The 144,179-nt window shown below is 42.6% G+C and overlaps 1 protein-coding gene across 14 annotated transcripts; it reads left to right on the top strand.

The window, feature by feature from the left end:
* Nucleotides 1-38,918: 38,918 nt before the first annotated feature.
* Nucleotides 38,919-143,788, top strand: col13a1 (collagen, type XIII, alpha 1). Of its 14 annotated transcripts, none has more exons than XM_038960474.1 (39): nt 38,920-39,657; nt 44,104-44,173; nt 87,671-87,715; nt 90,050-90,057; nt 95,476-95,502; nt 99,186-99,221; nt 102,054-102,080; nt 104,728-104,778; nt 109,117-109,152; nt 109,953-109,979; nt 110,262-110,288; nt 112,051-112,077; nt 112,216-112,242; nt 112,406-112,432; nt 113,930-113,971; nt 116,338-116,427; nt 116,581-116,622; nt 116,701-116,718; nt 117,341-117,367; nt 117,862-117,897; nt 119,346-119,372; nt 126,906-126,992; nt 127,096-127,122; nt 127,303-127,338; nt 127,436-127,492; nt 127,591-127,614; nt 127,844-127,942; nt 128,095-128,229; nt 129,378-129,422; nt 129,581-129,631; nt 129,767-129,793; nt 129,952-130,038; nt 130,965-131,000; nt 132,169-132,222; nt 132,354-132,407; nt 132,876-132,911; nt 135,420-135,506; nt 141,970-142,008; nt 142,241-143,788. In XM_038960474.1, the coding sequence occupies exons 1-39, from the start codon at nt 39,361-39,363 to the stop codon at nt 142,241-142,243; spliced, it is 1,998 nt and encodes a 665-aa protein (XP_038816402.1). In that variant the 5' UTR covers nt 38,920-39,360; the 3' UTR covers nt 142,244-143,788. The 14 variants fall into 14 exon arrangements, with proteins under 14 accessions (XP_038816409.1, XP_038816402.1, XP_038816408.1 ...); XM_038960473.1 differs by having other exon boundaries at nt 38,921-39,657; nt 116,335-116,427; XM_038960481.1 differs by lacking the exon at nt 127,436-127,492 and having other exon boundaries at nt 38,919-39,657; nt 116,335-116,427.
* The last annotated feature ends 391 nt before the right edge of the window (nt 143,789-144,179 follow it).

The following is a 144,179-nucleotide window of genomic DNA, read 5'->3' as shown; positions in this document are numbered from 1 at the left end:
CTGATTAAACAGCATGATCATTACACAGGTGCACCTTGTGCTGAGGACAATAAGAGGTGCCGTTTTGTCACACAACACAATGCCACAGATGTCTCACGTTTTGAGGGAGCGTGCAATTGACATGATGACTGCAGGAATGTCCACCAGAGCTGTTGCCAGATAATTGAATGTTAATTTCTCTACCATAAGCCGCCTCCAACCTCATTTTAGAGTATTTAGCAGTGCGTCCAATCACGTGTAACCATGCAGATCACGTGTAACCACGCCAGGCCAGGACCTCCACATCCGGCTTCTTCACCTGTGGGATCGTCTGAGACCACCCACCCGGACAGCTGATGACACTGAGGAGTATTTCTGTCTGTAATAAAGCCCTTTTGTGGGGAAAAACTCATTCTGATTGGCTGAGCCTGGCTCCCCAGTGGTTGGGCCTGGCCCCCCAGTGGTTTGGTCTATGCCCTCCTAGGCCCACCCACCGCTGCGCCCCTGCCCAGTCAAGTGAAATTCATAGATTACGGCCTAATTTACTTATATCTCAATTGACTGATTTCCTGATATGAACTGTAACTCAGTAAAATCGTTGAAATTGTTGCATGTTGCGTTTATATTATTGTTCAATATTTTTAAAGAAGAAACCGACATACAGTATCAAGATTCTGGCCTAACATAGTATTTTAGGCTAGGATAAAGGGTAAAGGTTTTGATAGATATTTCAATGCAGCCAAACTGTAATAGTATATGTTTTATTCAAAGTGGGTCTCCCCAAACAACATACATAACTAATGAACGCATAAGGAAACAAAAGAATCACTGAACGTATGGCAAAAATAACCATGTGTGTTACTCATGCATTAATATTGCTGTTGAGGGCCGAGGGACCATGTCCATTTTAGAATCAGTATTTTAGTCTTGAGCATGATCTGATGAATATCAAAACATGTCCTCAATATTCCTCAGTAATCTGGCACAGCATCATAAGAAAAAGCCCTTTTATAATCACTAGTTGGAGCATGACCTAGGGTCTGTCAAACTCTGTCATAATATTAGTTCCTTTTTGCCATGAAAGATTGGCATATTTAGGAAAACAAAGGAAAGACATGGGACCTCCAATATGGCCCACTCTAACAGTCATTACTGTGCATCCATACTGACTCTGTCATGTGGTCTAATATAGTAAGGCAAGTCACAGAGGGACCAGACTGAAATAGCTTCCAATGCAAGTGGGACAAGGTTCAAAGTGGGATGTACAGTGGCTTGCAAAAGTATTCATCCCCCTTGGCATTTTTCCTATTTTGTTGCCTTACAACCTGGAATTAAAATAGATTTTTGGGGGGTTTGTATCATTTGATTTACACAACATGCCTACCACTTCGAAGATGCAAAATATTTTTTATTGTGAAACAAACAAGAAATAACACAAAAAAACTGAAAAAATCAGCGTGCATAACTATTCACCCCCCCCAAAGTCAATACTTTTTAGAGCCACCTTTTGCAGCAATTACAGCTGCAAGTCTCTTGGGGTATGTCGCTATAAGCTTTTCATATCTAGCCACTGGGATTTTTGTCCATTCTTTAAGGCAAACAGCTCCAGCTCCTTCAAGTCGGATGGGTTCCGCTTTTGTACAGCAATCTTTAATAAGTCATACCACAGATTCTCAATTGGATTGAGGTCTGGGCTTTGACTAGGCCATTCCAAGACATTTAAATGTTTCCCCTTAAACCACTCGAGTGTTGCTTTAGCAGTATGCTTAGGGTCATTGACCTGCTGGAAGGTGAACCTCCGTCCCAGTCTCAAATCTCTGGAAGACTGAAACAGGTTTCCTTCAAGAATTTCTCTGTATTTAGCACCATCATTCCTTCAATTCTGACCAGTTTCCCAGTCCCTGCCGATGAAAAACAGGGATGATGTTCTCGGGGTGATGGGTTTGTGCCAGACATAGCATTTTCCTAGATGGCCAAAAAGCTCAATTTTAGTCTCATCTGACCAGAATACCTTCCTCCATATGTTTGGGGAGTCTCCCCAAACATGCCTTTTGGCGAACACCAAAGGTATTTGCTTATTTTTTTCTTTAAGCAATGGCTTTTTTTCTGACCACTTTTCCGTAAAGCCCTGCTCTGTGGCGTGCACGGCTTAAAGTGGTCCTATGGACAGATAATCCAATCTCCGCTGTGGAGCTTTGCAGCTCCTTCAGGGTTATCTTTGGTCTCTTTGTTGCCTCTCTTATTAATGCCCTCCTTGCCTGGTCCGTGAGTTTTGGTGGGTGGCCCTCTCTTGGCAGGTTTGTTGTGGTGCCATATTCTTTCCATTTTTTTTAAATAATGGATTTAATGGTGCTCAGTGGGATGTTTAAAGTTTTGGATATTTTTTCTAACCCAACCCTGATCTGTACTTCTCCACAACTTTGTCCCTGACCTATTTGGGGACCACCTTGCTCTTCATGGTGCCACTTGCTTGGTGGTGCCCTTTGCTTAGTGGTGTTGCAGACTCTGGGGCCTTTCAGAACAGGTGTATATATACTGAGATCATGTGACATTTAGATTGCACACAGGTGGACTTTATTTAACTAATTATGTGACTTCTGAAGGTAATTGTTTGCACCAGATCTTATTTAGGGGCTTCGTAGCAAAAGGGGTGAATACATATGCACGCATCCCTTTTCCGTTTTTATTTTAAAGAATTTTTTTAAACAAGTTACTTTTTTCATTTCACTTCACCAATTTGGACTATTTTGTGTATGTCCATCACATAAAATCCAAATAAAAATAAATTTAAATTACAGGTTGTAATGCAACAAAGTAGGAAAAAAACACTTATGTAATGTAGAAGTTTGAGACTTAATCGTTTTGTTAATCTGTTACTTTGTTGAATCATCTAGTGCAAAAAATAAGTCTGGTGTTTACCTCAGGATAGGTGATGGGGTGCCTCAGCCCCTTCAAACAGACTGTTCTTCATCAGACACAATGTTCCCCATGAATAAGCGCTCGTGGCAAGACAGATAATTAGGCAGCATGCAGCCAGCGATATTGCACACACAAGGAATATTTTAACTAGGATTGCATTTAGAAAAAGGTGCACGTTTCAAACAGAGGTTAGACTAGCACGACTACTTATGTAAGCATGAAATGCTTGTCCGGAAAAGTGTCTTTTGCAGTTCATGTGGCGAGACATCAGTTTACATTGGTGAAATGTAATGTTAAACAAAGACTCTTGATAAGAGCCAGAGTGTTTACAATGCCTTTCTCAGCTGTTCAGCGCAGGACAGGAAGTACATGAGAATTTGATCATACCTGCATCTGTTCAGACGCCATTAGCTGCACATTAACCATATTGACCATGGCATCCTAAAATGGGAGAGAGAGTGTTGCCTTGGCCTGGGCTTTGTGTAACCCCACTTGTGCACCAGAGGAAATGTCAAGGAGTGGCTAAGACCAGTGACTCTGTAGGGTCAGAGACTGACGCCGGACTCACAGGAACAACTGGCATGATTGATGTTTCTACTTAAATGACATCTGAACAGCAGTTCAAGGAAACACAGTATTCTGGTGCTGAGTAACCACCCCCATAAGCTATTTGAGTATGGTCTGAGGATATTGGAGTTTTGTTTCTAATATTGTGTCTCTATATCTCAACATTATTTCAGTCTCATTCCATCCCTCTCCCTTGCCACCCTTTTCCCAGGTCATTGCTGTGAAAAAGTTCCCAGTGAATTTATCTGGTGAAGTAAGGATTAAATAAATAAATACATTCTGGAGACAGGAACGTATGACTATCTAGCAGATGAAACGGACTGCAGCATCAACAGAGCCGTCTAGCAGCAGACAGCTGTAAAACGCGTCAGTCTCTCTCTCTGTGTGGGTAATTCTTACTGAGGAACCCTTAATCCAATCAGTGTGCAGGGGTCAACTCTATCTTGCAAAATACTGGTTAGGTTTGTGACATGCAAGCTTGGCAATAATGTGAAGAACAGAGCTGTTGGTTGAGGTCAAAGAGGAACTGGGGAGACTATTCCTCATATTAGGGACCACGTTTTAAATACATCACCAAAAGAAGGATAGGGTATTACTTCCTGTTAATTGGCAGGTGGATGAAGAGGGACACTCATTCAACGTTAGCTTGTAATATAGGCAGGAAGTCCTTTCTTATGAAACCACAGCAGAGGGAGACAGTATCCCTCACCAGACCTTTTTAAAGACAACAGCCCAGGTTTAAAGATTAGGTTCTCCCTTTCCTGAGCAGCTCTCTCCTTTGTTAAGGTAGATTATTTTTCAGCAGCAGGAGCTTCAGGCTGAAGAATGCGGGATGTACCCTCCCCTCTGGTCCTGATGGACTTTGCAGGTTTGGGAATCAGGAGAGAAGTTAGTGATTGAAAAAAATGGAGAGAGAGAGAGAGAGGGAGGGGAGACGGGGGCAGGACACTGCGACTGGAAAAGTTATCTGGACACTTGATAGGAGAAGTAAGGGAACTGTCTCTTCCTGTCCATGCAGTGCATCTCTCTCTCTCTCTCTCTCTCTCTCAATACATACAGTATATATATATATATATATATATATATATATATATATATATATATATATATATATATATATATATATATATATCGCTCTCATCCTAATACTTTCCTGCTTGTCCAATTTCTGTCCCTCTGTCGCTGTGTCTCCAAGTCCCAGTACAAAGGACCTGGTATAAGAAGGGATAGGAGATGGGAGATGTGAGGTGAGCAGCCAGTGTGGATTGCCGTATCCGTAAGTGGATCTGCGTGCCCGATCCCAGCGCATAAAGCTGTCAAACACCAATTGGTTATGAATAAACTCTGGTGATCTGGGAGGGTGATGAATAGCAGAGCGGGATTGAGTGGGCAGTCCAGGTGTAATATCCTTCAGTCAAAGACAGTGGTATAGACTCAAGCTGCCATTACGGACAGCTAAATCATCATTCTTTTTATTATGCCATTTGTTATTTGTCTTAGAAATATGTAGGGCACAGTACAGATCCAAGTGCTGGAAAATAGGCACAACACATTTTCATGATTGATTCATTGGATGTTGGATGTTGACATAAGCGGTAGTCACTTTGTACAAGGAGTCTACTGGCGTTTCCTTGCTCTGTTGAGGTAAACATGATAAAAATGTGTCATTGGGGAGTTAAAAGTGTTTACACCCTGCCTAAATGTCAAAGCCCTCCAGCTTCAAATGTAACGTCAATGTTGTAATAATGTTTATCTATGAGGTCCGGCCGTGATCAAGGCTCAGTTCATGTTGTTTGTTTCACTTTCAGTGGAGTCTTTTTCTCTGTGTAATGGCTCATGGCTCATTACGGACATATGTTGTTCCTGAACCTGAAGTTCTAGAGCATTCTTCCTTATTTTGCGTTGCTCACATTGCACCCATTATCTGTTCCACTAATTCTTGTCGATAGCACTGCCTTTCTCATGCTCTCAAACCGGGTCACATAAGACAAAGGTGAGCGAGTGTGGGTGGAGGTGGTTGTTGAATGAAGGCCTTCTCCTTGTCCCTCTCCTCAGGGTAAAGGAGTACCCCTGAGGGCAGGAGTCCCACTGCCCCCTTTAAGTGCTACTCGAGCTTCCTGCTCCGGCCAGCCTTTGTTCTGCTGTTGTGAGAACAGGGGCTGCACAGAGAGCCTGGGAGCTCAGAGCATGTGTTCTTCTAATTTGCCTTGATAACTGCCAGATGATGAGGCCAGGGCCAAGCCTACGGGCTCTTCTAATGCTGCTCTGGTGCTGCTGGTGGTGGAGGGGACAGGAAGGGGTCCGTCTGCTAAAGTGGGAGAGGGGGAAGCCGGGGCTCCTAGAGAGCAGTTCCTGGCAAGACGACTCCACTTCCTGTGTCATGGGAGTTATCTGAGTCACCTGCTCCTCTACATCTCGGGCCTCTACTGTGCCATTCAGAGTCAGAGTCAAAGCAGAGCCATAGAGGGAAGTTGAAAGGTAAACCAACGGTCACAAAATCATCATAATGTCAGTTCATTTGATGACATATACACCACAATCTGTCATCCCTGTATATTACATACCGCACACTCATAGCCTATAGAGGCCTACAGGAAGTAACCTACTGTACAGAATGTGTGCTGCTTAGAAACAGACAAAAACAAATATTTGCTGTTTGTTTACTGCATAATGTTTTCTTGCTAGAAAATACTATTTAGGAATATGATTTCTGTATAGCAGAAACTATTCAACAGGCCAACCACTTGCTTATTTTGCAAAGGATTGGGAGCATACTGTGGTATTTTATTTACATTTTATTTTTATTTCACCTTTATTTAACCAGGTAGGCTAGTTGAGAACAAGTTCTCAATTGCAACTGCGACCTGGTCAAGATAAAGCATAGCAATTGGACACATACAACAACACAGAGTTACACATGGAATAAACAAAACATACAGTCAATAATATAGTAGAAAAAAAGAAAACGGAGATAAGGGAGTTAAGGCAATAAATAGGCCATGGTGGCAAAGTAATTACAATATAGCAATTAAACACTGGAATGGTAGATGTGCAGAAGATGAATGTGCAAGTAGAGATACTGGGGTACAAAGGAGCAAGATAAATAAATAAATACAATATGGGGATGAGGTAGATAGATGGGCTGTTTACAGATGGGCTATGTACAGGTGCAGTGATCTGTGAGCTGGTCTGACAGCTGGTGCTTAAAGCTAGTGAGGGAGATATGAGTGTCCAGCTTCAGTGATTTTTGCAGTTCGTTCCAGTCATTGGCAGCAGAGAACTGGAAGGAAAGGCAACCGAAAGAGGAATTGGCTTTGGGGGTGACCAGTGAGATATACCTGCTGGAGCGCGTGCTACGAGTGGGTGCTGCTATGGTGACCAGTGAGCTGAGATAAGGCGGGGCTTTACCAAGCAGAGACTTGTAGATAACCTGTAGCCAGTGGGTTTGGCGACGAGCATGAAGCGAGAGCCAACCAACGAGAGCGTACAGGTCGCAGTGGTGGGTAGTGTATGGGGCTTTGGCGACAAAACGGATGGCACTGTGATAGACTGCATCCAATTTGTTGAGTAGAGTGTTGGAGGCTATTTTATAGATGACATCGCCGAAGTCAAGGATCGGTAGGATGGTCAGTTTTACGAGGGTATGTTTGGCAGCATGAGTGAATGATGCTTTGTTGCGATATAGGAAGCCGATTCTAGATTTAATTTTGGATTGGTAGCAAAGGTAACACTATTAAATAAAATTTCAGGCAAATTATCTCAGCCGTAGTTAAGCCGCACACTCGCCATTTGGCCCAAAATTTTACCACAGATATGTGAGTATAGTGAAGTAACGGCTTCCTTCAGTTTGGCTACCAATATTTAGTCATTTTGATATAAAGTGAATCCAGGTGAAAGCTATGATCCCTTATTGATGTCACTTGTTAAATCCACTTCAATCAGTGTAGATGAAGAGGAGGAGACAGGTTGAAGAAGGATTTTTAAGCCTTGATGCAATTCCAAATCAAATAAAATCAAATGTTATTTGTCACGTGCTCCGAATACAATAGGTGTAGACCTTACAGTGAAATGATTACTCACAAGCCCTTAACCAACAACGCAGTTTTAAGAAAAATAAGTGCTAAGTAAAAAATAGAAATACAAATAATTAAAGAGCTGCAGTAAAATTGAGAGATGGATTGTGTATATGCGCTATTCAGAGGGTGAATGTGCAAGACTAAAGATTTAATGCCTTTGAACGGGTAATGGTACTGTAGTAGGTGCCAGGCGCACCGGTTTGTGTGAAGAAGGGCAACGCAGCTGGGTTTTTCAACGTGGGCCATCATCCCTGTGGAACGCTTTCGACACCTTGTAGAGTCCATGCCTCGGCGAATTGAGGCTATTCTGTGGGGGGGTTGCAACAATATTAGGAAGGTCTTCCTAATGTTTGGTACAATCAGTGTATGCCTGGAATGTCTAAGCCTATGTCATTTTGATTTCCTGGTTCCTTGGTTAAGTAGATACTTATAATTTGTGTCAGCAAGCATCTTTCTGTGCTTATTGTTCAGTTGATCAAAACACTGCAACCTGGACTCAGAGCACAGACACATTTGAAGATCAACTGGATCATATTATCTTAGGTATAGTATCCAGGGACAGCGTGAATAGAGGAGAACACTTGAGCACTACCTCTTTGATGAGTTACAGTGCTTCCCCTCCTAGATTCAGAGAGGATCACCTTATTGAAATCCAGGATGCTGGCTGTCTGTCAAGGCACAGCTGCTGTCTAAGCTTTCAAGTAGCCTACGCTACCGGTCTTGAGCACGCCATGACCATAATGTCAACATGCACTTAGTAATTTGGCCTATCATTTACGCTCTATGGCTATTAAATCTGTTTATGTTAGATCAGCCTACAGTCTGATGCGATCTTAATTTAAATGATGCTCGTTAGGCATCAGCAGAGCTCTGTGTGTGATGGGGGGGCTGTGAGTTTCCATAAGTCATGAAGATGCTTTGTCTCACCACATATGTCCTCCAGCTGGACAGACAATTAGACTCCGCACCTCTCCTCCCTTCTCTCTCTGAGATGCAAGAACTAGGAGATGCAGTACGTACATTTTGTAATCAGCAATGGGCCTCTTCACTGGTATTTAGTCCAAATGTTAATTTCACGGTTTCGTGAGCAGAAGTGCGCTCACTGAGCATCAAATGACCAGACATGGCCTTAGATTCAGTTAGCAGTCAATATGTGTGAATTGTTGGAATCAAATGTTTTTTGATACAACACCTGAAAAACTGAATGAGAACACATTCTCACATACTGCAATGACCTCTTGTACTTTCCAGTTGAAACACATTCCAGGTACAATCAATGGACCTACTGGTACTTTATGTCCGATAAGCTCTATTTGTAGCCGATACCAGATTTGAGCGTCTGACTCTAAAAACCTTGAACATCATCACCCCAAAGTGACTGTATCTCGGTCAAAGACCATGAAATGATGAACGCATATCTGATTTTCCACATGAATGACCCCCATGCAGCTTCCACCCACTGTCTGTATGAGTATGTGAAACCATGACCAGGAAGCAATTTGTTAGGCAGGCCTGGGAAGTCTGAAGAAGACGAGAGGTCTGCAGGTCAACACAGCAGCTATTTCCACTTACCCCTTTCTCAGGGGTGAAGGTCAGCGTGTTTCGTGCATTGAAGTTTTCCTGTCTTCTTTAAACTGGAGAGATGGAGACACTATATTTAACCGCCCCATTAAACTGCACAGGCTGTATAGACAGGTATGGGGAGTTAAATGTTTCCAAGCCGTGAAAGGCAAAGCCAAGGGCTCTGGTATTTCCCATTGAATATTCACCATCCATGAATTTCATTGTGGCTAAAAGTATCACATATGCACTTATGGATGAAGGTAAAATACACTACATGACTAAAAGTATGTGGACACCTGCTCGTCGACCATATCATTCCAAAATGACGAGCATTAATATGGAGTTGGTCCTCCCTTTGCTGCTATAACGTCCTCCACTCTTCTGGGAAGGCTTTCCACTAGATGTTGGAACATTGCTGTAGGGACTTGCTTCCATTCAGCCACAAGAGCATTAGTGAGGTTGGGCACTGATGTTGGGCAATTAGGCATGGCCTGCATTTGGCGTTCCAATTAATCCCAAAGGTGTTCGATGGGGTTGAGGTCATGGCTCTGTGCAGGCCAGTCAAGGTTGTCCACACTAATCTCGACAAGCCATTTCTGTATGGACGTTACTTTGTGCATTGTCATGCTGAAACAGGAAAGGGCCTTCCCCAAACTGTTGTCACAAAGTTGGAAGCACGTAATCGTCTAGAATGTCATTGTATGCTGTGGCGTTATGATTTCTCTTCACTGGAACTAAGGGCCTAGGCCGAACCATGAAAAACATCCCCAAACCATTATTCCTCCTCCACCAAACTTTACAGTTTGCACTATGCATTCGGGCAGGTGTTCTCCTGGCATCCGCCAAACCCAGATTCATCAGATGGTGCCAGATGGTGAAGCGTGATTCATCACTCCAGAGAACTCGTTTCCACTGCTCCAGAGTCCAATGGCGGCGAGCTTTACACCAGGTGATGCTTGGCATTGCGCATGGTGATCTTAGGCTTGTGTACAGCTGCTTGGCCATGGAAACTCATTTCATGAAGCTCCCAACGAACAGTTATTGTGCTGACATTGCTTCCAGAGGCAGTTTGGAATTCGGTAGTGAGTGTTGCAACTGAGGACAGACGGTTTTTACGCGTTACTCTCGCTTCAGGACTCGGCGGTCCCGTTCTGTGAGCTTGTGTGGCCTACCACTTTGCGGCTGATCCTTTGTTTCTCCTTGACGTTTCCACTTAACAATAACAGCATTTACAGTTGACCGGGTCAGCTCTAGCGGGGAAGAAATTTGATGAACTGACTTGTTGGAAAGGTGGCATCCTATGACGGTGCCCCATTGAAAGGCACTGAGCTCTTTAGTAAGGCCATTCTACTGCCACTGTGTGTCTATGGAGATTGCATGGCTGTGTGCTCGATTTTATACACCTGTCCGCAACGGTGTGGCTGAAATAGCCGAATCCACAAATTTGAAGGGGTATCCACATATTTCTGTACAGTGTATTATCATGTTATTACACATTTATACAATGGTAATAACAGCATGAATTATGTTAATTTGTTAACAAATCCCTAACCCCACCAAACTTTCTCAGTGACACACTTTAAAAGTAAAATGTCTGCAATGCTGTTTCTAGTACTAGGACTATTGAGGAAGACTCTGCTCAGTCTAAAGAGTGAATTTTAGCTGTCAACACGCAGTGATGCAAATGTTTCCGTTCTGCTCACCTCCACAGGGAGACTCCTCCACTGATCCAGTCGTCCGCCGTGAAGATCAGGACACTACATAGGGCAAGGCCACGTTACACTGGTGATGGACACTGACAGCCTAGACCATTAAACGCTTCATCAAGTAAGTTTTACTGCACCTTGTAGGGGAACCACTGCAAGGTTAACAGGCATAATAATTACAAAGCCCTGTATTGCAGAGGATATGGAATAATATTTGAAGAGCCTGTTACAGATGGCTTATTTTGGATCGTCTCCAAAAACGGTATAAGCATACCCTCGATGGTACGACTTTGGGATCTTCAGTCTGGAAATGCTAAAGTTTCCGGGTTTATTTAATCAGAATCGTCATGCTTCAATATTTTTCATTACTGTATTTCGATATTCAAGTCTGAGTTTTAAAATAAACTGAAATGCATTCCCAAGTTGCTGTTTATCAGACAACATAAATTAATAATATGAGTTGCCATTTCTCAATGGCCTCAGGTTGTTTTTCACTGGACTTCGTCCACTTGAAGCCTGGAACGCCGAAGTTCAGAGAAGCCGTCACTCTAGGACATCTGCTTTAAAAATAAAGAAAGCAACACTAGAGAGTATTATTGGAACATCTTATCTGTACCTATCATCTATCTTAGTCCAATCCATTTTGTCTTTCAGACTTTGACTCTCTCTTGGAAACTGCAGGCACATCCCAGTCCTCAGAGCTCTTAAAAATATTGTAGAAACTGGAATGTTTGGCCTTCTTCTTGAAGGCTAGATGTTGTTGAATGATAAGTGACCATTTCATCTCATGATTGTAGTGTTGAATGACATTTCCTTCCATTTTTGGAGAGAAAGTATTGCCTGTCTGTAAAGTATGTGCATACAGTACATTCACAACCAGCAACTCTCCAGAGTTAACCACACACATGGTTAAGGAGACATAAACAAAAGCAAAACAGATTGTATAGACTGCAGCTCTAAACACACAGGTGAATGAGTTAAGGATCCAGATTACCAGTCAAAAGGGTTTTTCTTTATTTTTTTACTATTTTCTACATTGTAGAACAATAGTGAAGACATCAACACACATGAAATAACACATATGGAATCATGTAGTAACCAAAAAAGTGTGAAAGAAATCAAAATGTGTTTTATATTTGAGATTCTTCCAAGTAGCCACCCTTTGCCTTGATGACAGCTTTGCACACTCTCGGCATTCTCTCAAACAGCGTCACCTGGAATGCTTCTCCAACCCTCTTGAAGGAGTTCCCACATATGCTGAGCACTTGTTGGCTGCTTTTCCTTCACTCTGCGGTCCAACTCATTCCAAACCATCTCAATTGGGTTGAGGTTGGGTGAGGCCAAGTCATCTGATGCAGCACTCCATCACTCTCCTTCTTGGTCAAATAGCCCTTACACAGCCTGGAGGTATGTTGGGTCAATGTCCTGTTGAAAAATAAATGATAGTCCCACTAAGCGCAAACCAGATGGGATGGCGTATTGCTGCAGAATGCTGTGGTAGCCATGCCGGTTAAGTGTGCCTTGAATTCTAAATAAATCGCAGACAGTGTCACCAGCAAAGCACCCCCACACCATCACACCTCCTCCTCTATGCTTCATGGTGGGAACAACACATGCGGAGATCATCTGTTCACCTACTCTGCATCTCACAAAGACACGACGGTTGGAACCAAAAATTTGGACTCAACAGACCAAAGGACAGATTTCCACTGGTCTAATGTCCATTGCTCGTGTTTCTTGCCCCACGAAAGTCTCCTCTTCTTATTGATGTCCTTTAGTAGTGGTTTCTTTGCAGCAAATCGACCATGAAGGCCTGATTCACGCAGTCTCCTCTGAACAGTTGATGTTGAGATGTGTCTGTTACTTGAACTCTGTGAAGCATTTATTTGGGCTGCAAACTGAGGTGCAGTTAACTCTGATGAACTTATCCTCTGCAGCAGAGGTAACTCTGGGTCTTTCTTTCCTGTGGCGGTCCTCATGAGAGAAATGTTTCGTCATATCGCTTGATGGTTTTTGCGACTGCACGTGAAGAAATGTTCAAAGTTCTTGATATGTTCCTCATTGGCTGACCTTCATGTCTTAAAGTGATGATGGACTGTAATTTCTCTTTGCTTATTTGAGCTGTTCTTGACATAATATGGATTTGATCTTTTACCAAATATGGCTATCTTCTGTATACCACCCCTACTTTGTCACAGCACAACTAATTGGCTCAAACACATGTAAGAAGGAAAGAAATTCCACAAATTAACTTTTAACCAGGCACACCTGTTAATTGAAATGCATTCCAGGTGACTACCTCATGAAGCTGGTAGAGAGAATACCAATTGTGCAAAGCTCTCATCAAGGCTACTTTGAAGAATCTCAAATATAAAATATATTTTGATTTGTTTAATACTTTTTTGGTTACTACATGTTTCCATATGTGTTATTTCATAGTTTTGATGTCTTCACTGTTATTCTGCAATGTAGAAAATAGTCAAATAAAGAAAACCCCTTGAATGAGTAGGTGTATCCAAACTTTTGACTGGTACTGTATATTTATGACCCCTGGATTATACTGAAGGCCCAAATGCTGAGTAGAGACACCATTACATTCTCCCTGCTTCATCGCCAAAAGTTTATGCTACTGATGTTTCACCATCTATACTCACTTTGTTAAATGATCTAACTATATGAATCCACTATGGCCTTGTAATTCACTCTCTTTGACATTATCATCCAAGTGGAGTCTCCTGATATACACTGAGTGTACAAAACATTAGGAACTGCTCTTTCTATGACATAGACTGACTAGTTGAATCCAGGTGGAAGCTATGATCCTTTATTGATGTCACTTGTTAAATCCACTTCAATCAGTGTAGATGAAGGGGAGGAGACAGGTTAAAGAAGGATGTGTTATTATTATCTTTTAATAAAACATTTCTTTTACTAATACACTTGCTCAGCTAAAGAGATTTTGTTTAACAAGTCATATTTTTGGCGTTCTTATTTTTCATGTCATCTGACCATAGAACTGGTTCCAATCCAAGTCCCTATGCTGTTTAGCACACTCCAGGTGTTTACATTTGTTGGAAGACATGAAAATAGAGCTCTTTGGCCACGCACACCAGTGGTGGGTTTGGCGTCGAAATAAGGATGCATAAGCAGAAAAGAACCCCATACCTACTGTAAAATATGGTGGTGGATCTTTGATGATATGGGACAATTTTGCTTCCACTGGTCCTGGGGCCCTTGTTAAGGTCAATGGCATCATGAACTTTACCCAGTACCACAATATTTTGAAACTTGGCCGCAAGTGGATCTTCTAGCAAGACAATAGAATTTGTTAATTGGCCACAAAATCAACATTTTGCAACGGCCATCTCAGTCTCCAGACTTGAACCTCATTTAAAACCTGTGGTTTGAATTGAAGAGGGCAGTCTATAAACGTAGATCAAGGATATTAAGGATCTGGAAAGATTCTGGAAAGATTCTGTATGGAGGGATGGTGGGAAGAAAGATCCCTCCCAATGTTTTCTCCAATCTCATAAAACATTTTAGAAAAAGTTTCAGTGCCATTATGAAGACTTGGACCTGAAACACAGGAGAATAACAAGAGCAGGAACACAGGCCTATGTCGTCATTAAAGAGTGCATTACAAGTCATGTTTTCCCAATGTGCTTGGGGCTAACTGTAAGATACATTGAATACAATTAAGACTTTCCCTTAAATATGTTATTAATGTCATTGCTTTTAACTATTTATCCCTAAAATATGTATTATCTACTGACCTAGTGCTCTTCAAACCAGTCATACAGGCAGGACAGCAGGTATATAGTTTGCTTTATTAGCAACTTCATATAACAAGCCAGTTCATCCAATCATTAAATTATAAGATTACGAACATATGCATATAGTATGCAAGCTCCTGCTATGATGAAATGGCTGAAAAGGTCATTTTGTCTCCAGAAAATAATATTTCAGAAAAACTAAAGGCCCGGGGAAAAAATCTGTAGATCTGAGAGTGAAACTGAGACAAAGAGTAGGCAGCTTCAATTACACTAACAACTTTCAATTGTTCTGGTAATGGGTCAAAAGTAGTAAAAGGATGGAGTATCCATCTGTTGTACTACAACTGGTCAATCGTCCCTTTAGGAAGACGCCGTGCAACTTTGCCAGAAGTCAAGAGAGCATATTTTGGAAATAAGGCTACAATTTCAAAAGAGACCATTTCCCACCCTACAGCCACCCTACAGCCACCCTCCAGCCACCCTACAGCCACCCTACAGCCACCCTCCAGCCACCCTACAGCCACCCTACAGCCACCCTACAGCCACCCTACAGCCACCCTACAGCCACCCTACAGCCACCCTACAGCCACTCCTTAAGAGGAGACAGTAAATCCTGCTGCTACACATCAGAGAGTGACTGTGCAACGCCCACACCCTTTTAAATCCAGTCAAGATCTTTGTGGCATATCGATGAGAAGTCAAAGTGGTATTTTATGGATATATAATGTGGTTATAAGTGCATAATATCGATGCACCTAAATATATTGCTGCCTTCAAGGGCTGTCGGAAATCTGGAAATACAAGTTTCCTACTCAGAAATAACCACTTCAAAGGTGCTTAAAGTCAGAATTACAAATTGTCAAAGAGGGGCTGTACTGGCTGATTTCAACTTGGTTTTTCTCCTCCTCATTAAAGGCCAATACGGAATTTAAAAAAATAACAGAGCTTCACCCCTGCACTTGTTTTGGTAATCAGCTGAGGGATGAGGCTTGAGAAAAATAACCACTCTCAAAAAGGACTGATAATAATTTAACTTTCCCATTTTAGAAAATACTGTTATTATGCCAAATTATAATTTGTAGACTTTTGGGTCTATAATTGATGTATATGACTACTACCGATGCCAAATAGGCTGTTTTCAAATGGAAAACTTAATTTTGATAATGTGGATAATATTGCTAGTTTGACAACGTTTGCTAGCTAGCTAGCTTACTTTAATATTAGCAACATTAGCTAGCTCACCTGGCTAGCTAAAATCTCAATAGTTTAAGAATTATTATCCGACTTCAAAAGCACTTGAACGTAATAATGTCTTATTTACAACTTCACCAACAGGGAAATACGAGATTCCGAGGACTATTTGAAGGCAGCATTTAACTGTATCATTAGGAAATGGTAAGAGATAGAAAAGGTCAATGGTCAATGTTTTCTGGATGGAAATGACGTAAAGCAGATGAAAATGGTTGGATGTACGGTAGAGATGTTGACTCTTCGGTTTGATCTGGGCAGTTAGATGTGGTTTTACAACCTGGTGCTAGATACAGACCGTGCCTAACAGTGGACTTAAATAGAAGGTGATATGGCCCTTCTTTCAAAGAGTTTGACGCATCTATAGCAGCAGGATATCCCCATTATCAACACAAGTGCTACGGAAACCCGTTGTTTGTACACTGCTTTTGTAATACCGAGAATTATATTGTCTTATTGTGCGTCATGCCCAGTTTTTGCGAGGTCTCCTTGGCCTTTTGTCCTTATGCTCACTCCAAAATGTATATTGTTGCAATGAACCAACGTCAAACACTTCTTTTAAGCACAAAAGGCGGTAAGCACTTTTCTATTTCAGGACAATAACATGATTACTTGCATTTTCATTCCAAGGACGCAATTGGAGGCTACTTCCTAACTGATTTATAAAACACTTATCTCCAATGGTTCAAAGAGTGCCCGGCTCCTCAACCTGTGTGTGTGCGTGTGTGTGCATGTATGTGTGTTGTGTGTGTCTAGATTGTAGGCTATACATTAAACTGAAGGAGAGAAATCACCCTAATTCTCCTTACATTTAGCTACTTTTCTGAGGGTACAACTCTTTGAGGAGAACAAAAACATACTTTGAACTTAACCTGATGAAATTGATAGATGTTCATTTAGGACAACCCTTTCATCTCTTTAATGAAAACATGGTATGAAACTTGTAGCTGTCAGACCTTTAGCAATTATGGACAATGCTGCGACAGCAGAATGTTTACCTGGCCTCAATTCTACACACTTACCCCTCTGATATTAGGAGTGCCTCATCGTTGCTACTTTCTGTGCCTGTGAACTGTTATCTGCTATTAGTCTCCATTGAAAATGGATGAATCACCCTAAATGTTTACAAAAGTCGCTTAGAATCCCTTGAAGTTGTGGTGAATGGGCCTTTGGTTCTTAGTGAAAAGGGAGACTGGAAAGTATTCAATATTTTTTGTTCATAAACTGCGCTGCGTTATCTATAATGTTTCAAGCAATGCATAGTCACTTTATAAAATAGCCCCTTTTACTGTAACGTACCCCAGATCTGTTGGCATGATATTGAGTTTCACATTTTTTCAACCGTCTTGGCTCTTAAGTACAACATTCCCATGGTATTTTCTGGGAGACAGACAGACAGCCGTTGCTGGAAATATCATTTGCTGGGTCATCAACAGGACACACCAAATTGTGTGCCTCTTAAGATTTGCTTGCATTTAAAACAACACAATGGAACTGTTTGCGTTGAACTCATTTGGAAATGACCTGTCGGTGCTTTGCCCTGAGGCGTATGCGTGAAAGGAATGACTCCCCTCCACCAGAAGACATGTCCAATTTCTCAGGGCTTCAGAACATACCCTGGTCGTGAAAAGGGAGGACCAATAATAAGGACATATCCAAACCTATTAAATTAGCATAATGACCATGCAATAAATAGAAGTATTCAAAATCAGTCAACTGCAACTGATGAAACATCCACAATTGATTCATTTATTAACTTGGCTCTTACTTTTGGCTCCAATAACTTGACTTAAAAATGTACTAAATCAGTGTAAGATGCACTTAGGCTGTCATTCAAAAATAGAAAATTAATCAAGTGCTCTGGACAAAGTTACCACCCACTAACTTCTGCAATGGTCATTAATGGGATATCCCACACCTGAGTCAACAGAGCAAGCCACTGGTGTAATGAGAGGGGTTTAGTCCAGTCAGATTCTAGTCAACTGTGACATGGCTGCAATTACTCCTCATTGACATTCATCTAACGGAAAGGAACAGTCCGCTCCCCTCAGAGCAGTTGTGAACGTCTGTAGGAACAGGCTCTCTAGCCATCAGCAATAACTAGAAACTTCAGCCGATGTGATCCATTAGTACAGAAGGATTGTACGGGCCAAGACCAGTGCTAATGTTATTCGGAGCTCCTGTTAGCATGGTCCTGAAGGGCTACTGATGGCCAGTATTTTACAGTTGGCTAATGTCATACTGTACAAGACTTGCATGAAGGTGTCAAGCTAAGGAGGCTCATTAATTGAAGCATGTATTACATGTCGTGTTACATGCCAACCTGCAATCTATATAGATATTTTGGAGACAGGCTATACTGTATTTACATCCGCAGATAAACATATTTCAGTGATGGCTTCATATTACGCTGCAGTATATTATTGGCACTGTAATACAATATCGAGGCCAGGGCTTTACGCTGTAGTTCAGGACATCCTTTTCTACATTCACCTGTATCAATATTCATTTTTATTTAACCTTTATTTAACTAGGCAAGTCAGTTCAAAACAAATTCTTATTTACAATGGCGGCCTAAAAATAATTTACAACTCCACAACCTGTTCATTTCCAACCATACCTGCTTGCAGTTCTCACAACACACAGTTTCACACACATTGTTTTGGAGTAGCCAATAAGCTAGGAAGCGTGGCCATCCAGCAATTCTGGCCAACACTGACTCGTAATCTGCCATTGTTTAGGGGATCACTAGGCAAAAGCTACCATACCCACCCACCCCCTCCACTATCCACTCAGGGGAGTGATGGAAGACCAATAACAACAGAGCCCCATGCTGGATGAAAGTGTACATTCTCGATTTATTGCCTTGAAAACACTTAACCCTCGTGCTGACCCAGGGAGGATGAAACCCCTTCACCCTCCATTCACACAGAGGTGGTCCCCTCCACCCCCTGTCCATACAGAGGAGCTGTGCTGTGGCTCAGTGACACGACGGGTCCTTAAGGAGGGAACACCAGAGCCTCCATCATCCGAGATGTGTCAGTCATCTCTTCCTGAAGCCTCCATATGAAAGCTATGTCAGAAAAAACTTTGTTTACCCTCCGTTTTTTTCTCCATTGTCCTGTTGTTTCTATCTTAATGCTGTTATCTCACTGGAAACATGTCGTTCTCAGAGTCAATACTCTTGGATTCAAAACATGAGATACATGGATAACTCAAAGAATAAGGTTCAAGGAAACCACAGGGTTATCCAATGGGGAACTGAGGAAGGGGATACCGATATTACAGATAGTTGTACAGACCGAGTAATCTGTACTTCCCGGCCCAAATAAAGACCACCACAAAATGTTCTACTGTGTCTGTACCAGCCAGGATGAGAGTTAGAGAGAGAGAGAGAGACAGAGAGACAGAGAGGGAGAACAGTATGTTGATGTCAAGGCTGATGTCTCTTAACTGTAATACTGGTGTTATTAGCTGTTAATTACATGCAATTTTTTATAATGCTTATGATGATACAGTCTTACAACATTAAAAGCATTGTGTGCATTCAGATTTGTAGTGTTGAACTATTAATCCATGGTATTAGAATAGGCATCAAGCAAGCAATAAGAAAAATGTGACATGTATGCCATGTGTCAAAGAGACAGTAATCTCAAAGTATTACTGGTGCATGTCCCCGGGCCCGGAGGAGTAGGGTTTGCTTGCGACCAGTGGTAACCAGTGGTAGGAACCTGGAATTTCTGCAGTCACCATAGCGATGAGATGACAGACAGGGTTTAGGAATTATCATGCAGATTACAGGGGCAGACTTTACTGCAAAGTTAGCCACCCTGTGTTTTATGTCAGACAGAGAGGAACAGAAAGTGCACAGTGTCTCCAAAAGCACTTGTGTGGGGACTGTTGGGCCATAACAACTGCTTGGACCATCAAACACACATGCCGGTTGGGTTTCACTGAAAATGTACAGCACCACTATCTTATTTTTCCCAACACTAAATATAAGGTGGGCAAGATCAAATGCTTCCTGGGGTTAAAGTTCTGATTTACGCAAAATACTGTGACTCTCGGAGCCTGACGATATCCCTGCTGTGCAACATGAAAAAGATCTTTCTGAAACCTGCATCCTTCCTTTACTTAGTTGTTGTGATCTTGTGTAGGAAATACAAAATGACACTTGGAAAACTCCCTGTGGTTAGAAAGAGACCAAACTACCAGGTCTTGGGTTTTTGGAAGGCACATGTACATACAGATCAATATTCCTGCTTTTGGAAGGACAGAGAAGTGATAGAGTTTGGGATGTAACGTGTGCATGAAGTGATGGAGTGGATGCCTCCACTAAGACAGAGGGGAGCTTGGGGCTGGTATTTCAGTGATCCCTGCCAGTTTAATTTGTTTCTCTGGGCGTCTGATTAGCCCTTGAATTGCAGCGATTACCAGAGGTGCTCTCATGTTTTCTCAGCTGACAGCCGAGTCACTCTGCTGCAGGCAAGCAATTAGGTCTGTTTGCTTCTAATAGACAAAGTATGGACTGGCATCTATAGATGTAGTTACAGGCGTTACTGGGTCCAGGAAGGGATATGTTTACCCACTATCCTGAGATGATATCTGGTAATCGAGGTAACGAAGAGAAGAATGTATCTGGGACATTGGTTAAGTATGACTGACTGAAATAGTTGTCGGTTGTCACTGGAACCTTCCTTTTTATGCTCTTATAACGCTGAGCAATTAGTGCTTTTTGAGGTCGGTTCGGTTTTGGTTAGATTATTAAAAAATAATCAAGGATTTCGGGATTAGATTATTTTTGTGTTATGAAATAATGACATTAAAATGATTTTTGAGCTTTTTAATAGAAATTCCAAAGCCATAAATAGTGAACATTAAATTGCCAAAACATTTAAAACATCCCATTGTTTCTGTCAGGTCCACATTGGGCAGACATCAACAGAAAAAGAGGAAATTACTAAGAAAAAATTTAATATTTCAGTTGCGTATATAACTTAGTTTTTATTTGATTAATTTATTATTTTTCCTTCATTAAAGTCATCATCTCATCTCTGGGTCTAGGCCGTAACAGCCAGACAGCTATGTTTGAGTCATCCTATTTAGCTAGGCTAGTAGCTAGCTAGAAGCTGCCTAAGTATGCAGCAGAGCTGTCTGACAAATGTATTTACTAGTTCCTATTTAGCTAGGCTAGTTCAACGTAGATAAGGCATACTTTCAAGACTGCTTAATACCAACTACTGCAACTATTTAAATTTTGTATTTTACCCCTTTTTTCTCCCCAATTTCGTGGTATCCAATTGGTAGTAGTTACAGTCTTGTCTCATCGCTGCAACTCCCGTACAGACTCGGGAGAGGCGAAGGTCGAAGGTCGAGTAAAGTTTGGTGGAGGAGGAATAATGGTCTGGGTCTGTTTTTCATGGTTTGGGCTAGGCCCCTTAGTTCCACTGAAGGGAAATCTTAAAGCTACAGCATACAATGACATTCTAGACAATTCTGTGCCTCCACCTTTGTGGCAACAGTTTGGGGAAGGCCCTTTCCAGTTTCAGCATGACAATCCCCCTGTGCACAAATCGAGGTCCATACAGAAATGGTTTGTCAAAATTGGTGTGGACGACCTTGACTGGCCTGCACAGAGCCCTGACCTTAACCCCATTGAACACCTTTGGGATTAATTGGAATGCCGACTGCGAGCCAGGCCTAATCGGCCAGCATCAATGCCCGACCTCACTAATGCTCTTGTGGCTGAATGGAAATCAAGTCACCGCAGCAATGTTCCAACATCTAGTGGAAAGCCTTCCCAGAAGAGTGGAGGCTGTTATAACAGCAAAGGTGGATCAACTCAATATTAACGCCCATGATTTTGGAATGAGATGTTCGACGAGCAGGTGTCCACATACTTTTGGTCATGTAGTGTAAATCTTGACTTGATTTCTCATGAATGATTTGATTTCTCTAGAGAGACACGTTAAGCTAAAAAAAGAAAAATAACTTAATGGAATTCAAGTAATTGAACCGATGTGATCAATTAGTTGTTTAATAACCTGAAAAAATACGAAATTTAGTCACTAGCTCTTATGTTTATCCCAATTTGCTTCTCCCTATTTCATCACATTGAAGGTATTACTCGACCCCCAACAAGCAGCTGACAGATAGCAGTCATAACAGGCTTTCAACGGACACAAAGGCAGAGAGGGTGCAGGGATTTCAAAGCCGTCAGTACTTTGCGCTGATACAAATGGTGAAGAAAATTGCCATGAAAGTTCTTATTTTAACAGCAGAAGGAAATCTCCTTTCACCTAAGATGTCCCAAAACAGTCATAGACTCTCAGCATTTTTTATATTTTTTATATATTTTTTTATATACATATTTTTTTCTTAGGGGATAGATCAGCTTTAATATTGCAGATATATTGTAGCTTCCATCAATGTAATTGGCTGCATCACTTCCAATCCCCCATATATTTTTTTGCAAATATATACACACTACCATTCAAAAGTTTGTGGTCACTTAGAAATGTCCTTGTTTTTGAAAGAAAAGCTCATTTTTTGTCCATTAAAATAACATCAAATTGATCAGAAATACAGTGTGGACATTGTTAATGTTGTAAATGACTATTGTAGCTGGAAACGGCAGATTTTTTATGGAATATCTACATAGGCGTACAGAGGCCCATTATCAGCAACCATCACTCCTGTGTTCCAATGGCACGTTGTGTTAGCTAATCCAAGTTTATCATTTTAAAAGGCTAATTGATCATTAGAAAACCCTTTTGCAATTATGTTAGCACAGCTGAAAACTGTTGTGCTGATTAAAGAAGCCACTCCTCTTTCTATTCTGCTTAGAGACAGTTTGCGCTGTTCTGTGAAGGGAGTACGACACAGAATTGTACGAGATCTGCAGTTTCTTGGCAATTTCTTGCATGGAGTAGCCTTCATTTCTTAGAACAAGAATAGACTGACAAGTTTCAGAAGAAAGGGCTTTGTTTCTGGCCATTTTGAGCCTTTAATCGAACCCACAAATGCTGATGCGCCAGATACTCAACTAGTATAGAAAAGGCCAGTTTTATTGCTTCTTTATCAGAACAACAGCTTTCAACTGATCAATTCGATGTTATTTTAATGAACAAAAAATTTGCTTTTCTTTCAAAAACAAGGACATTTCTAAGTGACCCCATACTTTTGAACGGTAGTGTATATATACATATACATATATACATACACATATACATCAATACACATACATACATACATACATACATACATACATACATACGTACATATAAATACACATACATACATGTCTTTAAAAATATATATATTTCCTTTATTACCCTCCAACCTACCACCCCTCCCCCAATTGGAGCAAACTAGTGAACAACAACGCTTAAGATCTCAGCATTAGTAAAAACTCAGAGCGGTATGTATGCTCCACTAGTCTTTCAGGAACCTTCTCCTACTCAATTTGTCTAAGCATGCACCAAGGAGAGGACAAAAATCTGATGTTCATAGGAGCCAAAAGGTATATACCACTGTGTTTGTTTTGGAATGTTTTTGAGCTTGCTATAGTTGTATTATCATTATTTGCATGTTAGATCATCAGCACCATCCCAACCATTTCACATAACATAGCGTGGTGCCTTGTATTATCTCGTGTCGACAGAAATAACAATATGCGATGCACAATTCCCATTACTACTGAGCTAATGATCATAGTGCCTTAGTATAGTCTTAAAGCTGCAATATGTCACTTTTTGGGCGACCGACCAAATTCACATAGAAATGTGAGTTATAGATCTATTTCTGCATTGTCCATCTTTAAGGGAGATATTGTCTCAATTGAATCATGCTTTTCAAAAAATCTTGCAGAGGCCTATCAAGTTAGTCACTCTTGAACAATGCCAAGGTCACCTAACTACCACGACCCTGAAATAAATCTGTCTCCTCCTGCTCCATATTGCACCTCTATTGTACCTTCAGCTGCCTTGAGGGTCACTTTAGTGTGGACTGACTGGACAGGCCTTTCATAAGACCCGTGTCAGGAGTTGGATAGAGAGAGAGAGAGAAGTGAGAGAGAGTGATGGGGTGGAAACTGTCCAGAGGGGCATCAAAGCGGTTCCTCATTTTTTCCTTGAGGTCGCTGCACTTGTGGACCCGAGGGAGGTAGCCATCACGCCACGGAGCCCTGACAGGCCCGCTTCCTGCTCAGTCATTCCAGCTCCTGAGTGATGGCTGGGGTGGAACATCGATTTCCATGTTCCACAACTTAGCCCAGATCCTCACGCTAGCAGACGTTGTCTTGGGGTTGCTCTAGGGAAGGATCTTGTAACTTTGTCAGAGACAGTATCTTTTCAGGTTTGAAGTAACAGGGTTACTCTGAATCTTGCAAGTACGCTAATGCATCCAATATTAATGAGACTGTCTTTCTCTCACAGCACACGGAGGATATCTGAAGGCAGACGTCAACAACATGAACAGGGTAATAGCTCGAAGGAAAGTCATGGAAACTTTCAGGAAACCTAGGTTAAGATACCTACCGTATATTTCCAAATAAAATTCTGTCCACAACCTACTGTGTACACGTATCACTTATGTAATCTCATAAACATTGTTTTCCTCTATTCATAAATGTTGGGAAGGCATTTGTTCCACTAAGGTTACTGTCTCATCCTCTCTCAGAGGACCCTAAACTCTACTGGATGTCTGGTCCTAACTCGGATGTATAGGAGCTTTGATGAAAACAAATCCCACCCAAAGGCCTCTTTGTTATTGTCATACTGTCCTGCCAAATAGCTGCTATTACTACGCTGGAAAACGCTCTGGCCAGTACTTTTCCCCCAATGTTGTCTACAGCACATCTAGGAGTGTTCTTTCCAGCCTTAGCAGTTACTTATTGTGTTGTAATGTTTGCTTTAATGGAGCAAAGGCACCTACGTCACACTGACCTGGCAAGAATTAACATACAGTAGTTGCCACTTCATTTCTGCAAATTTTCCAACTTGTAATTGTGAACATGCAATTAGACTCCAATCCCTTTGGCAAGCTGCATCTTCATAGGAACTCAATGACCTGCACTTAAATGATTAGAGATCCATTCAAAATATTCAGTGATAGATCTTCAAGGTGTTTGGAACCAGAAATGAAACAAAAACTTGGAAAAACCTGGAGGAGATGCATTGCATCATACCCAAAAGTACTTTCACAGCTTGCACTAGGGATAAGCCTCCATGCAGACAGTGAGAGAAAAACACACAAAAAAAAGCAGACTGTTCGGGAGTATCCATATTCTTTCTGTGAACTACCGAGCTGCATGCTTGGTGAGACACAGGAGATGAGGAGTTTCAGCCGGCTTGTTTTTTTTTCTTGTGATGAGGCAGTGGCACCTCTAGGAGGTCAATCTGTTAAAGAGCCCACTGGCTGGTTTAGGGGCAGGTGCTACACGACCAATGCCCCGGGGCTCTCTGGTTTATGTCTTTTGGCTGCACCTCAAGGAGGCATAGTGTTCCTCTGCTCTCGTATTCCCAGACTGTCTGAACTGCCTCCAGCTCACTGTTGTGACGTGCCGGCTAACATGCAAGGATTTCTGGCTGGCTGGACCCGAGGCAGGAGACAGTAGACCGGCTTACAGTCAAACCTATTGTAGCAGGTCTGCGTGACCGTGCTAGCCATTTGAGCCGAAGGCCAGGTCAATAAAGAAACTCGGCTCCTACGCTCAGCTTCCTCCTCTGTTTTATTGGCCTCGCCTGGCCAAAGGCACATCGCAGGGGGAGGGGGCAGGGAGGGGAGGTGGGGTGGAAAGAGGGGTGGGGGCAGGGAGGGAGCAGGGAGGTGGAGGGAGGGGAGGGGACAGGGAGGGTAGGTGGCGGGAGGGGAGGGGACAGGAAGGGGAGGGGACAGGGAGGGGGCTGCAGGTGTCATAGATGATAGAGTTTAGTGCCGGAAGTGCCGGGTGCTTCCATTCCTCCCACCTGTTCTGCCTGCTTCGACTGAACCGAGTCAATTAGAGCTGCATCAGACTGATAGAAAACAGAACACACACACACACACACACACACACACACACACACACACACACACACACACACACACACACACACACACACACACACACACACACACACACACACACACACACACAGAAACACAGTGTCTCGTATAACTAACATTGTGGGGACATACAATTCAGTCCCACTCAAAATCCTATTTTCCCTAACCCCTAACCCTAACCCTAATTCTAACCCTAACCCTAATTCTAACCTTAATTCATAAACCCCTAGAAATAGCATTTGACCTTGTGGGGACTAACAAAATGTCCCTAGTTAAACACCCCCCCCCCCCCCCACACACACACACACACACACACACTCTGCTGTGAACAGTGAGAGATAGCAGCCAACAGGCTGATTAACTGGAAGCAGAGATTCTCAGACTGCTCTGTTTATTTTACTCTATAGTTCTTCAGCTCCTTTAGGCTGATATGTTTTTCACCTGGCCATTACCAGGTGTTGACGGAGAGATGACCTGCTCATAGACAAATATTTCATTGTCTTATGAGACTCATTCACAGACTAAATTAAACAATGAAGAACACAGCAGAAGAAAGCACAACAATATCAAACTTTCCATCAATTTGCACACTTGGCATTTAACATATGGTGTAACTACATGTCACTAAAGGGTCAATATATGAGTAAGTAATTTGAACAGAAAATGGAAATGTTCCTTTATTTTCCAGTTACCAACTGTGTAGTTACATTCTGGTTATCAAAGTTTATGGAGTAACTATAAGGCATAAGGGTACAATGTTAATAAGTGCAACCAAAAACTCTTACCAGTAAACATCAACTCTTACAGATGGCTTTCATTTAGCAAGGCACATCTTGACCATCCACAGTGCTATTGGTTACGAATCACAATCCAAGCGGGCCAAACCAAGATCTAAATTAGTCAACTGGGGTCTGGGCACACAGTGCAGTCTGTAGCCAAAGGACATGACCAAACAAAAGTAGGCCCAAACCATGAAACCAGGATCTGGTACTGAAACAGCACTTCTCATCAGACTGCGGTTCTCAAAATAAACCTTGTCCAATGATCTCACTTAGTGTAATTGAATCATTCGGCTCTGTTCTTTAGATATGTCATCTAAGTTCTCATTAATGATGGTAATGATATATGATAAGTGGTAGGGTATGTTTTCATTTAATTTTCCCTCTGGGTTTGTTTCATAAATCTTGATTGGCTGGGTTAGATTAAAGCTTGGTTGGCCACTTTGGGACTGACCGAAAAAACTATCTATAGGCAACTGGTCATACAGATTACAATGTACAATCCTACAGTAATAACACGAGGGAACATATAGACGTCCAACAGGAGATGAGGCTAGATGAAGTCTATACACCTATGTACAGTGCATTCGAAAAGTATTCAGACCCCTTACCCTTTTCCACATTTTGTTACGTTACAGCCTTATTCTAAAATGGACTAAATAAAAATGAATCCTCATAAATCTACACACAATACACCATAACGACAAAGTGAAAACAGAAATACCTTATTTACAAAAGTATTCAGACCCTTTGCTATGAGGCTCGAAATTGAGCTCAGGTGCGTCTTGTTTCCATTGATCATCCTTGAGATTTTCCTACAACTTGACTGGAGTCCACCTCTGGTAAATTAAATTGATTAGAAATTATTTGGAAAGGCACACATCTGTCTATACCAGGTCCCACAGTTGACAGTGCATGTTTGAGCAAAAACCAAGCCAGAAGTAATTGTCCGAAGAGCTCAGAGACAGGATTATGTTGAGGAACAGATCCTGGGGAAGGGTACCAAAACATTTCTGCAGCATTGAAGGTCCCCAACAACACAGTGGCCTCCATAATTCTTAAATTGAAGAAGTTTGGAACCACCAAAGCTGGCCACCTGGCCAAACTGTGCAATCGGGGGAGAAGGGCCTTGGTCAGAGAGGTGACCAAGAACCCAATGGTAACTCTGACAGAGCTCCAGTGGTCCTCTGTGGAGATGGGAGAACCTTCCAGAAGGACAACCATCTCTGCAGCACTCCACCAATCAGGCCTTCATGGTGGCCAGACGGAAGCCATTCCAGTAAAAGGCACATGACAGCCCACTTGGAGTTTGCCAAAACTTGAAGGACTCTTGAAGAAATCTCAGACCATGAGAACCAAGATTCTCTGGTCTGATGAAACCAAGATTGAACTATTTGGCCTGAATGCCAAGCGTCACGTCTGGAAGAAACCTGGCACCATCCCTACGATGAAGCATGGTGATGGCAGCATCATGCTGTAGGGATGTTTTTCAGCGGCAGGGATTGGGATACTAGTCAGGATCGAGGGAAAGATGAACCGAGCAAAGTAAAGAGAGATCCTTTATGAAAACCTGTTCCAGAGCACTCAGGACCTCAAACTGGGGTGAAGGTTCACCTTCCAACAGAACAACGACCCAAAGCACACAGCCAAGACAACGCAGGAGTGGCTTTGGGACAAGTCCCTGAGTGGCCCAGTCAAAGCACGGACTTGAACTCGATTGAATATCTCTGGGGAGACCTGAAAATAACTGTGCACCGACGCTACCCATCCACCCTGACAGAGCTTGAGAGGATCTTCAGAGAAGAATGGGAGAAACTCCCCAAATACAGGTGTGCCAAGCTTGTACAGTAGCATCATACCCAAGAACACTCAAGGCTGTAATCGCTGCCAAAGGTGCTTCAACAAAGTACTGAGTAAAGGGTCAGAACACTTACAATATCAGTCAAAAGTTTGGACACACCTACTCATTCAAGGGTTTTTCTTTATTTTTATAATGAAGACATCAAAACTTATGAAATAACACATATAGAATCATGTAGTAACCAAAAAAGTGTTAAACATATCAAAATATAGTTCAGATTTTAAAATTCTTTAGAAACCCTTTGCCTTGATGACAGCTTTGCACACTCTCAACATTCTCTCAACCAGCTTCCCCTGGAATGCTTTTTCAACAGTGTTGAAGGAGTTCCCACATATTCTGAGCACTTGTTGGCTGCTTTTCCTTCACTCTGCGGTCCGACTCATCCCAAACCATCTCAATTGGTTGAGGTCGGGTGATTGTGGAGGCCAGGTCATCTGATGCAGCACTCCATCACTCTCCTTCTTGGTCAAATAGCCCTTACACAGCCTGGCCAGGTCATCTGATGCAGCACGCCATCACTCTCCTTCTTGGTCAAATAGCCCTTACACAGCCTGGAGGTGTGTTGGGTCATTGTCCTGTTGAAAAAAAAATGATAGTCCCACTAAGCGCAAACCAGATGGTATGGCGTAATGCTGCAGAATGCTTTAGTAGCCATGCTGGTTAAGTGTGCCCTTGAATTCTAAATAAATCATAGCCCTTACACAGCCTGGCCAGGTCATCTGATGCAGCACTCCATCACTCTCGTTCTTGGTCAAATAGCCCTTACACAGCCTGGAGGTGTGTTGGTCATTGTCCTGTTGAAAAAAAAATGATAGTCCCACTAAGCGCAAACCAGATGGTATGGCGTAATGCTGCAGAATGCTTTAGTAGCCATGCTGGTTAAGTGTGCCTTGAATTCTAAATAAATCACAGACAGTGTCACCAGCAAAGCACCTCCACACCATCACACCTCCTCCTCTATGCTTCACGGTGGGAACCACACATGCGGAGATCATCCGTGCACCTACTCTGCGTCTCACAAAGACACCACGGTTGGAACCAACAATTTCCACTCAACAGACCAAAGGACAGATTTCCACCGGTCTAATGTCCATTGCTCGTGTTTCTTGGCCCAAGCAAGTCTCTTCTTATTATTGGTGTCCTTTAGTAGTGGTTTCTTTGCAGCAATTTGACCATGAAGGCTTGATTCACGCAGTCTCCTCTGAACAGTTGATTTTGAGATGTGTCTGTTACTTGAACTCTGTGAACCATTTACTTGGGCTGCAATTTCTGAGGCTGGTAACTCGAATAAACTTATCCTCTGCAGCAGAGGTAACTCTGGGTCTTCCTTTCCTGTGGCGGTCCTCATGAGAACCAGTTTCATCATAGAGCTTGAAAGTGTTTGCGACTGCACTTGAAGAAACTTTCAAGTGTCTTGAAATTTTCCAGATTGACTGACCTTCATGTCTTAAAGTGATGATGGACTGTCATTTCTCTTTTCTTATTTGAACTGTTATTGCTATAATATGGACTTGGTATTTTACTAAATAGGGCTATCTTATTAATAGCACCCCTATCTTGTCACAACACAACTGATTGGCACAAACGCATTAAGAAGGAAAGTTAACTTTTAACAAGGGCACACCTGTTAACTGGAATGCATTCCAGGTGACTACCTCATGAAGGAGGTTGAGAGAATGCCAAGAGTGTGCATAGCTGTCATCAAGACAAAGGGTGGCTACTTTGAAGAATCTCAAATATAAAATATATTTTGATTTGTTTAACACTTTTTTGGTTAATATATGATTCCATATGTGTTATTTCATAGTTGTGATGTCTTCACTATTATTCTACAATGTAGAAAATAGTAAAAATAAAGTAAAAACCTGTAATGAGTAGATGTGTCCAAACTTTTGACTGGTATTGTATGTAAATGTGATATTTCAGTTATTTATTATTAATAAATTAGCAAAAATGTCTAAAAACCTGTTTTTGCTCTGTCATTGTGGTTTATTGGGTGTAGATTGATGAGGGAAAAAACATTTGAATCAATTTTAGAATAAAGCTGTAACGTAACAAGATGTGGAAAGTCAAGGGGTCTGAATACTTTCCAAATATTCTTCAATTGTTTACCCTTAAAGTAACTGTCCAGTGAAAATAACTTTTAGAAGTTCATATTCTGTTAACTCATACCCAAATAATGGTATTGAATCATCCTATACTCGTATTTGTGGCAAAAGCATAAATTGAAGAAAAAACACTTAAAAAAAAAAAAACACCTCAAATTTGTATCTCCATTTAAAAAATGCTAACTATTTCCTCTTAGAGGATGAGCTGGCCAATCAGCAGTCTACTCGCATTAATATTTTTTTATGATCAGTATATGCCCACACCATTCTGTTGTTGGGGTACACTCCAACACTCCAACACTCCAACACAGAAAAGCTGATTTTTAACATACTTAATTAAAAAAGATTAGAAGGAAAACTATGTCACTCATATTGACATAAATTATAGAAGAAGAAACCCTTAAAACCCAAAAAGAGAAACTATACCCTCAATAGAGTGAGAAGATTTCATTTGTAAAATATATGTATTTTTTAAAAACTTGAAATCACAGCATTTAAAAGTGCTTTTGTGGTGAACTAATTGGCAAATTAACTTTTAACGCTCAGCAATGGGACCCAGCTGAAGCTAAGGTGAGAGCCATGGGTCCAATTATGTGGTGGGACACAGAAATGTTTAGACAAGAAAACTAGCTGTGGACATCGGTAATATATCAAATGCAACTAAGCAAATAAGCTGTGCAATTCAATGACACACTTTGACAGAAAATAAATGATACACAGAGAGTTCAATTTCAGCACTCGGCACAAATGAAGCTCATAGATCAAGACCAAATGATTTTCCTCCTGATAGTTTTTCTTTCTTCATTAAAGTGACTGTCGCTCCACATCTGTGCTGAACGACTCCATGCCTTCGAAAACCTCAGCGTAGCTGTTTCTAATTTCTAGTTCCTTACACGTTATTAAACTTCACCAATAGGCTCAAAGTGAATGAGGGACAAGGAGGGTGGATTGGGCGCGGGGTGGAGGATGACCCCAAAGACGGTAATAAGCACCCTGTGCATTTCTTCATGCTTGTGGGACTCTTCAGTGAGAAGGCTGCAGAGAGACATGTCCAGATGTTTATTGACTCATCCCTCTGCTCACTGCAATGCCTTTTCAGACACAAACAAGTGGTCTTATAGGATGTGTTAGAGTTTTAATTCATCAATATCAATCAAACATGTGGCAATTGAATAACATAAGGAATAAATCAGATGTAACATGTTTGTTGAATGTTGCAGTTGATGCTAATCACTTGCTGTTCACTAATATTTCAAGCCCTGAGCTTTAATGTCTTAACACACACGTGGGAAAGCTACAAACGGCTATCTAAAACCCTGCAAGTCCCATTCCATTAGTACTGCAATTCAAGCCCTTGGCCATTGGCAATGTAAATACAGTACATATAGGTGATGAAAATCCATACCAAGTCCTGGGGGTGAGCTGTGTCGATTCAGCGCAGACATGTGCCTGGGTTTCGAGTTTATGGTCTGGCTGAGATGCCCATGGCCTGGCAGGTGCCTTTCCTCATTCTTTTGCGGATGTCGAGCTGAAGGGGCAAGCGCTCACTCTCCCCAAAGCGAAATTACCTGACCATAAGTGCACTGAGGGCCTATAATTTATTTGACATGGATGTCAGCCATACTTTAATATCCAAAAATAAAATAACATTGAGGGTGGAGTGCTTGGCTAATTATAGAAGTGTGAGAAAACCACACACACCGCCAGAAGGCTCGAGGCGTGGGCTACTACCACAAAGGACCAGGCGCAGTAATCTACCTCACGTCGTGTTGTTTAAAATGGAGCAGCTCTGTGTTTTGGCCTCCCTTCACCGTAAAGGACAGAGACGAGAGAAAGAGAGACTGGGACACTGGCATGGGGAGACGGAGGCCAGCTCTAGCTCATTAGAGTCCATGTAAGTTGGAGCAGGTCTTTGAACGAGTGCAGCCCTGTGACTGTACCACCATAAAATAATGCATGGGAGAGCAGAAAGGTTGTAATGTTCATATTAAAAAAGCCACAGATGTTGATAATGTGGTAAACCAGAAAGAAAGAAAATATGAAACTACTTTTAAGGTCTCTGGAAGGTGTGCTGTGTTCAGGCAAGCTTTGATTTGATTAGAAATCATTTTCCTCAGAATCCTTGCATCAAGAGTATGCACACATTTTGTTCTGTTATTTGTATTTGGGCATGCATGGTGGTCCAATCGCAGACATGGGGAAGTGATGTGTTCTCTCTCTGGTTCTTAATGGAGTTGAATGCTGCTATGGACAGGTCCTCACTAGCTAACAGGACAAGGTCCTTCTCCAGACACACCTGCAGGTGATTTGTAATAATTAGCCTTAGGGACTGCGAACATCCTCCTGAACCCAGAGAGTTCACCTCAGCATCACACGAGAGGGTCACAGCGATGGTTCAAGATGGATCACAGCAATTGTCCCCACATCAAAGGAAAGGCCTTGCCCATCCATTTAGGGTGATTGCCTCATTTAAAAAACAAAACAACTCTCAACAGAGTGAGAGTGATGTCCCCTCCTTCATCCTGGCCTGGTTCTATGTTGTTACACAGCCAAACTGTTCCGCTACGAATCTTTAAACGTGCTAGACTGCTATACAGGCCATTAGCTTGTTCAGGTCGTGGATCATGTACAGAGCCACGGTTTCTACTTATAGAGTAATACACACCATGGGACACATTTCATTAACAGTGACTTATAAAGTCCAGAGATTTTCCTCAGTGTACTCACATGCCAAAAAGTGGGCCTGTAGTCAATCCAACCCAATTAGTCTTGTCAAAGGTTATGCAACATACATTTTCAACAACCAAACTAACACAAGCATTATGTAACTACACAATACCCCACTGATGTGGAAGGAGAGGAAGTTGATAACTAAACAAAGCAATGCCTCAGTGCCTCCACAGCAGAGGACCCCATTCACAAAATAGTTTTTTTATTTTTATTTATTTTTATTATTTTTTACTAATGCCTACAGTTCGGCACAATATGACATACTGTAATCAAGGCTCTGATTTCTCTATGATTTAGCAAGGCTTTGATGTTGCCTGTTGCCACACAGGACTTGGATTTGCAGACACATCTATTTAAAGGAGCTTAAATCTCTCTCCCGTTCAAACACTGGCCGTTAACGGAGAATGACCAGTCCGGGGGAGAAAATAACCAGTGAACCAATGAAGACATATTGCCCCATTCTACCCTCTTTGCTCTGGAAATAGAGTAATGGAGGTGTAAACAACTGAGAACAGACAAATGGCGTCTGGAGGACACATGATTCACTTCCACCTTCACTTATGTCAGATCTGCAGAGCCCATGCAGAGTAATTAAGCATGAACTATTGTAAGACCTGTCCGCACCGTATCATGCGACTGGGATGACATATATAACGCTTTATGCAATTTAAAGGAGCTGCATCCTGCTACTGGGGTTAAATGGGTTCCCACGATGTTCCTACGGTGTGTGTGTGTGTGTGTGTGTGTGTGTGTGTGTGTGTGTGTGTGTGTGTGTGTGTGTGTGTGTCTGTGTGTGTGTGTGTGTGTGTGTGTGTGTGTGTGTGTGTGTGTGTGTGTGTGTGTGTGTGTGTGTGTGTGTGTGTGTGTGTGTGTGTGTGAGAGAGAGAGAGAGAGAGAGGAAGAAATCTGATGTAAAAAAAAAAAGTCTAAATTCCTGCTCATAAGTTTATATGTTTTTTTCTGATTTTATGTGGATGCAGCAGCTTTTTAAAATGTTTACCCTACAAGAGAGAGGTCAACCTTACCTCTCTAAATATACATTACTGTCTTTCTGAAGAGGGCTGGTGCCTCCCCATGCCTCTAAGGAATGACAGATAACATCCCTTCAGAAACGTGCTTTTATGGCAAATACAAGCAAGTATTTATCTGATGGTGAACATGGCTAATTGCAGTCCTCAATTGGTTATGAGTGACATGCAGCTTCAGTGGCCTTACGGTAATTTTAGAGAGCATGCGTGAACCCATATAGATTCCTCACTGCACAGGCTTGGGCCTTTTGCCATTTATATAGCTAAGCTATCGTTGCTTATTGTGTATTTATTCCTCCTGTTATTATTTTTCTATATTTTCTTTCTCTGCATTGTTGGGAAGGACCCGTAAGTAAGCATTTCACTGTTAGTCTACACCTTTTGCTTGCGACGCATGTGACAAATAAAATGTGATTGGATTATTATTTATTTTTTTACTAAGCAGTTGACCATAATATTTAAATTTTGCAACTGTGTTCAGAAGACGCACCAGATTAATGATTTTCAGTTTTCCATCAAGGAGATGTCAACACCTGTCAGGCATCCGGACATTCATAACAAAGTGACACAAGTTAAAACTATGAAATTCATATAATAATGCATCGTAATGATGCTTTTGGTATCGACCAGATGTGAAGACATGCTTACTGGCAGTTTACATGGTGCCCACATTGCAGGGTGCTCTCTTGAAGCGGTAACACCGTTCTAATTTTACTGAATGTTTTTTTCTGAACATGAGAGGCAGAGAGAAATTAATATCCAATTCACCGTTTTACTCTAACCCAGGGTTTCCCAGACTCGGTCCTCGGCACCCCAAGGGGTGTACGTTTTGTTTTTTACCCTAGCACTACACAGATGATTCAAAGAGTCAACTAATCATCAAGCTCTGATCATTTGAATCAGCTGTGTTAGGAAGAAAAGAAAAGCCTGCACCCCTTGGGGTCCCGAGGACCAAGTTTAGGAAGCGCTGCTCCAGCCTAATATTTAATACTGTAGGAAGCATACATCACTCACTTTAATTTATTTTACAACCCAGTGTTTACATTCACTTTGTCATCATTCTAAAACACTAATTGATACAATTTGTATCACAGCTGGGATGCTGGTATAGTGTTCTGGTCGCAATTTACTAATTTAATTGGATCTAATCTTACCATTGCAATAAATGTGTATTTTTTACGAGGTTCATTTCTAAGTAGGTTTTTAGCTCCCTGAATCACAAAGCCAGCTGGCAATGTCAATGTTGTAATTACAAGGGTTTATAGCAGTTCATTACATGCTCTGGATGGACCCAAGTCACTATAAGTCATAAACCCTGGTATAGAACTGAAGAACCAGAAGATGTGGTTGACAGAGTGGACATCTCTTGGACTGACTACAAATAAGTTGAAAACGCTTTCTGTGGTGCCGTGGAAATGTGACCATAAGCGAAACCACCCGTGTGGTTTTGCAAACGCAATTAGACAGCCACCGGTTGAGGTCGGACATCTTGATTCTGGTGGCCGATGAGTCATCTGCACTCAAACCCACAGTGGTAGTTGCTACAGACAGGTTCTACAGCTCAACAGCAAACAAATGCTCCCGTTATTAAAACTATCGTGCCCTGCAATTAGAAGGATTAATCAATATCCTGTGAAAAGGATATAATTAGAGACTGCAAAATTTAAGCGGCTATCTTTATAAATGTTTACCTGTCTCACAAAAGAGTGGATACTAATTTATAGATGTACTTCTGAGAGACTGATTACCGACTAAACATTCTGGTTATGCTAATCTGGCAAATATTTTGACAACAAATTACCTTAAACATGTTGCGTTTATTAGAATGCCATAACTTAGTCAAAACACATTTTCAAATATGGAACAAGGATGGGACCAACATTTCTAGAGTAATCCTAAGGACCTCACTAAGGACCTCACCTATCAGCCTATGCATGGTTCGAGTGGCATGGCTATGTACGACTGACTACAATGCCTGGCAGGCATCAGAAAGTGCTAACACACCCCACAAATGCCCTTACCACAGACACGCACATACGCCCACATGCACTTCCATGCTCTCTCTCCCGTTAATTTCTGCTCCTAGGCTGTGCGAAATACTGTCCCCTGTGCCAGCTCTCACATGAACTCTGTGTCCAGGGGACAAGTGTCCTTTTGTCCTTAGGCTAGCAGGGAGCACTGCTACTCTCTGTGTCCTGTTATAGATACTGAAAATATTGAAAATGGGTGCATAGGGTCAGGTCCCCATTTTATTTCCTCTTGTGGCTACAGTAGCTACTGTTGTATCATGTTGTATCAATGCATGTAACCTTAAATGTAGCACCATTGTGATAAACAGTTGTGAGTAAGGACTTCCCCAACACACACACACACACACAACAATAGCACATGCCATACACTACCTGATCAAACAAAGTGGTACAAACAGAACCCAGCTCAGCAGCTTTATTGTGCCTCTGGCTGCATAGTGATTTTAATTGGGTGGGAGTGCTGTACTTCAAAGAGCCCGGAGACTGAACTAAACACTGTTATTTGACTGTGGGTGAAACAATGACTGCAAACTAATCAAAGAGGGAGGGATGTTTGTCTTTCCCTGGCCGGGCTATACCCTCTCCTGACAGGGCAACCAGATACATGAGGTATTCATACCTACTATGTAAGAAAGAATCAACCTAAAAAAAACTAGCGCATGTGAGAAAATGCTCACTCTCGGACAGTGCCCATGATGCCGTTGGAATCAAGTCAATTGCGGTTGATGCTGGCGAAAGACTGGACAACACAACTCAAAGTCCCTTTCCAGTGTGGCTGAGAATAATGCCCTGACCCTTGACACAGAAAGTCCTAAGAGAGCTTGTTCCCTTGTCTCCAATGAAAGGGAAAGGCTGATTAAAGTGGGCTTCAACATTGCGTTACATAATTTGAAGTAATTTGAAGTGGGAGTGCCAACGTTTGATTTCTTTGACCAGAGCAGGCATGAAAGAAAAAGTGAAAGTCCTGGAAAGCAACTAGAATGAACTTGATAACTTAATCAAACGCTATATCAATTACTCTATACACCCAGACTAGTGTAGTAGTGGGGTATTAGGACCCAGCAGCTTCAAGATTAATACCAAAACAGATACACTACGTGACCAAAGGTTTGTGGACACCTGCTATTCGAAGATCTCATTCCAAAATGACGGGCATTAATATGGAGTTGGTCCCCCCTTTGCTGCTATAACATCCTCCACTCTTCTGGGAAGGCTTTTCACTAGATGTTGGAACATTGCTGTAGGGACTTGCTTCCATTCAGCCACAAGCGCATTAGTGAGGTCGGGCACTGATGTTGAACGATTAGGCCTGGCTCGCATTCAGCGTTCCAATTCATTCCCAAAGGTGTTCAATGGGGTTGAGGTCAGGGCTCTGTGCAGGCCAGTCAAGTTCTTCCACACCGATCTTGACAAACCATTTCTGTATGGACCTTGCTTTGTGCATGGGGGCATTGTCATGCTGAAACAGGAAAGGGCCTTCCCCAAACTGTTGCTATAAAGTTGGAAGCACAGAATTGTCTAGAATGTCATTGTATGCTGTAGCGTTAAGATTTCCCTTCACTGGAACCAAGGCTCCTAGCCCAAACCATGAAAAACAGCCCCGGACCATTATTCCTCCTCCACCAAACTACACAGATGGCACTATGCATTCATCACTCCAGAGAATGCGTTTCCACTGCTCCAGAGTTCAATGGCAGCGAGCTTTACACCACTCAAGCCGACACTTGGCATTGCAGTTCGCGGCTCAGCCGTTGTTGCTCCTAGACGTTTCCGCTTCACAATAACAGCACCTACAGTTGACCGGGGCAGCTCTAGCAGGGCAGAAATTTGACAAACTGACTTGTTGGAAAGGTGGCATCCTATGACGGTGCCATGTTGAAAGTCACTGAGCTCTTCAGTAAGGCCAATCTACTGCCAATGTTTGTCTATGGAGATTGCATGGCTGTGTGCTCGATTTTATACACCTGTCAGAAACGTAATTTAAAGGGGTGTCCACATAGTTTTGTATATGTAGTGTATAAGGAAGTGGCTCAGGTAGGCACAGGTAGGGCCTTATTGTTACAATAGTTACTTTAATGTGCGAAGAAACATGACAGTTGGAACACACCTGAGAAGGAGAATACCTTTGAACAGTGAAGGGGTTGCAGGTTGGTGTTGATGGTGTTGGAATTCCTCTTCATTTTAATCAAACATAGGCTCGGCATTGGCCAACAAAATCAGTAGGCAATTCGATTAACCATATAGGCCTATTTAAGTGAACTTGAGTGCTTGATTTCCTACTCTTCGACATTAGACAGAAACGGACTACTCATGAGGAAGAGTCTATAACGTGCACTTCGGTGAGCAAGGGGTTAGCGTGTTCCCTTCGCATCTAGACTGTGCAGACCTAAAAATATCCTCCGCCAGTGCTGGATCAACTGGGGCAGCAACACCGACGTGAATCCCGCCCCGACATTTAGCCTAAATCAACTAATAGGAGGAGCATGTAGGCAACTAACTCTACAGTGGCGCAAAAGGCCCACGATAACTACTTTAGAGCAGAGGCGAGTGAGTGGGTCGGGTTTCAGCTGTGCAGAGAGCGCTCTGGTGATCTTGCAGAGATAGAAGGCTAGATAGACTGTCGTCTGGGACACTGCAGGACCGCTTTGAAGATCTCGTCAAATGGCAACGCTGAACCACAAGGCAAATGAATAAAGCTCTTTTCAAATCGGACATGACTTATTGATTGATCCAAATCTACAGAATGCCTCATAATACTTTGATATAGACACTCATCTGAATATAGTAAGGTGGTTGGAGAAGAGGACAGCTGCAACTTGCCCAAGGCAACTCCCCTGTCAAAAGTTAGGTCGTAAGGATATATATCCCTTACAATTCGCTTTCCACCTTTCTCCCGATGAATGTTGGAATTTCGTTGTGGATAAAAATCTAATAAACACAACAAACATGGAAGAAGATCAAAAGTGGGGAGTTGCTGGTAGAAGTGTAGGCAGGACTTGCAGTGAGCACCCTTGCAAAAAACGCTTTTGGAGGAATTGGAAAGATTTGTCTGGTATAACTGTCGGCATCGTATTCTCTGTATTGTCTCTTGGATTTTGCATTCTCGTTTACCTGAGAACCTCGGAGCTTCAGTCCAGGATCCTAAACTTGGAAAAACAGAGAGATACGCAGCTCTCCGCGTGGATCTCACTCGAGCAGGTGGAACCAGTTATCTTTGGCCGAATAGATCAGATTCTGGAAGAGGTAAGGGTTATGGCCAGATTATTCCACATTAAACATGTATTTATCCACATTTTGTACTTTTGTAGGCTTACTTACTGTAGCATTGTTCAAATTATTAGGCTATAGGTTATGAAAATGTTTTTACACACCTGTGGGGAAACATATTTTAAATGACTATGTATCCATTCCGTTAGTCATGCTACTGAAAATATTGATGAGCCTACTTTCTAAAAATCATATTGTGTATTTTGTTTACATATCTTATTTTAAAGGGCATGGATAGGATGCGTAGCCTACCCCGCATATCGATGTCTCTCACTCATTCCATAAGTGGTTGAAGCAGCGGCAGTTCCGATTGGTATTAGACCAGCTCATGTTAACATGCACGAGAATATAATGTCCAAAGTTCAAATAAGTTTGTTTATAATACTTTTTAGCAAGAAAGATATTCATTTTCGGATACATATATTTAATATTGCATTTAATCACATGCACTCTCATTGGCTACCTCTAGACTCCGATGGAATAACACATGCATGGAACAGCGCGTCACACCCATAGCGCGCTGGCTTTAGTTCAAAGTCTAGTTTATCCCTAAATTGAAACCGAATGGGAGGAGAATTTGCGTACGTCTTTGGGACATCACCATGGTTTAGATAACAGGACTGTGAATGACCCTGGGATCCCGTCTGTTGTTTTACAAGCTGCTTTTCAACGCGCCCTTGCGCTGGCCTTTAATTGACCACTTCCACAGCTATACCAACAACCCCGTATCTTGTGATTGAAGTCCCGCAGTGCCCCTGTTTTCCCTTCCCTTGTTTACTTTAGCCTACCTTTGTTTGTTATGTTCCCCTCCACTTTTACTCGGGACATCATTGTAAAGGCACTTATTGTAGAGACAGCAGTGCACCTCAAAGGGGTGCATAAGAAGACTCTTTTTTTTCCACTGCAATCACGGTCACCACACTATTTTTAGGATACAAATGTATGTGTTCCTATAGAAAATTAACAACACAGATTGTATCCTTGAAATCCAAGATGAATAATAGAGAAACCTCTCACGGTGCATTAGACAAGATAGCCTACAGTGAAAGTGAATATCAGCTTTTGGAATTTGCCGACTTGACATTGTGCATGTCACAAATACCCAATGATCTTGTAGGTTTGATACATTGCTTATCATTATTGTAGTTAGTGAATATCTGCTATGTAGCAATGAGCTGGTGGGGCCCATAGCCATAATCTTCCTCCAGTCTTTCTGTTTAGATCTGTTTATGTAAATTCACATTATTAATGTGACGGAACAGCAGATGTGAACGCTTTTAGCTGACAGCTTTTGCCTGTTTCACACAACACATTCCAGAGCCTCCAACTGTTTTTTATTAATTTAGTACAAGTTGAAATCCTCTCTGGAAAATGTAGCTGCACAGGCCTAAATTATTACTCACTATTCACATTCAGATTTTTGAGGTAATATTGCATACATTATTGGATAATGTATGTGGTTCATGTTTTTGTACTCTAATTTTTGTAGCTCAAATAATATACATATTTCCTGCTCTGTATCTCTGTATTGCTCTGAAAAAGCACAGCTGTATGGTAAAAATGACTTGTGAGCTTCTTTTCTATGCAGTTTAAGCCACTCCTGTAGAAATATAACATTTATTCCACTGATTGAAACACAAATCAAGAGTCTTGAGAGACACTCATTCCAAAAATTCTCTGACACCCCCTGAACACATCATTATGTCACCCTAAAACTGGCCTGTTCAACATTAAAATTGACCACAAAGTGTTCTCCGTAGGCTTGACAGAGGCCTAGCGCACATTTCTCCCTCTTCAAGCTCGTGTGAGTTTCAGTCCAGATTCCGAGGTGTAGAAAAGTGAGAAATACGTCTCCCCTTGCCTGGGTTTCCTCGCTCTGGTCCCTGCTGGTCTGTCACCCCACAGTGTGTAAACTAGATGTGGTGTTGAGGTGCTCTGGGCAGCCCGACCATTGCTGAGCACTGAGCAGACAACCACCTGCCAACTCTCTGCATGCAATCTACTGCTGCAGTTCGATAGAGCAGAATGCGCCAGCAGAGTAGTGGGGATAAATGCTCCATGTACTAATAAGACAAGGTAATAAAAACAACACACTCTAGGGGACGCCTCTGTGCTTTCTCAGAGTAAAGTTGCATGATAGAGTCAAAGCCATATACTGTAGGGCTGAGGCCGAGACCGGAGCTCAACCTCTCACTGTGATTTAGCAGTAAGAGGGTTCGGGTCTAAGTGAAGGATCGGGGCTGAGACTTCTGTAGAAGTGGATAAGAAGGAACTCTCTACCTTTCTGCATTATGGAATCACTTTACAATTCTCTTCTTGTATATCAATATTTTGGATACCAAGCCATTTCCAAACAACCACAGGCTCCAAGGAAAATGTTGTGTATTGTAGATGTGTACTCTTAGGGGGGGAAAAGGTGCTATCTAGAACCAAAAAGGGTTATTCAGCTGTCGCCATAGGAGAACCCTTTCCACAGAGGGTTCGACATGGAACCCTAAAGAGTTCTACCTGGAACCAAAACGGGTTCTCCTATGGGGACAGCTGCATAACCCTTTTGGAACCCTTTTTTCTAAGTGTGTATGGTAGAGTTAGGGTCCTTCAGCAAGCAAAGAAGTTCCTTTACAGCTCATTTAACAATCTACACCTGTGGATCTTTGGCGTGTCCGTTGTGTCCGTAGGGAGCAGAATTTATAGAGGGCAAACGAGTGTGGAGATTAATCTCTTTATGACACATGGAAACAACGCAACGATTGTTGATTAGAACAAAATGATCAATAATGTACTTTATGTCCTGGTGTTAAATGATTTAAGACCATGTGACTGATGATACCAATGTGTTAATGGCACGTCTGTTAGAGAAATCATTGAGAGTCAAGTGGGGTATCGGTTTCACAGCAGAGCTATGGAGAATACGCCCCAAAGTCCCTCAGTCCAGTAACAGAGATGTAGCCACAGGACAGGGGGACAGCGCTCATTATAGTGCCTCCATAGCAGGGCCCCTGGGCAGCAAAGTCAGAGGGTCTTAATATTAATCTGACTTTGGGATTGTAAAATGTTTTGTCATCCTTTTTAAAATAGAATATTAAAACCAGATCAAAAACTCTGGCATCGGGTTACCATTAAAGTGGGGAGGCAGAGAGGCGGAGAATGTACCTTCCTCTTTACCCTCCCTTTCTCTCTCCCCTTAACCCAAAAGGAGCGAGAGCCTCAGCTGCCATGTCTGCACCATAACACCTCACCATCCGTCTATCCACATCATGATGCCTGTTATCACTCTCAAGTCAGTCAGCTAGTAAAGAGACCACCCTATTCATTCTTAATCTAAATAAAGATATGCCTGTAAATTTGGTTAATATTGGTAATTTGAAGCCCTGTAATTACATATTTTTCTTCTCCCAGCAGACTTCTCTATTCATTGAGATTTAAAGTGGCTGTGGTTGTCAACTGTGATCCTTGATGTGGTTTCGGAAGCTTTTAGTGTTACGTGACAGATGAGATTCAGGACCATCAGCACTACGTATTGTCTTTTTTTTCTTTCCATTATCCAGGTGGGAGAATTCTTTAGAAATGTTGGTATTTCGTTTATTTAAAGTTTTACTTGGCATTTCAGAGATCAGTAGAGAAAATGCCTGGAGAACATGTATCTCTCATTATGGCTGGTCTTTTTTTAAAGAGATCACCAGCTGAGTCCGAGAGAAAGGCTTGCCAGTATCAACTAAATACATTCCTGGACCCATTCATGATTAATTTAAAGTCGGTTTGGAGAAATATGTCAAAAGCCAGTTTGAGATTGATTTCGCATGAGAGTTTTGAATGACGGGAGCGCTTTACTTCCAACCCTATGTTATCTGGAGCCAGCCAGCCACATTTTAGGAGCATGTCTGGCTGGCTTGACATGACCGTAACAGCGTATTCCCATGCTGACCTGAGTCAGTGATATGTACGGAAGAGCTATAACACATTCATAAATTTTAAGTTGATACCAAGAATGGATTCCCTTTTCCATGACCAGTTTACTCCACTCCAGAGTCTCTAGTGCAGTATCTTGGTTAGAGGCCAGATAGGAACATTGAGGTAACATACACAGTACGTTTACTGTACCCGATGCTTAGAATGACAGAACAGTCATAACTATAACATGTCAACTCCAGCACCTGTTTGAGGCCTCTAAACAGCACACGTGGCATGCCTCTGATAGTAAGTACTATGAATGGCCCTGACTGCTATGCAGTGGGACAGTACTGGAAGTTCTGTCCCACTGCATTAGTTTATCTAATGAGGTCAATTGTCCAACTTTGATACCTTGATTAAAGATGAGAGGGGTCTTTGTCATTTGATAATTAGGTCGATGTGCTTTTGAACTCTGATTCATCACCATCCACAGGCTAACATTCTCTTCCGTTTTTTTCCCCCCACGTGCAGAAATTGGCGGCTCGACTTCCCAAAACACGAGAGGCCAGAGAAGCACCCCATAGCTGCGTTTGTCCACCAGGTAAGCCTAAGCCTCTGTCCCGCCAACTCTCATCTCTGATCCCTCACACTTGACTGATTCGAGCACACCTCAACAGCTGTGCTCAGGCGTAATCAAGGGTTTTATCCACCGCGACTAATCTGTGCTGATCAAATCCTGCTTAAATGGGTCACTACCCTGAATATGTAAGCGTGGGAGGGGCGTTTACATTTGGCAAACCGCTGCTGTAGGGTGGAGGGTTGAGTAGGGATAGTGAGATCTGTGTGGCCTGGTGCCAGTCTGCTTCTGCTCTCTTGACAACTTCTTATGGAATTGTAGACAATGACAATGGAGTAGGCAAAAGCACAAACAGATCTGGGTTCAGGCTACCATACAAGGATCTTTAAACATCTCTAAAAGCATACATTTTTTGTGTATAATGGTGTTCAATGTTTTCTTTATTAGTGTGATATTGATTGTGGTCATTCACTGCACTTAGGTTGTCAAATGGGAACAGTGTGCAACACTCATGCCATAAGCGAAAGATGAGAGAAGGAGTTTAAATGAGATTATCTCAGTTGCCTAATAGCACTCTGTGCATGTAAGGACACTTTTATGATTCACTGCTGATTGATGTTGGATACTGATACCTTGTGTGCATGTTTGTGCATGCTTCTGTTGTTGAACGTGTGTAACTGACAGCCATTAGAGATACGAAGCAAACCATGCAAACACTAAAAACGTCACAGCAAGGTTGGAGGGTGAAAAGACAAACAAGATCAAAGCAAGTAAGGGAAGATTTTATAGATGCAGCAGCTATGGCACTACCGCACAATGCAGTATTCATTGTCTGAGTTTTAGGAGGGGCAACAGATGCAAGGATTCAACAGGTTTTACTGGTATATACTATGTGTACACTTGATACTGTACATGCCAAATCTTGCCATCCTTTTGCACGTGCCCTCAGGCTAGCTTCATTATGACGACAGGTGTATGTGTATTTTGGGCACAGTTGGCAGTGGTTGGCGGCGTAGGCATTTTGTGTCACATTGGGTCATGATGCAAGCTGGTGTGACGAGGGCATTCCTAGGCCGCACGACAGGGCACGGCAGCCCACTGATAACTAGCCACATCCGCTACACAACTAACCCTGTAGTTATGGTATGGGTGGACTGAACGGAACAGCAATGACTGTCAAGAAAAAGCATTCATATTTCTTCCATTGGAAAACCTATGCTACAGAGAGTTGTGCACCTACAGCATATATTCCATTAGTACCAAACATTCTGGAACATCTTAATTGGGGCTGTTAGCAAACATGAAGCATTGTGACTGACAAGGAAAACTTGTTGTTACGTGGAGTGGAACAGGGGAACCCAAGAGCACACTCAGACGAGGAAAATGGGATGAAGTAACCAAGGTATTTATTGAAACACAGGGGGAAGATGGAGTGCAGGTCAGGGGAAGCTTGGGTGGGTTGCAGGGAACCAGGTGCAGAGGCTGAGGCTGGAACAAGAGGGGTTGGGACAGGGTAAGCAGGTCCGGATGGGAATCCAAGGGAGTAGTAGAGTGGTGAATCCAGGACAGAGTAGCAGGATGACGAGGTGTGGGACTGGAGACAGTGACCAGAGTCAGAGCGGGCGGAACTGTAGCGGAGAGGAAAACAGTGTCAGGCAAGGAAAACAGGCACAACAGGATCTGAATAGTAACAAACGGCTAGAATCGTAGACTGACTGAGCAAAGATCACGATCTGGCAGCGTGGAAGTGGCAGAGCTGAGTATTTGTAGAGGTCTTGATTATGGAACAGGTTGCAGCTGGTGGGGATCTGCTCTGACTCCAGCACACCTCTCGCCGCCCACACACAGAGAGAGGAAGAGAGTACTGGGGGAGTGGCGGCAGGTCAAGGAGACACAGGAGGAGCAGTAGAGGGTGTGGCAGGAGCAGATGTAACACTTGTATTGGTAAAGGTTCTTCTGTCACTAAGCCCACCTGCTGTTTCTCTGCTCAAGCCCCCAGGTGTCAGTCATTAAGTAGTAAAGAGTGTGTGTGTGTATGTGTGTGTTTGTGAATGAGTGGGCCTATGCGGAACAGGCCTGTGAGAACCAGCGGAGGTGAGAGCGTACACACATTAGTGCTAATTGGTCTTGTCAATAGGATGTCAGGGTCTTAACTGACCGGTAAGTGTCTTCGGAGGTTCCGTGAAAACCAGTTAAGGTGGACGTGCTGTCAGAGCTTCTGAGAGCAACCCTTTCTTTTCAGGTGTGAGAGCCTTTTAACTGGAGCCATCCCAGATGGCTTGTGTTTTATGGCCTGGGCAGACTGTTTGGCAGTTTCTGGTCATTCATTTCAAAAACTGCTGTTAAATGTACATCTGAGGCCTTGTTTCCATTTTTATTTTGGAAGTTTTTCAAAATTTTCTCAAAATGTATGTTTTCTAAGTACATTAGGCTAACCATTCCTGAATATACTTAATGTGAAAATGTACTTTTGGTTTGCTGACCTAAGCTGTCAGTGTATGAAGACAACAGTTCCAAACAGTAGCATAGCCAGACATTTGTTGGTGGGTGGGCCTGCAGAGATTTGGCTGCCCCTCCCAAAAATTATAACAAAATAAAGATAATTAAAGCTCAAATATAGGTGTGTTGACTGGGATAAAGGCACTGGATCATGAGCTGTCTTGTTTAATAAATGAACAAATGAAGTAGGCAGTGGCATGTCTAGTGGTTAGGATTCTGCACTCTCATGGCCATGGTCTGGGTTCGATTCCCGGTCAGGGAACTAATCTTTGGGGCGGCAGGTAGCCTAGTGGTAAGAGCGTTGGGCCAGTAACCGAAAGGTTGCTAGATCGAATCTCCGAGCTGACAAGGTAAAAATCTGTCGTTCTGCAGTTAACCCGCTGTTCCTAGGCCGTCATTGTAAATACATTTTTGTTATTAACTGACTTTCCTAGTTAAATAAAGGTTACATTTAAAAAATGTAGCATATAGCCATATAAGCACCATGACATATGCCTCAATACAGTCATATTGGGGGTTTGGCTTTCAGTTAGTTATTTTGGCCACCCATCCCATGAGACTGAATGTCATTGCAGTTCTGCTGGAACCATGAGGCAAATTCTTTCCTATCCAGGATGAATGTGTCAACCGCTCCACCCCTCCTGCCACCTGAGTGCAGATGTCCATAACCTGTAATACATTACGTAGATGGAAGGGACTTCATCACCTACTGGAGAATTGAAGACAGAACCTCACCCAGAGAGCTGTGCGTGTCAGGGTGTTAAACAGACAAATCCTTAGATTTGGGCAAATAGACCATAAAAATGGAAATGCCATTCTAGTTCTGGTTAGACAACTGAAGTTGTAATCTACACACAACATATTTTGATTTGTTAGGTTAAGTGTAGGCAATCAGTGTTTATAAGCACATGAATATGATATTTACATCAGAAGATGTTTTGTCTTTGTAACACGAACACATCCATACATTTTTGTTGTTGATGTATCTACAGTCAAGCTGGACGATGTTTGTGTAATGTCCACATGTAGCCTACACCTATAGGGATATTAGTTATGGGATTTGTCTTCCGGGAAAGATCTAACAGTGGACATAAGGAGAGACGAGACCAGACAAACTAGCCAGCATATTGTGTTGTAGGACAGCTGAGCTGACTGAGGACCGCAGGCATTCAACTCGCTGTAGTTGATATCGTTTCCACACTAACATGTATTTACATGACATGATGAAACGTGGAAACCAAGTTGCTAGCTACTTTAGTAGCAATGCGTTGTAGAACGCGTGTCTTATGAAACATTCCAGACACCGACTCTCGCTATCTTGCCATAACTCAATTGACAGAGAAATATACGCGAGATAGGATAGCCAGCTGCAGCTATCACCAAGCTATGCTAGCTAGCTGCTGTCAGCTTGGCTAAACACAAGGTCAGCGCAGGCTTTAGCCTACACATGGAACTGAATTAGCGGGCTATCTCGAGATGGTGAGTCAGTCAGGAGGGGAGAAGTCCTCAACTTGAATGGCAAAGACACACCCAAGAAACACCCACATCAAACCACACCCCCAAGACCACTCTTGTTTGCCTTCGGGAATGGCTGCTAGCAATTCTTAATGGTCATTGATGAAAAACAAGGCCAAATCAGGAAGTGCAGTCGCCCTTTAACAATAACAGACGCCCAGGTTCGGTTCATCAGGACAGTGTGGCTGTTGTCCCTTTGCAGCCTGCCACCAGGATTCTGAAGCAATGCATTGTGGGATATGTGTATGTACAGTGCCTTCTGAAAGTATTCATACCCCTTGACTTATTCCACATTTTGTTGTGCTACAGCCTGAATTTAAAAAAAAAACATTTATGGAAAATTAAATACAGAAATATCTAATTCACATTAAGCATTCACACCCCTGAGTCAATTGTTTGTAGAATTCCCTTTGGCTGTGATTATAGCTGTGAGTATTTCTGGGTAAGTCTCTAAGAGCTTTCCACACCTGGATTGTGCAACATTTGCCCATTATTCTTTTCAAAGTTCTTCAAGCTCTGTCAACATGAAGCAGCCACCACTGTGCTTGGAAATATAGAGAGTGTCACTCAGTAATGTGTTGTATTGGATTTTCCTCCAAACATAGCACTTTGTATTCAGGACAAAAAAGTTAATTGCTTTGCCACATTTTTTGCAGTATTACTTTTATTCCTTGTTGCAACAGGATGCATGTTTTAGGATATTTTTTATTCTGTACAGGCTTCCTTCTTTTCACTCTGCCAATTAGGTTAGTATTGTAAGTAACTACAATGTTGTTTATCCATCCTCAGTTTTCTCCTATCACGGCCATTAAACTCTGTAACTGTTTTAAAGTCCATTGGCCTTATGGTGAAATCCTTGAGTTGTTTCCTTCCTCTCCGGCAACTGAGTTATGAAGGACGCCTGTATCTTTGTAGTCTGGGTATATTTATACACCATTCATGACTTCACCATGCTCAAAGGGATATTCAATGTCTGCTACCAATAGGTGTCCTTTGCGAGGCACTAGAAAACCTCCCTGGTCTTTGTGGTTGAATCTGTGTTTGTAATTCACTGCTCAACTGAGGGACCTTACAGATAATTGTATGTCTGGGGTACAGAGATGAGGTAGTTGTTCAAAAATCATGTTATACACTTATTGCACACAGAGTGAGTCCATGCAACTTATTATGTGACTTGTTAAGCACATTTTTACTCCTGAACTTATTAAGGCTTACCATAATAAAGGGGTTGAATACAGATATTTCAGCTTTTAATTTTTAAATCAACTTGTAAAAATGTCTGAAAACATGATTCTACTTTGACATTATGGGGTATTGTGTGTAGGTCAGTGACAAAAAAATCTAAATTTAATCAATTTTAAATTCAGGCTCTGGCACAACAAAATGTGGAACAAGTCAAGGGGTGTGAATACTTTCTGAAGACAGTGAAAATATGGCTATACAGTGCTCCCAGTGTCCATCCTGGCCCTGCCAATCAGGGCAGCACACAGTGTCCATCCTGGCCCTGCCAATCAGGGCAGCATACAGTGTCTATCCTGGCCCTGCCAATCAGGGCAGCATACAGTGTCCATCCTGGCCCTGCCAATCAGGGCAGCACACAGTGTCCATCCTGGCCCTGCCAATCAGGGCAGCACACAGTGTCCGCATGGCTCCAATTATTTTGTTTATTTAAGTAGTGGTTGCTGTGTTGACTGAAGAGGAACGCTTTCGTCCTGAAGAGCTCTCCAATTGTCCCTCAAATGTCAACAGATGGAGTATTTGATTGATTGTGACCTTGTTGTCAGCTTCACTTGACTGAAAGGAACTACTGTTGAACTACAGCTTCACTTGACTGAAAGGAACTACTGTTGTACAGCTTCACTTGACTGAAAGGAACTACTGTTGAACTACAGCTTCACTTGACTGAAAGGAACTTATCATTGTAAACTCTGCATAGTTGTCCCTTTGGTGCAAAGGTGGTAAATGCAGTATGTACGGTGTGCTGTTGAGTGGAATCTTTTGAACTGTGGTCAGAGTGAGTACTTCACTCGAAGGACACTAGGCATTAATTACGGCTTGACATGTTTGTGAGAAGTTGTAAAAAAAGATCCTCTCGTGGGACATGCTAAACGGAGCTGGGTAGTTAGCATGCTTTAAACATTTCACTTTTCATTTACGCTAAGTATCATGATTATGATATATTTTTATAACAATTTGTGACTCAACTCCTCATTGCCGTTATAACACTGACGACTCTCTAATGTTGTCTAATACCAAGTTCCTGGATATAAAAAGTCAGACATGGCCGATGGCTGAATTGTGCCCATGAATCGTCTGGGTATGCGGTGATGTGTACTGTACATCCCTGAGTGTCTAATAAGCATCACATGCTGCCATAGCGAAATATGGCGAGGGGGTCAGTAAGACCCTCCATGTGTCACCTTCCCATTACCTCATGTTAATGGTCACATGTTGACCAACGCCAAATAGAGCGATGGTCGTATTCTTAGCAGCATGGATTAACGTATTTCACAAAACCTTCGGCTCTGAGACTGTTGTTTTGGTTGGCTGGACATTCACAAATTGTTATTTTTAATGGCTTGGATGTTTGTGGTGTTTATTCTAGATTTTGGAAATGTGTTAGCTGAACTATTTCACATAACTGTGGTGAATTGATTATCACATTAAAGTCCCCAGTTGCATTAATATGATTTTATGAATATGAAAATAACACATTCGCTAATGTATGTAAATGTCTAGGTAATTCAAGGAGAAATGCTCATAAGCATAATGATAATGTGAGATGATCTTGGTAACAGGGACAGCAGGAAGTTTCATGTCACAGTCAGATAAACAGAGAGACAAAGGGAGTGAAGCATTTGTGTTGTTTCATGCGTGGACGATACAGCGTGTGTATGTTAGCCCTCTGATTTATGGGTGTAAAAATGTGTGTGAGTATTTATCGGCTCTGTCGTCAACGGTGTTTACATTGATGTCTATGCCGTCAGATATGGTGACTTTGTGCACATTTGTAGCAAATTAATAACATTCATGTGTATATATACAGTATACATGTATATCAATATTTCAATAATTATAACTATATTGTGTATATATATATTCATATTTTGTACCGAATGAATACAAGTAACTAATAATCTGTCAAAGTGTAGGAAAATGTCTGTGACAGGGAGATTGATCCAGGCCCTTGTTCCAAGAGTTGACTCCAGAGCTGACTTGAATCAACACATTGTTGGCACTTTCTTGGATCTAACGTCCGCAAAAAGAGAAAAGAGAGAGAGCGAGCCCACCCCTCCCCCTCTTGTCATTTGCATTTCCGCTTCATCAAAGAAGCTAACTCCCTGGATTTAGCTGGTTTGTGGCTTGAAATCACAACAGTGACCAACATTGAGCTAGGAGGGATGGGAGGGTGTATGTACGGGTAAAGGGGGGATTCTATCTTTGGAAGAGCATGTCACTGCCACTGGTTGGACAACATCCTGGGACAGGCAGGCCAGAGCGGATCTATCATCTCCACATTGCTTTGGAAAAGAGCAGGGCGCGAGCTCTTGTCCCATCCATCTGGGAGGATTAATCCGGTGAAAAAGGGGGAATGGGGGATAGCAGGAAGGCGGCAGAGGATAAAGGCCTTTAAAGTCGGCATCCCGAGAGGGAGGAAGCGGGCTTTGACAGTTTACCTGGCCGGGGTCCGAGGGGAATCCATATCCAGAGACAGAAGAGGGTGTAATCAGAACCCCTTGCCACAGGGCGGCAGCCTGGCATGGTTGGCATAGCTGACCCCTGCTCTACCCCCTCACCACCAACGCCACCCACAGAATCCAGGGCAATGAGGGAGCCAGCCAGGCAGGCAGGCGCTGTCACCCACTGTCCCTCACACAGCCACTATCTGGCCTGAGGCTGGGCATGAAGACAAACGCACAGCACTGCACGACACACACAGAACTCTCTCCAACACTACCCCCATATGATACATTAGCATAATGCATATTCTTTATTTCCTTGTATTATTTTGTTTACGATATTAAGAGAGAGTTTATTTGTATTTATATTGTTGTTATTTTAGTCATTCTTTTTCAGATGTTTAAAGTACAGTTTTAAATGCAGATGTTAATCTTGTGTTAATCTTGTGTATCAAAATGAGTCAGCGTTCTGAAAAGACAGTCCATTCCTATTGAGTCTACATTAGCATGCTTGTCCATGAATCTAAATTGGACTTGTTTAGAGGAGGTGAAGGACCACTTGGGGAGATAACGCTATGTACAAACATTGTGACTTTTTTATTGCCCAAGGTACAAACACTTGTCAGTGTTGCTCCAGTGCCAGTTTCTCTGCAGGGTAGTGGCGCTCATTGACTAACTGGCACGCTGGGCACTCAGCGCATGCCTATAGCACGCTTGCTGACAGACCATTGCAGCTCCTGTGTGTGTGTGTGTGTGTGTGTGTGTGTGTGTGTGTGTGTGTGTGTGTGTGTGTGTGTGTGTGTGTGTGTGTGTGTGTGTGTGTGTGTGTGTGTGTGTGTGTGTGTGTGTGTGTGTGTGTGTGTGTGTGTGTGTGTGTGTGTGAGGGAGAGAGAGATCAGCAGAGAGTGTTCAGCAGAACGAGAGAGAGAGCAGCAGAGAGTGTGTTTGTGTGAGAGAGAGATCAGCAGAGAGTGTTCAGCAGAACGAGAGACAGAGCAGCAGAGAGTGTATGTGTGTGAGAGAGAGATCAGCAGAGAGTGTTCAGCAGAACGGGAGAGAGAGAGCAGCAGAGAGAGTGTGTGTGTGTGTGAGAGAGAGAGAAGCAGAGAGATACAATATGTTTTTTATGTTGTTTTTTTAACTTGCTTTTTGCCTGTGTAACCTCTGGTGGCAGTGCATTCCACAATGACATGGCTCTATACATAACTGCGCGACTCATTAAATCTGTTTTTGGTTTTGGTACAGTGAAGAAACCCATAGTGGCGCATCTGGTGGGGTATGTATGTCTGTTTGAAGTGTATGCAAATAGATTATACAAATGGTTAGGCATTTTCAACACAGAAATGTTTCTTAAAAAGACTAGAAGAGAAGTATTACATTTCTTCTCAACCCTCAACCATGAAAGACTATCAAGAGTAGCGGCCCAAGACAACTGCCCTGAGGGATGCTGCACTGTTCCATTTAAGAATACTTTGAGTTCTATTGGATAAGTAACTCTCCAACCATGTGATGGCCATAACAAGTGAGTTTTAGAGCGAGAGTGAGCAAGTGAGAAAGAGAGCAGCAGAAAGAAAGAGAGCGAGGGTGAAAGAGCGAGACGCTGGGAGTGAGCACACACATGGCACCTAAATTAACACGGTGCAGTAAAGCCAATGAATCCAGAGCCTCTTTTTTTTTTTTTTTAATACTCTCCCTGCAGATGATAATGTAGTTCAACAAGACCCCTGTTTGCCCTTATAAACAAGAGGTTTCCTCTAATCTTTGCGCTGGGGTGGGGGTGAAGAGGTCGTGGGGCTGGTTATTTAAGGAGTCCCCAAGTTCACCTTGATATCCCTGCTGACAGGAAGAGGGGTTGGCGGATCCACTTTCTTCGCCTGTGATTAGTTTTCAGCGCAGCTGCCAGTGTGTGGCCAAACTTGGGGAAGGCTGTCGCCTGCTACAGACAGAGACTAGATGAGGGATAAAGGTGGACAGAGAGCAGTCAGAGCACAGTAGAGCTAGCTGACCATCTGGTTTCTACATAAGTCTGGTCCTGACCAAAGAGCTTGCTGCCACTCGATCCCCCTCCCACTACTCCATCTCCAACAGAACACTCACATCCTAAACTTGTTAGCATCTTGTTTGTAGAAACATCACAGCCAACCTAATGCTCCAATCAGGTGGAAACGCCTTTATGGCTATTTGCCTTCCTACCAGTTATTTCCGTATTGAATTTGAGGAACGATTGAGCAAATAGAGTATGCTCTCTGCAATATTTGAAGATTGTTTTGCTGATATAAATACCAGTGAATCAGACTCTGAATTAGGGCTGGTGCTATGTACAGATAGGCCTACACTGTATGTATCCAATTTCACATTGGCTTTTGGTCTGTATGTTGTGTGAATAGGCTTTAAGAAATGCATGGTCATTCAGCTCGAGTTGGCCACCAAGAAGCACCAATTGTGCTGCTACAAATAAAAGCATGACAGGGAATACATAGAGGGGAAATTAGATGTAATACACTGAGCCCCCAGGACAATTGTAGTTGGATAGGAAAACAGAAATGCACCGTCTTAGCATGGAGAAGTTTAATAGTGGGTAGAAAACCCAATACAGTACAATGCCATTCTGCTACGATCTGACCCTAGATGATTAATTAAGGAATTGTTTACATGAATGTATCTCTGTATGTTTTGTTTTGTTGGAACATGTTTGTTGGAACAAGCCAAGGGCTGTAGACTGTAAATGTAACTGAGCTTGATAGCCAACACTGCAGCGTGCATAGTTTGCATTGACTTTGACAAATAAACAAAGAAATGGAGGTGCCATTAGATATGCAAAAGACCCAGCAGTATACCTAAATAAATCGCCCCTCTCACCGTTTCAATTATCCTTGACCATACAACTTTCAAACTCCTGTCCTGCATTCTCAGAGGAATACTGGAATACCAGGGCTATTTTCCGGTGTTCCGGAGAACATTACAGAAGTTTGGCCTGTGAACATTCATGCACTTATGCATGTGAAGATCTAAAAATTTAAAACTGAGCAAGAGCAAAGAATTTGATCATTTTCTTTGGATGGCGACCAACCAACACAAACATCTATGTTTCAATTTCATTTGAAATGTGGAGCGGGTTCAGTAGCTTTCCAGATGGCACAGAAGTTAGGAAGAACTCCCAATACAATACAATGGGACTCCAGTCTGAACAAAGCACAGATATCCGATAGAAACGCTCCAAGATTACTTCCATTGATTTTGAAGCAGACATCTCAGCCATGTTTGAATGCCAATATCGCAAAATAGCTGGCACTGGTCTGAGCTGAACTTATAAGATCTTTTTGGCTCACTGAACGAGTCACTCAAACTACAGTGTGTGTGTGTGTATATATGTGTATCTGAGTTTCTGCTGACACATTGGTCACAACCACAAACCTCAGACATTTGCCACCGATTTTGAGTCCCTGTGTGTCAAACTTGTTTCACTGTAACTATTCTAGCAACAGAAAATCTATAAAATGGAAGCCACATTCGATATGACAATACAGTACTTCTAAAGTCAGGCTCTGCTCGGAAAGGATTTTTATGGGACCATATCTGTTCTATCATCTGTATATGCAGAGAATTTCGTAACTTCATCATTTTGAGTTATGCATGAAATATAATAGCGCCTGAGAACTGCTTAGAACACAGAAAGGCTGCTGTCTTGGAAAGCTAATCATGTCCTAATTGGCGTCACGGCCGGACCCTTTAGGTGTGGTGAGTCTCAATGAAAAGTTATTGGTTGTTTAAACAACCCTGTGTTTTCAGTCATAGTGAGACGTATTTGTCAAGTAATTTTACTCTCCCTGTACGATGGAGATTATCCACATTTATCTAGATTTACAGAGTTCTTGCTGCCTGTTGCATTTGACAGTTTTAATGCTTCTGAGAATTTGCTGTGTCATGAATGGAAAATATCAACTAACCACCTCAACAGTTCGCTACTTAAACGTGACATATATCTTTCAACAATAACAACAAAATATTCCCCTTGTGGCTGTGCAGATAGGTTGATTATACCTACCTCATTTTATGAAGATACTTTATTCAATAATGGGCCAAAACGTGATACCATGTGTAATGTGAGTGTGTGGCCCCAGGCCCTAAGGGGCCCCCCTCTGTATGTTGGCACCGTTCACAGTGGCCCCTTCGCTCGCTCCAGACATCCTGTGGGTATCAGAGCAGACCACAGCCAGAGTACCACAGGGACCACGCTCTTATGTTAACAGAGCTGGGACGCCTGCCAACAGCAACATATTTCATTGAAATTTAGGGAAAACTGTATTTCCCTATTTCTCTCGTCGGCTACGGAGGGCAACGGTAGTTGGAATTGCAGTAGCTCATTTGCTAAAGGTCATGTATTACCTTTAGGAGTTCAGGCATAATTAGGGAGTTGAAAGTTTGGGCAAGAGGGGACACCGTACACTGGCGCCCCTCAGAATGGCTTCCTGCCACCTCCTGCAGATGGATCGCGTGAATTGACGTCTTTAACTGGGACAGCAGATTGGCCAAATGAAAGCGCTTGAGTGTTGATTGTTAATAAGGGCTATTAGGAGCGTGGATGAGTCTTCCTCTTGTCTAATGGGGCTGAAGAAGTGGGACATCTGCTTCCCATCACACTCTGATTGGGCGAGGGACTGGAACCTTGAATAATATTATATTCTGGTGGAAAAAGTCTCTCTAGAACTATCCTCCAATACCTCTGTTTGCCAGTATCCCTTCAGCTGAAACATCAACATCCAATAGGGGGGAGAGGGTGGTTTATTTACCATTTTGACTATGATGGATGTTGCCCTTCTCCTGAGGCCTGGAGAAGTTTCACATACGACTTTCTGTTTTACACTCTCTTGTCTGACACGTCTTGGTAATGATGATAGGATAATATACAGGATGAGAAGGCTGTGTCAGTGAATTTATTTCAGTGGTTGTTACCGTATTAGGTTCTGTTGACATGTGTAAACCTATCGTTCATTACCCATTCACCTCAAACCAAAAGTGCTGTGCTTTGAGTTCTGGAAAACCTGTGGAATGTTGAAACACAACTTCTGGAGTACTGCATATAGTGTACAGGATATGATGCTAGATCTGGGCCAAAAGTACACTGTTGTCTGTAATGCTTTCCCCTCAACAAACAAGAGATTTAATGGTTGCTAAGTTGCACCATGCAGTCAATATGAACAGACTTTGTGTACTCTCTCCACTTTTCAGCCCATGGAACAGGAGGCCCTCAGAAAGCTAGCAGCACTGGGAGTTCTTTATTTTCATATCCCGAAGAATAAGGCTTTTGGGAGGAGCTTGCTCTTATGTTAGAGGTGGAGCTCTGTGGAAATGTAACTCTTCAATGAATGTGACGTGACACCCTGATACCCTGTGTTGAAAATAGGATTTGAATGATCGACTGCATATTAAAGGGATCCGAATCAGCGGGATCCCTCTAATTTTAGGATTATGTTTCTTTTGACTGACTTATTCCAGTGCCTGGTGCTGCATATGCTGCATTTAAGCATACAGGCGAATGGTTTTAGAAATATATAAATGGCTAAAAGTATAGATAATGGTGGTCACATCAGAGAGAGCTATTTACGTTTCTGAAATTTCAGGCGTTTCAAAGTAAGGTCAAATCAATGACAACACAAACATTGGCATAGACGCACACACACACACACACACACACACACACACACACACACACACACACACACACACACACACACACACACACACACACACACACACACACACACACACACACACACACACACTATACATACACATGGATTTAGTACTGTAGATATGTGGTAGTGGTGGAGTAGGGGCCTGCTACAGGGAGGAGTACTCTCTCTCCCTCGAATCATGTCTATCTACGTGTCTACAGTATGCAGAGTATATTACAAAATGTTTGAATCAGACAGATATCAGATAGTGGTTCACTCACTCACTCACTCACTCACTCACTCACTCACTCACTCACTCACTCACTCACTCACTCACTCACTCACTCACTCACTCACTCACTCACTCACTCACTCACTCACTCACTCACTCACTCACTCACTCACTCACTCACTCACTCACTCACTCACTCACTCACTCACTCACTCACACAACTGTCATCATTAATCTAATGTTGGTGTCTCATCCCCCTCATAAGAACATTTGGTCTGAAGAGAATAATATGTCTATAAAATAACTCAAATCTGATCTGGACAACAGTGGATCTGTTGTCTGCAAATCATGATGCTTTTGTACGTGTACCTTATGGATGTTAGTAACTACAAGTACAAAAATATACCTGCAGAATTCAGTCAAGTAGCTTTGTTTTGTTGGTGATCTGAATTGTGTGTGAAGTCGGTACAACTTGTTACTGTGTTCGAGCTGTTTTGTGTAAAATGTTCACATTTATCTAAATTCAGAAAAATGCTTTGGGTGAACGGTAGCTATCAGTTGGCCTATCCATGGACTTCCGAGAGGCACAATGTTAGCGTTTCCTCTTTGGAGTCAAGGAGATTGAAGGAAAAGGTCAGGTCTTCATATTTCTCTCGAATTTAGTTTACTCTGCAGGTCTGTCACCCTTGCTCTTGACATTCTAGCCTTTTCTGGGTTCCTTATCGCTGAATCAGTGGAAGGAATAGAACATGTTTTACATTTCTCCTGCAATCATAATACAAAGATTTTTTGGTTTCATTCTGAGTTACACCTATGAGGTGTCATGCTGGATCCAACTGAAGTGCACTTATTGGAGTACTCTCAGTAGAGAGGTCAAGTTTGTGTGACAACTTCAATTCAAATAAATGATTGTACGTTCATTGGTTTTATTCACAACACTCAATTATCTTCAAAGGTAAATATCGGAAGGTTCGTTTACAAAAAAGGAGTTCATCTCAATCCGTCTTAATCCATCCGTTTCTCATTCAGCTATTATTTTAGTTCCTTAAGGAAACAATCATCTCTCCACCTTCAATGGAAGCTTTGTTGCTGTTTTGACTTGGAAGTAAGTCCAGAGTGCTTTGGATTCCTCTCAGGTCAAAGAATGCTCCTGCTCCCACGTATGAGCTACTTCTCCCCTTTTGTCTTGCAAATACGTTAGAGCCTCAAATCTCTGAGGTGAGGAGAAAAATGTGGAAGAGCTTTATGCGTTTAACAGGGACACTGGATCTCGTCCTGGCTGTTGATCCACCACAAGCACATAGCGGGGACCCTGGTTGACTAATAGGGTTAACTGAGAAACGCTTTTGCATTGCTGGGATTCCATTGTTACATGAGATACCAGTTACCTCAGAATTCTGCTCAGGCACAATTGGAGACAAAAAGTGTATCCAGGCCTCACATTTTGAGTATAGACTATCATTGTGACTGCATTATCAGAGGACCTGTTAAGGCCATCCCTAGCGGGGTCTGGCTATCTGTCCGTCCATCCATCCGTTTGTCTTATAGTGGTGTAGTGCTTTTTTTTTGTTGGTGCGGGAGCGCAAAAAAATATGTCGACGACGTCATCATTTCCTCAATCAAAGTTTGTACCGACAGATGTAGCCCATTGAATAGCCTATCTTTACAGGGCACTCCAACCCTGTTCCTGGAGCGCTACCGTCCTGTAGGGTTTCACTCCAGCTTACAGGCTAGGCTGGTAGCTATCCAGGAACATGGTTGGAGTGCCCTGTTATAGAATATGCATAAAATGCATCCTCCAATTGCAACATCTGCCTATGCCCACACATATTGTCTCAAGAACATGTTCTATTTTTAACACCCTCAAACACCAAGTTAGGTATACCTACTTTTAAAATAGGCCACCATCACTGTCCATCGTGAATGATAATTCTTCACGTTTTACCAGTGAAACTGCATCTGCGTGTCAATCATCTGATTGATCTCCATCAGTTTCATGGGAATAGCCTATTCATTTCCATCTACTTGAATTACTGTTTTGTGAGCAAATTAGAGCATATGGTGTTCACAAACCTATTAGCCTTTCTTTGTTTAAATCATGTTTAGTGGCTCTGTTGAGTTTTAGTGCATGAGAATATTTTGACTATTCAGCTTCAGCTAACCATCCTATAATCTCATTAGAAATGAGGAGGTGTTTTTGGTGTAAAAACTTTATAGGCCTACTATGCTATGCTATTATATCCTGTTCTGTTATGAGAACTAGACGTTTATCCATGTTTCTCAAATGTCAAATGTAGACGTTTTTAAGGTTAAGCTTAAGCATTAACTGCAGAATCTTAAGGTTGGAGAATCTGAATGGTTAAGGTAAGGGGTAAGGTTTGGGATAGGCTTAAAACAATACTCTCAAACAACTTTCTATCGCTGGATTCGAACTTGCAACCTTTGGAATCAGAGGCAGATACCCTAGCAACACAGTAGCATAACCGAAACCTACTTGAAGGTAACAGCGATTACTGTTGCCCCTAGTGGCCAGTTTCCACGTCATCTCCCGACGTCCTCAGGCATTGCTCAGATGTGGATGGATGTCGAATACTGCCTTGTATCACAGGTGACCTGGCTGCTAACTTTACTAAAGGAACCCGATTGTGAGAAATATTCTATTTCTAATAATAATAAGGGATGAGTAGGACTATTAGTCATAGCCAACAGATCTTGATGAGTGTTTATTTATTGGAGCGCTAAATAAACTTTGATTTGATTAGCTTGAACTCATGTTTACAATATACCCTATTACAGAATACAATTAAAAAGATAGGTGAACTATCAATTCATGTAATTTATTTACGTGGATTAAGTGATCAAATCAATTGACAAGTAGAGAACATAAATTATTAATATGTAGAATGGCAGGAAATTTGTTTTAAAACAGCCATAAAATCAAGCTTTTGGTGTGGTGTATTAATGCACTGCAATAAACTATAACCTAAAGGCATTATTACCTCCAACTTGGCCCAATTCACATTTCCAATTTCCCACCCTGACATACCAAGCTAGAAGGGCTCTAACAGGCCTCCGCAGTGCACACACAGCCTACAGTTCTTCATCATTCTCGCCACCGCCAGAGAGAAGACAGGGACGAAACCACAATTGACCTATCTCTAGGCTGCTGTAGCCTATATATTGGATTGGTTTGTCATTCTATCTTTTTTCATGGAATTTTTGTGGTAATTAAATAAAATTAATAAAAAATTGATGAGAATACATTTTCTGTGTTTTTTCAAATTGAAAAAAGAGAGGTAGCGCCGCTCTCTCCCCAGCACTACACACCTGATCTGCTAACAAACTCAAAAGGGAACTATTTGGAAACAGGACAGGACAGGCTATGTGGCGGAGGTCTGGGAAAGCGTAGCGCGGGAGATGAGGGTAGAGGTCAGAAATGTAAAGCGAGGTTAATCATTTCCCCAGTCCCTCTTACACACAGCAGAACATATAATGGGCTCTTATCAATTATAGGGCCTAGAAGCCCTAACCAGGGAAAGAGTTGTTCTGTCAGGGCTGCAGGCCTGTCAACAGAGCTAAGGCTTCCCAGATACCTGCCATCAAACCCACATCAAAAGACGGAGAAAATGCCTGGTTCGACTGTTAAAGGACCCGGTTCGACTGTTAAAGGCTCCATGCTCCTTGTTGGGAAATTACATGAAACAATTTGTGAGATCGGGAGGTCACAATTGACTTGGCGATTCCAGAAAAAGTAACTCAATAGTTATGTTGACTGATCTCATATAATTTGTCAATTTTCCAATTCAAAGTAATTGGATAGACATTGGCCTGCTTTTTAGCATGGCAGTAGTATTTTATAACTGCAATATGTACATTTGGACATCTTGCTACCTATGTTTTTTTATTGTGTTTGAAACCTCCCCTGCTTAGATAAATGGGTATGGGAAGGTGGGACGAGACAACAACGACAAAGACACAAATTGACTTCCTAGAGGGTCTTCACACTTTCTAGACTTTTCTCAATAATACCCTCAGCTACACATCCTGTACCTTTAGTATGTATTCACACCCCTTGAATTTTTCCACATTTTGTTGTGTCACAGCCCGCATTTAAAATTTATTCAATTTAGATTTTTTTGCCACTGGGCTAAACACAATACCCCATAATGTCAAAGTGGAATTATGTTTTTCAAAAAATAAAGAAAATGTATTACAAATTAAAAGCTGTCTTGAGTCAATAAGTATTCAACCTCTTTGTTATGGCAAGTCTACAGTGCATTCGGAAAGTATTCAGACAACTTGACTTATCCACATTTTGTTACGTTACAGCTTTATTCTAAAATTGATTACATACATTTTTTTCCTCATCAATCTACACACAATACAACATAATGACAAAGTGAAAAAAGGTTTTAGATTTTAATGTAAATAAGAAATACCTTATTTACATTACTATTCAGACCATTTGCTATGAGACTCGAAATTGAGCTCAGGTGCGTCTTGTTTCCATTGATCATCCTTGAGATGTTTCTACAACTTGATTGGAGTCCACCTGTGGTACATTTAACTGATTGGACATGATTTGGAAAGGCATACACCTGTCTATATAAGGTCCCACAGTTAACAGTGCATGTCTGAGCAAAAACCAAGCCCTGAGGTCGAAGGAATTGTCCGAAGAGCTTCGAGACAGTATTGTGTCGAGGCACATATCTGGGGAAGGGTTCAACATTTTTTACAGCATTGGAGGTCACCAAGAACACAGAGGCCTCCATCATTCTTAAATGGAAGAAGTTTGGAACCACAAAGACCCTTCCTAGAGCTGGCCGCCCGGTCAAACTGAGCAATCGGGGGAGAAGTGCCTTGGTCAGGGAGGTGACCAAGAACACAATGGTCCATCTGACAGAGGTCCAGAGTTCCTCTGTGAAGATGGGAGAACCTTTCAGAAGGACAACCATCTCTGCAGCACTCCACCAATCAGGCCTTTATGGTAGAGCGGCCAGCCGGAAGCCACTCCTCAGTAAAAAGCACATGACAGCCCGCTTTGAGTTTACCAAAAGGCACCTAAAGACTCTCGGATGATGAGAAACAAGATTCTCTGGTCTGATGAAACCAAGATGGAACTCTTTGGCCTGAATGCCAAGCGTCATATCTGGAGGAAACCTGGCACTACCTCTACGGTGAAGCATGGTGGTGGCAGCATCATGCTGTGGGGATGTTTTTCAGCGGCAGGGAATGGGAGAGTAGTCAGGATTGAGGCAAAGATGAACAGAGCAACGTACAGAGAGATCCTTGATGAAAAGCGTTCAGGACCTCAGACTGGGACGAAGGCTCACCTTCCAACAGGACAACGACCCAAAGCACACAGCCAAGACAACGCAGGAGTGGCTTCCGGGACAAGTCTCTGAATGTCCCTGAGTGGCCCAGCCAGAGCCCAGAATTGAACCAGATCGAACATCTCTGGAGAGGCCTGAAAATAGCTGTGCAGCGATGCTCCCCACCCAACCTGACAAAGCTTGAGAAGATCTGCAGAGAAGAACGAGAGAAACTCCCCAAATACAGATGTGCCAAGCTTGTAGCATCATACCCAAGAAGACTCGAGGCTGTAATCGCTGCCAAAGTTGCTTCAACAAAGTACTGAGTAAAGGGTCTGAATTATTATGTAAATGTAATATTTCCGTTTTTACCTGCTTTGTCATTATGGGATATTGTCTGTAGATTGATGATCATTTTTTAAAGTCCATTTTAGAATAAGGCTGTAATGTGGAAAAAGTCAATGGGTCTGAATACTTTCCGAATACACTGTAAATAAGTTCAGGAGTAGAAATGTGTCAAATAATAAGTTGCATGGATTAACTCTGTGTGCAATAATAGTGTCTACCATGACTACCTCATCTCTGTACCCCACACACACACAATTATCTGTAAGGTCCCTCAGTCGAGCGGTGAATTTCAAACACAGATTCCACCACAGTGCCTCTATTGATAGATGGGTAAAATGTAAAAAGCAGACATTTAATATCCCTTTGAGCATGGTGAAGTTATTACAAACACTTTGGATGTTGTATCAATATACCCAGTCACTACAAAGATACAGCCGTCCTTCCTAAATCAGTTGCCGGAGAAGAAGAATTGGTGACTTTAAGGCCAATGGTGACTTTAAAACAGTTACAGAGTTTAATGGCTGTGATAGGAGAACTGAGAATGGATTAACAACATTGTAGTTGCAATACTAACCTAATTAACAGAGTGAAAAGAAGAAAGCTTGTACAGAATACAAATATTCCAAAACATGCATCCTGTTTGCAATAAGGCACTAAAGTAACACTTTGAAAAATGTGGCAAAGCAATTCACTTTTCATTCTGAATACAAAGTGTTATGTTTGGGGCAAATCCAACACAACACATTACTGAGTACCACTCTCCATATTTTCAAGCATAGTGGGTTTGCTTTTAATAGTTACGGATAAAAAAGAAACGGAATGGAGGTTATACTTTTGAATCATCTGTCCATAGAACATTCTTCCAAGAGTCTTGATGATCATCAAGGTGCTTCCAGGTGCTTTTTGGCAAACTTGAGTGAACTTTTTGGATGAGATGAGTCCCAATATGTCTAAAATAAGGAAAAAATAGGGTGTTTTCTGCATACAGTACATCCACGGATGAGCCAGTCACAATTCATATGCATTGTGGGATGGGATGGTAGCTAGCTAAGTGCACAGACGCTATGCACACAACACTAAATGCTTCCTCCAACTTAGTTAACCACTGTAGCTAGTATTGACATTATGATTAAATCACAATGTATTAGCTCATTTCCATGAAACAGCTACATTGGCAGTATGGGATTATGAAGCATAAATTCAATTGTTTTTTTGTCATCTTCAAAAAAACTGAAATATTTACTACACAACAAACATAAGAGGATAAAAAATGAAAGAATAACAATAAAAATGAAACTACTAAAAAGCATCCTAAGGAAAAGCAAAGCTGAAAAGGTGTGTTTTACGATCTCTTTTAAGTACAGTCAAAAGTTTGGACACACCTACTCATTCAAGGGTTTTTCTTTATTTTTACTATTTTCTACATTGTAGAATAATAGTGAAGACATCAAAACTATGAAATAAAATGTGGAATCATGTAGTAACCAAAAGTGTTAAACAAATCCAAATATGTTTTATATTTGAGATTCTTCAAAGTAGCCACCCTTTGCCTTGATGACAGCTTTGCACACTCTTGGCATTCTCTCAACCCGCTTCATGAAGTAGAAGTAGTTGATTTGTTTTACACTTTTTTGTTTACTTCATGATTCCCTACCAGTTATAGTTTTGATGTCTTCACTATTATTTCACAATGTAGAAAATAGTAAAAATAAAGAAAAACCCTTCAATGTGTAGGTGTGTCAAACTTTTGACTAGTACTGTATGTCCACAGTTTCGGCCCCCCTCAGGTTCTCTGGCAGGCTATTCCAGTGGCTGGGGGCATAATAACTAAAGGCTGCCTCTCCATGCCTCTTGGTCCTAGGCTTTGGGATACAATTGTGGATTGATTTAAAAACCAATAGAATAATCTTAAAATGAATTCTAAATCTCACAGGCAGCCAGTGCAGATACCTTAAAACTGTTGTAATGTGTGCTCTTTGTCTGGTCTTGGTCAGTACCCGTGCTGCAGCATTCTGTATGTTTTGCAGTTGACCAATGGTGTTTTTTCTTGCTAGCTAGTTATCTAGCTGTGGCAATCTGGGTAGTATCAACAACGGCTTTCTACAAATAGCAACTTTAGTGCAGAGAGCTTTGAATCTAGACCATAAGCAATATAAACAGATGTGTTGCCAAACAAAACATTCACTGCCACCTTCTGGTTAGGAGTATTTTAAAGCTGATTGGCTAATGACTTCCAAGGTCTTTGCTGTGTGAACAGAAAAGAGATTCACTGCCGGCATTCTGTTCAGAGGTGATAAGTTCTGTCGGCAGGCAAATGTTTGACAATCCTACTGGTGTGTCTGAGCTTTTAGATCTCTTACTGTATCTAGCTATAGTTCAGCTAAACATCAGCATTCAGCTACAGCCAGTACATTTATATGAGAATTCAGAAATTATTTTGTTTAGCTAGCTAGATAGCTAGCTGTGTAGCCTACATTATAATATGAATGATACTGTATGATAATGTTAATTTGTGGGTAAGCTTACCAGCTTCGTCTACTTCTCTGCTACTCAAATCTGGAGTTTGGACAAATAATTATATTCGCATTAAAAGTTACAGCAGTTTAAGTAACCGCATCAACGTCATTTTCTGTAACATTTTGGCAAACAACTTTCGTTTTGACCAATACCGCAACAAGTTAGACAAAAAGTTAAAGCGTATGGGATATTCGTCTACTTCTCTGCTATTCATAGCTGTTGGCGGGAATCAAAATATTCCATACGGAACTTAGGGTACAGCTGTTTTTGTAACTGCATTGCCACGTGTTTTTCAAACTTTCCCAAACAGCTGCCGTTTTACATACCACAACTTTACAACTTCTGACAGCAATTACACAACTGCTTACCATATCTAGTGACAACAACCACACAATTACATACCACAACTGCACAATTTCTGACAGCAACCACATAACTTCTGACCTCAACCGCACAACTTCTGACCTCAACCACACAATTACATACCCCAACCACATAACTTCTGACCACAAAACTTTTGACCACACATCTAACTGCTTACCATATCCATACAACTTTCTACCACAACCACACAACTACTGAATCACATAACTACTGAACCACATAACTACTGAACACAACTTCTGACCTCATCTAGTGACCACAACCACACAATGACATACCTCGACCACATAACTTCTGACCACAATCAAACAAATTCTGACCACATCTAGTGTCCACAACCACACAACTCCTGACCTCAACCACACAATTACATACCACAACAACACAACTTCTGACCACAGAACTTCTAATCATACATTTAACTACTAACCATATACAAACAACTTTTGACCACAACTACTGACCAGTACTACCACAACTTCTGACAAAAATCCACTGACTTTCGATGAGAATTAAAAATGACATTTTAACACTTCTTTCACTACCACAAACGTTTAAAGAGCTTTAGCTAGCCCCACCAACTTTACTTGTAAACTTACCATCTAGTGTACTTTTATATTCGTATTGGAGGGGTAAAGGTTCATTGTTGATATGCGCACGTTACTTGATCATGAAGCATGTTGTTAATGTTAGTTATCTAGCTAGCTAGCTAGCTGGAGTTAGCTGTGTATTGTGAGCTAATTTAATATGTACAGATGAGAAAATAAACACTTGAATTGTCTGCACATGCTTGTGAATTGTTGCATTATTCAAGAGTGTAATATGGTTTGGTTGCAATATTCAATATTTTTTACATGTTTTAGAAGAAAAGTTGCTCGGATTTTTAAATAGTTTGTGCTTACTGGCTATACTTATGGTCAATTTGACCTGCGGACCAAAAATGTTGCCTTGCCAGCCACAACGAAAGGTAAGGTAAGGATGTCATGTGAATTGAAAGTAGAAATGTCTTTCGCCACTCTGCTCCTATCTTTCATCTCTCATAGTGGAAATAGGGCCCTAGTTCCTAGCAGTTATAATGACATATTCCCTCCGATATCAGAGGGCATTGTCAGTTGTTGTGAATAGAGGTTATCTGGCTCTGTATCTCTGGTACCTGGCGGCCCTTATCAAGGGGTCAGAGGTCATCTCTGCTGCTGTGTCCCCTGGGGCTGTGAGAGAGGGGAGATGATGACACCAATCCGTCACAATGACTTCCCCAGCTGTGAAATGAGAGAGCCTGTGCACCGAAAGCAGGGAGGAGGGGAGGAGGGTGAGAGAGGGGTGAGAAGGGCGACCTAACAGAGGCTTGCCAGTCGTTGGGAGAAAAAGGCCCCCGTCCAGACAGTTGGTTTGCTCATCTATCCATTAAACAGCCATTTGATGTCCCCAAGATAAACAAGGATATTTACAGTGCTGGAGACCTGTGACGAGCCAGCATCGGTGGTCCATCTTTACAGAACAGCTCCCCGGGTTGTTGTCTGGCAGATGTGTGTTTAAAATGTTTGTATTAGCAGTGTGTGTGTGTGTGTGTGTGTGTGTGTGTGCGTGTGTGTGTGTGTGTGTGTGTGTGTGTGTGTGTGTGTGTGTGTGTGTGTGTGTGTGTGTGTGTGTGTGTGTGTGTGTGTGTGCCTGCGAGACAAAAGGAGAGTTGGTGTTCTCGGCCATGGTGTGTCTTCAGATCTGAGGGTTAGTGTACATGTCACATACGCTGTGTACATTAGTGTCCCACAACTGCTGTGACCCGAGTTTGCCCTTTTGACCTCACGAGGCTCTGTTCCACTGTACTTTAAACTGGCCACTCTCCCACACACCACGTTCACAGTAATGAATAAGATGGTAGCTAACTGCTTAATTGTTAGAAGTCCCTTTTAATCAGAGTGATAAAGACGTTTCTGGAGGTTTGAATCTCTTCTCAGATGGAGACCTTCTAATTGCCTAAAAGGAATCTGTGACCAGGGGAATAAAAGCAACAACGTTACTTCAAAGCATACTCAGTCATAGCATTTTAAATGTATTTTTGAGAGCGGAAGTCTGTGTTGCTGTTACATAATGAACCAAGGCAGATATTGTTCTGAATATAAACTATACTAAAATTCTTCAAAGACCTGTTTTGCTTGTTTAAGGTCCACCTTGGGCCTCCTCTCTCTTTGTGGGAATTTTTCTGACACGGAAGTGCAAGCGTGATGGCTAGCTAGTTGATATGGTCGGTGGTTTCCCCCTCCATGTTTTGGTGCCAAGAGCTGGGCCTCACAGTGAAATGTAAAACACCCTCCGGATAAAGCACCCCCTCTGCTCTCCCAGGCACAGACCCACCAAACCTGATATCATAATTTACTGTAGTTCACTACATCCCCCAGCTCAGAGCCAGGCCAGGGGGGCAGACAGGCTTTCACAGCCAGGTCGAGGTGGTGATGGTGGGGACGGGGGTAGGGGGGCAAGTAGTGTTCTCAGCCTGTCAAGGCCCTTCATAGTAATCCAGGATTAGATCCCCCGCTCTGTGTGTGTGTGTGTGTGTGTGTGTGTGTGTGTGTGTGTGTGTGTGTGTGTGTGTGTGTGTGTGTGTGTGTGTGTGTGTGTGTGTGTGTGTGTGTGTGGAGGTTGTTTGTTTGTGTGGGTTGCATCCCCCCCTGTTTACCCGTCATCAATATCAGCTCGACAGGGAACTTATGTTAGAGTCTAATCCACTGGGGGTTGGTCGAAGAGGGGAGATGCGTTTCGCTCCCCCATGGTAACAGTGGCCATCTAGAATACAGCCAACAATGTATGGGTCATTCAATTACCGAAGATGCTTAGATGGTAGAGACATGCCAAAGACAGACATACTGTGTTAAGTTTTGTGTTAGAAATTGTGAACTATCCATAAATTATAGAAAGGAAAGGCTGTGGATCTGACTTTTCTGGACCCCTCTTCCCGACAGCTAAAGGTCCCGAAGCTTCTGTGCATGTGTGGGATTCTCTACTTTACGCACATTCTCTGCTCTACTTGTAGAGAACAGGCTACTCTGGCAAATTATGTTTGTTTAATAAAGTTTGAACAAAGCTGAATCAATGTCTGCAAGGTCACATAATGATAGTATTCTACATAACAGAACCGAATATAATAGCATAGTATAACGTTACTGTAAGACAAAAAATACCACCTATTTTCTTATTCGATTTTAGGGTGATTGTGCAAATGGTCAAATTGTTTAGTCATGTGGCCAAAACTCAACAGTGTGCGCCACTATGCAAAATACAGTTGAAGTCGGAAGTTTACATACACTCAGGTTGGAGTCATTAAAATTAGTTTATCAAGCACTCCACAAATTTCTGGTTAACAAACTATAGTTTTGGCAAGTCGGTTAGGACATCTACTTTGTGCATGACACAAATCAAATCAAATCAAATTTTATTTATATATATCTAAGATTATTTCACTTATAATTCACTGTATCACAATTCCAGTGTGTCAGAAGTTTACATACATTAAGTTGACTGTGCCTTTGAACAGCTTGGAACATTCCAGAAAATTATGTCATGGCTTTAGAAGCTTCTGATAGGCTTTAGGCTTTGACATAATTTGAGTCAATTGGAGGTGTACCTGTGGATGTATTTCAAGGCCTACCTTCAAACTCAGTGTATCTGCTTGACATCATGGGAAAATCAAAAGAAATCAGCCAAGACCTCAGAAAAAAATTGTAGACAAGTCTGGTTCATCCTTAGGAACAATTTCCAAATGCCTGAAGGTACCATGTTCAGCTGTACAAACAATAGTACGCACGTATAAACACCATGGGACCACGCAGCTGTCATACCGCTCAGGAAGGAGACCCGTTCTGTGTCCTAGAGATGAACGTACTTTGGTGTGAAATGTGCAAATCAATCCCAGAACAACAGCAAAGGACCTTGTGACGATGCTGGAGGAAACGGGTACAAAATATCTATATCCACAGTAAAACAAGTCATATATCGACGTAACCTGAAAGGCCGCTCAGCAAGGAAGAAGCCACTGCTCCAAAATCGCCATAAAAAGCCAGACTACAATTTGCAACTGCACATGCGGACAAAGATCGTACTTTTTGGAGAAATGTCCTCTGGTCTGATGAAACAAAAATAGAACTGTTTGGCCATAATGACCATCGTTATGTTTGGAGGAAAAAGGGGGAGGCTTGCAAGCCAAAGAACACCATCCCAACCGTGAAGCACGGGGGTGGCAGCATCATGTTGTGTGGGTGCTTTGCTGCAGGAGGGACTGGTGCACTTCAAAAATAGATGGCATCATGAGGATGGAAAATAATGTGAATAGTTTGAAGCAACATCTCAAGACATCAGACAGGAAGTTAAAGCTTGGTCGCAAATGGGTCTTCCAAATGGACAATGACCCCCAAGCATACTTCCAAAGTTGTGGCAAAATGGCGTAAGGACAACAAAGTCAAGGTATTGGAGTGGCCATCACAAAGCCCTGACCTCAATCCTATAGAAAATTTGTGGACAGAACTGAAAAAGCGTGTGCGAGCAAGGATGCCTACAAACCTGACTCAGTTACACCAGCTCTGTTAGGAGCTGTGGGAAGCTTGTGGAAGGCTACCTGAAACGTTTGACCCAAGTTCAACAATTTAAAGGCAATGCTACCAAATACTAATTGAGTGTATGTAAACTTCTGACCCACTGGGAATGGGATGAAAGAAATAAAAGCTGAAATAAATCATTCTCTACTTTTATTCTGACATTTCACATTCTTAAAATAAAGGTGTGATCCTAACTGACCTAAGACAGAGAATTTTCACTAGGATTAAATGTCAGGAATTGTGAAAAACGGAGTTGAAATGTATTTGGCTAGGGTGTATGTAAACTTCCGACTTCAACTGTATGTGCTTCAATTGAAACTACACACAGGCAGGCTATGCTACAATTTGTTAACACCGTCTACTTTAAAATTTGCTCGCTGTACATATTCAAAACAACACTGTAGGCTACTTCGAAACAACACTGTAGACCACTTCAAAACAACAACATCTCTACGAGTAGAGCAGAGACGTGTGTAAAGTAGAGAATCCCGCACATGCGCAGAAGCTTCGGGACCTTTAGCTGTCGGGATGAGGGGTCCAGAAAAGTGCGATCTGCAGCCTCGGCTAGTCCTGGATAGACTATTTTAGCTCGTTTTGACGGCAAGGAAATATAGCCAATTTTCAGTGTGGCCTTGAAGACCAAATGCGGCCCTCAGGAATGAGCCATGTGGGATATTTCATCAGAGAACACTGGACGCAGCATTTGTCCTAGGAAGCCTGGGTAATATGCAGCCTGTCGGAAATGTTTGGCTGTGGGTCATGGGTGTCCATGCCTCCGATATGGAATGGACTCAGGAGATGCAAACACCTGTGTTCGGCAACAGGTTGAATCTCCCTGGCCCAGCGTGTGATGTGTGTCAGTTCTGACCTAGTTACCAAAGTTTGTTTCCTTTTGTGAAACAGGCCTACACTACCACCATAATATTGACTGTATAAGAGAGAACTTCAAAAGGCTAGTTATTTCAGTAGGCTTGGGTACAACCTCAGTGAATTGGAAGCTTAAAGATAGGCCTCTTTATCAGTATTTGCCGTCACGCTTGAGCCTCCTGTGATTACTGGTGCGTGGTGACATGGATATCCCAGATTATGAGGGCTAACAGAGAGCTGTGTTGGACACCACTGTGTAGCCATGGTGGACTGGTCTCACTCCAGCGAGCCAAAATGGATTCCATGACTCCCTAGCTTGTAGCACCATATCTATGTGGTTGTAGTGGAGGTGGGCACTGCAGTAGTGATGGGGGAGTTTGGTCAGGGGTTCTGCTTGGCTAATCTGAGATGCAGGGCTGAAGAATGGCAGGCGTTGCGCAGGGGAACCCGTTTTGTTCTGGGGATAATAATCAAACAGCAGATGGTTTGGGGGGCCAATGTGGTCACTAGCACCAGCAATATCAGAGAAAGGCCCACTTCTATATCCTGGAGCTTCCTTTGTCCGGAAATGTCCAGATTTGAATTATCACCCTAAGGAATCCGGTGCAATTCGGTATTGTTTTATTAGAGTCCATTTCTGGCCTGGGGTCCATATTTCATGTTTTGAAGTCTATAATTCCTGGTGCATGACCAGAGATCACCCCAATGTCATATACCCCCACTCCTTTCACATTGGGAGGTTTTACATTAAAAGGCCTGACTGTGGCCAGATGAATGGTAGCCATGGATACGCCAGACAATCGTCATAATTGGATCTGGTGAAGTAGGGAGAAGTAGTTGGAGACTGATTGGACAGGCTTGATGCACATGTGAATGATGTAATACTTCTATAACATGTCTCGAACGTGGGAAGGCTGTTCTTGAGCGTAATCAAACACCCATGCATTTTGATGTTAAGCAGAGAATTAAATCATCCTCATTGTCCTCATAATATACAATAGGTAATATTGTAAAAAAAAACTCAACATCTAGCATCTAGATGTTCTCAGCGCAATTCATTTTCTGACTGATCAATTCAGAATTCCCTGAGCTTTTCTTCCTCTTTTCAGAAAGCCTGAGGCTGTACCTACCTGAAGTTTTCTCCTTTGGCCTGTGAGTGGAGCCTGTTGAGCCCCTAGAGTAGAGCGTAAGATGGAGGCTGGACATGTTTTCTCTGAAGAGCTGACTTCCCCGTGTTTTGGAATGCCCTGGAGCAAGTGTTCCTTATGGGAGTTCTCTGAAATGAGACATGCCTAATTTCTGCTGTGGGCTGTGAGAGAGTCCACATGCTCCAGTTAAATGGGATATGGAGACAAACAAGGCCTGTTCCCTGTTTATTGATGTTGTATAATGTTTTTTGAGTGTGCGTGTGTACATGGAGGGGGTCACTACGCCACAGAGGTTTATTATGCTGTGTGTAACGTGACGGGTCTCTTCAGACTGTCGTGTATGTGCTTTACGCAGCTATTCAAACCTATTAGTTAGACAGTGTTTGGACATCCATTTCGTAGATCCACTTTAGAACATCACAACACGCTTTTGATTGAATCAATACACAAATCATTTATGCTTTGTGGAGCCGTGAACTTTGTTGTTTGTGTGTGTGTGTGTGTGTGTGTGTGTGTGTGTGTGTGTGTGTGTGTGTGTGTGTGTGTGTGTGTGTGTGTGTGTGTGTGTGTGTGTGTGTGTGTGTTTAAACAGAGCCATTTCAGTCCCTTTCTCATTCTCTGGCCTTTTTTCCCCACTTTGCATGCATCCTACAATGGAATAGGTTCCCAGGTGGAAACAGATCTCGGTCCTGTCTCCCAAAGGGAGGGTGAGCTGGAATCTATGCACCTTGATTGACTCTCCTGGAATGCAAAATCTGATTCAAACCTATCCACCTCTTTGTCCATGTCACCCGTATCCATGGAGAACAACTGCTGTTGGCAGGGCAGGCCCAAAGGCCCATAGCAGTCCTACCTGCCAGTCTGAGACCAGCGCCAGCAGTGTTTTTGAGAGAGACCAGTAGGCAGGTTTAGGGCTTGTTTGGTCTATGGGAGAGATCCAGTCTCAGGGGGACTCTTGGAATAGACCAAGTTTGGGTTTCAGGGGTTCACAGCTGGGGTGGCATGTGTGGGGTATAGGGGGGAGTTGAGTTTTGCAGAGGTTAATGCCTGAGCATTCAGTGGATATGAGAGGCAGATGAAGATCACAGCAGGTCTGTCTTCTGTGTAGCAGCGGAAGACATCTGGAAAGAGAGAGAGAGAGGTGGATGTTTGTATTGACAGAGCAGGTTCTGGGAACTGACTCTGGTCAGTGTTGTCTGTAGTTACGGCCAGACAGGGACAGATGAGACTGAGACGAGAAATTCAGCTTTTAAAAATCTCTACCGATTTAGAATGAATGGCGCCTCCCCTTTGACATCCCCATGACGATGTGACGCAAATATAGAACAAACCCAGAGATACTCAAAAAGATTCTGCCGTTCTCAGAAATATGAACACGCTACCGTCCCATTTTCATTATGGAGTCCTCAAACTTTTTTTAACCTAAAATATTGAATCCAATAATAACCTGATAATACCCCCCCCCCCCCACCCAAACACACCACCTTCAAGTAGACATGGTCACCAACCATATTACTCACTGAAAAGGTTAAGTTTTATTTGGTGCCACACAGCTTATCTTTATTGTGGTCCTTTACTCCAGTGTGGTTGTACAGGATTTTATTTAGAGATGCAACCCAGAGGGGTGAAGAAAATGTTATCATGTCCCTGGCAACAGTCCTCAACTAAGCAACAGGCATCGGTGCTAATAGCGGTAACACTTTACAAGCAGCATTAGGCATGGTTCATGTTTGATCCTTTTTGTTTTATGAGACAAATCTCAGAACCTTTGTTCCAGCTGAAAGGGGGCGAGGGAGGAGTGAGGAGGGGGGAGATGGGGTTCAGGGGGGTTGTGGTTGAAGGAATGTAAGAATGTCTTGTCAGTCATAACTCCACTCTGCTGGACGTACGCTTGTGTTTGCGGCCAAGTCTGTTTTTCCCATTTAGGCTTCCACCTTCTCGAGGACGAAACCTGATGCTTTCGTGTGATTTGGGTTTTCACTTTGTTTGTCTTTGCAGTTGACATGTCATCCTTCATCAGGCCTGTGTTTATTTTGATATTCTGTTTGGGGGGACAGAAATAGACAATTGATTGGGCACAGTCTTGATATTTCTCAGGGGAAGTGCAGTGATATCCTGTGGTCTGAAGTCCTCCATCTTGGTCTGAATGTGCTTGGTCATAATTCGTGGAAATTATATAGCAGCACCAATAAACATTCTTTATGGGAAAATACAGAGTGACTGACCCGAGCTTCGTAGACAGACAGGACATAATTCTTTATTTCTCAGAAGCCACACTAGACCACTTTTCTTTGCGCAGTTCTTATTTTCATTCCCTCACAGGTATGTCTCAAACTCAGCATCACTTCACAACGAGATTAATGGAAAACTCCACCCAAAAACTATCTTTTGGTATTTGTTTCATTAGTCCATTGTTGACATAGTCCCAAAATGTTTTGCTTGTCAGCAATCAAGTTTTCAAGATACAGTATGTCACTTTCAAAATACAGAAATCATCCCCGTAAGGATGTATTTTGCGTCACATGCTGCTGCGTTTTGCATCATATAATGCAAAATGCATCATATGGGGAGGATTTCTGTATTTGAAAGTTACATGTCTTGAAAACTTGATTGGGAATATGTCAACAATGGACTAATGAAACAAATAGCAAAACATTGTTTTTGGGTGGAAATTTCCTTTAAGCGATGAAGTTAAGTGTTGCTGCATTGTTTTGAAATGTTAGTAGATTGTTTACAGCCATCACAGCTCAGTGTGTTTGATTCATTTGTTTGGCCACAGAATCCACTGCTTTGACTAATGAGCCCGATGACAGTTTCCAACACATTTCCAACACATGAGCCTCAACTTGTGACATTGCGGTGTCCACGCTAATGACAAACAGCAGACTTAGTGCAATGGACCTTTTCTCAGCTCCTGACATTGTAACATACTGTAGATGTGGCTGCATACCTGTGGTTGGAACACTGGATGCTTTCCTAATTCTAGCTCTTTTCTGACTTTCAGGGTCCTCAGATAGTGAGGCAGGGGACACGAGGGACCATTAGGGAGGGAGAGAGACGGGGCAGTTTGTGGACAGGGTATTATTTCAGAGTATCTGAAGGCCAAGTTTTGCAGCCATTTTTCTGTGAGGCAAAATAGGCCCGGCAGGAGCTTAGATAGAATCCCAAGCTCATCTTACTGTTCTCCGAGCTGCAGGAACACTTCAAGGACTCGGTGCACATTGGTGTCCAACTGGTAATAACTCTAGCATCGGGGCTGGATACATTCTGGTGTACATGGAGATTACCCCAGGCACTGGCAGTTAGCTTTATTACCTCTGACAGTCTTTACTGCTCAAATATCAAACACATAGAGATACAAATCTTTTAAGACATGGTCAAATATTTTTGCTCGTACACTGTTTTTCCTTTCTAGATTTGTAGGCCTACAATTCGGGGTTGTTCCTCTTATAATCAAACTCAGGCCGTGTTTTGGTCCCTTTAAGCAGGTAAGATTTGGTTTGTTTATACCACTGCTGGCTCTGTTTTTCTAATTATCCAACAGCCAATACTCATTTAAAGCCCCTTTTAACACTCTGCTCGGTGTGTAGTGTAAAGCTGGCCAAATGCCAACCCTTCGGCACACATGGTAAAGACATTGAGTTCTTCCCCATTTATTTCAGCAATGCAACCAATGTCTGCTCTCGGAGCTTCTGTTTTAATAACTTCAAGCACGGCAACCCCCTCCTTCTTTCTCTTGTAACCCTATAGGAAGAGGCATTGGCTCCTAAAATCCACATTGCACCTCATTTTTGCTCTTGGCAGCAGAGTCATTGGTTATGAATTGAAGTGGGGATTGAGCCTCCAACCCGGTGGTCCTAGGAGAGTTCTGATGTCTGTGCTATGTCACATTACCAGTGTGTCTTAGCTGGGTGAATGCATTTGTCTAACTCAGCACTGAAAGATGAGAGAAGTCGTTATGGAAGTGGAACCTCAGGGAACCTAACAAGCTTGTTTTGGTTGTTTAAGAGCTGGAGAGATTATGAATATGACTAATTGTCATGTAGAAGTCAAGCTGGGATTTGGACCAAATGATGATTTATGTCAGCAGCACACTGAGATATATGGTGCACTGATGTCATATATAATATGCTAACTGCAGCAACCCTTGGTGGTCACAGCCAAGAAAAGGTTCTTAGCAGTAAATCCATAATGTCAGCTTGAAAAAACGAAGGATTATAAGAGTACACATCAACTGCAAGGTCTTACATATTCATAACTCTTGAAACACTCGAATTGTATGCATAACACCCATTTGCAGACATGACAAAATATTCCATAGATATGTCTTGGCGACCTGTTGATATGGTTTATGGACCTTACCTTGTTTGTTTTCGTAGGTCTGTATTTACAGGGGTCAACTGTTGATTCATTCATCAGATCTTGAAAACAATAACACACGCCTAGATCATGTCTCAGATCCATCTCTCAGCAAAGCCGGCAGTGGATATGCATATACATTAGCCCTGAAAGGATGAATGGAGGAATGCTAGCTTGCATAATACATTTACTGTTGGAAGCATAAAACATTTCAAATGTTTTGTCCCCCGTTGTAGAGATGTTGTTTTAACCTGACCCACGTTGCCATTTTTCTTGGGTAAATAATGTGTTCGTGGGTCAAGAAGTGCTGGGGTTTCCTCTCATTGACGCCTCCTGCCTGTGTGGACAAGGGGAAGAGCATGGCGCCTTGTTGCCGCTAGCTACGTACTGTAGCTAACAGTCGTATGCTCTATGGCCCACCATGCACATGTGCCAGGCCTATTATTAAAAGGCTGTAAGAGAGGAAGTACTGTAAATTGATGTTATTGTTCCCAATCCAAATGTAGGTACTGGCATCGAGGTAACCTTTCGGCGGCAAACTATTTGGACAGATTGACGTAAGCTTTCCCGAGGTAATATCAAGACCTAAGCATTTTATTTGGGGAAGTAGTAAATAATCGCAATTGCTCCATCAGACGAGAGGAAATAAAGAGAGCCCTAACACATAGATTCCCTATCATCTATCATAGGCTGTTTGCTCCAGTAATTTTGTATCAAGCATTGTATTTAGCTGTACAGTACCATACCATATCCCTCCCAATAAACCCTAGCAAACTGGGTCTGCCCTTAAACCTCTCCACCTCTGACAAGACTAAACTCACCCACTTTGGGCCCCGGTCCAAAAACCACAGGATAATGTCCAAATAACTCCTGATGTTTTTAAACATAAGCAAATGAAATGTAGCTGCCACGTGCTCTCCCAGCCATGCATTCAAATCACTCCAATGGGTTGTTTCCTTTGGCCGATAACAAACAGCTTAGGAAGTGCGCAGTGCATGACATATTGGTTTTCATGACAGGCCCGTGGACTTGTGAAGGTTATTTAACAGCTACATTAAGGCCTTCTAGGGTTACAGTGGGAGCATCCTTGAGAAGGCGTTGAGGAGTTCGCTGGTAAAACCTCCTGAAACACAGCACGTATTTGCTCGGTGGACTTTCCCTTTTCCCGCGACCCCTCCCTGTTTTAAAGTAAGTAATAGCCTAATTTCTTTAGCATCTGCCAGATTATGCAGGTGTTAGTACAATCCTCTCCCTTTTGATCATAGCTTTATTTGTGTGAGCCTGAACTGCAGACCAGTAGCTGTGGTGTTTTAAGAAGGTGAGGTTGCCCTCCATTTCACATTGCTGTCTTTTCAAAGGCCTCCTCTGGCAATGAAGTCAAATTGTTTTTTTCCCCCCTTAAGGTCCAACAACAGCTCAGTCTGTACAAAAGAAAATCATGTCAGCTTGAATGAAACTTCAGTGCAATTTGAATGCAAACCCGCTATTAAGTCAATTAAAGAGGAGACAGGGTGAACCCTCATTAAAACCAATGCTCAGTTGCAAAAGCCTGATGGTGTATTTCCAATGATTATGTGAATTAGCAAGTCAGGGAATTGTAACCTTGTATCCTGCAGCACTGCTGTTTAATCTAATTGTCTAATGACATAGTTTATGCTTTAAATGTATGTTTCAAATGCTCTGGGTACAGTGTTAGTTACATAGTGTGGCAGCCAGTGGGGAGTTGTACTGCCACTGACTAGAGTGGTATACTACAAAGCAAGCTAGATCTACTCAGGCTTTTATAAAGCTAGCCAGCTTCAGTTAGCTTCACATTCCAGGTCAGGCTTCATCCATACTACGGTGATGGATATTGCTCATCCTCTTGCTGCCAACTCTAGCAGGCTTGCATTGTCGCACATGGCTAATTGAATGGCACCCTCTTAATTGAGACAATGCTGGAACATCAATCCATGGGCGAGTCAGTGCCACGTTTTCGTTTGTGGTGAATGAAAGAAAGATTATCTTGCAAATTCAGAAGGCAATGGTGTGAAATAGGCTTTTAGAAGTGCCATTGTTAATGCCGTCTTTGGTGTGCTTATCACACTCCTATTGCACCTTCTGTGGAACAGCTTGTTGCGTTGTGGCCAGACATACAGTAGAATCAATAAAAGTGTTTGGAACCTCTTATCCTGGCAATTTGACTGTTAAACTCATGTGTATACTAACAATGGCTGCCAGTCTTGACTTGAATGGGAACTGCCATCTATGGATTATGTTTCTACTATGGTTGGTTGCGTGACGCTACAGAAGGTAGTGCGTATGGCCCACTACATCACTGGGGCCGAGCTCCCTGCCATCCAGGACCTCTATACCAGGCGGTGTCAGAGGAAGGTTTTAAAAATGGTCAAAGACTCCAGCCACCCAAGTCATAGACTCTTAATTAAATATTTAATAAATCATATTGCTCAAATTAAGGAGATGTTGACATTCTTTGCATGAGGGAGGGTATCTGATTACTTTGGTCCCCAACTCGTGGTTTAGAAACTTCTTTCAGGATAAATGTATTAGCCTACTCCAGAGCAGGTTAGTTCTGAAGGATTCGTTGCCATATAAATGTGCCTGGCTAAAAAGTGAGCTACTTTCGTGGTACCGTGAACTCAGTTGACCAAAGTTACCTCGCTAACTCCTCAAACCTGATTTGTAGGATTGGACTCAGAACAAGGTTTATAGTACAGAGGCTCATGATAGGCAATAAAAGCTCTGTTTTGAATTTACCCTATAAAAAGGTTACAACCTAAATTAACTTCAAATGTTCAGCAAATAACTTTCAAACAGAGCTACCTGCTCTCTCAGGCCTCACTCTCATGCGAAACCAGCAGCTGATAAGTGTGGTGGCTGATCGAGTAGCAAGCCACACCCTTAATGAGCCTTTTGAAGTTAGCTGTGCCTGTGTTCTCATGCCAGTGGGTGCATACCAGGCTGACTAAATGGCTTGTGGTGCTGGTGCCCCTCACGGCGCCACACTTCCTTCTCATGAGGAAGGCTCGCAGATGACCCATCCCAAGGCTTCAAGCTGATGGGCGCATTCCAGGCTGACCACATGGCTTGTAGTGGCGCCCCAGTAGTAGGGTAGAGGATTTGTTCTGTGGCAGCCCCAGTGGCACAGGACTTCTTTAGGGCATGAGGGCAGTGATTGTGCAGGCGCTTCTGGTTGACACTGAACAGGCCAGCAGTGAGTCAGTTCCAGCAGGCCACCATGGAAGGAAAGTCTTCTTCTGCAGAGTGAGTCTGATAGAACTTCCGCCACGTCCTTAACGATGTTTTGGTGTGGTCACAACTATTGTAGAAGCGTCAATCATCTTCAGTAAGACCGCATGGGCCTCAGGATCCATGGGATGTGGGCATAATTTTCACTGTTGTCAATCCATTTCACAGCTGCCACACCAGTCATCACGACAGCAAGGGCACAGAGTCAAATGGTGTGTGGTTTCTCCACACCATTCCCACCATTCATACAGACCAGGGAGGTCTTCAGGGACACTAGTAGACTTATTGTGAAAAGGGGGAGATCAAAAGTGCTTTGCTGTTCATCTTCAGCCCACCAATTCTTCTCCTAAGGTAGAAGCGCATGACATGAACAGCCTTGAGTGACCTTTTCATCTTACATGAAGTCCAGAAGGTACCTTGCACCATTTTCTTCCAGCCACTCACACACCCCTAGGTACAGGCACCATACTTGCAGTTATCGTGTCTTTGCCATCTAAACCCCAAAACAACTCACCATGCCTCCAAGGAGCGATGTACCAGAAACACAACCTAGCTCAAAGTCATCCAGTAGGCCTCTGCCAGCATTTTCCACCAAATGTGGAAGCCAGTGGGGAGGTGTGGTGCCACTGACCAGAACTAGGCTAGGTTTCAAATAGAGGGTAAATTCAAAACAAAAGCACTTCTATTGCCAAGAATTTTACAACCTAAATGTTCAGCAAACAGAGCTACCCATGCTCTCAGGCCTCTCACTCTCTCTAGTGAGGGAACCAAGCAGCTGATAAGTGTGGTGGCTGATTGAGTAGCCAGCCACACCCTTAATGAGCCTATTGAAGTCAGCTGTGCTTGCATTCGTTTTTCAAGCCAGTGGGTGCGTTCCAGGCTGACTACATGGCTTGTCGTGCTGGTGAGGGCATGGACACTAGTGGCTGCCATTCATAGGAACACCAAAAATAAATACTAATGTACAGCAGCCTACATTTATAGTATCTTTCATCACTAGACATGCAAAACCATTAATATACTGCAAGTACATACAGTACTCACAAGTCAAAAGTGGACGGGAACAGCTATCTGAGGGTGTTCAAATAGATTACATGTGTCAAACTCATTCCACAAAGGGCCGAGTGTCTGCGGGTTTTCGCTCCTCCCTTGTACTTGATTGATGAATTAAGGTCACTAATTAGTAAAGAACTCCCCTCACTTGGTTGTCTAGGTCTTAATTGGAAGGATAAACCAAAAACCCACAAACACTAGGCCCTCCATGGAATGAGTTTGACACCCCTGAAACATATCCTGCTCTTGGAATTTATCCAGAACCTGTAATTGGAACTAGATTCCACTGGAGCCACAATTCATTTGTTGCTGTTTCAAGTCCATGATTTAAATAGAGGAAAATATGGCGGTTGTAGAAACAAAGGGAGATTTATGCACCTCTCCATTAAACCACTCACTTCAATGGAGTGGAGGAAGCCTTTCTGCCCAGTCTGGAGGGCTGTTCAACTTTTAAATGTATTGCTCTCCCTCCCAAGAGCAATTTGGGAGAATAATGGTAAAGTCAGATTAATGGTGGCTTTTCTGGCACAAACACAATGGCGTCTTTGTGGTGATCTGCTTTAAGAGGCACTGTGTAATTATTTAATCTCAGGCTTAGTGACGTTCTCTGGTCCAACAGTTGTTTGGGAAAATATTTCAGTCTCAACCAAGCCATTCGGCATAGGTGCGCTCCCATTTTCTCTCTTTCAGACATTCCAGGAATGGTGATGGACTGAATCAAGCTGTTTTATTTGTGTGCAGAAAGTAACAGAGCTACCCATGCTCTGATCAAGGGGTTTTCAAACTTTTCAAACTTGCAACCATCATATGTTAGTAAAAAAATGAGGTCACGTCTTGTCAGCAGGTGAATAATAATTGCAAAGAGAAGTAATCAACATTTTAAAATCAATAGATTTGTTAGACAGTTTCATTATTTTGACCTCTACATTTAATTTGACAGTTATGTGTAAACATAGTATATTAGCTAGAAAGGTATCTTGGCGGTGTAGAGACATTTTTTGCTGTAAAGCTCATTTCCAGCAATTCTACACAGTTTGGCATGGAGCTGAGAGACAATTTTGCAGTTTTAAAGCTAATTTATTGAAATTCTATACATTTTGCCATGGCTATTGTTGTGTTCCTCTGCTCAAACACAAAATAAATGGTCATGTGTCCTGAATGCCCTTTTTATGCTTGATTCTACCTGACTGTCTAGCTTTTATTTGATTGTTACTTCTCAACGATGGTATTATTTAACGTATATATATATTTATAGTTCAATATCTTTTCTGCATGCTTTCTATCTGGTCGTTTAAGTTGACACTGAAACTGTTTTTCCATCCACTTAGATGGCCAGTGGTAATTTAGACAGGCCTACTGTGATTGGTGTTACCCTGCTTTGATAACCAACAACAGAAAGTCATTCTTATTACAATGGTAATTTACTTTACAGCATTTGAAGATTTTCTCATGGTCTGATATTGCAGTGCTTATACATGTATCTATCAATCTGGTCACTTCTCTCTGCACATTGCCTCTGAAGCCAGTACAGTATGTAAACCATTGACGGAGGCAGTGGAGGGGGTGGGGCATTTAAATGGGGTACACCATTTGGTTCCCCCACTCCCCCTTAGCTTATTGACTCTTTATCTAAAGTTATTTTCCAATGGCTTCCATGTTCCATGGTAACTAATGGAACCATTCCACCATGCATCTACACCCACCTCTTCGCCATGAACAAGCTTATACACTAAATGGCACATAGAAAATGTGTCTGGATGTGTATGTTTGTGTTCCATTGAAATGTGTACACAATATTCTGCTTTTGTTGGACGGCCAAAGCAATATCACTCGTGGGGTTTAAAAGTAATTTCTCAGTAGTAGTATAGAGCATCTTTTCATGAACATTGGCCTCCCCTCTTTTCACTGTGACATTTTCTCATAACATGACGTCAGCGAAGCATGAGCCAAAAAAATCGCTAGCGCCTTTAAAACTATGAGCCGTGTTTAACAAGGCAACAAACCTACAAGGGCTCCTTGTGAACGGGTCTGTGAACTGTCACCTTTGGATACACTGAGAGGATGGCGGGACCTCTGTCTGTATTGGATCTCTCTGCTTAACATTGGCTCCCTCTGGCTTGCTGTCTACTGTTCTAGACATGCTGTCTTTTCACAAGGACTCTCTCCCCAGGACCAGCTGAAATGAGCAGAGGAAGGGATGTGTGATGAACTGTTGATTTGTCTAAATGTGATATTTTTGTGGAGCGCTGGGAACCTGATAGGGCCGTTGTTAGCGTTTATTGGTTCCCTGTGGATGGCAGGAAGGCAGAGGTGCAGAGGTGCAGGGAGAGGCCAATCCCATTCTTTAAAAGAAGTCAACTAATCTCCCTCGCCTTTTGGACCAGCCGCATATCCATATTTTTATTTGGAAGCCGAGAAAGTTTATATATATATGACAAGGTTATATATAACCATAGTGAAGAAGCATGAATTTTGCAGAATGATTTTTCCAGATTTCAATAAGAGGTGGAGGTTTTTCTCTCAATGACAGAGGTGCAAAAGTTCAGTCCCTTTTTATTCTTCAACAGTTACAAACCCCTGAGTAAATCCTGTCCTCTGCTTGCATAATTGTAACTGAAAAAGTGTAAAAGTAAATTTGCAGAGAGCAAAATCAATTGACTGTTACTGCAAAGTATTAGTTTCCCCTCAAAAATCAGGAAATGTGAATGTTTCGTGGCTTGAGCATTATGCGATTTATGATAGCCCCTTCGGTGTGTGGTAGAGCAAGTTCTGTTGATAATGAAATTTGACCCTTTTTCTGCCTAAAATAGCATCGTTAAATTATCACCTGGCTGTGGCACACACCCTGTTGTACTTTTGGCTATTGAAAGCAGTGCCCCCTACTGGTCCCTCCGACACCACTTCCAGCATCAACCTGTCCTGAATGATCTTTAATAAAAGTGCCGACCAACCGTACCCAACCCTGCTTTAAGATGCAACAGGATGAGAGGAAGCGTGTTCTATTTCAGCATTAGCACTGCCACGCTCCATTCAATAGCATGGCTCCAGACTTTCCACAGCACAAAGCTGACTCTTTCGAATGCTGTAAGGTTCTCACCCTAAAAATCTCCAATGAGACTGACTCCTTGGTATTGGCTATATCTTACATAAGGCTAAAACAGACAGTGTCCTTACACTGTAGCCTATTCCATATCACCCAGTGGTTTCTCCTGTCTGGTCTAGTGCATTGGAAACTTTCTACTACCCTTACAGTACATTTCACATTTGTGCCGGCCACTTGTTTACAAGGGCAATTGGAGAAGCAGGGAATCCAGGAGATTGGCTCAGGAAGAGGGGGTTGGGAGGGTATTTTCAGCACCGGAATTCCGTGGGTTATTCCTGGATATATATCGCAGGACACAGATCGTCTCAAGATGGTAACCCACCTGCCCATAGGCCTCTGATCTAGTGTACTCAACCGACACGAAAGGTCATGTGAATTTAGCCTCAAGCTAGGGATATGACAGCCTTTTTGAAGTTTTGAGTTATTGTGGATGGATATGAAAATGTCCCCCACCCCTAAAAAAAAGTATGTGTTTTGGTTATTAGTTTTGTAGGAGGAGGTGACGCTGAAACTCTCATTGTGCAGAGAGAACAAGCTTTGTGTCTGTCGTGGAGTTGAAGACAGACATAACTATCACTCAAACCAAAGCTCATTGTCACTGGCGGTCGGTGCTGTTTAAGATGAGGGAGGACATTTATTATTTCATTTGCATGGAATTTTTTCTATTACAGCATATTGGATGGCTGTCATTCACATTCCATTCACCCAGTTCAACGTAACAGCGATAGGTTAAGGCTACTACATGATATTCAAATTTTCCCTATACCCATCATGAGGTTGCTACAACCTAGCCTATGAATTAAAGTTTACAACGTAGGTCGAGACAGACAGTGACACATTCAATTCCGCCTTGCACACTTTTGCCTGCATCTAGCTGATCTAGGATGTAATCATTATTCCAACAGTTGCAAACAAGAGTTTCTATTGGACAAATTCAGGTATGTTTATCCCTGTTTCGTTCCATTTGCTTCCATTTAAGAAATGTTTTTCAACAGAATTGGTGGAATGAATACACCCCTGATCACACGTAAACACAGTTCACTTTCATAGCAGCCGCGTTGTATTCCTTCTCGCATCTGTGCACTCTCCTCCTCTCACCTTTTCCCTTCGCGTGTGGACTTTAATGCACAATACATCCACTTTATTTGAGCAGGCAAAAAAACTTTCCAAGCCGAACCATATCATAACCGCTACACACAGCCTACATCGTCGTCACCATATTCACTAAAGTAACGTCATAGTCAACATAGTTAATAGAATTAACACGTTAGTAAACCCGCAACAATCATGCAGTAACGTTACAGTGTACAGTCAGTAAGGAGTGACAATAAATTAGTAAAACCAAAAGCTTACCGTGACTTGGAAGTGTTCCAGTGTTGTGTCTGATAGTCATAGCCAGCTAGCTAACATAGCATCCCTCTGTTTGAGCAGGGTGTTTGAGTAGGCTAAACTAGCTAGCTGCATTTGCTAGCTAAGTAAGTGAAACTGAAAGTGAACAAAAAGGACAATCTCTCTATCTCTCTTGCTTCTCCTTCATTTTGGAAGAAATGAATTTGCTCAAAACTATTCAACTATTGTCTTTCTCTCTTTTTGAATGAACTACTCACCACATTTTATGTGCTACGGTGCTAGCTAGCTGTAGATTATGCTTTCAGTACTAGATTCCTTCTGTGATTCGGTGGACATAATTTCAGTTAATTCCGCAAGAGATCTGATAGGTTGGAGGACGTCCTCCGGAAGTTGTCTTAGTTACTGTGTAAGGGGGTGGGAACCATAAGCCTCCTAGGTTTTGTATTGAAGTCAATGTATGCAGAGGAGAACGGAAGCTAGCTGTCCTCCGGCTGCACCATGGTGCTACCCTACAGAGTACTGTAGACCTTCATTGCAAAAAGTGTGTTTTAATCAATTATTTGGTGCCATTTGAATATATTTAGTATAGTTTTATCTAAAAAGGCTAACTTTTTAAATGTTTTACTATTCTTATTTTTATGAAATTTACTGAGGAGGATGGGCCTCCCATTCCTCCTCCGAGAAGCCTCCACTGCTCAGTGTTGGGTAGATGCTTGCCCTCTGAACTATGTATTATAAGTGGTGAGGGATGGGGACACGCCCAAGAGATTGCATGTAAACATGCAACATTAGACATCCATTTCCGACCGCAACCAGCTCCTTACATAAGCAGGACAACAGGTGTCAGTGGTAGTTTGACAGCATTTAGCTCGACTGAAGAGAAGCTTGGTGCTTGGCTTGCTCGATATCATTTCATCGAAACAACTTCCTCTTTTATGTGTGTGTCTGTCTCTCTGTGTTGCATGTGTCGCCTTTGGCCCGTAGCGTGTAAAGCTTTGACCTCAGCACCCCTGCATTGTATTACTGGAGTTGTGTGGGCACCATCACATGGGCTATATTTGCAGTGCCATGCCTTTGTACCAATGTTGTCTATAGATGTCCCAGACCTGGCCAACAGGATGTGATGGTGAGCCCAGAATGCTGCTTTAATCAGAGTCCATGCTTGCTTCCCCATGCTTATGTGCAGATGGTTTAGGCTTTTGCGTCTGGGGCTGCTCACCCCCACAATAATTATCGGAGCACCCCAAAATGTTTGCTCCGCCCATCAGTGACTCCGCCTTTGCTGGATGGGCGTGCTTTGGCGAGCATCCCGTCTCTTAGCGTTGTGCATGAGCTTGCAACGCAATGCTTAATTTCTGGCTTTTTTAATTGAATTATTCCTTTTTTTGGCTGCATGTTGAAGACTGGCCAGCACTTCCACACACAGTTCAGCACAGTTTCTGTAGTTTCTAGTTTCATAAGCTGCCACTATCCCTTTCCAGGACATTCAGAGCTGCATATACACAGTCAGTACAGATCTAGAATGACTGTGCAATATGTGAAGATGTTGGCTTGGTATGAGTAGGCCCAGCCTGGGTAAAGGGATATTGCTTTAGTGGGAATGGAGTGTAACCGGTGACTAACTGCCGGTTGTTTCTCAACCAGGGCGTCCTGGGTCGAGGGGAAAGAGAGGTCGCAATGGGGATCCAGGTAGGTTTACAGTACTGTACCTGCCCTCCACTGTCCATTAGACACCTATAGGCCTGTAACACAAAACAGGTGAAGAAACATCATAAACACACTAAATTCAATGAAATCAGCAATCTCCTCTCACATGTTACGCTGACAATGACCTTATTTGAGAAAGCAATATAATAAGTGTGTGTATGTGTTTTCTGAGGAATATATTGTGGCGAGGATATTGGTGAATGTTCCACCAGATTGAGTTTAGTGTTTTGATTCTGCATTGTGATGAAGTGAAAGCAAAACGTGTCAGCCAGGAACGCGATCACCGCCCATTCTGGTGTAACCAAACATCTCCTGTGGGTTTTACCCACTCAGGTTTGAAATTCCTTGCACCTAGATTTACTATAGCCGAGGGTAGCGTCCAAAATAGTCAGCAGAAGTTGAGAAAGAATCCTCCTCAAATACTAGAAGAAAAGCCTCACAAAAAACAGGAAAGAATAATGCAGCCCCCAAAGGGAAAGTTTTGTCACCCCTGACCAGATCATCTGTTATTCCTGGATGTTATTGCTCATGTCAGACTGATCTCAGGCCTGTAGGAGAGGCCAGACAGTCTGCACTCCCTCTGTCCGTTTGGAGAGTCATTTGGGTAAGGGCGGCTACCTCTTTTAGAGGTGTTTGTCTTATGTCTGTGACAGCTTCTTGCAGTATAATAAGTCAGGTTTAAGAGTGACCTTTAGACTCTGGCCTCCTTCATTACAGTGTGGCTCCATGTCAGGGTTCTCAGGATCCTGAGCCCCAGGATTCTGTCTCCTCCTCACTGAACAGAATACTTGTCGGGCTCCAGACCATTTAACAGACAAACCATCATGTGCCTACTTCCATTCCCATTTTTTCACAGTGTTTTTAATGCAAACAGTCTGGAAAACCCTCATTGTCCTATTTTTTTCTTCCAGTTCAGGCATTTATTTTACTCATACAATCCTTAACTAGGACCAGACAAATATGCCATTGAGAAGATAATGCTGGTGATTTGATGTGACGTTAAAGGGAAGGGATTTGTCATCAATGATTTTCCTCACTGTTCTGTGATTGATGTGACGCCATCTTTTGTGACCCTGTCTTGATTTTGCAGTAATTGATACTGTCTGGTGACTGAGGTCTATCTGATTAGCCTTCTGAAAGGTCAGAGGGGGGCGTGGTCACAATGTAAGAAATATACCTGCTCCTAGGCTGTGATTTATAGTGGAACATTGCCTCTGTACCTGCCATGTTTTTCTGATGAGAGTTTTAAAGGTTTATGTAACCGATCAGGCGGGGCTCATGGAGTACAATGTAGGAGTAAAATAAAATGTTAATTCAGGGAAGTATTTTCAAAGAGCCAGTTTCTAGGATTTCGAGTAAGCATGGTGAGAAGAGAAACTCCATTGAAAGTGCTTTTTATTCCAGGAGAAAGGAAGTCTGTGGAGATGTCTCTCCGCAATGGAAAAAGTCAATGCAATGAGTAGTGCATTAATCTTAACTGGGTGTGGAGGAAGCTCTTGAGGAGCGACGCCAGTTTGGCGTTGGGCTCAGGCTACAGGCTGTGTAGTGTCATTTGGCATCTTCCTGGCACCAGTTTCCCTTTCTCCATCCCTGATCTCATCAATCCAGGAATTGGTAGGCAGACTATTTCCAACACTGCCAGGGAGGGGAAATGTCTCAAGGCTAGGAATGACCATCTTATGGGAGGGCTGAGAGCGATTTTGGAGTCGGGCTCCCAAAATGAATATTTTGATTTATGCACCAATTTTCTTGATGTGACACATGGAAAATATGACCTGCCTATATGTGCACAGGTCCCGTATCCAGAAAGAGTCTCAGAGTAGGAGTGCTGATCTAGGATCAGTTTTGCATATTAGATCATAATGAATAAGATTGTTCTACGCTGCTTCTACTCTGAGACGCTTTGTGGATACAGTACTCCCTTCTATGCCTTTTAAAGGTGGTTAGACAAAGAGTTTGGAAGAGCTCGTTTTCTCACTGGTCTAATGAAGTCTTCCTTACCTTCACGGGGCTGGATGAGACATCCACCTTTTGTTATTTGTGTTTTGTAGATGGAATTGGCGAAAACACCTTCTCATAATTGAATAGGCATGTTTGAGTCATGATATTTACTATTCTATAAATCAGTCAATGGCAGGATGGGTTTTTAGGGTGAGGCATTGTACCGCTCCAGAACAAATCCAAAAGCAGACAGCCACTGTAAACTGAACTTCGGAACACTTGAAACACTTTCCAATTCACATTGACTTAACTCAATTTGATCAATGTTTTTCTATACTGAATGACTAATTGAATCTTTCTCCCTCTCTTTTGCAGGACCCCCTGTAAGTAGACCTGATGCCTTGTGTGACCATGCAGAGAGTGGTAAAGTGACTGTTTTTGTGTTTGGGAGTGTTTGTACCATGGATAAGTCCTTGAACGTCCAGTGAAATCTCTGTTTGATAGCACCCCCCCCCCCCCCCCCCATCTTACATGGATGCACCCTTTTGGTGTTGCTGTGCGGTGTGTTTGCAGAGAGCTTGTAAAGAGTGGTGACATGATGATTTTCAAAGCATATCATTGAGCATATCAAGGCAACTATTTAAACGTGGTCATTATAGTTGCTCCTTCTAGCATTGTTTGTGGGGTGGAAAAACTTTGCGTTCGTAAGTTAATCAGTTATCCTTATTCAAATATACATGTGAAGTCTCTCTTCCTTTTAGTGCACGGTAATTACATTATCAGGACTGCTAAGCATTTCACTGGTTCGGCTCAGTGAAATATCAAGTGGACTTGACATTATGAATAGCATTGGGGATGTTATTAGGCCTTTAACTATGTCACTCCTTGGAAAATATGAATCATAGGACCACTGAGGAGTCTTTAACGGTGCTTATGAAGTCAGGAGCCCAGGCGTGTTTTCCACTCCCAAACTCCTCCATCATGCCTCTATTTGAAAAACTCAAAGAAGCTTTCCGATGTCTGAGAGCACGTCTTCCCTGTCTCCCCTGTATCCTGCCAATACTCAGGGATCCTTAGCCATGTCAGCCTTAGCATAGCATCTCAGAGCTAACCTTCTGGTTCTGTGGGAGGGCAGTATGGAACACCTTGGGCAGGGCGTTAAAATTGGGCACAGCTGCGACCTGGTGCTAAGAGAGGGTGAAGGTCGTGGCCTAGCTTCGGGCCATGGCAGTGATTGATCAGTCAGCAGCAGCCAGGCAGGGATGGACATCCAGACCAGGGCCAGGTATAGCCAGAGACAGCCAGGGAGGCCAGGGAGGAGTGGGTTTGTGGGTTCCGGAAGAAGACACTCCTATCAGGTTGGCTGCGTTGCACACTTGATGAAAAGTTAATGGTTAGCTATTACATAATGACGAAGTTGATAGCATGAGGATATACAGTAGATGCACATTTCACTGGGTAGGCATTGCTGTCACTTATACTTTCATTACGTGAACAAAGGAAGGAACCTTTCCAAATTATTTAGTGGAAGTTTGAGTTCTGGTTGGAATCGTTTTGGAAGTTAAGTGCCATTATGTACTTTTGTGTTAAACCTTTCCACTTGAAATGCATTAGCTATTCATACTATTACATAAAGAAGCACTTACACTACATGACCAAAAGTATGTGGACACCTGCTTGTCGAACATCTCATTCCAAAATCATGGGCATTATTATGGAGTTGGTCCCCCCTTTGCTGGTACAACAGCCTCCACTCTTCTGGGAAGGCTTTCCACTAGATGTTGGAACATTGCTGCGTGGACTTGCTTCCATTCAGCCATGAGCATTAGTGAGGTCGGGCGCTGATGCTGGGTGATTAGGCTTAGCTCGCAGTCTGCATTCCAATTCCAATTCCAATTCATCCCAAAGGTGTTCAATGGGGTTGAGGTTAGGGCTCTGTGCAGTCGAGTCAAGTTCTTCCACACCAATCTCAACAAACCATTTGTGTATGGACCTCACTTTGTGCACAGGGGCATTGTCATGCTGAAACAGGAAAGGGCCTTCCCCAAACTGTTTCCACAAAGTTGGAAGCACAGAATTGTCTAGAATCCTGTAGTGTTAAAATTTCCCTTCACTGGATCTAAGGGGGAGAGGAAGGGGGATGAATGAGCCAATTGGAAGCTGGGGATGATTAGGTGGACATGATGGTATGAGGGCCATATTGGGAATTTAGCCAGGACACCAGGGTTAACACCCCTACTCTTATGATAAGTGCCATGGGATCTTTTAGAGAACACAGAGAGTCTGGACACCCGTTTAACATCCCATCCGATAGACGGCACCGTACACAGGGCAATGTCCCCAATCATTGCCCTGGGGCAATGGGATATTTTTTTAGACCAGAGGAAAGAGTACCTCCTGTCTGGCCCCCCAACACCACTTCCAGCAGCATCTGATCTCCCATCCAGGGACCAACCAGGACTAACCCTGCTTAGCTTCAGAGGAAAGCAAGCATCAGGATGCACGGTGGTATGCTGCTGGCCTAGTTCAAACCATGAAAAACAGCCCCAGACCATTATTCCTCCTCCACCAAAATGCACAGTTGGCACTATGCATTCGGGCAGGTAGCGTTCTTCGGGCGTCCGAAAAAACCCAGGTTAATCCGTCGGACTGCCAAATGGTGACGCGTGATTCATCACTCCAGTGAACGCTTTTCCACGGCTCCAGAGTCCAATGGCGGCGTGCTTTACACCACTCCAGCCGACGCTTGCCATTGTGCATGGTGATCTTAGGCTTGTGTGTGGCTTCTCGGCCATGGAAACCCATTTCATGAAGCTCCCGACGAACAGTTCTTGTGCTTACGTTGCTTACAGAGGCAGTTTGGAACTCGATAGTTGAGTGTTGCAACTGAGGACAGATGATTTTTACACACTACGTGCTTCAGCACTCGGCAGTCCCATTCTGTGAGCTTGTGTGGCCTACCACTTCGCGGCTGAGCCATTGTTGCTCCTAGATGTTTCCACTTCACAATAACATCACTTACAGTTGACCGGGACAGCTATAGCAGGGCAGAAATTTGATGAACTGACTTGTTGGAAAGGTGGCATCCTATGACGGCGCCACATTGAAAGCCGAATCCACTAATTTGAAGGGGTGTCCACATACTTTTGTATATATAGTGTAGCTATACACGAGAGCCAGAATTGCGCAGGTCTCCTGGAACTTACCCTGCAAGTGAACTTTCACATAAGGAATAGCACTGTGAATTTTTTTTATCAAGTTAAGTTTTATACCACTGCTTAGATATGAAAAGGGTATTTTAAGAAATGTCCTCTGTGTTTGATTAATCGCCTCAGCTTTTCTTAACACGCTCATCCATATTGTGGCCTTTGACAATTGAGCGAGGAGTTGAGGACAGACAATTTGTATAAATAATCTTAGCCTCTATTCAAATTGGGATGTTATGCTTACACAATTACCCATGTGATTGCAACTGTAAAACGACATGAAATTGGTGCTTTCCTGTTCCCCGAAACCGAGGGCTTTGGTCCTTTTAAAAACATAATAGTCTATAATTTTTCATAGGTCACATCACAGGGGCTTGGCCTCCTGCCCTCCCTGTGGCTGTGTGTGTTTAACACACTCTAAAACAATCAGCGTTGATGGGAAACACCGTTAGACTTAAATGAAACTAAACAGCTTAAAAGCTCTCCAAGCTCCACCGTTCTCAAGCTCAGATTCAGGTTCAGCATTGCTCAACACACACAGTTGACCACTATAAAGTGTACATTTGTCTGAGAATAACATATTGTTGAAATTGAATTGCTAACAGACCTGTTTTTCAGACACGTTTTTTAGCCTTTTCTGGCAGCCTTATGGTTAGATAACAATCAGCTTCAGATCGACAGTAAATCCTGCTGCTGCCAGTGTCTGAGGGAAGTAATGAAGTCCAAACCTCTCTCCCACACCTCAACCCTCACTACTAAGGTTACAGAGAGGCCCCAGGGGCCACGGAAGCCCCTAGCGGAGGCCCTCTCATTCGTCCACTAGCACCCGGCCCAAATGGGAGCCACATGTGCCAGGTTACAGCATAATTCCAATGAGAGGTTTCTTCCGGAGGTAGGGCACCCCTGACCCCTGCAGACGGCCCCTAGAGGCCCTGTAGCAGGCAAGCAGACAGACACCCATGTGCAGTGTGTTCTCACTCAGTACCTGGCCCTGCACCTCACCTCAGCTCTGCCCCAGACCTCCAGGACCATGCAAGGTGCTCCACAGAAGCACCAATCATTAGGCTTTCTAACAGCAGCCACTTGATTCACTCCCCAGATCTATAAAATGTTGCTTAACTAAAGAAGATTAAATAACATTCTGAGAGGAGATGGGGCGTGTGATAGCATATCTTCCCTTTAGGATTTTCGATGGATTGTTGATGCAAGATGAATGACTTCCTGTCTGGAACGGTTGGCCAATAGTGGCCCACACACTCAGTATAGGAAGCAGACACAGCCATGACTCTTGTTGGCTTTTCAGGGAAGAATAGAGTCAAAATGTCAGTCTGTAAGCCCTAGAACTCCTCCATAGAGATGACATACTCCTCTGTGGACAAACAATGGCCAGTGGCTTTGGGAAATGTCAAGGGTTCCTGTTCCGTCCGACCAGTAATTAGTGCTGTGTCCTTTGCTGAAACAACACAGACATAAGGGCTATTGATTTATGTTTCCGTAGCTCACTGAAAACAAAACACACAATATTGGAGGAAATGTTCCTTTGGCAACATTGAACGCTGTATCGGACATCCTTATGGCTTTTGTTGGTTGTTCAAGACGCTAAGCCTAAGGGGAATTTTTTTTCTTCCATTCAACTTAGCCACCAGCTGAATAAAGAACGTACATAGATGAATCCATGGCATGCCTTCTTACAAGACCTGTCTTGGCATGCATTTACATGCTGATTGAAATGCATTGATTTTATGGTATGTTCTTTAATGTTGATGAGAATCTACAGTATATTATAGATAAGGAATACCTTAAACTTCAACTGCTATGGTTTATGATTCATTCTCAACTTAAATAAGCATGTTATCAGCTCTTTAACCTGTTCAACTCTTTAAATGATGCATGATATTGTATACTACCCTCATAAAGTACAATTCAGTTAAAAAAGTCCTACAAACACATGCTTAGTACTGTTAGAAAGTTAAGAAATGTGGGATTCTGATAACGGTGTCAGACACACTGTGACTATTACCGAGCCTGAGATATAGCAGCCTCAATTGTTACATTTTGGAGAATAAGAGATTTGAAAATCTAGGTTTGACATAAAATATGTCACCAATTACTGTTCGAAAAGGATGTAGCTTTCAAATGATATGTCACTTTCTATTTTCTGACTATTTTTTTGAGGGGGGCGGGGGGTTTAACTCACCGTACCCGATACTTTGAACAAAACAACTGCTCAGATTTAAACAGGTTCAAATCAATTAGGTCTATCAAACCAAATGAAATGATGTATTGTTTGATTTGTTTCTTATTTTGTGGTGGAATGGTGTGTTTTGTTTTCTTTTATGGCTGCTTGTTATAACTGAACCTGCCAAAATACAATGAGCACTGAAAAACACATTTTTTAAATAGAGTATTAGATCAAATCCAAATACTCTGCAATGAGAAAGTTAAATAATGACATAATACTGTAGAAAACTGTCCCAAAACAATTGTCTTTTTTGACCATTTTATTCTGGCCTGGATCAGTGTGATGTGAACTTTTTCTGTAATAATGTCAAGTTCACTTTCTATTTTGTATCCATTTCTCTCACCCCTTTTCAGGGTCCACCCGGACGATCAGGCTTTCCGGTAACTGTCTTTTAACTGTCTGTCTTTCGTTCTGTCTGTGTGTTTTGAGATCTCTCTGATCGCTCTAGTGAGAAGTTGTTTTTGTCCCAGGATAATATCCAAATTCAATGTATGATCATTGGAAAACACACATAGAGGACAATCAACCCAGGAGTTTGATGACTTCAAATGAATCCATCTGTATTTACTGTGATTGACAACTTCTCAGCTAAGATACCTCGGAGATATCTGCTCAACAGAGGGACTGAGTGCATTATATGCACAGTTTATACACTCCTTTGTGTGAGTTTGAATACTTTGTAGACATACAATGCATTCAATAAGATTTGCAGTTGTCTTTACTTATACTACATTTAGATTGGACATATAATTTGCATTGAAAAGGTTATGCCCCTTTTCATGAACAGCCCATTAGAAACCCAATTGTATAAGAATGAGAGACCTCCACAGAGCGTCCCAGACATAAGTACTGTAGTTTTGGTATCACCTCAGACCCTCTTTTGCCTAGCTCTTTGCTTACTGTGTCCCTGTCAGCTTCCTGGTTACCCAGCTCTAACATGACTAACTCCCAACCAGCCAAATCCACATGGTCTCCATCATAGCATGGCAACAGGAGGCCATCTTAGATCTGACCTTTGACCCAGCTACCAGCTCCAACCTGTGAACCCTTCTCAGTCCTTTCAGGCTCACTGGTGAAACAGGCCCATAAAACAGTCTGAAGTTGAATAGACGGCTCACAGGACGAGCTTTTCAAGGGAGATTAGCTGACAGGTTTTGTCAAAGTTCAGATGTGATCCCTTCCAGGTTTTTTGATTGATGATGCTGTCAAAGAACTGGTCATTATATCAGAAGTGCTCTCTCCTCTTCTTGGGAAGGATGTGGTTTTGGAGAGGGAACTTGTCTGCATTCGAATCAGTCATTTCTCCCCTTTTTCCATAGTGTTGTATGTCAGATTTGAGCTTTGAACAAAAGCGCAAAACCACCTTGTGTGATGTATGAACTCTAAGCGCTTTTTCCTTTTGTGATTAATCAAAGGACGTGAGCTCCATACAGTCCTGTCACAATTACACTTCACTTTTTTTTCTACTTGGAGCCTGCTGTATATTCATGTGATCTATTAGCACATTTCACAATATCTTCACATAATTATCACATTAAGATGCTTGTTTACTATCATAATACTTTGAAACCCTATACATCCTCCTTCAGTCACGCCTCATCTAAAGTAATGCAGGGGTCTGAGTTGTGTGCATGTTGAAGCAGAAGCCGTGCTAGCGGTGGTGAGGGGAGCCGTTATGACTGCGGTCAGTCTGGAGACTGAGAGTGTGCTGGTCTCTAGGCTATAGTCCAGCTGAGTCTCATTACTCTTGCTAAAGGAAAAGTCCACACAAAAACTATCTTTTCATTAGTCCATTGTTGGTATAGTTCCAGAATGTTTTGCTTGTCAGAAATCAAGTTTTCAAGATATATGATTTTCAAAATACAGAAATCCCCCCGTATGTTGCATTTTGCATCATCTGATGCTGCGTTTTGCGTCATATGATGCAAAATACATCATACGGGGATGATTTCTGTATTTTGAAAGTTACATACTGTATCTTGAAAACTTGATTGCTGACAAGCAAAAAAATTTGGGACTATGTCAACAATGGACTAATGAAACAAATACCAAAAGATAGTTTTTGGGTGTATTTTTCCTTTAATACACCTGAGAGGCCTCCACACTGCACCACTGAGGCCCTGTGTAAATCCTCCTGTCCTGCATTCTGACTGTACTGTGTGAGTGGGTGTAGGGGGAGGTGTGTGTGTGTTCGGAGGGGGTTCAGCAGTGTGGTCAGGGACCACTGAATTTGAGACTGCCGCAGCCCCAGCAACTCTATATCCCAAACTGGGAGTGACAGGCGCTGCAGGGGGAGAGAGAGATAGGGAACAGGGGGTGGTGTGTGGAGAGAAAGTGGTCGTTTCAACTCTTATCTTTATTTAGGGCAAAAGACTTCAACAATAGAAGGAACACACATTGAGTAATAGAGTGGGAAGCGTTCAGATTTCTGTCTGAGATTTCTCGGAATGCTGCCTAGCACAATAACTGACTTGGCCCTGTGCGGGATAGAGGTTAGAGAGCCGGCTGTTCCTCTGATGCTCGGAAATCAACAGTTTGAGGGAAAGCACCGTTAAGTGACCATAGGAAATGGTTTGTCTCACTTTTGCTCGTTCTGCTCCTTATAAAGGCATTATACTGAATATGGGGGAATTTTGAGCAGTTATGATATTGCACGGCCGTGTCTTGAATCAGGACCTTGGACAGGGCATATAGAGCACTGCCTTAAATCAGCATATTTCTAGAGACCTGATAGCAATGCTCTAGTATGGGGATCATTGTTTTTAATCACAGCGAGCTGTAGCTGTTTGTTTTTGTGTAATTAGACCACTCTCTTTATTTCCTCAAAATAGCCACCACCTTTTTAAGGAGTGGGACACACTGAAAGATAGTCAGCTTGATATTGATGAACACCCATGTTAGGTTATTAATTAGGTCCATACTATACTGGGGGGGGGGGGGGGGGGGCGGGGGGGGAGTGGAAGTTCAACCCAGGCCTCTCCACCCAACACCCCTCACAGATTCAGGTATCCAGCACATGTTGCGTTGTGATGACTTATGGGCTGGCCCCAACCTGGAACTTGTTTCCGTAACACGTCATCGGAGTGAGTCGTCAAAAAGCTGTCATCGCCAGCCTACTCCAGGATGCCTGTCATGGGAGTGAGAGGGCGAGTTGCTCCTATTAAGAGGCTTTAGGAATGAACACCTTTGCATAATAAATCATTTCAGCGCGTCCAGAGTTTATGGTAATTTAGAAGAGTGTGAACAAAGGTTATGCGCGGCAGATGGACAAGAGCATGACCTGGGGGAGGAAGGTCATTATGGACTGTCACGTCCACTGGTGATGTTTACAGTGTTGCAAACAAAACAAATTGCTGTTAAACCCAATGTGTCCCAAATTAGACATGATACAGTATTAATGACTTCCACCCAGATGTCTTATAACCCTCTATGGGCGAAATAAGAAAACGGGGCAATATGTTCCAGCAATTTATTTAATTATACATGAGGAACTAGAGTTCTTTAGTTGTCACATAGGGAATGTCACTGTTAGTTGTGGTCAGCTGGCAAATCTAATCTCTGACAAGTATCTGATGTGTAAGTATTAGGTGAATCTAATACAGTATATTAGGTAGTTATGACATAATGTTTACCTTTTTGAAACATTTGTTTCAAATAATCCCTGATGAGGCTTGTTCTCTGACCACCATTTGTTCTCTGCTGCACTGACTTCTTTCAAGGCCTGGCATACTGTAGCTAGCCATGGGCCTTGAGGGAACCTACACTTCTGGGCATGGCTGCATCAAAACTGCTCATCCTACCATCATGTTTAGGAATAGTTCCACAGCTCCACAGAGGCTTGACTTTATCAGAGTTGGCCTACAAAGCCCGACCGTCTGCCATCAACTTCAACACAAATACATACTGTAATCTGTGTTTGCTGGAAACAGCATAATATTACATTTTGAGGGCATGACAGAATGAAAGCTCATTGTAAGTTAACCTGTTGGCTGTGATTGTAGTAGTGCTGGAGCGTCTCATAATTGTTTACCCCTTTTCCTCTTGACTTTGCGTTGCTTATTAGGGTGACAAAGGAACAATGGGAATTCCTGGAAGATTGGTGAGTGACATGAGAATGTGCAACCGAGTAGTGTGTAGAAACAAAGGGACTTTGACCAAATAGAGGACGCTTGAGTAATCACTTGAGTAGCATGTCTTCAACATTTTAAAGAAAAGACTGAAGAGAAATGGCACCAATGTTCAGGTTATGACCAGATAAAGATTTTTCTGACATTCTTTGTTAATTCATATATTGTTTAATATATGCATATGTAATTATTGTGAAGTTTAGTACGGCCCATTGCAGAATGCAACCTTTGGTGCCCCTTCATAAATGATAAAAACTGATAAATGAGGAATGGGTTTGGTATAGTTTGACATAGCTAAAGATACAGTGCATTCGGAAAGTATTCCCCTGTAACGTTGTTACGTGTTGTTACGTGTTGTTACGTTGTTACGTGTTGTTACGTGTTGTTACGTTGTTACGTTACAGCCTTATTCTAAAAAGGATTAAATCATTTCCCCCCCTCATCAATCTACACACAATACCCCATAATGACAAAGCAAAAACAATTTTTTAGAATTTTTTGCAAAACTTTACTCAGTACTTTGTTGAAGCACCTTTGGCAGAGATTACAGCCTCGAGTGTTCTTGGGTATGACACTACAAGCTTGGCACATCTGTATTTGGGGAGTTTCTCCCATTCTTCTCTGCAGATCTTCTCAAGCTCTGTCAGGTTGGATTTGGAGCGTTGCTGCAAGGATCTCTCTGTACTTTGCTCCATTCATCTTTGCCTCGATCCTGACTAGTCTCCCAGTCCCTGCAGCTGAAAAACATCCCCACAGCATGATGCTGCCACCAACATGCTTCACCGTAGGGATAGTGCCAGGTTTCCTCCAGACGTGACGCTTGGCATTCAGGCCAAAGAGTTCAATCTTGGTTTCATCAGACCAGAGAATCTTTTTTTCTCATGATCTGAGAGTCCTTTAAGTGCCTTTTGGCAAACTCCAAGTGGGATGTCATGTGTCTTTTACTGAGGAGTGGCATCTGTCTGGCCACTCTACCATAAAGGCCTGATTGGTGGAGTGCTGCAGAGATGGTTGTCCTCCCATCTCCTCAGAGGAACTTTGGAGTTCTGTCAGAGTGACCATTGAGTTGTTGTTCACCTCCCTGACCAAGGCCCTTCTCCCCCGACTGCTCAGTTTGGCCGGGTGGCCAGCTCTAGGAATAGTGTTGGTGGTTCCAAACTTCTTCCATTTAAGAATGATGGAGGCCACTGTGTTCTTGGGGACCATTAATGCTGCAGAACTTTTTTGGTACCCTTCCCCAGGTCTGTGCCTCGACACAATCCTGTCTCAGAGCTCAATTTCGGTTCTCATAGCAAAGGGTTTGAACACATATGTAAAAAAGGTATTTCTGTTTAAAAAATATATATAAATATGCCAAAAATGGTGGTCATTATGGTGTATTGTTTGTAGATTGAGGATGATTTTTTTTGTGTTTAATCCATTTTAGAATAAGGCTTAAAGGTAACAAAATATGTAAAAAGGGAAGGGGTCAGAATACTTTCCAAATGCACTGCATGTACAGTAGTTGTACTGTAACTTGGCATGTTTGCATGATGCTGACAATTCAACTTCACAAACAAGGCTCTTATATACAGTAATGGCATTTATAAGTTGCTCATATCACCTAATATTTGCACTTATAGTGTGTGTGGACGTGACCTGCTTTTAAAGCGTCATGTCATAAATGCCTATGACTGCCTTTAAAGCCATTTAACAGACATTGTATCATGTTAATGGAGCTGATATTGTTACAGTAGTTGCATACAAACATGCCAAATCACTGAAAAGTCTTAGAAATATCAAAAAGGCCCCGATCGGAAAATCATCCATTATTCCATTACTCGCCCCTCCCCTCCCACCCTCTTTCACACTTGTAGCTTTCAATTTTTTCATTAATTTATTAGAACACAATGATTTTGTTTTAGGCCAATTGTTTATCAGACATTTTTTATTTTATTTTTATTTTAGAAACAACTTCCCCATATTTAAAATCTGTTTCTTTTTTTGGCTTGATACTGAATATATTCACATGTTTTTGTGATTCCATGTGTATTTTGTAGTTTTCAGAACACCTTTAGGGAAATGTTCAAATCAAATGCTACTTGTTTACCGGATTTGGAATTGCCTGGAGACTTTACATGCACACATTCTTTATTTAAAGATGAGGAAAACAGGTTGCGCTGACATGTTGCACGCACACTTTTAGTTTTCTCATTTATTTAGATGTGTGTATTTTGGATATGGCCATATTTCAAGGCAATTCTACCACCGCAACATATAGATAGATACCAGCATCTCGGCTCTCTCTGTTTTGCTCAGTCATCATACTGGAAGTGAATTTTCACAAATCCGACTCCGGTTTGTGGGCTTGAAATTCTGGCATTAAAAACACTCCCTCCTTCCCCAACCTGGGGCGTTCTACAGTGTCGCTCCAACTGTGAGGCCCATGCAGAGTACACAATATTTCACACAGTGTAGAGGAGTTAAACTACTTTGTGGTCCTCAAGCGCCTCCTCAAAGGAAGTCCTTTTTTCTGGCCTATCCCTCGCTCCCAGGCTCACTGCCTCTCCCCTCCCTTCACTCACTACTACTTCTGTGAGAATGTACGTCTCGACACCAGACAGCTCCCCGTGGCCCTAGACTTCAGCCCAGCCCAGCCTCCTCTCCCCACCCCCCATTCCCTTCCCTTCCTCTCCCTGTGACCACTTCTGAGGCTGATGCATGCCCTGTGTCTCTCTGTGCCTGTCTAACCCCGGTTCCTCTCTCTCTGTGTCTCTCTCCTCCTTCACACTTTGCATGCGACTGTGTCGGCTGTGACTGACCAGGGGTTAAAAGGATACGCAGGGGAGAAGGTAAGTCTATAGGGACATCTGTTGGAACAGCCACCCTCCAAAGCCTGCAGGAGAGAAGGCAGGGAGAGAGGCTTCAGCAGTCTTAGTGGGTGGTGGTGCTGGTGGTGATTAAAAGCACACACTTGTTCACTGTACAGTAGTGTATGGAGGTTGTAGTTGATTTATTTCAAGGGTCCTAGGTCTGTATTTTTAAAGGGCGTTAGGGTCACATTCTGAATACCATTTCCCACCCTGGTTGGATTACCTGTGTTTTTTTCTTTCAATGAAACAGAATAGCAAAGAATTGTCACATAAGAGTCTCAGAGTTCTAACTTAAGGCTCCCTCTAGAACGTTTATGACTTTTATGGAGATCATGGTATAAGCAGATTCCACTATAGGTTTCAGAACCCGACGACTTGGAATTATATACAATGATGACAAATCTGCGTTGGTGGTGGTGCATTGCATCACCATGTCATCTTATTTCCATCTCGAAGATCTCAATATGTGTTCACTCCCTCGGATGGCCAATAGTAATCTGACCATGCGGACGTTTCCAGTCCACTAAATGGCCACAGTTGCAAAAGCGATCAGATTTATCCACAAAGCAACCGCTTTGATTCACTTTCATCAAACTTGAGGTGATTTGTGATGTGCAGAGTTGAATGTGCGGCTAGAGGAGAAACATGCGCTGCATTCTTAACTGTCGTGCTGTAGAGAGTAGCAAGCTAGCCAAACAACTCCAATATGGCTCAGCCAGTCTGCCTGCCGGCGGAGAGCCTCAGGAGTTATGGGTAGACTAATGTGACCACCAAGACGTTAAACGGAGAACCAGACAACGGCACTGGCTTTGGGAGGTCTCAACAGATCTGGGTCCAAAACAATCCAATGGCTTTCCTCATAGTTCTCTGCACCAATTGTTTTAGGAGTGTAATATTGTGGTCCATTTCCCTCTGTGTGTGGTTAACTCTGAGTGCCAGGAGAGAGGATGAGGAAACACAGGGGTTAGACAGGGAGGCTTGGCTGAAGAGCTTAATTAAATATGAAAACATCCTCTCCAGAACAGACAGAGCCAACACAAGGGGAACTGGCAAAGTCCAGCTCCGGCTGGGCAGCTTTTATATTCTTCTCTTAAAACTTTAAAACAAATGAGTTCTGTGGGTTTGGTGGTGGGTCGTAATGTATGAGGCAAGTGACTGGCAGAAATACCAGAGAAAAGGAAAACAATGATGAATTGGTTAAGCAGAGAGAGAACCACTTGGCCACTTGCGGCTGACTTTATGGGTATGGGAGGATTTCATATTGGAGGAAATTAAATCTCAAAGGCAGTCTCTGTCCTTGGTGTTTCATAGGCCTTGGCTGTAAATGTATGTATTTTTTGGGGGTGGTTTCTGGTCTTAGTCGTGATTTTGGGGCTCTTGAGGTTGACCCTTTCCAACACCAGTAATCTGACCGCTCTAGAAGGGCATACATTTTGTTACATTACAGCCGTATTCTAAAAAGGATTAAAAAGAATTTCCCCTCATCAATCTACACACTATACCCCATAATGACAAAGCAAAAACAGGTTTGTAGAAACAGCTCAAGGCTGATCAATGGAAACAGGACGCACCTGAGCTCAATTTCGAGTGTCATAGCAAAGGGTCTGAATAATTATGTAAATAAGGTATTTCAGTTTTTTATTTGTTATAAATTTGCAAACATTTCACTTTTTTTTCCTTCAGTTTGTCATTATGGGGTATTGTGTGTAGATTGATGAGGAACAAAATATATTTAATAAATAATAATGCTGTAACGTAACAAAATGTGGAAAAAGTCAAGGGGTCTAAATCCTTTCCGAATGCACTGTATGTAGATGTTAATTTGTCCAGTTTGGTGAATCTCTGTACGATGGGAGTAACTGTAGACCTCTGCACTGTAGCAAACCATTTTTCTTAGTGGTTTGCCTTTTGGCCACTGTGAGGCACAGGCACCATCAATCCATCCTCTCCAGTAGCGCTGCGAGGCGACAAACCCACCTAACCAGAGTGTGAAAACAAATTCCTCCCCTCCCCAGTAGGCATTTGTTGAGAAACGTTAAAATCACCTGCGTTTATGACGGCTGGTTGGGCTATCAAAGATGTCCCAGTGATAAGGTTTCTGGGGAGAATGCTAATTAGGGAAAGTGCTGGAAACCCGAGCAGGCCCTGTCTGGCCCCAATGGGTTCTGATATTTTGCTGGAAGGGTCCGTAGGTCTGTATGGATGGGGCTGACACTGTGCAAATCACCCACTTTGTGCCAAAGGAGCCCAGAGGGTTTCCCCATGTTTTTACAGCAGTGCTGCTGACCCACTGAGCACTGCTGTCAAGGTTTAAAGTATGGCTCTGAAATGAGAACTTTTGACTTTGCTGAAAATTTATAGAAATAAGAACACTTTTGCTCTTAGGCTTGTTTGCTTAAAATGTGGGAAAGATGAAGTGTGTGTAGGAACTAGACTTGCTATATGTGTTACAGATGGTATTTTTGAAATAATTTTCCTAATTTACCATTGTATTTATGTGGAGTGTTGTACATATTATACAGAATTTCTAAGGAGAACATCTGGTGAGCTGGCTAAGACTTTGAGAGAGGTATTATTTTGTTCCACTGTTGGTGCATCTTCTCACTGTCTGTCTATCTGTCCATAGGGAGTGCCAGGGGAGCCAGGCCTGTCCATCATTGGGCCACGAGGACCTCCTGTAAGTGTCATCACTTCTTCCTACAACTAATAATACTGTGCATGACCTGTACTGTTCACTGCTGCTTTAAGTCTTCACTTCAATGACTCATGACCTGCCACTCTGAATAAGCCTGGCATGATTGTAATGCCATGAATTTGTCAACATCAAGAGTTCTAGAATAATATATATTGTGAGCCCCATACTCATGACCACATACTGTAGCACAAATACCAGAGATTCTACGTTTGCCTGTCAGGACTTTCCAGAACAAGTTCTTGAGCTTGTCCACCACAGAGCTAATGGAGATTGAAGACTGATAATTACAGGTTGTTTGAGAGTACTTTGGCATTTTCTGAGGAAGCCAGAGCTTCGATTTGGCTGTAATCTGGATCATTCCGTGTTTCCTCAGCATGAGAAGTGAAAACATTCCTGTACCTTTTAAAGTATTCCAGACACCAGAACCCAATGGTCCCTATTGTATTAAATAATTGATGTTCGTGAGATAAAATAAGACTTTATCGTGATTCAACTCCTTTCTTCTCCATTTCTCTTATTTTTTATTAGTAGACAGACAAAAGGGTTACTGTGTTGGACCTCAGTTGTGCAATTTCCTTTTTGATTATGCTGTGAAGAATTGGACATGTTTTATTTTGAGGTTTTCTTGTTCCGCCCTGGTTTCTGGACTGCGGGGTTACAGTACCTTGTTGTAGAGCCAATAAACTGGCTACTCAGGAGGACCAGACATCTGTTTTCCCAATTGACAATTAGCTACATACCTGTGTGCCCACTACCCTGGCCGGTAATAAGGCATTTCTAATGAACACCAGGCTACAGAGGAAGTAAAGCACAGCAGGAGAGTGAAGGAGTACACAGAGAACCAGTCAAGCAAGGGTACTTAGAGGGTGATTTCCCATAGCAGGTGAGGTCGATATGAGAGACTCACTCTTGGCCTTAGGAAAGGGAGAGGGAGTGGATTTGGTGGCGAAGTCTGAAACTACTGAAACTTCAGTCTGAAACTGCCATCCTAGAAGTTGTTTTTGTGACTTCAAAATGAGCGGCGTTGTACAAAACAAACTCATTCGCGATTGGTTCGTCTGTAACCAATCGGAGTATCAAAGTTGATAACATCGTCACGTAGGCTGGTTCTGGCCCAACTCATTGGTTTCTGGGACCAATCAGAATGGTCAGAATGTGATCACATTCTACCGTAGCGTATGTTAAGATATGTTGTCCACATGTGGAATTAGCCCTCAAAGTTAAATCAAATGTGTAATCTCAGTAGCTGTATCTTTACTAAATAAAATAAAATCAAAGTTTATTTGTCGCGTACACAGATGAGCAGATGTTAAAGGCGCAGCAAAAAGCTTGCATTTCTTGCTCCAATAGTGCAGGAAATGTCTAACAGTACAATACTGAAACACAAATAATCCCAAGAAAGTAAAAAAGAACAAAAAATTAAGCAGGAACAAAAAATCAAGAAATATCAGAGTCCTGAATATAAATATGTGGTGTGTATAGACAGTATGGACAATAAATAAGTAAGAAAAAGGTATGCACAGCAGTAGATATGTAGGATGAGCTATGTCGAGAATACAAAATGTACAGTGAGCTACAAAGTATTGGAACAGTGACATATTTGTATTTGCTCTGTACTCCAGCACGTTTGATTGGGATGCAATGATGATAAGGTTAAAGTGCAGACTGTCAGCTTTAATTTGAGGGTATTTCCATCCATATTGGTTGAGCCGTTTAGAAATTACAGTGCTTTTTGTACATAGTCCCCCCATTTTTAGTTTACTGTGGATGCCACCATGATTACGGATAGTCCTGAATTAATTGTGAATAATGACGAATCAGAAACTTACATATGTCATACCCCAAAGACATGCTAACCTCTCAGCATTACAATAACATACTTTTTTGGTGGGAATGATATTTGTGCGTCTGTAACTTTCTGACTCATCATTATTCACGATTCATTCAGGACTATCCTTAGTCATGGTGGCATCCACATTAATGTAGAAGGGTTTAAAAACATATTATATTCTTATTTACAATAAAGGTGACTCCAAAATGACACAATACATTATTTACCATTCATTTCTATTGGACACAAAATAATCTGAAACACAACCAAAACAAACAGCATCCAACAAATGTGTAGAATCACAAGTTGGATGTAGTCATTGTGTGCAAGGAATATGGGACCAAATACTTAACTTTTTACTACTTTATACACATATAACTGAATTTGTCCCAATACTTTTGCTCACCTAAAATGGGGGGACTATGTGCAAAAAGTGCTGTAATTTCTAAACGGTTCACATGATATGGTTCAAAATACACGCAAATGAAAGCTGACAGTCCGCACTTTAACCTCATAGTCATTGCCTGATTTCAAATCCAAAGTTTTGAAGCATAGAGCCAAAAGAAGAGAAAATTCTTCGCTGTCCCAGAGATCAAAATAATGTTGTAGGACTGCTAATTGTATCTGTTTCTAACTACAGAAATGATTTCAGAACAATAAACATTATGTAATATTTTTAAAGTGAGCAGTGTTCAATGACTCTATGTACGTAGGACAGCAGTCTCTAAGGTGCAGAGTAGAGTACCGGGTGGTAGACGGGTAGTGATGACTGTTTAACTTAACAGTCTGATGGTCTGGAGATGGAAGCTATTTTTCAGTCTCTCGGTACCAGCTTTGATGAACCTGTACTGTCCCCGCCTTCTAGATGGTAGCATGGGGAACAGGCCGTGGATCGGGTAGCTGAGGTCCTTGATGATCTTCAAATCAAATTGTATTTTCTTGGCCTTCATGTGATGCCAGGTGCCTTAGATGTCCTAGAGGGCAGGCAGTGTGCCCCCGGTGATGCGTTAGGCTAACTGCATCACCCTCTGGAGAGCCCTGCGGTTGTGGCCGATGCAGTTGCCGTACCAGGCGGTGATACAACCCAACAGAATGCTCTCGATGGTGCAGCTGTAGAAGTTTGTGAGAGTTTGCTTGTGCAGTGTGGAGTGACCATTTCAGGTCCTCAGTGAAGTTGAATCTTTTGACCCTCTCCCCTGCGGCCCCATCAATGTGGATGGGGGCGTGCTCTCTCTGCTGTTTCCTGTAGTCCAAAATCAGCTCTTTCGTTTTGTTGAGGGAGATGTTATTTTCCTCTGCCAGGGCTCTCATGTCCTCCCTGTAGGCTGTCTCGTCGTTGTTAGTAATCAGGCCCACCACTGTTGTGTCGTCTGCAAACTTGATGATTGAGTTGGAGAAGTGCATAGCCACGCAGTCATGGGTGAACAGAGAGTACAGGAGGGAGCTGAGCACATACACTTGTGGGGCCCTGTGTTGAGGATCAGCGTAGCGGAGGTGTTGTTGCCTACCTTCATCAACTGGAGTCGGCCCATCAGATAGTCTAGGACCCAGTTGCACAGGGAGGGGTTCAGAACCGGGGCCCTGAGCTTATTGATGAGCTTGGAGGGTACTGTGGTGTTGAAGGCTGAGCTGTAGTCAATGAAAAGCACCAGGATGAATAAATAAAACTAGATGTGATAGGTTACTCTTGATAAACCAATGATGAAGTCAGTTGACCATACATACAGCTCAACACTTTTTGCAAGTTCAAGCACAGAACAACAGCAAGATTGCAAAAAAATTGTCCCATATTGTGAATTGTTTTTTTATCAGTGTTCTAGATTGTCTGTAAGGTTCATGTGCAAAGCATGTAATAAGCCATGTCCTTCACTGTCTTTCCAAAACAGACAATCCCTTTCGGAGGAAAAACATGCATAGCCTCATATAACTAGTCTGGTCTCAGACATATAATCTGTTTCATTAGGAAAGTTCACCTCTTCTTTGTAATTTTCTCCCAGTTTGTCTTTACTGCCCCCCTCTCTTTTTCTTGGGATATTGAATGGCTTCCTCTAGTCCCACAGGCCGGGTAGCATATCCACACCTAGTGCAGAATGTCTTCAACCAAGCATTTTCATGAATCATTATTGACATTTACTAATTCAGTTTGTTTGGCTTTTTCTCTTTCGCAGTCGGTCTTGATTCGATCAGAAAGCGCCATCCTTTGTTTCTTTCATTATTCTAAGACTTTTCAGTGTTGGGTTTCTCCCTCTTATTCCTTTTGTTTTGAGAGTCAGTTGGTTTTCCCTCCACAACTCCCACAGGAGGCTCTCCCGGTAGTCTGCGGTAGCACTCCCCCTGTCAAGGTCAATTACAGCTCTGCCCAAATGTATTACTATGGAAGAGAAAAATGGCACCCTCTCACGCTGACCCTCTTTCACCAGATTTTCACCTCAATCTTCCAGCAGAAAACGAATCCCTCTAACTCAACATCTATTTCTGATTCACTTTAGGGACAGCCAGGAACAAGAGGCTTCCCAGGCTTCCCGGTAAGACTTTGCAGCTTCCCCAGTCTTTAAGTCTTTATAATCTGTGTTTTAATGTTAGGTTACTATTTTGCAAGTGGAGCTTTATTATATAGTCGAAGCTCCCAAATGTCAAAACGTTAGAAGTAAGATGTTTCCTGGCTGGTAATCTCCTGTGAGCAGATTCAGCGTAAACACGAAGTTGACCAAATTACTTGAGATTTTACTTTTGGGTTAACCGAGATTCCCTGGCTGGTTAAGTGCATAAGTGCCTTGATTATTGGTCTTGTTTTATTCAAATCTACAGCCAGTCTACTGTCTCCTTTATGCCTCCTAATCAGGAATAGCACCATGTCCAATAGCAAAGCTTGCTCTTTATGTCGAGAGCTTAGGACTATACGGTTCTATCTGCAAAAAGATGGTTCTGATATAATTGGCTTTAAAGTTCCGAAGCCTCATTGGTTTGAATGGTGTCAGCAATTTTTCTGTTGTGTTATTTTGAACCTATCAACATGAATTGGGGTGTTTAGAGGACTATATAGGTAGAGAATATTGAACAGGACAAGGCTATGTCAATAACTCTATTTTGACAAAAATGCAGAACCTTGTAGTTCCAAGCTCTCTACGTTTTAACGTGCTTGTTTTTAATTTTGTGTCACGTTTAAAAACAAAACATGCTCTATTGTCCATTTTTTCTTGACCTGGAAATACCTCTCTTCCCTTCCATAAGTAGGTTCATGTCAGTGCCATGGTCTGTGTAGCCATGTGCGTTATAACTGCTTATAACCTGCGTTGAAATGTCTTCCCCTCTTTTTTGATCCTAGGGTCCGATTGGGTTGGACGGCAAGCCCGTGAGTTTCGCCCCATTTCTGACAAATGTTGAATAATTGAGTAATTGAAGTACTTTAAGAGCCTAGAATCCACCACCTTATGATGAGGTTAATTAAGTTAATAATGATTAGGGTCATTATTGTAATAAAATCTCCATTAGTATCATTATTGTTATTATAGGACGGAGGTAATAGTGTTATTTATATCTCAAAAAAGTTTCCCCAAGAAATTCAAAGAGACGGAGCTGTAGAAATCGATTTGATTCTTTTACCACATGTGTTCACTCTTTTATGCTCACACAGGGGCAGAATGGCTTGAAAGGAGACTTGGTAAGCATCATTTTACAACACAGTTCTGCAGTTCATGTGAAACAGTGTAGGCCTTTTGCAGTCTGTGGTGTAGAGATACACTCCTGTACTCCCAAAGGACACAAACACGGTCTTTATGCGTTTTGAATGCCTTACGAATGTGATCACCATAAACGTGCACGTCGGTAAATTCTGCTTAAGCACCATTTGTTATCCAGGTGAACCTCATAGCAGGTTGTTTACCTTGTGCCCTAAGTGTAGCCACTAAATCCATTGGGAAAACACTGTTGTGGCCTGATATTCTTGGGGGAGAGTAATGGGATAGCAGTGGGCTGCCTGTTTTAAGTGACAGGGAGAATGTCTGGCCGTATTTAACTAGATGGGGTTTTCAGCTGTAATCCACTCTCAGGTTCTCAATCAGACTGGAGGTAAAACTGACCGAGATAAAGCACAAAGGAGCAAAGGCAAACAATCGTTTGACTTGTGCATTTCATGCATATGGTGATTCCAATTCTTCGAGAGTCAAATTCTTGGGAAACACTTAAATGCACCTCTAAATATACAGTATAAAAGAACCACAAATAAAACAGGCAGACCACAGAAACCATCAATTGGTGCATAAAAGGCGAACCATAAAAATCTCCTCTCCAAAAGGATCACTCAAAAATGACTTATTTAGGCTTCAGAGACATACACATTTCTCCACTGAGGTGTCAGGGGATACAGAAGATTTATCCCATTACTCTGACATCGTTATAGGCCCACATGAATCCTGTGGAGCTCTCTGTGAGGATTCTGAATGAGACACAATGACTGTTGAACGTCCCGTACCCCTTCACCTCCAGCCCTGTGACCGCTGGACACATCTCCTCTTGGAGGTTGAATCACACTTTTATTGATCACCTTTCTCTCCAATCTCATTTTTAAATGGAGGTAAAAACCAGTTCACCTAAAGAATATATTCTTCTTGGACGATGGTTGTGGTGCCCTTGGAAGCTGTTTCTACGTCTGGTCCTCCAGGCCAGCGGTCTGGCTTTTATCAGGCCAGCTGCCGGTTTTAGGGGCCTTTGTGTCTCTGTTAGAAATCCATTACTCTTTGTTGGACTTGGAGAGTTATCATGAGGGGGCTTTGTTTTATTAGGGGTTATTCACGTCGGCTGTCTTTCGCTCGGAGCGTGTTTGGAGTGCTGCCTTCCTACAGAAGCTCACATGCAGGGAGCCGGCCTAGGCCAACACAAATGGCATGCCTGTCCGGTTCCAAGTGGTTGGATAATGTTCAATGTTGATTAATGTTAATTTAATTAGCTACTTTTCCTCTCCTCCCACACTCCCAAAAACTGTCAAACAATATTTTAAAGGGTACCGAAGGCCAGTCTGTTAAATGCATAAATTATGTCTTTCCAGTCTCCACAATGCCTTTATGGAACTCCTATGCGCCAGGGTCACGGTCATGGAGTGTGCTTGATGTGTCCAACTGTGCACTTTCCCTGGGTTCATTTATCAACTAGTCCTGCGCCACTGACAGATGTTACACAGCTCTCCCCAGGCCTTGATGTGTAGTCAAACGGAGCAGAGCAGGCTATGACAAGTGGTTGGTGCAGCCCTTTGGTTGGTGTGCCTGTTGGATCTAGTTGAATTCTCCTCGTGTCCATTTATCCTCTTTTATCACATGCATTGTACAGTGAAATGAAAGGTTGCACTTATAAAATGTTGACAGTTTGATAACATTATGTTTTTACATGGTTTTAATCTGTTGATTGACATACTGTTTATTACTTTTTAGGGTCAACGTGGTCCCAAAGGAATTCCAGTAAGTTTTTTTTCCTTTCAGGTTTTGACAGCTTCTCTGTTATTTGACATTAGTTGATGAATGTGTCTGTCTCTCTTCACAATGATCTGTTCTCTTCACTCATTCCTCTCTCCTTCTTCACCTCTGTTTACCTACTAGGGTGAATCTGGTCAGAAAGGGGAAAAGGTGAGTTTTTCAGTGACATTTTCTGAAGCTGCGAGAGCTATATTCACCCATAATGTTAGTGGTATAAATGAATGTCAGCCAACATAAAAGTGTTTATTACAAAATGACAAGGTTTTTCGTTTGAATGGGGAGTCTCTAACTCAGTATCCATCTCTCTCTCTAGGGCGTATGTGGAGACTACAGTCACAGGGTAAATGAATCATCTCATATTAATTAATGTATACCATGGAATGTTTATAGAGTGACTCTAGATGACCATACTAAACTGTAATCATTTTGTTGCTGGAAAAATTGCCCCTCAGCGATCGCTTACCGTAGCACCGCAGTGGATGGTGCTAAAATGTAATTGTATGCAGAGTTGGAGTCTCTGTGATGTGTTCTCTGTAGCAAATAACATTGTTCTCTTCACAGGTACAGACATAAACAAAGTTAATTGTGGGGTCTGCACTGTAATGGCAGAGTGTGTACAAAAAAGAGGCAAGACAAATGAGTCTGATGGGCAGCACATACTGTTAGAGGAAGGCAGCCCCATTTGGCAAATCAGGCCTTCTCTCAGGGGCTTGGCTGTTTGAGTGAAAACAAGGCAATTACTGGTAGCCTGCTGGAGCACACACTACGTGATAAAGGTCTATGTGTGGGGGTGCCAAGAAAAATACTCTCCTGTGTGCTCAGGGATTGTTCAGATAGCTAAGTCCATTTCCAATGTAATTCAACCTCCCATTATGTAATGCCTTCTGTAAAGTCTCTTGTTTCCCCAGTAAAGCATACTGTAAGAATCAAAGAGCTCATGACAACAACTCAAAGCATGTGGAAAATAATGCTTATTTGATATACTCTGCAATGTGTTTAGGCTAAATAAACAAGTATAGCAGAGAATGTGTAGTTGAGAGGGAGAAGGTCAGAGCATTTGGGGTTGTTTAAAACCTTCAACCTGTGCTGGTGCCCCGCCATACTGTGCGTGCATTGGATTGTTTTCATAAATGTCTCGGGGGCCCCCGGCACACACACTGCATGGGAGGTCCCTGCCAGCGGGTGGTTCCACTTAGGTCCTCCTTGTCCTACAGGGGGACCTGGGGGGGGGGGGGGGGGTGTTTTTAGGAGTGAGACGTAGATATCAACAGTTATTATATGTGGGTGTGTGGCCCATGTGGGTGTAAGGCCACAAGAATACCCGGGCTGCTGTAATTTCCAGTCAGGCTCTGACGTTTAAGGTTTGTGGGTGACCCCAAAACTGTGTCCCAGTTGTGCCGCCATTTTACATCTATTTTTGGGGGAAATTTAAGGTGGTGCAACTTACGGCATGTGGGTGTGTATGGTGGATAGCTCCTGCAATGGTCCCTGTCTCTACTTATCAATAATCACATATTGTACATATTTCCTCATTGATACCTCAGCATATCATTTTTCTTGATCGATGTTAAATTTAGTTTCAAACGTCTTTGACACGGAAACATTGCTTTGGCAACTTCAGATAATATGGTGATTTTGATATTAAAAATGTGGGGACAACTTAAAAAAAAAAAAAAACGAAATATGCCTTCCATCAAGTTGGAAATATATACTCTGTTAAAAGTAGTCAAGTTGTACAGATCAGGTTCTGCTATATTTGAATGGAGAAAGCAATGGGACCGCACGTATTGTATCCCTCTTTAAAGCTGTACTTGATAATGCTGGTGAATCTCAACAGAAGCGACGTATTGTACAGCCCTGTGTTGGAGGATTGGCCACAGTAAGTCTGTACTCTCTTTGTGTCCTACCTGATCTCCACTCAGCTACAACATGACAGGGGGCAGGAGTACAGTTGATCTGGGAGATTGATGTCTAAATAACTAAACTGCTGCTCTTATACAAACACCCAATGGGGCTGCTTATTGCTTAAACTGGCAGCATTTTATCTGATCAATTACCATGTTGTACAGTATTTGACCTGAAGTAAGGTAGTGTATATCATGGTATCAGTATCCAATCTGACCATCGAGGCACATCAACACTCCCTTTTGACACCAACTCCTGGCCCCTAATTTGCACTGGTGTTACTTCGTTACTTCTCTCTTTCTCTTCCAGCTCCTCTCTCCCCGCCTTGCCATTTTCTTGCTGTTCACGCTCATGTTTTGTTTCTATTTCTCTCCTTCTTCTTCCCTTCCCAAACCCCCCTCCCCTTCTCATTCTGCCCTGTTTCCTTTCCCTGGCCTCCCGGTGAACTTGTTGCCCTGTGACTTTCTTACACCGCTGGCCACCTGTGCTTTGTGACCTCAGCAGATGTTGCCCATCACCGTGCGCAACATGCCCCAAATAAACCCTCTAATCCTAAAGCGCCTCAAGGTACATTTCTCTCTGTCCCTACCGGCCCCTTTCTGCCTTTCTGTGGATGCCAACCGCCGTCGACCTCCGCCAAACCCCCTGTAATCCTCTGTTAACCCTCTATGGCACCTGGTTGTCTCAAACCTGAATTCTGTGATAAGAGGACAAGGATAGTGTCCGAGATACACTTGGTAGATACGGTTGGAATCCCAAAAATAAACAAATCAATACTATTTACTTTGAGCATATTCGTGACCATAGAGGGTATATGAAGTGGATTATGTAAATGCCCCAGGCTTCAAGGCCAATTTAAATTCCATTAAGGTGAATGAAATGTAAAAAAAATCCCAACTTGGCTAGTTACTTGGTCCAACGAATCCTGCTTTTCTGTGGGGGAAATTATTTTTTTTAGGCAAACATAAAAAGCCTAGCTTCTATGATCTCCCTAACCTTATCAAAGATATGAAAAGAACAGGAAAGAAAAGTCATTTTTCTGGCAGGAAGTGAGTCTCCAATCCTCTGAAAGGACCTCAGTGTCCCTTCCTGTGCCCAGGGCCCAGCCTGCTCTGTTAGAAAGAGGGCCCCTGGCACAGGTGGACCTCTGTTGGCATCTCTCCTCCATCTTGTTTCCCCCGGTGTGCAGTCGCTCTGTGCCAGGATGGAATACCTTGTTTGGAGACAATGCTACACACTGTGGTAGATCCAACACTAAAGACGTAGAGGGGAAATACCACTCAGACCCAGGCAGAATTGGCTCTGCTTTTTAAAATGAGCCCCTGGAATCAGCCTAACGGAATGTGTTAATTTAATGGAAGTACACCTGGATCATAAATCATAGCTAGACACATCCGTCCTGCATGGAATTGATCAAATATGGATTTATTGTTGATGGATGTGTTCTGGGTTATCTGAGCCTTGATGTCAGGACTGGTCACAGAAGCTCAGCTTGAGCCAAAGATGTGCTCCTTGTAAACACGGTGTAGACTACTCCACAGTGATTAGGAAGTGTTTAAATTCAAGGCCAATATAGTGTATTATGAAGTTTCTAAAGTTAAACCACATGTACAGTAATAAATAATATGTTTGCGTATTTTTTTAATGTCATATCTAGACAGTCCTTTGTATAAAACGTAAATGACCTTGGAGATATTGAGAGATATGGTCTTAGTGTGTAAGACAATAAATACATTTCTAAAAAAGTATATTTTCTGAGTTTGGTCAAATAAAGAAAGTAGATGTTTGAGACATAATCAATGGGATCGTAAAACCATGTCTAGACATTGGAATATCAAGACATGGTTAGTTGAGGTGTAGGCCTCTTTCCTCTTCGTATCTGTTCCTCGTAGATATGTTCATCTTGATTTTGTCTAGTCTTCTATTTTGTGTTGGTTAATTCCCCTGGCTCACAGTTGAGTTTCCTCAGAGTGACACTAAAGAGAGATCAGTTGGCGCTTTTGGTGCCTTGAAGTTAACACGTCACTTAGAGATCGTAAGATGCTACAGAAAAGACAGCTTGTGCCTTTTTTATTTCAATGAGTTGGTACTGTTGAAAACACAAACTGGTTTTGACAGGATAAACGATTTGAAGCACACAAAAACACAAATATATCCTAATTTGATTTCAAAGTGGTATTCTCTCCAAACATGGCGCTTAATGAAAAGAAACACCCTATAAGTCTAGATTCTTGCTAATATTTCTCACCATAAAACTCCCAGTATGTGGAGTGCTTTGATGTGTTGTGTTGGCATGGCCTAGCATCACGTAGCAGATGGTAACTGTAGGTCTCTCAGCAGGGTGAGCCTGGAGCTCAGGGCCCACCAGGACCTCCCGGCCCCCCAGGGACCTCAGGGACCCCCGGACTGAACGGTGCAAGTGGACCACCGGTGAGTCCCCTCAGCCAGCTGACCACCACCATCAGGACTGGACCAGTGACTGTATTGAGGCAAAGGCTATGGCCATGGAAGTGGAAATGCTATGAGTGTTTGGCCAGAAAATTATTGTATCGGTGATGTATATTTTTGCTTAATCTGATGTAGGGTAAACCCGGTGAACCAGGAAAACCTGGAAAAGATCCAAGGGTGAGTTTGGTTTATGCCTCTTGCTATGTATTTTCCTAATGGAAATTTGGTATTGACATCCTTTCCCATTTTCTCCAGCTCCTACCAGGGATGAAGGTAAACGTCATTTTTATTCTCCATAATCAACACCCTTATACATAAACTACATACAAATGGACACGTATTACCACTACTTATAGCTGCACGTATGAAACGCAAATGGTCCGTGATTGGCCCATATCTCTCGATTGTCACGTGTAGCTTCCAGTCATTCTGTATCTGATGTTCATGTTGGGAAGCCTACAGGGTGTGTATTCGTGTTCTCTGTGTTGCTATTGGACTAGAGGACTATATTTCTCCTGTTTATTGCCATGGATTATTAAGAATGGGGAATTTAGATTGTGAAGCATGGAAACAGACAGGAAGGGCTTTTTTTAAAGCAGCTCGCCCAACCAATTTCTCCATAAAAAACTAAACCAAGTTCATATCACAGCCAGAAGTTGAAAGAAGTGTGCACTGTATCTTTTGATTGGCTTTCACAACAAGGAATACTTTCCCTCAACTGGACTGTGGCAAGATATGGCCATCTGGTTGCAAACCAGTCTTTGAACTCCCCAAATTGAATTAGAGTAGTGCTTACTCTTTTGTTGACCCATCCATGTAATGAAAGAGGAGGCGTGTCTACTATACATGTGCTGTTTGTTACAGTGACTTTATATGAACCTTTTTGTCATTTTAGGGTGAGCCAGGCATGCCAGGAATAAAGGTAGGTTTTGGATCTCAATTTTAGCTTAAACACATAGTTCAATTGGAATTTGTGGTCTCTAGAAACTCACAAATTGTGCCTTGCATGATTTATAGGTATTTCACGATAGAGGAAAAGTAAGGACTGTCTATTTTTCCTTTAGTAGTGGAATTATTTTGTATTTATTATCAAGCACCTGCTGGGATTAAGGCACAACCAGAAGGAAGATATTTCCTTTAATCATCCCACGACTTGATTAAAAAACACTCTGTTTGCTGCTTGTCAGAATGGCTACATTCATACAATGAATGTGTCGATCGCCAATGGGCTGTGTTCTCTAGCAGAAGTCACAGGAAATCCAGTTGCTGAAAGGTGGATTGTACAAATCATTGTGACCTATCTGTCTTGCTGTCGTCTGCAGTTCTGCATCTGGTTACCTTTTCATTCATTCATTTTCACCCTCTTCTTTCTCATTCTGTGTCTCTCCGTTTGACCTCTGTGTCTTTCTTCCATAGGGTGATGTTGGCACTGCTGGTCCTGAAGGCCCCAAGGTATTTTTATGAACATTATTACCTGTTGATCAGTCTCATTTCACGTGTTCCACTGACCACACTATCAGCAGGACCAGAAATCAGCATGCCACCATTCCTGTACCTCAGTGTACTTCCTGCATCACTGAAATAGCCCAGGTTTTGTATTAAGCGCTTACACTACTCACAGTTAATTCTATTTATATACCCAGGCCCAACTGTAGCCTTTCTCCCCACTAAACATGGGTTCTTTCTCCCTCTGCTCTCACAATTTCCTTTAGTATTATACTATACTGTATAGGAAATCCAGGGATGGACACAGTCTCATACCATCATTGGTCAAGGGAGCATTCTTCTCACACAAACACACACACACACTCTCTCCCACTGGGCTGCTGTCGTAGCTACCCTTGGCTTTGAAGTACTGTGGGGGTCAGAGAGAGCCGTGCCTCTTAAACTCTCCACGTGCCTGTCCTTCTCCACTTTTCCATGGCTTAATGGACTTCCTCTGGAGGGCTCACTCTCACAGCCTCTGCCCTTCACTGAGCTGTGCTCAGCCAGCACACAGTGTGACTGCACAGAGAGAGGGGGGGGGGGAGAAAGAAAAAAAGAGGGATTGAGGGAGAGAGAGACCGCAACAGCCTGCATGGCTCTCACATCCACCAACAAAACGGGGTGACATCCACACGAGCCTCTAGAGCAGGTTAAACGTCTTAGCCATCTGGGCAATGTCAAACTGTTTGGCTGTCAGCAAACCACAGCCCCTCTATGATCCATGCTCAAAGTCATTAGTACACTACCTCAAGTGAGATATTGAAAGTTTGATTCAAACTGGGTGAGTTTGTAAAATAGATATTTCTGTATGACAATTGCCATTTAAGGACTTATGTTTGACTCCTATTTTGGGGAACTCTGGAAGAACCTACAGCTCCAAGCTCCTGGTTATGTTATAGCCTTGTAAACTCCAGCTTTCCTCAATCTCACTGTTTTCCTATGACAGAGCCTCAAAAAGCTCGGTCCGGTGTATGAGGAGGTTGGTCAACCCTACAGTAGGTTACCCGGAGGACGACCAAGACTAAGGTCATGTCCATGTTCTTATGAGGAGAATTTCACCCCTTTGAAAGTTAGTATTGCACTTTAGATGTTGTGAGGTGTTTGAGGTACTGAAATGTGAAGGCATTGAAATACAAACTCTCCCATGTCCCCACTGCACCCTGTTCTTACGTAGGTCCAATACCTTTCTGTAGCTGCAACAAACGTTTGTTCACAAGTCCACTGCTTTCAGAGTGTATTGCACCATCTGGTGGTATTCTACAGGAGTGCAACTACATTTACAGAGGCAGAAGGAGAGGGTCTTCCTCTCTACTTCGACTAGCTGTATTTTCATGTATTGAAAAAGAAATCAAAGGCATCATTTATAATATGTAACAGTTTTGTGTTTATCTGTGTCGCTCTCTCTCCTTCCGTAGGGACTGAAGGGAGACCTCGGGCTGAAGGTAAGAGCCTTATTATATCTCACCCTCTCTCTCTCTGTGTTGTTGGTTAGATAGGTAGTATGAGCAATGGTGTCTCACAGGCTCAGTGTGAATTTCTCTGACTGTCAAAAACACAATGTGGGAGTTCTGGCAGCTTATTGTTTAGCCGACACCTGCTGAAGCACAAATGCACCCCAGAGACCACACACCACTGGCTTTGGTCCGTTAATATATTTTCATGAATGGGTTGAATTATCTCACGAAAAGCCTCATAGGAGAGGAACCTCCCAGTGAAAACATGTGGTAGTGGGTGTGCAGCAGACAAGTTGTTAATATCTAATGTAAACCGGGAGTCTTTATCTGTAGACATAGACAAATCCTGGGCTGGTTCCTGAGTCTGGTCGAGATATCATCCCAGTTCAAAAAGCCCAAGTGGCGCGGCCTTGTCCTGTGTAATTCCCTCCTGGTTAGTCGGGTGGAATATTCACCTCCCCCTTCAGTCAAGGGACCACCATGACAGGCCTCAGATCCCAGAGGCTTAGATGCTGATGAGTGGAATACTTATTTCCCTTGGTACCATTGGTTGTCTTTTGATTTCCTCTACTTGAAATAGCATGATTGCTTTGCCCATGTCTTCCTTCTGATGATGTCACCATCCACACTGTAGGGAGATGGAGGGAAGACAGGTCTCATAGGGGAGATAGGAGGAAAGGTACAGTATAATGGAAGCCATATGTGGAGTGTGGCATCTTGAGAAGTTATTTTCGTCAATATCACCTCGCATGGCAAGATATCGAATGCAAGCACTTTAAAGAGAATTTGATCACTGTGGATGTCTGACTTGAGTTTGTTATTGCTTGTTTAAGATACTTACCCTAATAGAGTTTGTGCTGTTGAAATTGCAAATCGTCTTTAAATTATCTTACCATTGATGCTTTCTTAAATCAGAAGGCAAACGTTTATTTCAGTCATCACAATATGTGGGCAAATGTGCATCGGATGATTGATCTTATACATCATGTCGTGCAATCAAAGAAACAGACCAAACAATCCTAGAATGAAAAACGCCTTGTCAGAGAAGGCGCCACATGTTGGTGGGAGGAGCCTTCCAGAAGAAATGCGTCTGTTTTGCCCATTGCTACAGACCTCAATGCTTCAACAACAAAAACTGGGCTGCTCTCATCCACCCATTCCCCTATGGGATTTGAACACATGTGGCCCCCAGGCCTTCTCAGTCCTTTGACTCAGTCTCTCATAGACACTGGCCTCTATGTGACGTGACCGACTGATGTAGTACGGCCACTTGTTTTCTTACCTATCAGCTCCCTGCCGTACTTTAAGTCCGACCCATTTCCATGGTGAACATTCCCGCTTCCTCGTCCCGAGATGCCCGACATAGCAGTAGCAGACGGCGTGTGTTTCCCCCATTAGACTCCACAGATGGAGAGATTGGGAAAGAGAGGGAAAAACACTTCAAGGAAGGGTGCTTTTAGCAGAGACACGGTATCCACAGCAACAGTGGGGTTGTGAGAGGAATGGCTTGATTTGTTTTATACTAAAGAGAAAGTGCTTTTGCAGGCAAACACTTCAAAGCTGCACTAGATTCACCTTAGGATATGGGGTTTGCCTCTGCCCAGGGGAACTTTGTTCTATATTTGTACTCACAATGTTGGATCAGGCTTACTGTATTGTACAACCAGATTGTAATAAAAAGAACAGGTAAAGGTTTGTGGCATGGGCCATCATCGTTAATGTCCACATGGTGCCGACCACAAGTCTGACCGAGCTATATATCTCTCAAGGCCCTCACTCAGCAGGCTACAGTCGCCAGGCTACAGACGCCAGGCTACAGACGCCAGGCTACAGACGCCAGGCTACAGACGCCAGGCTACAGACGCCTGGCTAGACACAGAGGAAGTAGACAGGACAACCATAGACCTCCTCCTCTGCTCTCCTCTGCTCCGCCTTCATAATGGCTAGCTCACCATTACTGTACAGTGGTTCGCCATTAGCCCTGTAATGACGGATGTCTCTCCCCCGGTCTGGAGGGCCGGTTGATTTAATGAGCCTGTTAGACTGTTAGAAAAGCCGGCTTTTCATTTCTCCCTTGGGTCAGAGCTGTGTGGGCACTCTGAGCCGCTCCTGTCAGGGTAAGCAGACGACAGAGACCCAGAGACAGAATAAGGTGACAGTGGTGCTAAGAACACAGAGGGGGAGGAGGTGTTAGGGGATGTAGGCTTTGCCAAGCCTAGCGTTTCAGACACAGACTGTCTGTCTGATTGACTGAATGGGGCTCTTCCCTTCCTCTACCCTCACTCTCCCTCGAAATCAGAGAGCCCTAGACCAACACAGCTGGAAAGCACATTAGAACTGAGAGGAAGACAGAAAGTAGGCCTCTCTATTCACCTACCTAGTGCTATTATTCCTTTCACTTGCCTCAGATCCACTCTGGCAGTGCTTGTAGCTGCGGTGGCCATTTTAAGGCGATCTTACAGTATCTCACACTGTTTACGCCCTCTTTACTGGTGTATCAGAGGGATCATTACATTTTGTTTTGAACAGATGATGAATCTATTCCCCTGTTACCCTCAGGGCATTTCCTCTGAACTGGAAAGGCCATGTCCGCGTCGTTTCAATGAAGAGATTAGCGTATTGATAAATCAAGCAGCAGGCATGTCAGTCGACAGATTACGCCCATAGAGTATCATACACACACACCGGTGTGAAAATAGAACCAGGGGGTGGGGAGTGACGGTGACGGGAAGGGATAGCTAAGTAGATAGGACGAATGGTGTGAGCTGATTGGAGAAGCAGGAGATCAAAGCTTCCTGTTTCTGTGCTGTGTTTGCTGGGGGCCCCTGAGGGCCCCTCCATGTGATTAGAGCCGTCACCGCTCACCTGCCCTGATCCCACCCTGGTCAGGCTTCTGGACAGGAGGCCCGCCCGGCGCTTTCATCTTCCCAGAAACGGACGGACACTCTATCCCCATGTTTCGATCCCCTGACAGGTTGGTGTGAAAGCATTCATGGGGCAGCTGGGCAGGCTGTGGCTGCAGGGCCGGGCTCTGGCTCCAGTACAGTCAGCAGTCTACAACGTACCACCCTCACCCTCCCTCCATGGTGAGCCCTAACCACAGCACCTGTCAGAGGCTCCAGCAGAAATGCACTTGCTGTGTGTCTGTCGGTCAGGAGGGGGAGAGGAGTTTAGGGGTTGCCAAGTTGGGCGATGCCACCTGCCCCTTTGTCAGACCCTTAGGAGTCAGACTGCCGCCTTTGCTGTCTCCGCCAGGGACGTTCTATCACTCCTCCCTGTGTCTGTTCTTATTTGTTTATGTAATCCGGTTTATTCTTAAGGATCTTGGTCATGGACATTGATAATTTGTTTTCATTATTTTAAAACATGACATGGCAAACAAATAAGTATGTTTTGTTTGGTTGATGTGCTTCCAATTAGTATGTTTCATTTGAGCTTCAGTGTGTTTCGTCAACCCTAACACATGCACTACTTTTGTGTGTTGTCACGCATCTCGTTTGACTGCTGTGACTGTAGTTATTGATAACCAATGTGATCTCTTAGAAGGACTTTGGTATGCCAGGAATGCCTGGGAAACAAGTGTTGAAGGTAGTCCACCATGTGAAAGTAGCCCCTGACCTTTGACCCTTGTCCTAAACCAGACAGTGTATCTGAGATGAAATAATTGGGGCACTCCAGTATCTTCCTCCCTCCAGACTGTTCCTCCCCAGACTGGTTGATCTATGAATACTTTTGAGAATACCTTATATACAGTTGAAGTCGGAAGTTTACATACACTTAGGTTGAAGTCATTTTTCAACCACTCCACAAATGTCTTTGTTCTATATTTGTACTCACAATGTTGGATCAGGCTTACTGTATTGTACAACCAGATTGTAATAAAAAGAACAGGTAAAGGTTTGTGGCATGGGCCATCATCGTTAATGTCCACATGGTGCCGACCACAAGTCTGACCGAGCTATATATCTCTCAAGGCCCTCACTCAGCAGGCTACAGTCGCCAGGCTGTAAATTAACAAACTATAGTTTTGGCAAGTCGGTTAGGACATCTACTTTGTGCATGACACAAATAATTTTCCCAACAATTGTTTACAGACAGATTATTTCACTTATAATTCACTGTATCACAATTCCAGGGGGTCAGAAGTTTACAGAAAATTATGTCATGGCTTTAGAAGCTTCTGATAGGCTAATTGACATCATTTGAGTCAATTGGAAGTGTACCTGTGGATGTATTTCAAGGTCTACCTTCAAACTCAGTGCCTCTTTGCTTGACATCATGGGAAAATCTAAAGAAATCAGCCAAGACGTCCGAAAAATTATTGTAGACCTCCACAAGTCTGGTTCATCCTTGGGAGCCATTTCCAAACGCCTGAAGGTACCACGTTCATCTGTACAAACAAAAGCATGCAAGTATAAACACCATGGGACCACGCAGCCGGCATACCGCTCAGGAAGGAGACGCATTCTGTCTCCTAGAGATGAACATACTTTGGTGCGAAAAGTGCAAATCAATCCCAGAACAATAGCAAAGGACCTTGTGAAGATGCTGGAGGAAACAAGTACAAAAGTGTCTATATCCACAGTAAAACGAGTCCTATATTGACATAACCTGAAAAGCCGCTCAGCAAGGAAGAAGCCACTGCTCCAAAACCGCCATAAAAAAAGCCAGACTACGGTTTGCAACTGCACATGGAGACAAAGATCGTACTTTTTGGATAAATGTCCTTTGGTCTGATGAAACAAAAATGGAGCTGTTTGGCCATAATGACCATCGTTATGTTTGGAGGAAAAAGGGGAAGGCTTGCAAGCCGAAGAACACCATCCCAACCGTGAAGCACGGGGGTGGCAGCATCATGTTGTGTGGGTGCTTTGCTGCAGGAGGGACTGGTGCACTTCTCAAAATAGATGGCATCATGAGGCAGGAAAATTACGTGGATATATTAAAGCAACATCTCAAGACATCAGTCAGGAAGTTAAAGCTTGGTTGCAAATGGGTCTTCCAAATGGACAATGACCCCAAGCATACTTCCAAAGTTGTGGCAAAATGGCTTAAGGACAACAAAGTCAAGGTATTGGAGTGGCCATCACAAAGCCCTGACCTCAATCCTATAGAAAATGTGTGGGCAGAACTGAAAAAGCGTGTGCAAGCAAGGAGGCCTACAAACCTGACTCAGTTACACCAGCTCTGTTAGGAGGAATGGGCCAAAATTCACTCAACTTATTGTGGGAAGCTTGTGGAAGGCAACCCAAAACGTTTGAGCCATATTAAACAATTTAAAGGCAATGCTACCGAATACTAATTGAGTGTATGTAAACTTCTGATCCACTGGGAATGTGATGAAAGAAATAAAAGCTGAAATAAATCATTCTCTCTACAATTTTTCTGACATTTCACATTCTTAAAATAAAGTGGTGATCCTAACTGACCTAAAACAGGGAATTTTTACTAGGATTAAATGTCAGGGATTGTGAAAAACTGAGTTTAAATGTATTTGGCTAAGGTGTATGTAATCTTCCCGACTTCAACTGTATGTTACCTGCCACTAAACTGTATGCTTAAAGAACTACCAGCCTTCTTTCTCAGTATTCTGTTGGATTGTATTGTTGCCTGACAAAGCATTTCCTAATCCAAATGTTCCCTAAAATACATGTCAAACCAATGATGAATAGTGCATGTTTTTTTTGGCTCTGAATTATTCTCCCAGGTCCAATAGTTGTTCTGCATCTGGATTTAAGAACCATATCTTGACATTGATGATTAGTAATTTGAAATGGGGCATAAATATTACGAGAGTTACAAGTCACCCTCGTAACTCTCTGTCTAAGACATGGCTTTTGAGTCTCAGCAAGCCAAGTAGAGATAGTAAAAGCAAGCGAGAGAGACGGACTGTGTCCCAAATGGCACCCTATTCTCTATATAGCCCAGGTCAAAAGTAGTGCACTTCTTAGGAAATAGGGTGCCATTTTGGACGCACCCACAACCTTCCATAAGCGCCTGCTATAAATCCATGTGGGTCCTGTGGTCACAGCTGTGACCGTACATCATCCGCCGTGCGTCCGCTCGTTAAGCTGGCCAATTGAAGACGGGAGCAAACACAGAGATGAATTAAATAACTATCATGTGTTCCTTTACTATTTATAACAACCAATTTCTAGGGTTAATTGGCTTGCGGTGGGCTAGAAGCTCTTGACGAATGACAATCAGCGACAGTTCCATGTCCAAACCTAGACCGGCTATATGCGTGCATAGAATGCACAAACTCCATCATGCCTTTCCAAATATTGATCCCAGTGCATTTGGTACTGAGGCAATTCTGTTCTTCCAAGAAAACTGACAAACACATGGATGTGAACAGGCCCTATGCTGTATCAAACTATTACAAAATGAATGAAAAATGCTTGGAAGATGTAGCATGGCTACTGATTAAAAGAGCTTTACTGAATAACAACTTTCACTATTTATGTCTTCTCTCATTTCCCCCACCTTTGACCTTTGTGCCATCTTGGCCACCGTAGGGAGAGACAGGTTTTCCAGGCACTCCTGGAAGAAAGGTAATTTCCTTGAAATGGTGTGGCTAACACAGATTGTAAAGGCCGATATTTATCCGGGTACTAAAACTCTGTCTTCCTTCCACTGTAAAGGGTCAAGCTGGTACCCCTGGAACACCTGGTATTCCTGGGAAGAGGGGCTACAGGGTAGGCCTGGAATGGGCATTGTGTTTGTGCTCTGTGTCTGTCAATCATCAGTGTTCCCATAACAACCAGAGCTCCATCAAGTCAATTGTCTATTATCTTCTCATTGTTTGTCTTTGTGACCCACTAGAGCTGTGATTAGTCTTGAGTTGCTTCTTTAGCTTTCTCCTCTGTTAGTCTGCCCAATTGGTTTCTGTAGAAGTACTTTGATCTTTGCATTACTTATGGACTGAAGCATCTGGGCCTTTTTATGGCTTTCTTACTATAGCTGCTTGTAGTGCAGTGATGTGGCGTCATCATAACATGTCCCATGTGACAGTGGAACATTTCAGAGAAGTCATTAACTAACATGACCCACACATTCCTGTTTCCAGAGAGTTTCCAAACGTGTGAAAACATTCTCTTGTTGGAGAATGCCGTGATCTTTTGCAGATTTGAGTTTGTGCCTGTGTTGAAGGGTTGAGATCTAAAGCTGTGGACAAGGGGCTGTGCTGTTGGATGTTTTCATGTCATTCACTTTGTGATTTAGATCCATGTAGATCCGTTGTGTCTTCTGTGAGACCAACCAGTGCTGCACTCAATGGCACAGTCAATGGGGCAGTGTCAGTGTTACACACTAGAGAATGTGTTGTCCTGCACAGTCACTTATGACACTGTCAAAATCAAATCAAAGTTTATTGGTTGTGTACACAGTTTAGCAGATGTTATAGCGGGTGCAGTGAAACGCTTATGTTACTAGCTAGCTCCTAACAATGCAGTAAAATGTCAAACAGGTACACAAATAATCCATTCATAACAACTCTGTCCATGTTCTGTTCTGTGGCAGGGTGACAAGGGTGAACCCAGTGCAGCAGGGACTGGCATCAAAGGAGAACCAGGGACACCAGGACTTCCAGGCCTATCAGGATTCAAGGTACTATAGCTACCCAAATGGAGGCTGTAGAATAGTTAGAAAAAGACACCTTGGTTTAATAATATCACGGGGGCCCCTTAAAATGATGTGTTCTCTTTACCAGGGTGACAAAGGCGACCAAGGTCTCAAGGTGAGATGGGAACTTTCCATAACCTCAGTTGACATTTTTGCACAACAGGAAATGTATGATCAATTAACATGATCCTCTAATTTGCTACAGTAACGTTCGATCCCATCCTTTTAGTGTTGAACACTGTATTGAGGTTAATAATTGAAAGAGGCTAACTGTCATACCTTTCATCACCTCCAGGGGGAAGAAGGATCTGATGGCCCAGCTGGACCAAGAGTAAGTGCAGGCTCTGTCCTAACGCATGCATTAATGTCAAAAGGAGATTTGGGAGATTTGCACCAATAAAGTATACATTTTTCCCCCTTAACTTTAGGGTCCTCCAGGTGCAGCAGGGGAGCCAGGAAAATCAGAAATCGTCAACAATGAAAATGTATATCACCAATGATTTACTGCCTTATGTAAATTGTTTGATTCATGAAGTATTATAAATTGTTACAGGACTTCTAACATTGGGTTTTTTCTCCTTAGGATATTCGGAATGTACCTTTGATGGTGAGTGGACATCTCTAAAGTCTGTTAATGATGCATTAGAAATGTATAGGCCTTCTTTATGCAGGTCGTTGTAGCAGAAAGACAGCCATGTTGTCCGAAAGACCATTTAAAGGCTGACTGTATTTTGCCACTGTGATTCCAATACAACGTTTGCTAATATGAATACAGTACTAGACATACAGCATATGTTTTCAATAAGTCATTCTGATCTGTTTCTTTATCGATCCAGGGCCCACCTGGACTACCTGGCCCTCAAGGGGTCCCCGGAACACCAGGAACAAAGGGTGAAGTTGGCCTTCCAGGCCCTTCAGGTCTTGACGGAGAGAAGGTTAGATCACCCTCTTATTGTCTATTCTTCAGTATAATTGTGCATTGTTAACCTGTCTGGTTGATAAAACACAGCATCAAAAACAACATGGCGATGACAATAATGCTAAAAGTAAAGACAATAACGGCAACAATGTCTAATTTGTGTGTCAGGGTCCTCGGGGGAAGCCTGGAGAGGCAGGTCCTGTTGGCCCAGCCGGCCCTGAAGGTCCCAGAGGGGAGGGGGGCCTGATGGGTTTCTCCGGAACCAAAGGAGATAAGGGGGACATGGGCCCATCTGGATCACCTGTGAGTAACTGGGGAACCCCAGATCCACCCCACTACACACACTCCCACACCAAAGCCAGAACACTACAGTAGCACTATCATCTGGCCTCCCGAGTGGCGCAGCGGTCTAAGGCACCGCATCTCAGTGAAAGAGGCGTCACTACAGTCCCTGGTTTGTAACCAGGCTGTATCACATCCGGCCGTGATTGGGAGTCCCATCGGGCGGCGCACAATTGACCTTGCCTCGTCCGGGTGTGGCCAGGGTAGGCCAAATAAGAATTTGTCCTTAACTGACTTGCCTAGTTAAATAAAGGTTAAATAAAAATAATAATTCCCAGAGGAAAGGGACTGGAGCTAGCTCTTTGTACCACCCTCGTGTTATCTAATTAGGCTTCAGTAATATACCTACTCCAGTTCTGACAGTGGAGTGGGCTACACTCATCATACCATACAGCCAAAACACATCCCAAATACTGCAGCATCTACGAGACTTTTCCTTCACCATTCTTGTATGATTATTTGTGTTAGTCATATCAACACACTCTATGTGTGGGTTTATTAACCATTAAATAACTGCTTGCGAGAAATTGTGTGATTGTCTAGCATCGTCTGTGTGTGTAGACACTGAGAAAGGATGGGCAGCATTGCGTCCCTCATTACGGGCAGTTTCATGCCCTTACAGCCAGAATCTGGAGGTAACCAGACAAAAATAAAAAACTGTATGTGATATATTTGGTCAGCGGTTTTGGCACATTCAAGATTAATGTTAACTTTTAACATCTGATTTAAAAAATGTAATCATCTATTTTATATTAATTGACACTCTGATATGGAATTAACCAAAACCAATCCCTGATTTGAACACACTGACAACATTTTAATCACTATCACCCCTTTCCTTGTTCTGTAGGGTTTAGATGGCCCTACTGGTGAAAAGGGGGTTTCTGGGCCTCCTGGTCCCATTGGATTACCAAGCGCAATGGTACGCAATGGTGCCCCTCAGACTGCATCTGGATATACAGTATGCATTGTCTGACCTGGCGTTGGGTAGCAGTGAAATACTGTTCGCAATACTATCCATCTGTACAGTGCTGATTGGGTGTACAGCAGGGTTTTATTCATGCGAGTAGCCTATGTTAACCTTGTATTCATGTGACTTGATGCTTCAGGGTCAGAAGGGTGAGTCCGGAGATAAGGGAGGAATGTCAGAGATGGTAAGGGCTCCCCTCCACTGTGTATCTCATTGTTTTTAATGACCCGTGCGTGTTTGAGTGAACTTGAGAGGGTTCAGATTCAGAGGACGTGATGTTAGAGTGAAACCACTAATGAGGAAGTGTATGCATTGATGACGTTACCTGATGTTTGTCTTTAGGTATATGGGCCTCCAGGTCCTCCAGGGCCACAAGGACCAGTTGGCCCTGCGGTGAGTACACTACAGTTAGCATGCTATTAGGCAATATAAGCCCTCAGAAAGATCTATTAAACCTCCTGATAATATGTCATATTTACATGACGTGATTGACATATCCTGACTGGAATTGTTTATTTTACCCCTCAGGGAACTGAAGGACTGGGAGGGCCAAAGGTAAGAGTTGATTGTGGTAGCCTCTGTAATGTCTTACTGTACCTCCAGAATCCTTTGATACTGTAGTTGTCAGTACTCTCTCAAATCAGTGGTTTTAGTAAGTTGGTGTAATGCCTATGTAGTAAACGTGAATAATGTATTTTCTGTGCCTCTTTTAGGGGGAGCCAGGCATAGGCATACGGGGAGAGAAGGGAGCATCGGGTTCGAAAGGCGATAAAGGGGACAGGGGTCATCTTGGGCTTCCTGTAAGTACACCAATTTGACCATCCCTTTGAACATTTTGCCATTATAAGTTGTATTTTGACTCCTGGAAACCAAAGTAGAGTGGGTGTACTCTTTGTTCAGGCTTTTGTGTCTTAGAACCAGGCAGCATGACTGTTCTGATGTTGTCATGTCACTTTATAACTAGGCCTAACCAATGATGGTTTGATTGCTCAATGGTTGCATTAATGTTTTCAAAGTGCATGGATGGATGGTTGCTGCAATCCAATACATAAGGGCAATAAAATCACTAATATGAAAACTAAAACATGTAATCTACAATAAACATTACCATTGTCATATTTTTTTAGTTAACTCAATAATTATCATTATTAGATGGAAAGAGTTAATGATCATTTTCTTCATTATGCCAACTTTTGTTTAGTTTTCTGATAATCTCTCTGAAATTCTGTAAATGTAGTCTCTTTTAGTTCTATATTTAGTGGCATGTTAAGGAATAGGTTTGATATGAATCACTGGGGGTCTCTTCCTTACTTCTGGTTTACTTCTTGGGAGTCAAAGGTCATTGTTGATATTCAGTACATGTTCTAGTCACATCGTCAATGGCACAGTAACTCCTTTTATATGGAAATTATGAGGGATATTATGTATATGCTAATCAATGTTGGTACAAGACATGAAATTTGCAAATCATCATAGACACTTAAATCTTAAAGGTCAGGACTTAATTATTTGACAGTGATAATCAACTGCACCTATAAAAGGAGTAACTGTTTCTCACATCATCACAACACAATCACCCTTCATCAACAACTGGATGTGTTTTTGAGTCACGAATCACTGCTTCACTCACTCACCCCTTACCCTCTCCCCCCTCCACACCTCCTCCTCCCCTTCTCCCACCACCTACCTTCCATCTCTGCTCTCTAAATGTTTACACACTGTCCAGGGGGCTCATGGTTTAGACGGCAGGCCTGGTCCAGTGGTGAGTGGCGCAAGTCCTGTACCCACCCAACACACATTCCTCCCCTACCCCACCTCCCCTCCTCTATTCTGCTCCCCCCATGGCTTACTTGCATGTCTGTCTGCGCTGGTGTCTTGTCTGTCTGTCTGTCTGTCTGTCTGTCTGTCTGTCTGTCTGTCTGTCTGTCTGTCTGTCTGTCTGTCTGTCTGTCTGTCTGTCTGTCTGTCTGTCTGTCTGCTTGCCTTTCCTACATGCTTGTCCTGTCTGCCCTGTCTTGTAGTCTGTCTGGTTGTCTGCAGAGAGAACAGTTCTGTTTTTAGGCATTTTTTGAGGATTGCTCTGGCATAGGGACGATGTTCACATGACTGTGTCCCATGTCTGTCTGGCATTGGAACGTGTCATGGTCCTAAAATGGGCCCTTTGATGTTTCTCCTCTCAGTGCGTATATGCTTTGAAGTAGTAAATGGCAAGAATTAGTCCCACTTGTTCATTACAGCCTGAATCCTAACTTGAGATTTGCATGGGTAACGTCAATGGAAGATCTATAAGGACATTTGAGTTACGCAATCAGATCTCAAGATTCAGCCTACTTGCATAAAGTCATGACAAACTGAGTGTCCGAGTCCATGCCATTGCAAATCTTCAAAACATACCATTGTAATTCTCCTATGATCATATGCAAGCAGTGAAAAGCTTTGAACTGGCGTTGTGATGTCATACCAGGAGAGCATGCTGGGATGCTCATGCTGCATGTTGATATGTATACAGGACAGTATGGCTCTGTCATGCAATATGCTGTACTATCTGTACATGCTGTACTATCTGCCTGAGATGCAAGGTCCTCCTGTCGTGATCCTGACTTCTCCAGGGAGAGAGAGCTACAGCTGACCTCTTTTACTAATCATTCATATTTTTCTCCTTTTTTGTTACTGTTCATTCTTTAGCTCAACAAGCTTGGTGTAACATGCACAGTGGGGTAACCTAGAGAACACCACTACCTAATCAATCAATAGGCTATTATTTAATCATGATTAACATAAACCGAATTGGGTAACTCCTCTTTTGGCACGTAAGGGCTCCAGAAAGCTTGTTGATCTATTGACGGAAATGCAATAATCTCTTTCCTTTGGATATCCTCCCATTGTAATGTCTGCATTCACTGATTGTCGTCTTGTCCTTAAACTTAAAGGGCCTGATAGGACCAGTTGGTGTGGCAGGGCCAGCAGGACTGAAGGGAGATAGAGTGAGTACTTACAACACACACACTAAAGTAGCACACACACACACACCACATAAGGGCTATCTGTCAAAACAGAGCTTGTTTATCTATTTGAGATGAATGATTTATATTGTTATTTTTTTGGATCAATTCAGGGTTACAAGGGAGATTCAGGAGTCCCAGGACCAATTGGGCCTCACGGCATCCCTGTAAGTAGTTTGTCAATTACCTAAGTATCAAGAACATCAAATAAATACAGTATTGCATTTACAATCAACATTGAATGAGCAATAGCATCATTAGCACCTTAAATCATCTCTTAATTAAGTCTGAGGGAATAGATAGATCAAATTGATTGACAGCACAAAGCTATTACCAAATCAGTGGCTTTGTGGTTAGCATGTCCGCCCTGAGATTGGAGGGTTGGGAGTCCGATCCCTGGGCGAGTCACACCAAATACTGTAAAAATGGGATCCGATGTGTCACTAAGGAGATAGATTGGGGTTAAGGCCCTGTGATAGCGTTCTGTCCGGGGGGTGTACTTGTACATCAAGCTTCCTCACACGAGAGATAGGCTCCTGCAAGGCTACTTACTTCACTTACAAAGCTATTACTCAAGGCAATGTCTCTCAATGCTTGCACAGGAAATCATATTGTGTTTAATTTCCTCTTCTCAGGGTTTAGTAGGACCACAAGGATTCAAAGGGAACCGGGTAAGATAACAGCTGATAATTATGTGCTTGTAATGCTCTCTTGGAGTACAATGTGCTTCTAACCAGAGGACAATAACATGTTCTCTGCTAATTAAGTACATTTAGTACTTCTGATAAACTATGGGATTTAAAATGGCTTCTGATCCTCCATGCTCCTACTTCCCTCAACACTAGATATACTCCCAACCAAAATGAGCGAAGGTATTCTTCATTGAAAAGTACTAATCAAAAAGACTATTGTCATTTTTCATTTGTCTTTTTGGTAATAATTCATCATCAATCAATCATTTGCAAGCCCATTGGGATGTCAAGTTTGTTATTCTTAAAAGCATGGTGGGCCTGTATTAGGTAATATGAGCAGGACCATGGTGGATTCAAAGGCTCTCTTAAGTAGGCGAATCTGAATCAAAATGTTATTTAAATATCAATAACCTCATCTTCTGACAAATGTGTCCAAAATTGCCAATGATGAGTGACCTTCAATTGTGTTTTTAGTGATGTTTGAAAAAATTATATTCATATGTCCTTTGCCTTTCTGAGGTGAATGTATTTGTTTTGCAGTGGCCTTTTTACCTCGGAGTTCAATTCATCTTGTTAAAATATGCAAATATTACTGAGGTAGTATAAATTGAGACAGGGGATCAAAAGAGATTGAAGATGTTTGTACCTGATAATGAGAGGACTGGAACATGTGAATGGACACATCAAAGACCTTAGAAAATGACATGCTATTTACTTTGAAGACAAGTCAAAAGGGTGTTCTCTTTTACATTGTCCGACCTAAGTTTACCTTGTACTGTCGTATCTGAACATGTTGTTCTTAAAGTAATCACATAATGCCACACTCCCATTTTGTAAAATAGCCACTGCAACAACAAAAAATCTACCAATGTATTAGAGATTATTTGGTTCATATACCCATGTCCCCCCTTCCCCTTGGAGAATGTTTCCTTCCTTCCTATTAACATCTGACTTAATATTCTGACTCCCACCTTAAAAGTCACAACATGTCATTGACCCTCTCAGCACTTCCAACTGGGTTCATGTCAGCAGGAAATATCTTACATTGACAGTTATGGCTACTTCCTATCTGTGGATCAAATGTATTTGGTGCTCAAATGGGGTGTAAAGAAGGGGAAAGAGATTGATATTATGAGGTATTTTGCTACACCAGTTGGAGGTGCTGTGGCCGGTTGTGGGATCGTGGTGCTGTTTTTACTCTTGTCCTGTCTTCCTTTGTTTCCACAGGTCTTCCTATCCCCTTTTCCTCCCCTCCACCCTGCTCTGTTTCCCGTGGCTCTTTTTGCCGGGTCGTGTTGCCCTCTCTCTCCCTCCCACACACCCTGGCAACCTGCTCCTCCTGCATTCTAATGTCGTAGTCCCGGGTTAATCTTCTTCCTACTCCTCCTCCTCTTACCACTTACCTTCCCTGCAAGCCTGCCTGTCATTTCCTTTCACTTGGCTGTCAAGTAATGTTCTCACAACGTTGCCACAACGTTAGCCAAGGTTGATGGTTTTCAGGCAACGTTGAGGCAATGTTGTGAGAGCATTATATGTTAGCCAGGATTTATTATCCTTCCAATTCCAATTCCTTCTTGATAAACTCGTCTAGCCCCTAATCCAACCCCTTAAAAGGCCTTGATCTTGGTGAGCGGATGTTTGAATAATAATGTGGTCAGGTTTTATACATATATCCACATATATCTATAATATTTTACAAGGTTCGCTTTGGTTGGAAATATGATACAATAAGTACTAGCCTCTGAATTTATTGCCTCTCATGGAGGCACGATCCAAAAGATCAACCTAATATAGGCTGTAGGTGCATAATGTAACAATTCCATGTGTAAATACTGTAGCCCTTCACGTCCATTATATAACTGCAACTTCAGCAGTAAAGGAATGCCATTTCTTGAGAGAAAAAGATTTGCTTTTGAAGATACTGTAAGTGGCTTGTTTACTTGTAGCCAGCTAGTAGCCAGTCCAGCCACCTTTAGTGTACACAAACAACAGCATACTTTTGCATGTATGGCTCATGAATGTTATGTTGTGTTAGGTAGGGCTAGTGATACCCTTGTAATATCCTGTAGTAGTTGATGAATCAAAATAAGATTTTGTTCTTAACTGACTTGCCTAGTTAAATAAAGGTAAAATAAATATTTTTTTATTTTATTAATCAATGAAGTGTTTCTATCCCTGCAACAAGTCTGTGAAGGTGATCTCAGGCACTAAAGGAACCCGCTCACCAATAGCATTGGCCTGTATCCCTACTCCCTAACTTCCTCCACTTACTTTCCCCACCACTACATTCTTAAACTTCAGTACTCTTCTTCGTAAACCCAAAAAAGCACATCATCCTTACTTTTATGGTCTTCAATTATCTGTAAAATGTCTAAATTCCTTATGTAAGAATACAAACTTCAAAAAGCAAACATATTTGCTTACTGTGTGGGCGAGCCAGCCAGGAGGAACTAAAGCCTGTCTCTTGTAATGCACTGTTGTTTGCAGGGAGAGAGAGGCAAGAAAGGCAACAGGGGAACTAAAGGGGATAAGGGGGACCAAGGAGCACCCGGATTAGATGCCCCCTGTCCATTGGTATGTCCTGCGTTCAATGTGCAAGCCAGGTGGCAAAAAGAAGGAGCGACCCTCAGAATACCACATAAACTGCACTGACAATCAGGAGTCTCTGTGTTCTGATCCTGACTTCCTTTTGCCTCTTAACTGACTCTAATAGACCCTAAAGTGGTTTTGGTCCAAGCGTCTACTACAGTATTAGTCCAGAGATACAAACTGCAGTCGTGATAATGATTTGGTATTCATTGAATGACTGGATGATAATTGGTTAAGAATGAATAATCACCCCAGGACCAGCGACCATGAACCATCTGAGGGGGTTTTCTATTCAAGGGTGAGACTAACAGAAACATGGCCCACTTTCTCCAGTGAGTCTGTTCCTGTCAGTCCCAGGCCGCCTGCATGTTTAGGTGTGTCTGTAGCTACAGCCTTCGGTCTGCGAACGGAGCGGCAGCAGGTCCTCTCATCGGCCAGCAGGGTATAATGCTGCTAAAGGAGGGGCAATGTGCAGATGTTTACAAGGTTGATTTCACAAACAGGGTTTCCGAGGCTTTAAAGGAGAAAAGGGTGAACCGGGCCTACCTGGCCTGGACGGGCTGGATGCCCCTTGTCCTGTGGTATGCTTCCTCTCTCCCTTCCCTATCCAGCATGCCTTGGCTTTTCTAACCACCCCTTAACAATTCCATACATTTTCTTATTCACTTTACTTTAGGCATAAGTAAGAGCTAATATAATAGGACTACCTGAGCATTACATTGAACTAACACAATAGTACCGTTTGTTATGTAAAAATATTTGTTATGTAAAAATACGGCGATATAGAGGCCGACGTGTGGGCAACCTAATGAAACTACGACGGCGAGTAAATAAACCTCTGTTCTATTGGCGAATGTACAATCACTGGACAAACTGGACAAACTGGACATGCTCCATTCGAGACTATCCTATCAACAAGACCTGAAGAACTGTAATATCCTATGTTCCTCTGAAATTTGGCTGAACAAGGACATGGATAATACACATCTAGCTGGTTTTTCTATGCATCGGCAGGACAGAACAGCTGTTGCTTTGTTTACGACAGCTGAAGCTCGATCTCTAATATTAAGGAAATCTCGAGATTCTGCTCGCATGAATTAGAATACCTCATGATAAACCTTAGACTTTATTATTCACCAAGATATTTTTAATCTACATTTTCCATAGCTGTCTATTTACCACCAGAAACCGATGCTGGCACTAAGACCGCACTCAACGAGCTGTATGGTGCCTTAAGCAAACAATAAAATGCTCATCCAGAGGTGGCGCTCCTAGTGGCTGTGATTTTAATGCAGGACTACTGAAATCTGTCGTACCTAATTTCTACCAGCAAGTCACCTTTGCAACTACAGGGTGAAAAAACTCTATGTCACCTTTACTCCACACACTTAGATGCACACAAAGCCATCCCTCGCCCCCCATTTGGCAAATCTGATCATAACTCTATCCTCCTTCGTGCTTACAAGCAAAAACTCAAACAGGAAGTACCAGTGATACGCTGAATACGGAAGTGGTCAGATGAAGGGGATGCTAAGCTACAAGACTGTTTCTCTAGCATAGACTGGAATATGTTCCGGGATTCATTCATATGCATTCAGGAGTTTACAACATCAGTCACAGGCTTCATTAATAAGTGCATCGACAACATCGTCCCCACAGTGACCATATGTATATATCCCAACCAGAAGCCATGGATTACAGGCAACATCCGTACTGAGCTAAAGGTTAGAGCTGCCGCTTTCAAGGTGCGGGACACTAACCCGGACGCTTATAAGAAATCCCACTACGCCCTCCGACGAACCATCAAACGGGCATAGCATCAATACAGGACTAAGATCAATCCTACTACATAGGCTCTGGCGCTCGTTCGAATGTGACAAGGCTTGCAAACTATCACGGATTACAAAGGGAAATCTAGCCGTGAGCTGCCCAGTGATGCCAACCTACAATACGAGCTAGACGGACCAGCTGGCAAGTGTCTTCACTGACATTTTCCCTTCTTCCTTACTCAGTCTGTAATGCCTTCATGTTTCAAGCAGACCACCATAGTCCCTGTGCCCAAGAACGCCAAGTTAACCTGTCTAAATGACTATCGCCCCATAGCACTCTTATCTATAGCCATGAACTGATTTGAAAGGCTGGTCATGGCTCACATCAACACCCAGACACCTTGGACCCACTCCAATTCACGTACTGCCCCAACAGATCAACAGATGACACAATCTCTATTGCACTCCACACTGCCCTTTCCCACTTGCACAAATGAAAAACACCTACGTGAGAATGCTGTTCATTGACTACAGCTCAGTGTTCAACACCATAGTGCCCTCAAAGCTCATCACCACGGTAAGGACCCTGGGACTGAACACCTCCATCTGCAACCGGATCCTGGACTTCCTGACAAGACACCCCCAAGTGGTGAGGGTAGGCAACAACACATCCGCCAAGCTGACCCTTAACACGGGGGCCCCTCAGGGGTGCGTGCTTAGTCCCCTCCTGTACTCTCTGTTCACTCACGACTGCGTGGCGCGCACTACTCCAACACCATCATTAAGTTTTCCGATGACGGTGGTAGGCCTGATCACCAACGACGATGAGACAGCCTATAGCTGGGGTGGGCAATTCCAGTCCTCAGGGCCCTGATTGGTGTCACAGTTTTGCCCTAGCCCCAGCTAACACACCTGACTCCAATAATAACCCAATTATGATCTTCAGTTTAGAATGCAATTCGATTCATCTGCTGTGTTTGCTAGGGATGGAGAAAAAGTGTGACACCAATCAGGCCCCCGAGGATTGGAGTTGCCCACCCCTGGCCTATAGGGACGACGTCAGAGAGTGTGGTGGAAACGGAGAGCTGAGCACGCCCCATTCACATCGACAGGGCTGTAATAGAGTGGGTTGAGAGCTTCAAGTTCCTCGTTGTCCACATCACTAAGGATCTATTATGGTCCAAAAACACTGACATAGTCGTAAAGAGGGCACGACAATGTTTCTTCCCCCTTAGGACTCTGAAAAGAGTTGGCATGGGTCCTCAGATCGTCAAAAAGTTATACCGCTGCACCATTGAGAGCTTCTTGACTGGCTGCATCACCGCTTGGTATGGCAACTGCTTGGCATCCGACCGCAAGGCGCTACAGAAGGTAGTGCATACGGCCCAGTACATCACTGGGGCTGTGCTGCCTGACATCCAGGACCTCTATACCAGGCGTTGTTAGAGGAAGGCCCTAAAAATTGTCAAAGACTCCCGCCACGCCATAGACTGTTTTCTCTCCTACTGCACGGCAAGCGGTACCGATGCACCAAGTCTGGAACCAACCCTGGTAGAACCCTGAACAGCTTCTACCCCCAAGACATAAGACTGCTAAATAGTCAGTTAAATAGTTAACCAAATAGCTACCCGGGCTATCTGCATTGACCCTTTTTGCACTAACTTTTTAGATTTTTCACATACTCAAACAAAGCCAGCCACGTAGCGGAGACTATTGCCATGCTCCCGGTCAACCTAAACACCTTCTTCGTTGCTTCGAGGAAAACCCAGTACCGCCACCGACTGTGAGCTGTCTTCTCCGTGGCCGACGTTATAGCAAGACATTTAAGCATGTTAACCCTCGCAAGGCTGCCTGCCCAGACGGCATCCCAAGTCGTATCCTCAGAGTATGTTCAGACCAGCTGGCTGGAGGGTTTATGGACATATTAAATCTCTACCTATCCCAGTCTGTTGTCCCCACTTGCTTCAAGATGTTCACCATTGTTCCTGTACCAAAGAAAACGAAGGTAACTGAACTAAATGTCTATCGCCCCGTAGCACTCACTTCTGTCATCATGAAATGCTTTGAGAGGATAGTTAAGGATCATATAACCTTACCCACCACCCTAGACCCATTCAGTCATCAAGTTTGCAGACGACACTATAGTGTACTTCAGGAGACAACTGAGAGAGCACATCCCCATCCACATTGACGGGGAGAGGGTGAAAAGCTTCAAGTTCCTCGGCGGGCACTATCACTGACAATCTGAAATGGTCCATCCACAGACAGTGTGGGGAAGAAGGTGCACCAGCGCCTCTTCGACAACAGGAGGCTGAAGTAATTTGTCTTGGCACCTAAGACCCTCACAAACTTCTACAGATGTTTGTGAGAGCATCCTGTTGGGCTGTATCACCGCCTGATACAGCAATTGCACTGTCCACAACCGCAGGGCTCTCCAGAAGGTGGTGCAGTCAGCCCAACGCATCACCGGGGGCACACTGCCTGCCCTCCACGACATCTACAGCACCCTGTGTCACAGGAAGGCCAAGAAGATAATCAAGAACCTCAGACACCCTAGCCACGGCCTGTTAACCACGCTACCATCTAGAAGGCGGAAACAGTGCACGTGCATCAAAATTGGATCCAAGAGACTGAAAAACAGTTTCTATCTTCAAGCCATCAGACTGTTAAATAGTCACCACTAGCCGGCCTCCGCCCAGTTCCCTGCCCTAAACTTAGTCACTGTTACTAGCCGGCTACCACCCGGTACTCAACCCTACACCTTAGAGACTGCTGCCCTATGTACATAGTGATTGAACACTGGTAACTTTAATAATGTTTACATACTGTTTTATCCACTTCATATGTATATACTGTATTCTAGTCAAGGCTCATCCTTTATAACTACTGCTGTACACACCTTTTATATTCATATACTGTCCATACTGTCTATACACAGCATCATATACTGTACATATTTATATTCCGGACTCTGACATTGCTCGTTCTGATATTTCTTAATTCCTTTCTTTTAACGTGTAGGATTTGTGTGTATTGTTTTGTATTGTTAGGTATTAGTGCACTGTTGGAGCTAGAAACATAAGCATTTCACTGCACCTGCAATAACATCTGCAAAATATGTGTACACGACCAATAAAACTAAATGTCATTTGATTATGATTTGCTGCTACTAATACTGTTTACTATCTGCCACTTTATTCGTAGTTATATGTACATATCTACCTCAATTACCTCATACCACTCACTGCACATCGACTCGGTACAGGTATACTGTATATAATTACGTGTTTTACTTTCCTTTATTTCTCTATTTTCTTTCTCTCTGCATTGTTGGGAAGGGCGCCGTAATTAAGCATTTCGCTGTTAGTCCACACCTGTTGTTTACGAAGCATGTGACAAATATTTGATTTGATTTGAGAAGCGCAGTGCCTTTATTTACAGAGTAGGCATGCACACACTTGAAGCTGTTGATCAAGCTATTCACTACGAATGTACTACTGTTTAGATAAACTAAACTAATAAACTAACTAACAATTTATTTGCTGAGAATTGTATTTTTTCTTGCACCTACAGTAATTAGTGGTGTGCGACAGAATCTATTTTCTTGATCATAATAACCCAGGACCCATTAAGTGACTTTACATTTTTTTTTTTTTCAAAGACTCTTGAAAGTTAATAGCCTTACTTTTCTTATTTGTATCCCTGTCTCCTCTACTACCACTCGCATGGCACCTTTTCCCCCCACCTTATCCTTTACCATTTTGGACAACAGAACTATATTGAGAAAGATTCTCTTGGGGAGAAAAACAGGGCCTCCTCAATGATTTCAGTTTAACCCTGTTTTGTTTATGTATTGAAAAAAGAGGTTGAAGGTTTGATTCATTCATAGAAGATGCCAGATGAAAGAAAATAACAGCCCGGTGGCTGTGTTTAAACCCTATTTCTAAAAGTTTGAATGAATTCAGACAATGGAGTCATATTTGTACAAATACACATCTACTACTGTACCACTAGTTGTTTGGCTGGTTGTTGATGCTTTTTAACACAATATGCATAGTACATTGCATAAATATTATACACACACATTTATTCAACAGTAAATTGCATTGTGTTTTGTGTACATGTTTGCGTGTTTGCATGGTTATACTGTACAGAAAGTCACATTCTACAGTTTTAGCAGTTTGAGTAACACTTTATATTAAGTTAGTCTGTGTCAGAACAACTTAAACGGATAGTTCACACAAATTACCAAATGACACATTGGTTTCCTTAACCTGTAAGCTGTCTATGGAGAAGGTATGACAGCAATCCATGCGTTGGTTTAGTTTCCCTGGCACTTCCCACATGCTAACGTTTTAGCATTTGTGGCACAAATCTCATTCAAGTCATGGGACCAATATTATCATTTTCCACGCATCTTATCCAAATCCTCCGAAAGTATCTAAAATGGATTGTGAAACTCAACAAAGTCACTTGTAGATTTTGAATATGATGTGTGAAAAATGTTAACATCGGTCCCATGACTTAAGGGAGATTTGTGAGGGAAACTAAACCAAAGCATGGATTGCTGTCATACTTTGTCTATAAAATGTAATTTTGTAATTTGGGTGAACTATCCCTTTCATGTAAAGCGTTACCTCAGAGTGATTATAACTCACTCCCTCTCTTTCTTTCCTTAGGGGGATGATGGCTTACCAGTATCAGGGTGTTGGAATAAAGTAAGTGAAAGAGTTGATATCCTGCTGTGAATGTACACTATCTGCATCTTGGGCTGATTAAGTGCTTGGTAGCTCTGCCTTTTTAATTATCCCCGTGCCAGTATAATCAACAACATCATCTGTCATTACTTCATTAATACTGTAGAAAAGTGCTTAGTTGTATTCATGTTCATTGTATCCTCAATGAACATTGCATGAACTAATGTGTGTTTTTTTTGCCTTCTCTTTGCAGTAACGATAACTTCGGGGTGGCATGTGTGATTGTACATAGAATATTTATTTTTGTACTTTTTATGTGCTCTCTTATACTGATGAGAAAAAAAAGAAAATCATAAAAATATGCCAGGTTCTTTGTACAGAGTGTTTATTTGTATTATTTGTTATAATGTTTATGTATTGGATTTAATAGCTATGCATTATGTCAACATGTTTGGATAAGGAAGAAATTATAATGTGGCTACATATGCATGATATTTGTGCATAATGTGAACAGATATTGCCTATTAACTTATTGTATCCTGTTGTTTTGTTTTGTTGTGACCATGCTGCACTGAGTTGTGGGGCTGGAAAGATGAAGTGTTGGCTTTTTAAAATATCTTAGTTGAACCCTCTTTGTAGAGATCAAAATGATGAAAACCTACAGCCCCGCAAATGTTCCTGTCTAAATATGTACACAAGTCACGTCATGGTGACAGAGAGCACTGTATTTAATCTGCACTGTACAGTATAGCCATTTGAATCACGAGTGCACAGATGCCCATGGTTCTCAACACATCCTCTTTTAACCGTTTAGGGTTCTGATATCATAAACCCATAACGTATCCTGAATATCCAGCATGCCACACAAGCACATTTTGACGTTGTCTCTAAAAGGGAAACATGTTATCTCATGAAGGGGTTTCAACTGAGATGGCCTGACCATTTGAAGCTTTAGTTGTTTCCCCCTAGGCAAAACAGCAATTTTGAAACAGAGAACAAATACTTAGCATTTGCTGCTCTTTCACTGGCTGAGTAGTTTCACAGCCAGAATGACCAACCATTCTAAGCTACAGTATAGCTTCACGTATAACCTGGCCTCAGTTTCTCCAAGTCATCTGTAAATATATATTTTTTTAACCAACTCTAAGGGGCCACCTCATCCTGCTTTTTGACTATCAGGCTCTATTTAACTGTAGTTGTTTGCCTTTTTTGTTAGAACTTTATCAAGTTGATACAAACCCATGTAACAAGCTTTCTCTTGGATGACTGAAATATTGCTGCTGACCCTTAAGGCATCCTGCTGCAACAGCCACATTGCCTCTACCCCCAGTGTAACGCATCCATTTATTTATTTGAAGAAAGCTATTAATGGACAATGAAGATCTTGTTAAGAAATACCAGACTAGTTATTTGCAGCTGTACTTTAAGAGGGAGTGACCTACGTCGCCCTTGCTAACTGTGTTTATGAATCAGTATTGAAGAGATGGATGAAGGGGACTGGAGTAGAGTTGGTCCATTGCCACTGCTCATTGTAAAAAAAAAAGAAGCTCTGTTTGTGTTCTGATCTGGCTGGAAATGTATAGCTAGATTAAGAGATCACCACCTTTAATAAAGTCTTCATCGGGTTCTTATACCTCATGCTAACGTGTGCCATGTTCCCCTGCCTTACTCTTCTTGTTATAGGTTCAACCCAAAGTTCATGAGAAATCATTGAGAATCTGTTCAAATTGACATTTAAATGTTTGTTGACCTTATATGTTCAAAATGACAATCAGAAATAAACCTTTTTTTTTTTATCGTACATACAGTACAGTTGTGTGCTTTAAAAATAACATATACCTTTTTTATGGCATCACTTTGCATTGAAGACCATGCAGAGTTTGGGATCTGGGGATGCATTTTATGAGTGTTGTATCATGCTAATGTTTAATTTCACATGAATTGTGTTAAGTGTGCATTGAAGTCTGTTATTTCCATTGCTCTGCTATGGTTTGTAGTGACCTGAATGTGTGTGTGTGCCAAAAAGCATGAATTGTGCTGTTTGAGGTGAGTTCTTTGAACTGGCATATACAATAAATTACACAGGAATGGTAAAAAGCATATACTATAGATTGCTAGTATGGAAAGAGTTATCCCTTGACACAAACCTCTTTTTCTTTGAAAGGGTCAAAATCCTTTCCAACTGGCCAAGT

The sequence above is a fragment of the Salvelinus namaycush genome, chromosome 22 (assembly GCF_016432855.1).
Source record: "Salvelinus namaycush isolate Seneca chromosome 22, SaNama_1.0, whole genome shotgun sequence".
Lineage (NCBI taxonomy): Eukaryota > Metazoa > Chordata > Actinopteri > Salmoniformes > Salmonidae > Salvelinus > Salvelinus namaycush.
Note: the sequence above shows the minus strand (reverse complement) of the source record. Positions and strands in the feature narration are given on the sequence as shown.

What these genes read in the sequence shown, in the direction of transcription:
- col13a1 (XM_038960473.1), top strand. Translation starts at nt 39,361, where the DNA reads ATGGAAGAAGATCAAAAGTGGGGAGTTGCTGGTAGAAGTGTAGGCAGG. An exon ending in AAGGCGACCAAGGTCTCAAG is followed by an intron (nt 127,123 to 127,302) that starts GTGAGATGGGAA and finishes CATCACCTCCAG; the next exon opens with GGGGAAGAAGGATCTGATGG. An exon ending in TAGATGCCCCCTGTCCATTG is followed by an intron (nt 135,507 to 141,969) that starts GTATGTCCTGCG and finishes TTCTTTCCTTAG; the next exon opens with GGGGATGATGGCTTACCAGT.